We start from the raw sequence: 144,179 nt of genomic DNA, 5'->3' as shown, positions 1-144,179 counted from the left end.
CGTATGTATAGCGAAACAAGTAGTTCTGTACTTTTAATTGTTTATATTTAAAAATATTTTATTACGTTATTTAAGTAAGGCTGTGTTTTATATATTATCTTATAATTTATTAGTATTTTTTTCAATGTGAATATTTTATTTAGTCGTATACTTAAAGTAACCTCAATTTTAAGCGCCGAACAATATTTGTCTTTTATCAACACGACCTCAAAGGTATAGCACAACTGTTTGTCTTTTTAAAAACACTGTCGAATAGTACCGCATGTAAGTGTTTTTGCACTACACTTTGCGCGTATATTTTCCCCAAACTTCAACTGAAATGTAGCACTAGTGTAGCCAATATTCAGTTTATAAACTCGCTCTATTTTATGGCGTTATTCTTTGACCTGCTCCGAAACTGTACTCAACTCCCATTAGAACCATTTCACTTTTACGTTTGACGTCATCGTACCTTTAGAGAGCATGCAAAGTGATTTTCTGTTGTAGTGTTTCGGGAGGAAATTTTAAATAAAGGCAAGTCAACGTTTTTTCATCTTTCCTTAAAGATTGAACAGAACAGAAGCTTTATCTAAAATGTTAAAATTACACCACATAAGAATATGCACTAATTATTAAATAATTTTCCCTATGTAATAGATTTAGAAACTCGCTTTATGTTGAATTTCACCTCGCACTATGTTTTAACCCAAAAAGCATTATGAGAAATGAGCGGTAGTCAGCCAGAGTACATGTTTCATCAGCAGTATAGGGAGATGAATTCTGCTGTCGTAAGAGATATATCATATATATATACCCTTCTGTCCATACGTAATACGTCATCCGAAAATCAATTAATTCCATATTTTACAAATTATCTGCTACTGAGTTTTCAGAATGATGATGAAGATTCTAATATACTTTACGATATTAATAATTTGCAACTCTTCTTTCAAAAGTATTTTCCGTCAAAACTTGCTCCTTATTCCATCACTCCGTTACCGACTTCGGAGCAACAGGGAGTCATAAATTAGCTGCTCTCTCTCTCGAGAACTGCTTCGATATACCATTGGGTCGTAAAACAATTTTCGGAGCACTCGGGGAACAGTCGAAACAGCAAAGAAATACCATTCTTTTTAGCTTTCAAGATATCTGGAAAAACCATTTCTGCTTGGTGGGTTACCGTATTACTCTGGATAGTCAAAGCAGTCAACTACAATTTATATTCAAGGCAAAACTAGCACAATTAGGTTTGATATTCATTTGATACATGAAATATGTACTAAAGTATATTTTTCAAAAGAGCAAAAACAGCAAGTAGACGAGCGCGAACGCAAAAATCTTCGTTAGGCCTAAATTTTTTTTGCGTCTTCTTCTTTATTGAAACCAGCCGAAATTTCTGCCACCTCTTCAAACCCAAACGTCAAGGACCAAATAAGGAGAAGCAATGTGTATTTATACTTCCTAGAGAAATTTTGAATCGGTTTTATTGAAACTTCTATTAAATATAACTAGTCGGAAAGAATTAGATAAGTCGTCGAACCGATATGTTACGTAGATCATTTGGTCTAATATAAAGTTATCTTTGTTCTCTCCCGCTATCAGCGATTGACACGATCTTATATAATATTCCGAGAAAGAAAATATCGAAGTAGCAGAAAGTATTAAAAGAAAGCTTTTGGGTGGCCCGATTTTTGTCGTCGTTTTTATATTCTCGGGGTGTATCGTTGGAGACTGCGGTGATTTCGCTTTCTTCTTTTACGAGATGGCGTGTAACCCGTTGTATTTTATTTTCTGGCCGCACGACGCGACGCGTAGCTGCTGCGAGCGAGAGTTTATTTTCATTTCTATTCCCCTCTTTCATTCGTTGTCCCCGTCGCGCTGTCCCTGGTATCTCTCGGATGTCAACGGCGAGACAGGGACATGTCCCTCGAAGCGGAAAAACTCAATGGCGATCCGCGTGCCCGTGTGCGTTTCTCCTTTCCTTCCGCTGGAAATCTATTCTCGAAACAAACAAAAAAAACTACCAACGTACGTCGACTATGCTAGAGTTAAAGATCTATTTATTTCTGACGGTTCCGTACCAGGGTTAACTGACTGTTTAGTTCGAGCTAAGTTAGTCGGGTACGAACTGCTCTTGTTCGGATTACATCCTCGATTGTAGTGATTGTCGGTACTCCTTCACTTAACCTCGATGAAAAAGAAGTGGGTACGAGAGAGAGAGAGGGAGATGGGGTTTATATTTAACCAGTACATCGGTTCGTTCGATTTAACTTTGGGCGCATCTCGGAGAAATATAGAACCGCCATCAACGCTATTATTTCTTGATAAATCGAGAAATGGTCTTCGAGCCTGTTCCACCGAAGCATTCCGAAGGAACCGGGAAGAGAGTTGTCTCGAAAACTTTGGGTTTGTTCTTCCCGCACGGAAGCCTTTCTTTTTGGTCGATTTCATCTCGTTTAATGCACGTATCGAATAGCGCTCATTTAACATTAACGGACCAATCAGCTAAGAGAGAAATACAAGACATTATATAGCCCCAGTAAAGCCACTTTCGTGGCAATACTATATATATGTTTAAGAAGAGAGCTTGATTTCGTATAGAATGGGGAAATAGTCGATCTCTCTCATGATGGTCTTCTTCTCATCAACGCTCAATGATAGACAGTCGATCCTTTTGGTGGCTCAACGGTTAAAATCCAAGTTGCCAGTGATCCTGACTGAGAGCGGTTTGAAATAGCCTACTCTTCGGTTCTACAGCAGTGCTGGGCATTTTTGAAAATTTCATAATAACTCTCACTCCATCTCATTTCCGTTCTAAAATTTTAAACTCAAACTCATCTCCTCTCACCACCGTAAACTAACATTTGAGCAATTTCGCTAGTTAAACTCCAGCTAGTTTGGTTGAAAAATCTGATCTCATCTCACGCTCCTTTCCGTTTATCGAAGTAATAAAATATCTCCTTTCACTCTTGTGATGATATTTTATGTAATATCAAAATTATTAATTATTGTAAATATTGTATATAGGCTTATTTGTAATTTTAAAACTTATTGGAAAATTAGATCTGTAGAGGTTACTGGTTTCTAGCCGTGGCCAGCGGGTTTTGCCCATAATCCCTTTTCAAACGCAAAGGACTCTTTTCTATTGTGCGCATTTTTCGTACGCGCGTATTTTTGGCGGCGAACGTAAAAACCCTGGCAGGAAATTGGTCACTTGGTATAGTGTGACGTAGTGGAAAATAGGCGCGAGCCCCAGCGTCGTTGTTTGGTGCATTAGCACCGAAGCTGTTAAAAAGAGGGAGACTCGGACTTCCAGGAGCAGAACAGAAACAACTCGTCCGAAGCAACAGTTCACCCCGAACTTTCGACCAAGGTCAAGAACGCTATAGTCGCGATATAAAATATAGAAGTCTCGTAATTCGTGTGGTGCTAAAGTCGTGTCGTGCCGGAGCTATGTAGCTAGCCATTAGCCGCGTCGACAACGTAGACCTTCGAGCGTCAACCGTCAACTCGAGCTACGGTCATCGGAACCGATGAGGAAGCCAACGGAGACCCAGCCGCCGAATCACCAATGAGCCTGTGAAGCTAAGTACAATTTACGGGATACCCGTACTAAGCCGCGTAAGCCATTCGTTGGCGCCAACTGAACTTCGTGTTCAATTAGGAGTTCGTCTCCGAAGTCATTTAGTTACGCGCGATAGAGTGGGTACCCCTGTAACTATTTCCACTAAAAACTGAATAGAAACTTTGATTAATAATTATTCGTTAATTATTCGCCGCCAATCTATTATTAGTGTTTAATAACTTAGTGTTCCTTTTTAATGTTTACTTGTATTTGCCCATCATTTAAGTGTCTGTTGTATTTCTAATTTCAAGTGTATTAACTAACCCAAAAAGTCTTTATGAGTAGGGAGTTTGGCCAATTAGCGTTGAGACTTATATTTTAGTGTCGTGTAGTTTTAATTTCCTTTTTAAATATTAAATGTTTTCCATAAACTAGAACCCTTTGCGTTTTAATATTGTCCTAATTAATAAGTTTAGCATATTAATTAATTTAATTTAATGTTAACGTTATTGACTACGCTGGTCGCGGTAGGTAATTAGTGCCTCGACTAGGAAAACGTTACAAAGGGTGTTTTCTTGTCCCATATTTAACACCTTAACAGGTTTATAAAGGATGTTATTCTACACCTTAAAAAGCAGTTTTCCTGCTAGGGTGTTTATTTACACTGTTTGGGGTGCTTATGTCCGCCGTTTTGGTTCCTTTGTTAACAGTTTGTGGTATAAAACTATTCCCTTCAGGGTTATTATCTACTCCCTCTAGGGTACAAGACGACTCCTTTTAGGGTACCAAACGACTCCCTTCAGGGTGTTACACTACCCCATTCAGGGTTCTACAATACTCCCTTAAGGGTTCTATAATACTCCCTTAAGGGTTCTATAATACTCCCTTTAAAGTTTTATCACTACTCCCTTTAAGGTTCTAAACTACTGCCTTAAGGGTGCTACAATACTCCCTTTAAAGTGTTAAAATACTCCAGGTGTTAAATCACTCAATTTACGGGGTAATATAACACCCTTTATACACCTTTTCAGGTTTTTAATTCGGGACAATAAAAATCCCTTTAGGGCGTTTAAATTAACATTCAAGAGTGTTTTTTTACAGATATTACACCCTTAATATACCATTAAAACACCCTTTTTTTAAGAGTGCACGCCATTCCGTTAGACGAAACCTTACACTATGACTACAATGTCGCCACAGCGTCTAAAGAAAATAATTTTTAGTATTTGCGGTCAATCCTACCTACAGAGCATGTCGAAACTTTGCTGTTTTCGATTTTTGACATGGTGGTTATTGTGTTTCATACTTCCTTCGAAGGTGGTTCCTATAGACTCCTGAAATAAAGTATTTTCGGCGCAGACTTTTTTTTATCATTTAATGATATAAAGCTTGTATTTTTTTAACACCGCGTCAACTTTGATTTGGACCATCGGGCCGATACTTTTAAGCCTCTCTTACAAGGTGATCACGTTCAGGTTATGACCTCTCTCTGACTCTGACCCTTGGAAGCGGTACTTTGAGACGTCTTTCTTTTCGTAATATAACTAAGAGGTTTTAGTGTCCTTTTACTTTAGGTAATAACAGGCCCGAAAAGAGACCCATTCCATCTTCTTGGTCGGTCGAATAAGGTGACAAACCCGCGCCCACTTTTCACCCCCGAAATCCCTCTTCCCGCGAGAAAGGGGCGAAGCCGTTTCGGACTGAGATAACGTTTATAACTGGGATTTACGCCAGAAGGGCCCATTTCACCTCCCCCGTCGAGTCGTTCCTTTAAAAATACGACTCCCTTTTCGTTACATTATATAGTTTCACGACAAAAATGACATTCGCTATCTCATACGAGCGAGAATATTTCAATCAATAGAATCAATAGGTCGTTTCCATAGACAGGAGCGCCCCCGCCCTTAAATCCGTCCTCACACGCCCCTTTTTTAATAAATACCTCTCCTTAAGTCCCTTTCTTTGGGAAAGTTGAAATTCTTTCATTTGTCACCCACCAGAGGGCATCAGTGCGTATTACGTCAATAAATAAAAAGCCAGCCTCCCAATACCGACTGAAACGACTTCTCTAGAAGCTTGATATTATCCTTCGATCGACTCCACGACGTGACTTCTAGGTTGTTACTTTTAAGACGGTAACGGGGGTGAAGTCTGCTCGCTATTTGTTATATATCTAAGCTTTCTTTGACAATCGTCGCTGACAGGAGTGTTAGGGATAAAGACCGCGCTCAATTCTAATCTGCCATTTTTTTTATTGGTGCCCGTAAGAGGGAAAGATTTTATTGAATTCCCGAAGATCGAAATTAGTTTTCTCGCGATACTTTATTTTCTTTTCTCGCCAGAGAACTAATTATCAGTTAAAGCTTCGTCTCTCATCGATTTGCCGAGTTCCGAAACGCTAGATTTAACCCGAAAGGCGTCAATTAAAAGAAAAAAGCGTTCACTTTCTAATCGGAATTCTCAGTCTATTTGTACAGTGACTGCTTTCTATTCCGGTAACCCTTTTCTAAAGACGTTGGTCTTTTCCGGTTCAAAGATTCCACTGTTAAAACGTGACTATTCTACCGTGTTTTAATTATATTTTCGCGGACGGTTTTCTTATAAAGGAATATTCACTATATGTCTAATTGTAAGCGAAGAAAAAATAACCAATATATTGGGTTTAGTCCCTAATCGAACGAAGATCAATGTTTGTAACCAAGAATATATTCGAGTAAGCAGGCAATTTCGAATCGTGATTCCTGGAAGAAAAACCACGCCCATCCGCCTTTCCTCGTGTGGTCTTTTCCCCTTTCTCTTGGTAAAAACTGGATCGCGGGCTCTCTCTTTCCGTGAAATCATAAAAACCAAGACTATAGTTGCAGCTTCATATTCTCCGTTAACCCGTACACATCCTTGTGTTAACTTGTGGTTGTTCTATAAAACTTGCTTTTAAATTTTCGATCACCGTTCGCTAGTCCGCGAGAAAATCAATGATTTTTTTGCTTTTAAAAACTAATAATTTCTCTTTCTGGCCCGAAGTATTTGACGTAAGACAACAACGGAATTCCGATCGTGTTTCTATCGAAATTTTATCAAAAATCCCTTTTTTTCTGTCGCGAGACCCGTTATAAAATGTATCTGACATTTGAACTCAATCCTTTATTAATTTTCACGCTTTCGCTAAGATGAGAATTTCGTAATTTCAACAGAGATTTTTAGTACAAAATATAAACTGTTGGGCGATTTTCCTAGAAGCATATGTAACATAATTACTCATAAGTATGCCATTGTACCTTTTTTTCATTCAAAAATCTTTACTAATTGTTTGCTTCACCACGAACCAGTAAAATGGTGGATTACGTTAGATTTTAACCTTTTTATTAATCCTAGTAATTTTGGGAGTCACACTATTGACAATTTGTGTCGGAATTTTAGTCAGCTACATATATATACACGTATGTATTGGAATAAAAAACAACGTTTTTCTGTACACTATTATATTATAGTGTACAGAAAAACGTTGTTTTTTATTCCAATACATACGTGAATTTATACACTAGACTGGAGTCCTAAGATAATACATGTATATAGATAAATTTAGTTTTATTGAAATTTATCAACTCGCTCGGTTTGTGCGGATGAAGCTAAATAATGAGTATAGTTTAGAAAAAGAAAAGGTTGGGGAAAATGACCAATACGGTTCGGTTCAGTGATCGCTTTCCGAAAATGGAACAAGTCGTCGAAGTGGGACAGGGGTGGGGACACCCGTGGCGGAAGTATTCCGACCACCCTTTGGGGAATTGGTAGTCGTGCTCACACGACCATCCACAAACTCTGCCTCCCGGACGCGTGGGATTACAGGAGTAAGCCACTACTCCCGGCTGTGCGAAACGTTATTTTATTTTTTAAGCAAATTCAATACAATAATACAATACAATACAAAATTAATTTATTGATGTCAGGATTATTATTACAATTGATCAATACCAATTTCGATTATCCATTTTGTCACCTTATTTTTAAATATATTTAATGTTCGATAAGATTTTAAATCTTTATCTAACATGTTATACAATTTTGGACCTAGGTAGTTTATATACTTTTGACTTATTTCTTTACTATATCTACGAGAGACAAGGTTTCCAGCTTCAACATTCCGAGTATTAAATCTATTTTCATTAGTTTGTACCAAGAACTAATTAACGCTAGGAAGAACGTGGAACCAGCCCAGTTCTTCATTCCATGTACTTCTACCAATTTATTTTCAGTTTTAATACACTCAGCTGCCGCCCTCTATTGAGCAAGTTATAGTTTTTAAATATGGCAACTGTCTCGAATAATAGTTGTAACAAATCTCGTGAAATTATTCGAAGTAATTTACTTTTATTGGAAAAAAATATCGAAAAATCACATTTTAAATCAATTTGAAAAGTTTTTAAATGAGGAAAAGTATTTAAGACGATAATAATGACAAAGTACTATCAGTTTTAAAGAAAAGTCGGAACAACTCCTTCTGCGTTGAGTTTGCAAGTTCTCTCCCCACTGGTTAAGGGGTTTTCCCCCGAGTTCTTCGGTTTCCCCTTCCATAAAAACTTGTCGAGGTTAACGGTAATAGTTAGTGTAGGGAGCTGTTGGCTCGATCTCGTGGCATGCAGGGCTTGCCACCACCCTCCTACGCATTGTAACCCGGCCACCTGAATTAATGGCTTCAAAAGTCGCTTGATGACTTAGGCCTAAGGTGGTGCCTTGGGTATTAGCCTAGCTGATTATTATTATTATTAATATTTCTGCAATATCTTATTTTGAAAAGTTAATGGAGTGTTTGTGGGAAAATTGTAAATTATATTTTGAAAAATGCTACAATGAAAAATTCAAATCTAATCTGAAAAATATGATGCTGAAGGGAAATAGTAATGAGCGATATTGAGAGTGCCGTAAGCCCGGATTTATGAAATAGCAATGATCCAAGGTTACAAAATTCTGTATACCTATAAATTAATATTAAAAAAAAACCGAATCCATGTTAGAAAATACTTTTTTTTAATCAAATGTATCCTTATAAGGATACATTTGATTAAGGATTCGTTACTGTTTGCTGGTGTTACACTAAGCCTTGGATCCTGAGTAATTTTCAGAAAGAAATAATGTTGTTTCCTAGTTATAACAATAGCGTAGCTTCCCGAATTTTCACAGTTTGTTTTTTTAGTTAAGATTTAAATGAGTTAAACCCGAGTTAACTATCGCTGTATAACTTTTGAACTAAATTCGCGTTCAATACAAACGTTGTTTCATCTACTTTCCCGGGAATTTTTATTTATTAAAAATGTTTCGTATTTCGCACAAGTGATGGCGGTGTAGACTTAAAAGCAAGATGGAGCTTGAAATGGGGCGGGGCGTCGGTATAACAGCATAACAGCGAAGCTCAATGTTACGTTCCCAAGTTCTTCCTAGCGTGAATGGACGCTTCAATAAAAGATACTCCGTTTTTACTCCCCTCTCCAAATTCATCTGGGAAGGAACTATTTCCGGTCGGTCGGTTAAACGGTTAGAATGGCTACCCAAAAAGTCACATTTAAGCCAATTGGAGACGCGTTTTTGCCCTCATGAGAATTTTGCGTCAGATAAGAAATGCGTCGACTTATGTTAATTTTCGATAATATATTTTAAGGTAAAATATATAATGTTACTAAAACTAAATATAAGAAGATAATATTATTATTATTATCATCCTCTTATGGTATAAATAATCAAAATTATACGGAATGTTTTTATATTACCGGGCAATTTTAAGGCTTCTCATGGAGGCAGAGTTAATTCATTTCGTATAAAATTATCTTTCGGAAAAAGATGAAAACTAATTCCTTTAGAACTAAACGTATTACTTTTGCAGTACGGTATGCAACAAGTGTTTCCTTTTAACCAGGTAACTTTTTTGGCATGTTAAGGCTTAGCAAAAACCGATGTTATGTTCGAGAAAAGTTTCCAGCTTTCTAATATTTCAACAAGCACTATATAAATAGTAACATGTAACTCATGAGTCCTGGCTGTCGGAAATATTACTTCTTGGCAATTTCTGGGAAGATGTTTTATTTAAGCGCCTATTAGTTCGTGGTTTGTACATATTTAAGAGTATATTTTTGGCATATATTTGCCTTACAGTAAAAACTTTAAAAGAATTATACAGAGTTATACGATTCTCTAGAAAGTGAGCTCGTAGGCATGTACGTATACGTTTTCTTTGCACTATTCCAAACGGGTTCCATAATATATTTATAAGTACCTTCCCAACTTAATATAGCATAACTTAAAACCGATCGAACCAGTGCAAAGTAGACAACCTTTAACCAGTGTATTGATAGCAAGTTTCGAAGGCTATAAAATTTATACAGACAGGCACGAAGTTTTTAATTATATAATATATATGTGGTCTCCATTTAAGAGTATTATCAATTATTACACCTAAGTATTTCGTTTCATTTACTCTTTCCAATTCCAAACATTTCTCGGAACGTATAGCGCAATTGTAATTTAAGTTAATAACAATTTTACAATTTATATTTTTCAAATCCCTAGCAGAAAAACACATATACTTAGTCTTGGATATATTTAGGGCTAAAAGATTAATATTTCACATTTTGTTTAGTTTATCTATATCATATTGCGCTTCCCAAGGACGTATATAAGGGGGGGGTTAGGGGGTTCAAACCCCCCTTAGGACTCGATTCCTTTCTTACGAAAGGAGCGCAACATTAAGAAATACACAGTAAGACGTAAAAATGAATTGAAATATCCGCAACGCAGCAATAAAAATATTAAATTTTGCAAAACAATATCAATTTTGTTCTTTGTTTTATTATATTTTTCTCTCAAATTTATTAAAAGACTTCGTTTGATACACGTGCAGAAATGTCATTGTCACTCGTCCCGAGTCTAGCCAGTACTTTAAATATGCGTTATTGCTAACGATATCTTTGGGTATGACCGGTGTGAAAAAAGGCTACTTTCAGGGCCTTGTATATTGTTAATATAATCGTCTATATCAAAGTTGTCATTTCTATCATTTATTTCTTGAGCGAGGTTCGGATCAACAGATGCAAAATAATCGTTAAAATGTTAGCTACAATTTTCGGGTTATCTTTAACAAGTATGTCTTGGTCATCTTTGTTAATTTTATCTATGCTAACTTGTTTTTTAATTTTTCCTGTTACTTCATTTATGGTGTTCCAAATTACTTTCGAATCACCGCTATTTTTATGAATTTTATTTTTAAAATAATTATACTTAATCGATCTAATCAAGTTGTATAATTTATTTCGATACGATTGATAGAATTTTTTTAAATCAGTATGGAAAGGTTCAAGTTTTAGGCGTTTCGCGAGAGAGTCTCTTTTCCGGATAGATATCAGCAAACCATTCGTGATCCATGGTTCCAGCTTTAGTTTTTTATGTGAATATTTAGTTTTACGTTTAATGGTAGACTTAAGTATGTTACTTTGAAAAATATCAAGGAAGATATTTGACGCATGTGTTACAATTATTTTTTTTTAAACCGAGGTCCATGGTTGGAACTTTATGTTTTGTAATAGTAGTTCGTAATCCAAAAATTGACTTAGAATCATTCTTGGGATATTCTGTACGTCGTGAGGCATTTGTTAGTTGTACGGAACATTTCTTGCACGTAGACATTTTAAGCCAATATCATATCTAACCAACGCGAATTAAAATACGGGAACTGACTGATAACGGAGCGATGTTAGCTATGACCGCTCGCTCCAAAGTTCAAACAAGTGCTCAAAATGTCGTCCTCCAACTCTTAGAAAAAGAAGGCAGCATCGAAGAAGAAATGAACGTATGTCCTGAAACACTCTAGGTGTGGTACGAATTAGTTCCGCAGCGGCGTGAACTCTTACAACTAAATCCACCTCTGATTCGACTGGAGTTTCGTAGACAAGATCTTTGATCCAACCCTACAAGGAAAAGTTTAGGGGGTTTAGATCCGGTGATCTTGCAGGCCCGGTGACTGGACCTCCTCGAACAATCCATCTCTGTGGAAATTGTTTAGAGTGTCACGACTATTTTGATCCGTTAGATCTGTAAGTTTTGCATTTATAAGCCCTTAAATGTCGTGTCATGATTAGAATATCACACACGACCTTATGGTTTTTGGTCTTACATTGCTCGGCTTCCCATTGGTCAAATTAGATCGGGTCAAAGCTGGTTAGACTTAAAATTAAACTTAGAACACATTTATAATTGGAACCATTCTTCTAATCCTAACGGTTCTCGAGGTAAAATTTTAATGACCTTGAAGACCTGGTTCAAGGTCATTGAAATTTCCATTGTCATTTGTCCCCCTGCACCCTCTATGTAACCTGCAAATTTCAAATTATTAGATAAAACACATTTTGAGTAATTAGCTCTGTATCGTTTTTTATTTAACACCCTGTATAGTAGCTCACTTTAGCTCCTAAGCTTGGTTGTTCTAACCGGTTTGTTTACTAAAATAATGGCCGTCCATAGAAATCTCATAGGTACCTAGAATGCTGCGGTCTATGGCGGGGCCTGCCGCCTGTTCGTCAGGGGCCGTTCAGCCAATGAGAAGCGATAGAGTGACTACGATACGCCCGACACGTCATCTCTCGGCGGCTAAAAATGAAAAATGGAAAAGATGCTTTCGATAGCCCAGCTCGGAAAATTCCCATAGGATTATTCTGGGTTTTTTCGTTTTCGAGATCGCTTTGGAAAAATAACGTAATTAATAATTATAACGGGAAATATATCAAGTTTATTATTATTTTTAAATACGTATAAATAAGGAACATTTGGAGAAATTTGGAATAATATAGCTCCGTTTCAACAGTTTCGTTCGTTGGTGCGCTTAGTAAACATTAGGCCTAAGTCAATCTGCCTGGCAAAAAGTACTTTTATCTGGAATATAGTCAATATCTGTTTCAAAGTTTTTTCACACAAATATGTAAATTTTTATAAAAGAAATAAAGCATAATATGCAAATCTTTTGATCATTATTTGGTTATTGTTATGAACTACATTCTGGCAAATTTCTGGTTAAATATGAGATCTGTTTTGATTATAGAGGTGGAATCAGAATGTTTAAAGAAGATTTCTTTTGTGTATGCAGTTATAATTAGTGGAACACAACACAATTTTACTTAAAAAAAAACAGGTAAAGTAAACATTTTGAATTTTATATAAATACATTTTTTTTCTTTTATAACATCAAATAAATCTGCAACAAATGAATTTAAAGTTTCAAAATAATGGTTTGATAGACTAAACACAAAACAATGGCTTGTGTAGTAATATCTAAGGCACACAGTCCCACTAAAGATAAATAAGGAAAGGGGGGCTGCTTATAGTAATCACGCTCTGATGAAAATTTTTGACAAGTTTTTAGAATCAATTCAGATTTCAATGGCACATGCATTTATAACTAGTTGAACACAACATCACAATAAACAGTTAAAGTAATAATTTTGCTTTTAATAATTTCTATAAATACCATTTCTCGTATTATCAAACCAAACAAGTTTGCCAAAAAATTAATTTAGAAAGCAGAAAAGCCTGTGTAAACGGGAAACAATAGCGCTCCCCAATTAAACGACTTAACTTCAACTATTTTAATATTCTTCGAATTTCGGGCCAATGGTGGTTATTTAAACTAAGATTGAGAAAATGTAGGGATGAGGGCTGCCTTACAATAATTTGTTGAGATTTATATGATATATACAATTATAATTATTAGCGCAACATCACAATAAAACAGGTAAGAAATAATTTCATTTTTAACAATTGCTGTAAATACAATTTTTCTATAGTGACGTAATGTATAAAGTAATTTATTATTATTAAGAACTCAAGCTAGATGTCACACGTTACCGGCGGTAGTCGCTCTTTGAGTCCTGATTGGTTGATATTGGTCGATCGTCTGTGACGGCTGTTTGGCTATTTCTCAGTTACGTGGCAGCTACGAGCAACAAAAACAAGGAGAACGCAGCTAGCCTTAAAACACGCTAACCCAGTGTTGTGTACCAATTTCATTGGAGAGCCTTCACGCTGCACGTTTTACGGGGGGGGGGGGAAGACAATTTCCGAATTTTCCCCTTCCGATGGCAGCAGGCCCTAAAGCGTCTAACCAATGAAAAATGTACACAAGAAAATGGACGGCTTTTGCCGGCTTGCGTTCTCCTTGTGTGGGGTGCCGTGTTTGTTGCTCCTAGGTGGCAGCTAGAAGCAACAAACACAGCACCCCACACAAGGAGAATGCAACCCGTCAAAAGTGTGTACAATTTTCATTAGCTAGACGCTTTAGCGCCTGCTGACGTCGGAAGCGGAAAATTCCGAAATTGTTTTCCCCTTTCCGTAAAACGCTCAGCGTAAAGTCTCGTCCAATGAAATTTATACACAACACTGCGTTAGCGAGTTTAAAGGCTAGCTGCGTTCTCCTTGTGTTTGTTGCTCCTAGGTGGCAGCATTCTAGGTACCTATGAGAGTTCTATGTGACCGTTGGTTTATACGTAAAGATAATTGTGCGACGGCGTAATCGGCTATTGAGATTCGAGGACCTCAAATATGTCATCAAATATGACGTCAACTATTACGTAGGGTACGGATGACGCAATATCTGTGAAACAAACCGTTAGTGAAGAAATAGAGCTAGTAGCATACTTATATACATATATATATATATATGCTAGAAGTAGTAATACAGATAACTTTTATATACTGGTAAAGCATTATACTCTTTCGCACGTGCCTCCTGGAATTTTTTAAAGCGGCTTTTACGTGTTTGTGACGTCGTAAGAGTAATTTTAAGTGGGGTGGTGGAGTGGTTAGCACTCACCTCGCAGCAAGAGGAGCCGGGTTCGTGAAAATTTGGAAACACTCCTTCCGCGTTGAGATTGCAAGTTCTCTCCCCACTAGTTTAAGGGGTTTTCCCCCGACCTCTACGGTTTCCCCTTCCATTGAAAACTTGTCGAGGTTAACGGTAATAATTAGTGTAGGGAGCTGTTGGCTCTCGTGGCATGAAGGGCTTGCCACCACCCTCCTACGCATTGTAACCCGGCCACCTGGATTAATGTCTTTAAAACTCGCTTGATGACTTAGGCCTACGGTGGTGCCTACGGTGGTGCCTTGGGTTAAAGCCTAGCTGATTGTTATTATTATTATTACCTTAGTTACAAAATCAGATATCTCAAAATATTAAATTTAGGTAAAACAAATTAAATATTAAAAATAGAATTACGCAATGCTGATTAAAAATCGCGGAACAAATCTCTATTTTGAAACTATATGGGCACTTTTTTTAATATTTTTAGTAAAAATGAATGTTGGATGTTCTTTGGAAAAACTACAAAAGAGGAATTTCGCGTGGAATAGCTCTGAAGTTTATTGGGTGTAGAATTCTGAAATTATTAACTAAAATTATTTTGTTTACGAAATGGCATATTAGTCCCAATTTCTTAAAGTCGAAAAATAGTTATCAATTAATCTTTATAATGTTTGTAATTTCTGCGAGAAGAGAGTGAGTCCCTGTACAGATTTCTTCGTCCATTGTTGCTGTGAAAGGAAATCGATTTTTTTAAGGGGAACGTTTTAAGCGGCCTCTTTGCGTTGCTGGCGCCATTTCTGAATTTCTAGTTGATGGTCCTCTATTTGGTCTCATATGACGGTGTTAATCTACGATATTTCCGAGGTTCAATTAAATCGGATCAATGTAACGAAAATAACCATTGTTTGTTATATGCCATATATATCCGCTTGGTGGCACTATTAAGTTGACAAAATCGAAATCGCGAAATTTGTATTTTTCAAGCATTCCACATATTTTAAGCTATTCAGAACCCTACGAAATCGAAATGTAATATGAACGAAAGTCGAGATCAGTGACGGGATAATGCAGAAAATCGTAATTAAATTAGATTGCCCGTTTTCTCTAATGAAATATTTAAGAAATATTTTAAGAATTACTAGTTTTGCGCAAGATGTTAGGGGCTTTTAGCCCTTAACCCCCCCCCCCTTCAACTTAAATAAATCTTGTTCGAATTAAAATTATTTGATACTTATATAGTGACGCTCCAAACAATTCTTCTTCGTCGTGTGCCCGGTGGTTGTTGTTGCATTATATAAACACGCAATTTAATGTTGTCTAAACAATTCCTCGTCATTTTATGCCCGGTTGCACTATTATGGCAAAGTTTAGCTTGTTTCAATAAATTAGTAACTTTTATCTTTTTATATTTCCCTCCAGGGTATCGCTAGGATTGAAAAATTTCAGAACTCGCTAATAATTTATATAATAGCAATATGACTGCTACTACATAGACGATATATTAAGCTTAAAACATAGTCATATTTAGTGGCGTAGACAAGGGAAGGGTGTAACTTTGTCTGTACCAAAATTTAACCCCCTTAGCTATTTTACATAGTTTGAACACCTCTCTTGAAGTATTTCTACGCCACTGGTCCTTTTTAACATTGACCTTTTATATTGTAGTTTAGTTCAAACACGTATTTCGTCGTCGCGTTACCATGTGTTGAAAAGGTGACTCCGCGATTGGATCGTAAGACAGCCTATCAGATGCTTGAGCGAGTCAAATGAATTTTCGACGGGTGTATTGTAGGGAAGACGAACGTACATCAAAGTTGATTTTTACGTAATTAAACTTAATTAGAAACGAATTTAAAAGGACACGTTTATGATTTATCATATTACTGATATAGACAAGCTTATTTATAAAGAAATATATATAACGTGGAACTTTCCTTTAAAGTAGTAGTTGAAATATTTGTTTTATTTTAAATTTGTAATTTCGATGATTTGAATCATTTAAAATATTTATTTTGAATCAAGCATAGTTTTCAAGATTAAATCAAGCTTATGTTAAACCCTATGCAGTGGCGTAGGAATGTTTGAGAAGTTGAGGGGGGGAAATCAGTCTATGGGGGGAAGTCCCCTGGCGATAAGAAAAAATATTAAACTCGAGAACGGACCAGATTTAGTATTATTATTTATTATTAGTATTTTTTGCATTTGTTAAATTGGATTTAAATTTATAATAAACAGATTCGATGATAGTCGAGAATAAATTGTTCAAGACTGTAATTTATATTTATTTTAAAGTCGCTTATTCTACTACTAATTCTTTCTCTTCAGATTTGAATCTCGAAAGAAAAACCCCTACCGTGGAAATGGATTTAATGGAGTACAAAAGAAACTAATAATTCCTTGATCGCTTTAAATTTAAAACTTTATAAGCTACAACAAAATAGTGAAATTAGTTTCACAATAGAAAACTTCTCAAAAATAGTTTAAAAATGTTTACATAAAATATATATAATACGTATTTTAAAGCTTTACTAAGGGAATTCATTTGCGTTGCTGAAGTCGATTTCCGACGTAGTTTCGTAGCGAAGCTGGGGCGTTCACGTTCAAAATTGTGCCGTTGTTGTCGGTTGAATGATGAGAAAAAGTTTTAGACCTTTTATTTTTGAAGTGGGTTCTTTAAAAGTTTAAGTAATGGTAGTTAACCATTGTGTTGAGTAAAAATATCCAGAAAGCCGCGTATGGCTGAGCTTTTTTAATCAAATTCACTGGAAGCCATTTCATTTCAAAACTTTAAAAATTTTATGAACTAACAAGGAGACATCCCGAATTGTTACACACCGATTTTGTTCAAACTCGGGGGATTGGTAGACCTTCGTGTATCATGAAAAATCCTAAAGGGAATTTATTCAATGGGCAACCGTTTTGCCATGGCAACGAAAAATGTTTATCACAACACAAAATATTAAATTTTCCCATTGAAAATAACATGTGATTTTGACCTCAAATTGATCAAAAGTTGATCAATTTTGATGTTTTTTTTGTAAATTTTTATTTATTTTTTCTATTTTTGGCATTTTCCAAATTTTGAAATTTGTTAAATTTTTTCACAGGGTGGTGGGTCCTAGGAATCGCTCAGAATCCCATGTTATTTTCAATAGGAAAATTTAAATTTTTTGTTGTCAAAAACATTTTTCGTTGGGCAGTGCCGTAACTAGGCAGATGCGACAAGTGCGGTCGCACAGGGCCCAGAAGCCAAGGGAGGCCCATAAACGAGGTTAGAATGAAGTATGTAAAATTCTTTTTTCGAAGCTATGGTGGCGCCGAGATTATTGGGAAATAAGTAGGCCCCTCATTCTTATTAATATTAAAGCTTAATATGGCGAGTAACCGTCTACATTTCAATTTCTTGGTGCATTAGAAAAATGTCAATTATTTTAAGGGAATTTAAAAGTTTAAAAATGCTAGTTTTTTTTCAAATTACAAATCAAGCCATCACTGATAATCAACTGGACCACTTAGGGCCCTATAGTAGCGGGAAATGAAGCTAAACGTTTTGAGACAAAATTAAAATTTCGAACTTTGTCAAATATTTGAGAGTTCACGAATATCTAAACCCATACCAAATACCTGAGGTTCTATTCCCTTTAAAGCGATCAATTACATATCAGCTAATTTACGACTCACAATGTTCAGGCAACACATCAAATTCAGCTCTGCATTAGACATAATTAAGCCCTTGATTGAATGTCGTATTTTTATTCTTTGTTAACTACTTTTAACAATTACAAGAGACCACCTATGGACTGTGAGAAGGATGATAAAATACGCGAAAAAGTAGATTAGTCCATAATTAAAAGGGATAATATAGCTAAATCCTAAACAAATTTGAAGAAATTAAAAAACTTACTAATAACTCGTACCGATAGGTCTTCGAGCGAATCTCGGATCAAATAGATCTTCGAGTAATAAACTACTTAAAAACTAAATAAAATAGCCAGAAATTCCAACGGTAGACCGGTTTCGTTCTATTTGGAACTCATCAGTACCGTGCGGGAAATCTGGCTGGCGACTGTTATATCGAAAAGAGAAACTAAGCCTAAACATTAAAAATTTCAGACAGCAGGCCCTTGAAGTTAGGGGACCCTTATCATTTCAGGTGTAATAAGGGTGAGGAGAGAGCGCCCAAAAACTGTAGGTACGCTACTATGCCTAGATACCGATTTCCGATTATCTTTGACCTAGTTCAAGTAATTGAAAATTCGCCTAGGACCCTCACCACATTCATCACTAAATGTGTGAAATTCATTTTTTACGCGCCTGATGGTCATCTTAGATTTTTCTTTTGCTGAAAATTTCAACGAATCTTAAGCAAACTAGATTAACGGAACTGACGGCGGCTATTAAAGTGGAAAGCTGTCGTTTGAATTTTACAGGTTTCTCGAGATGCAGGTCACTCTGTTGAAGGTGTCCTAATAATCATGATTTAAAATTTAGTAATGTATTAATAATTTTTATTTTTTGTACAGCCAAAGCGAAAGATTTGATTTAACTATATTTAATCATGATTTAGTCATGTGAGGATAATCAAGGAAGTGATGCCTTGGGTATTAGCCTAGCTGATTATTATTATGATTTATCTGCTCCTGGGGTTTCTCTTTGGAAATAGTTCTGAAAAAATGCGAAAATAGTCAAGAGGAGTTACTGTATTTTTACCCAGCTTTTAGTAAACGTCGGTGTGGCCCTTGAAAATCAATTACGAATATTATTTAAGCCTAACAACTCGCTCGCTCGGTCAATAAACTTCATATATTTACTAAATTCAGTAAATTTCCAAAAAGAGCAATGGAATTAATATTACCCTCTATACACTGTTAAAAATAAAGGTTTATAAAACGACCAAAATTGGACTTTTAATTTATTTCAAAATATATGGTTACTGAAAACGGTCTAATCAATTATTTTAGACCCATTTTACTCTTTCATGTTTAATACAATACCTTTTGGGGTATTGAAAAGGAACGAGCCCTAAGAATAAACTTTTTCCAGTCCTGGTGGTAAAGGTATAAAAATGTTATGTTTTAACATTTAGTCCTTTTGAATACCCATTTAATTCCCTTAAACGAAGAAAAAAATGATATGGATCAATTTCGAGACTAGTATTTGAATACTACGTAATTTCATTTTTTAAATTTTCTTTAAAATAACATAATGCGAAGAAATTCCAATCACCAGGAATATTTAACTAAGGTTAAGTCTTTAAAAATTTGATAACAGATTTAAATATAGGGGATATTGATTATGGCGTCAAACTATTATAACCCAAATATCGGCCCCACAGAATTTTTGCTACGTGTATATCAAAAACTGAAAGTATTAACGACTATTTCCCCCTAGCGAAAACCAGCTTAATCTGGCCATGTTAATGGTTAATCTATTGAGTCGTATTGAATAATAATAAAAAAAGTATTAAATAAGGGCCTATAAATGACTGAAAATAAAGTTAATAAGGATTACCTTCTTACTGTTTATGAAGTAAAATGGATAAAAGAGTGTAAATTAAGTACTATAACACTCCACAAAAGGACTGAATTTGGGGAGCAGAAGGTTTAAATATGTTCTATGATAAAACCCTGAATGGTCTTAAATATTGGAAAATGATTTAAGCACTTTAGAGGTCTAAAATAAGACCTTTATTATTAACAGTGTAATTTGAATTTATAATTGAATATGTGTATGCATAGAACCACCATTATTATCACCGTCGAACATCACACCCACAAACTTGTATTATAAAATTTCAGATCTTAATTATTTTCCATGTACAATTCGTTCTGTGTTTGTCTTAGTAATTTACCCAAAAAATAAGGGGCCCAAAAATTGAACTTTGTACAGGGCACAAGAAAAGCTAGTTACGGCACTGTTCGTTGCCATGGAAAACGGTTGCCCATTAAATAAATTCCCTTTAGGATTTTTCAAGTTACATGAAGGTCTACCAATCCCCCGAGTTTGAACAAAATCGGTGTGTTACACTTCGGGATGTCTCCTTGTAAGCCTAACCTAACTTTATCGCACGTACAGTCGCCTTGGCCGCGATTAAGACTCTCGTAGTGATAGTTGAAGTGAATTCTTCAGGCTCTTCAAAACGGCTGTCGTACTTCAGTAAGTCTTCCAATTTAGGCCACGCTTATATCGGGAACAGTGGGTCCCCTTAGATTCGTGGTCCATGGTAAGAGCAAGGCCACGGAATGGTTTTAACGCGAAACTACTGTGCATTTCAGTTTGAACTAATGAATCCGAATCATAAACAAAAACCCTATTCTTTCAATACAATTGTACCCGGAACTAATAGCAAAATATTTGGTTACACCAAATAATTCGATCGAATGCCCAATCGAAATTCGATCTTATGTTCGCCATAATTCGTTTTTGCTGATCAAATAGACAAATATTCGAAAAGTGTGGTATTTGGTATAGTAGGCAAAACAGGTCCAATAACCGATTGGGGATTTTTCTTGACTTCCAGGCCACCAAAGGAAAACGCGATGGAATATCTCAAATGTTTTCCATGCTCTGTAATCGCCATTTTGAAATTCACTAAAGCAGAAAAGTAAAACTAAAACTCATAAAGCAAGACCAAAACAGGACCAAATATGTCAAATATATTTGGTATCCGAAATACTATTTGATATTTGACCTGTTTTTTTAAACATAAATATTCGAACAAACTATTCGACGTTTTAAAAATATTCGATTTGGAATTTGGCGTGGCTAGAAAACCAATGTTCGATATTCGATTCGATTTCCAAGCGCATGCGTAAAAAAAAGTTAACTTAAGAGCTAACCATAGTGTCGGGCGCAAAACACGTCGTGGTTTATTTGGGCGGAAATCTTTCCAATATCGGACACCGTGGTGTGACAAGTGGTGCTACTTGAAAAAACTAAGCGCTTTATCTGGATTCAGGTCCATAGTTTAGTGGTCCATGATCTCAGGTTATCATTGCTATTACAAACATCACTGTTTCAACGAGTGAACTTGTTGATCAATTGAAATCTAATGGATAAATAAATTAATCTTGCACACTAGAGTAAGCTTATTTAAGGATTTCAAAGAAGGAAGCTATGGATTTTAGTTCGCCCAGGCGAAATAAAAATAATACTCAAAATATATTGTTTTTGCTATTTTTTTACTCAAATGTCAAGTAATAATGTCAGAATTTTATTCCTAACTAGTCGAGAAGCCCGCCTTACAGGTGGGCTTCTCGGCTATTTGTGTGTTTCGAGGCACTCCACCTCAGTACGCCCCCCAACCCCTTTTTCCCATGGGATAATTTCCGTGCCACCCTTTTCCCCATAGTCGAACCACCGCAGTAAGGCCCCTCCCTTTTTTCCATGCGATAATTTCCATGGTACCCTTTTCCCCAAAGTAGAACCACCCCAGTAAGGCCCTTCCTCCCCTTTTTTCCCATGTGATAATTACCGGGGTACTCCCCATTTTTCCCATTTGATAATTACCGTTCCTCCTCTTTTTTCTCATGTTATAATTACCGTAGTACCCAGATTCCCCCTTTTCCCATCAAACCCCCCTGTACCCCTTTAAACCCCCTGTATCCAATGGCTAACGCATAAAGGCCACGAGACTAACGTACGCCTAGAGCGCCACGGGACTTTTAAATCGGAACGACCCTGCGACCCCCCGCCCCACCCCGTTTCCGAAACTCGCAGGCCTTCTAAAACTACACCTTCGGGTGCATTGCGGGCTGGGACAAAAACGGCCCAACTCTCAGGGGCGACAGATTTTGAGAAAATAGATAGTCGAACAACCTCAGTAACGAAGCTAAAGGCCGTCTCGGTCTCCCTCTGTTCGACGGGTCGCTTTTTCCTCGCCGGCCCGCCTTCGCCTTCCTTACTGACTAAACAAAAGCTCAAAATAGATAGTTGAACCACCTCAGTAACGAAGCTAAAGGCAATCTCGGTTCCCCTCTATTCCGCGGGTCGCATTTTCTTCGCCGGCCCGCCTTCGCCTTCCTTACTGACTAACCAAAAGCTCAAAATAGATAGTCGAACCACCTCAGTAACGAAGCTAAAGGCAATCTCGGTTCCCCTCTATTCCGCGGGTCGCATTTTCTTCGCCGCCCCGCCTTCGCCTTCCTTACTGACTAACCAAAAGCTCAAAATAGATAGTCGAACCACCTCAGTAACGAAGCTAAAGGCAATCTCGGTTCCCCTCTATTCCGCGGGTCGCATTTTCTTCGCCGCCCCGCCTTCGCCTTCCTTACTGACTAACCAAAAGCTCAAAATAGATAGTCGAACCACCTCAGTAACGAAGCTAAAGGCAATCTCGGTTCCCCTCTATTCCGCGGGTCGCATTTTCTTCGCCGCCCCGCCTTCGCCTTCCTTACTGACTAACCAAAAGCTCAAAATAGATAGTCGAACCACCTCAGTAACGAAGCTAAAGGCAATCTCGGTTCCCCTCTATTCCGCGGGTCGCATTTTCTTCGCCGGCCCGCCTTCGCCTTCCTTACTGACTAACCAAAAGCTAAAAATAGATAGTCGAACCACCTCAGTTACGAAGCTAAAGGCAATCTCGGTTCCTCTCTATTCCGCGGGTCGCATTTTCTTCGCCGCCCCGCCTTCGCCTTCCTTACTGACTAACCAAAAGCTCAAAATAGATAGTCGAACCACCTCAGTAACGAAGCTAAAGGCAATCTCGGTTCCCATCTATTCCGCGGGTCGAATTTTCTTCGCCGCCCCGCTTTCGCCTTCCTTACTGACTAACCAAAAGCTCAAAATAGATAGTCGAACCACCTCAGTAACGAAGCTAAAGGCCATCTCGGTTCCCCTCTATTCCGCGGGTCGCATTTTCTTCGCCGCCCCGCCTTCGCCTTCCTTACTGACTAACCAAAAGCTCAAAATAGATAGTCGAACCACCTCAGTAACGACGCTAAAGGCAATCTCGGTTCCCCTCTATTCCGCGGGTCAAATTTTCTTCGCCGCCCCGCCTTCGCCTTCCTTACTGACTAACCAAAAGCTCAATATAGATAGTCGAACCACCTCAGTAACGACGCTAAAGGCAATCTCGGTTCCCCTCTATTCCGCGGGTCGCATTTTCTTCGCCGCCCCGCCTTCGCCTTCCTTACTGACTAACCAAAAGCTCAAAATAGATAGTCGAACCACCTCAGTAACGAAGCTAAAGGCAATCTCGGTTCCCCTCTATTCCGCGGGTCGCATTTTCTTCGCCGCCCCGCCTTCGCCTTCCTTACTGACTAACCAAAAGCTCAAAATAGATAGTCGAACCACCTCAGTAACGAAGCTAAAGGCAATCTCGGTTCCCCTCTATTCCGCGGGTCGCATTTTCTTCGCCGCCCCGCCTTCGCCTTCCTTACTGACTAACCAAAAGCTCAAAATAGATAGTCGAACCACCTCAGTAACGAAGCTAAAGGCAATCTCGGTTCCCCTCTATTCCGCGGGTCGCATTTTCTTCGCCGGCCCGCCTTCGCCTTCCTTACTGACTAACCAAAAGCTAAAAATAGATAGTCGAACCACCTCAGTTACGAAGCTAAAGGCAATCTCGGTTCCTCTCTATTCCGCGGGTCGCATTTTCTTCGCCGCCCCGCCTTCGCCTTCCTTACTGACTAACCAAAAGCTCAAAATAGATAGTCGAACCACCTCAGTAACGAAGCTAAAGGCAATCTCGGTTCCCATCTATTCCGCGGGTCGAATTTTCTTCGCCGCCCCGCTTTCGCCTTCCTTACTGACTAACCAAAAGCTCAAAATAGATAGTCGAACCACCTCAGTAACGAAGCTAAAGGCCATCTCGGTTCCCCTCTATTCCGCGGGTCGCATTTTCTTCGCCGCCCCGCCTTCGCCTTCCTTACTGACTAACCAAAAGCTCAAAATAGATAGTCGAACCACCTCAGTAACGACGCTAAAGGCAATCTCGGTTCCCCTCTATTCCGCGGGTCAAATTTTCTTCGCCGCCCCGCCTTCGCCTTCCTTACTGACTAACCAAAAGCTCAATATAGATAGTCGAACCACCTCAGTAACGACGCTAAAGGCAATCTCGGTTCCCCTCTATTCCGCGGGTCGCATTTTCTTCGCCGCCCCGCCTTCGCCTTCCTTACTGACTAACCAAAAGCTCAAAATAGATAGTCGAACCACCTCAGTAACGAAGCTAAAGGCAATCTCGGTTCCCCTCTATTCCGCGGGTCGCATTTTCTTCGCCGCCCCGCCTTCGCCTTCCTTACTGACTAACCAAAAGCTCAAAATAGATAGTCGAACCACCTCAGTAACGAAGCTAAAGGCAATCTCGGTTCCCCTCTATTCCGCGGGTCGCATTTTCTTCGCCGGCCCGCCTTCGCCTTCCTTACTGACTAACCAAAAGCTAAAAATAGATAGTCGAACCACCTCAGTTACGAAGCTAAAGGCAATCTCAGTTCCCCTCTATTCCGCGGGTCGCATTTTCTTCGCCGCCCCGCCTTCGCCTTCCTTACTGACTAACCAAAAGCTCAAAATAGATAGTCGAACCACCTCAGTAACGAAGCTAAAGGCAATCTCGGTTCCCCTCAATTCCGCGGGTCACATTTTCTTCGCCGCTCCGCCTTCGCCTTCCTTACTGACTAACCAAAAGCTCAAAATAGATAGTCGAACCACCTCAGTAACGAAGCTAAAGGCAATCTCGGTTCCCCTCTATTCCACGGGTCGCATTTTCTTCGCCGCCCCGCCTTCGCCTTCCTTACTGACTAACCAAAAGCTAAAAATAGATAGTCGAACCACCTCAGTTACGAAGCTAAAGGCAATCTCGGTTCCCCTCCATTCCGTGGGTCGCATTTTCTTCGCCGCCCCGCCTTCGCCTTCCTTACTGACTAACCAAAAGCTCAAAATAGATAGTCGAACCACCTCAGTAACGGAGCTAAAGGCAATCTCGGTTCCCCTCTATTCCGCGGGTCACATTTTCTTCGCCGGCCCGCCTTCGCCTTCCTTACTGACTAACCAAAAGCTCAAAATAGATAGTCGAACCACCTCAGTAACGAAGCTAAAGGCAATCTCGGTTCCCCTCAATTCCGCGGGTCGCATTTTCTTCGCCGCCCCGCCTTCGCCTTCCTTACGGACTAACCAAAAGCTCAAAATAGATAGTCGAACCACCTCAGTAACGAAGCTAAAGGCAATCTAGGTTCCCCTCTATTCCGCGGGTCGCATTTTCTTCGCCACCCCGCCTTCGCCTTCCTTACTGACTAACCAAAAGCTCAAAATAGATAGTCGAACCACCTCAGTAACGAAGCTAAAGGCAATCTCGGTTCCCCTCTATTCCGCGGGTCGCATTTTCTTCGCCGCCCCGCCTTCGCCTTCCTTACTGACTAACCAAAAGCTCAAAATAGATAGTCGAACCACCTCAGTAACGAAGCTAAAGGCAATCTCGGTTCCCCTCTATTCCGCGGGTCGCATTTTCTTCGCCGGCCCGCCTTCGCCTTCCTTACTGACTAACCAAAAGCTAAAAATAGATAGTCGAACCACCTCAGTTACGAAGCTAAAGGCAATCTCAGTTCCCCTCTATTCCGCGGGTCGCATTTTCTTCGCCGCCCCGCCTTCGCCTTCCTTACTGACTAACCAAAAGCTCAAAATAGATAGTCGAACCACCTCAGTAACGAAGCTAAAGGCAATCTCGGTTCCCCTCAATTCCGCGGGTCACATTTTCTTCGCCGCTCCGCCTTCGCCTTCCTTACTGACTAACCAAAAGCTCAAAATAGATAGTCGAACCACCTCAGTAACGAAGCTAAAGGCAATCTCGGTTCCCCTCTATTCCACGGGTCGCATTTTCTTCGCCGCCCCGCCTTCGCCTTCCTTACTGACTAACCAAAAGCTAAAAATAGATAGTCGAACCACCTCAGTTACGAAGCTAAAGGCAATCTCGGTTCCCCTCCATTCCGTGGGTCGCATTTTCTTCGCCGCCCCGCCTTCGCCTTCCTTACTGACTAACCAAAAGCTCAAAATAGATAGTCGAACCACCTCAGTAACGGAGCTAAAGGCAATCTCGGTTCCCCTCTATTCCGCGGGTCACATTTTCTTCGCCGGCCCGCCTTCGCCTTCCTTACTGACTAACCAAAAGCTCAAAATAGATAGTCGAACCACCTCAGTAACGAAGCTAAAGGCAATCTCGGTTCCCCTCAATTCCGCGGGTCGCATTTTCTTCGCCGCCCCGCCTTCGCCTTCCTTACGGACTAACCAAAAGCTCAAAATAGATAGTCGAACCACCTCAGTAACGAAGCTAAAGGCAATCTAGGTTCCCCTCTATTCCGCGGGTCGCATTTTCTTCGCCACCCCGCCTTCGCCTTCCTTACTGACTAACCAAAAGCTCAAAATAGATAGTCGAACCACCTCAGTAACGACGCTAAAGGCAATCTCGGTTCCCCTCTATTCCGCGGGTCGCATTTTCTTCGCCGCCCCGCCTTCGCTTTCCTTACTGACTAACCAAAAGCAGCCTCGAAGGCTGACGACGACGAAGTGGTTTTTATAATATAGATGCTTAGTGTCAACAATAACTATCACACCTTACGAAGAGAATATTACGATACCAACGTTTACTGACAGTAGAGATAACAGGTTACGACTTTTCTGACATTTGACGTTCTAATTCCATTTTAATAAAACTTTAAACTTATAATTATAATTATACAGTTGAATGCTCCTATCTTGATGAATTCCTGATAATGATTATAACGGACTTTTTAATTAAGATCTATAGTATTAAAGTAAAGCAATAGGTTTAGCGTTTATTCTTTCGGTTTAAACCCGCCTTTGACAAGCCGTAGAAGTAGGTCTCCCAACCTTTACCGTGTCTGGCAGCTTATGAGAGGGGGTAGCTTAATTGCCCCGTTCGTATTACCGCTGTGGGCGTCATTGTCATTAATATACTGATCATATTAGTAGTCTTCCGACATTTGAATGGTATCAGCCTTTTCAACTTAAAATTTTACCACAAATTTAAGAATTTTATCGTCGCCGTAGGTACAGTAGCGGCGCCAGCAATAGGCCGGGGTAGGCCTGGTCCTACTTGAAATTTTTGTAGGGGCCTCCAAAAGTCGTCTTAAGGGGCCTCCAAAATTTAATATATGGGCCTCCAAATTATTTAATATAAAAAAATTCTGTAATTTGTTTGCGAAATAATTTATTTATTTATTAATTTTCCAATATTCAATGCGAGTGATTGGCTTAACGACACTGCTGTTTTTATTCCTTTTAAAGGTACTGGTAACTTTTCTTTGACAGTAGTTTATTTTTTAGTTTTAATTTTTCGTGAGCGCTACTATATCGAAATTGTATCTTTAATTTAATCTTTACAAATTAATGGTTCTTAAACTTACTTAACTTACGTTAGTGGACCTACGTACATTCATTTTCGTAAAGTTGTAAGTTCTGATGTAAGGGATGTACAATTCTACATCGTTTTTAGGAACTAATTGTTGATATTTATGCTTGCCTTTCGTCCGCTACGTTGTAAATTTTATGATTATTTCACTCTTTATACATTCTTAAGAAAACGGTTTATATTATATTGACCTTTTTCTTTAATTAACTTGGTAAATTATTTAACTGATATTGTATCATTAGAATCGTTACAGCTAAGCTAAGAAACCTTGTCTCGGCCATCGAGCCAAAAATACGTTCTAGCGCATGAGCGAGAGAGAGCATTTTCAGCCAATAGTGTTTTTCTTTCTTTCCCAGAATGCTTTGCGAACATCCCAAGAACCGTTGAAAATTTTCAAACCAATTTATTTAACGGTGTATTTGATACAATGCGATTCTAATATTAGCCATTCTCTTTGAAATTTTTGATGGTTGTACAAAGGATTTTAACTCAGTAAAACACTTAGGACGCGCAAGGTCTAGCATATTACTTCAGAGCACATCACTTGTCGATAAATAAGTACAGTTTATGACGTTTATTTGAATATAATTACAGATCTTGCCCGTTATTTGATTTCACTACTTTTATGGCTTATAGTAATATGGGACGTGACGTTTTTGTTTAAAGGACCTTGCAATTTTTAACCGAATGGTTTTCTGGTGGATTAATAGTTAACGAGATATAAGGTCCTAACTTAAGGGTAGTTTGGACGCTTGCCCAACTTGTTTAGCTCCGGGGGTCTGAATTAAAAAGTAATAACTTAATTATTTTTAAATTTATAATTGTCAAATTTTTTAAGCACTAAACAAGAGGCTGTTCTACACTTAAAAATTAATTTTATAAGTTAAAATTCAAAATTAAAAGAGGTCAGCTTGAAATAGCGCGAAATTAGACAATGGCCACTGTAGTCTTCCCTCTTAATACTGGATATAGCTATATTTTTTCTCTAGGCTGCACGGGCCCCGGAAATTTCTAATGGCTTCCCCACTTCTCTTGTTGGGCCTGTAATCGCTCTTGGTATCAGGGAAAAGTATCTATCTGGTCATACTTTAAATTTGTAAAACGTCTTGTTTTCGCTTTCGACAAAAGAAGCTACAGGGGGTTTAGACTACTATCAGTATCGTAAGATGTATTTGTGACGTTAAAAGAAGTCTGACCTTTTAAACGTATATTATTTATTTAGAATTACTTAATTCTACTATCACATTTTTTTATCTTAGGAATGAACTCTTCCTAAATTATCACAATGTCGTAATACTGAACGAAATCTGAGTATCGGTTTCGTTTTGGTTGTCATTGTCCTTCAAGAATTTCATTAGATGCAGTTTTCCCTAGTTAATCAGCATCATAATTTTCTTTCGTTATTCTTTTTATAGCTGATTTGGCATTTTTGGGTTTGGTAAATCCTCTTTTTTTCTCCAGCAGATTTTGCAGATGTACTATTTCTTCGCTCATCTGGAAATTTAATTAATTCATTGTATAGTTTCTGTTTCAGCTGGTGATTGTTTGGTAAATAGAAGACGAGGTTTTCTTCAGTCCTCTCTTCATCAGGTTTAACTTTTTGGTCCAACTTAGCATCCTTTCTCTGGTTTTATTTATTTTTCTGAATTTTAAGCACTAATTATTGGAATATACAACTATTCCGTATGCATGTAGAAATAATAACGTTTCATTTTTATCATTATTTTAATCACCAAGATCTGTTCAAACCAAGTCACAAAAGTCCAAAAATTAAGATAAGCATGGATAATTTTCTTAAATTGCAGAATACCAATCCAAAGCCATTCGCCATTTTTTATTTCGTTGCTTTCCTCTAGGTGGGGGGGGGGGGGGGGAAACGAAATACTGTTAAGGGGATCTGGGTCGTCTGACCTTTGGGCCAGGGGGCTATACAAGGGGGTGCGCCATTTCGGTTTGAAGGGGGGGGGGATTCTTCATTGGCTGGAGGCTACGCGAGAGAGAGAGAGAGAGAGAGAGAGAGAGAGAGGTATTACCTGGGATATCTGGCGTCTACGTGGCTACTGGCGAAAAATTTTGGGGATTATTCACGAACGCGTTTTTATAAGAGATATATCGCCGAGTCGTTTCACTCAGGTCGCTAGAATAACAGTTGAAAGTTGTTAAATAATTAACTAATATAACATACGTTAATTAGATAAAAATGTTTTCATTTTGTTCAAGAAGTGGGCGATAATTGGGGCTATTAATCAAAACGCGGTGATATCCCGGGTATCTCCTTCCCATCTTCAACTTGGGAGGCGGCAACGAAATATTATGGTGAACGTTTGTATCGTCGTCGTCGGCGATTTTAACCCTGGGTGGAGTCACTTGGGAAGGGGTAAACGGCTTTCAGGCTTTCAGGTGATACGGGGGTGGGGCGTCCTTTCATAAGAGAGAGAGAGAGAGAGAGAGAGAGAGAGAGAGGAGTTGTTCCAAGTTTCCACCCAGCTGACTAGAATAACAGTTGAGAGTCGTTATATAATTAACAAATATAAAATAAATTATTTATTTCAAGAAGTGGGCGATAATTGGAGCTATTTATCAAAAACGTTTTTAATGGCAGGTGAATTTTCATTTGGGCGATGGGTCACAGAAATACCTGGCAGCTCTTTCAAATCGTTAGTCAGAGGTGCCAGTTGGGCGATTTTGCTTTTGTTAGATTATCCTTTCATATGTTTCTATTTCAGAGTGGTTAGCATTTTCACCTCGCAGCAAGAGGAGCCGGGTTCGATTCCAGCTTGTGGCACTGCGTGAAAATTTGGAAACACTCCTTCTGCGTTGAGTTTGCAAGTTCTCTCCTCACTAGTTTAAGGGGTTTTCCCCCGACCCCTACGGTTTCCCCTTCCATAAAAACGTGTTGACGTTAACGGTAATAGTTAGTGTAGGGAGCTGGTGTCTCGCGTGGCATGAAGGGCTTGCCACCACCCTCCTACGCATTGTAACCCGGCCACCTATTTAAGGCATTAAAAGTCGCTAGATGACTTGAGCCTAAGGTTGTGCCTAGTAAAGGGCTGTTTTTAAACAAACTCGCCAAACTGGCGCCAGAAAAATAAAGAAAAAGTCGAAGAAAACAAGTTGAAGGTCGATTGTACCACAGAAATCAACCCCGGCGCGCCTAGAAACCTGTTACCGTTTCTGCAGCCTTCCCTTTTAGGTGCCCAGATTCACGAGGCCCGGGAAAGCCTTCCGCTCGCCGTCCAAAGACAAGAGAGGAAAGAGAGACTACCGAGGCCCATTAGAGAGTCTTTGCTGACCCAAACGGACAGAGATCATCCCCAGCGAATCAGAAACTTGGTTAAACACGTCACACCAGACTGAAGCCAAAAGTAAATTCGTTTCCGGTTCCTAACATTTCCACCCTCCACAAAAGAAGGATAACATAACCACGAGACCGAGGAAAAATTCGGGAGAAGAACCAAATGTCCGCTTTAGTTTCTGGCAGAAGAAAAGTGACAGAGATACAGTGTAACCGAAGAGAAGCGAGAGACCAAACCGAGAGATATCAAAGAGCCCCCTCTAAAGAAAAAAACCTTGTTAGTGATGTTCGTGTCTAGCCGTAGAATTCAGCCATCTCAAACCCTGGAACTAGCGCGACTTAACCTAGGCAGCAGCAACAGCAAAAACAAAAATCCGTAAGCAGATCTGGATGAACTCTGATTAATCATTTATTTTTCATACATGAAGTTAACTCTGAGTAGACTAAAAAACATTATATTTCCACGTAAAAAGCATATCGCCCCAAAATGAATCAATGGTAAAAAATATAGTAAACGTTAAAGATTATACACATTAAATTAACAAACCGATTTGAAAAGGGTTTTTTATCCCTTCGCGAATATTTACATTGACAGAAACTTTTAACATAAGCTAATTGAATAACTTAGTAGTTCATCGTCTGAACAAGTGATTTTCCCGCAAAGTTATATGAAAAGATGCAAAGTGCACAAATAAATATCGCTAAAATCAGAGGGGATAGTAACTCCGCGAAATCGGTATACAAGCCCGTACCTTTAAATGCACTAATGAGATTACGCATTCAGTGTTGAGTACGCGTAATCGGTGTACAGGCGATCTGAAAGTGGTTAGCCCCTCGCTAAAATCTTCAGATACAGAACGTGTCTGTGTTGTGAAGAACTTTCATCAAGCTCGACTCGCAGAGTCAAGGTCACTTCTAGCATCGTAGTATCCAGAAATAATCTTAAAACCGCCAGAAATTAAACCGTAGTGCAGTCGTGTATCGAGGACATTTGGCGTCCAGGGAAAAAGACTCAAATTGGCGATCCATATTATGTATTCTAGTGTTTTATATTTTTGTGCCAATAAAAAGTTGTTACATATTAAATTTCCATTCAGAAAACCCTCTTCCTTTCTCTCTTATTGCCAAACGCATCTCGCCAACCCCGAGGTCATCGAGCGCTAATCAAATTTTGCTTCGGGGATTTTAAAAATCAAAAATTATTTCAGAAATCAGAAATTAACTGAGATTTTCATTTTGTTTTCTGGTTTTATAGACTGATTTCGAGATTTCGGGATTTTCACCCAGATTTCGGAATTTTCATATTTCTAAGACAATTATCCTCGAGTGTGCGGGATTTCTACAAATGTCAAAGCCGTCGGTTCGAATTAAAAATTTTGAAGCGCTTTTGATTAAAACTTATTTGGTAGCTATAATCATCTTCAAGGTTTGTTTTATCCAACGCAAAACTTAAAAAAAAGCTCTTAACACAAAAAACTTCAAAATATCTTAAATGTAGTTAGTTAACGTATTTAGGTGACTAAGAACCTAGGAGTCTACTATCACTTTAAGGGCTGCTCTTGAACATGAAATATCGTGTAAATTTACGGCTTATGATTATATTGTCCTGTTTAAATGGTACACGAGCAAACGAAAAAATATCATCGCCTTCTTGGCGAACTTGTTCTCTACTTAACTTTTTTCAAATTTAAAAAAAATTTACACAACCTTGTGACTAATCCTTTAACTCCTAAGTTTACTACTTGAATTTCGTTACTGTATTTTTTTAAAAACATTTCAGTTTTTATTTTTCTATCATTAATTCATAAATAGCTTCCATATTTGTATCGAATCGTAAACAAACAACCGACCTTTCAAATCCACCGCGTTCCCAAGCAACACTAGCAGCCTGACTAGCAGACGACAGAGTAAGTGCACCACATGCGTATGAATATACTGATCGGACTATTGATTAACATCGAATACCTCTAAAGCGTAAACAAGACGTTTTACTATTTTTGGCTAAGGCTCCTGGGAAATCACGTAATCCAGAACAAAAGGGAAATTAATATAATCAACAGCGACATAAGACTCAAAGTATGTCAGTACAGTATAATGTTTAACGAGAGGTGGTCGCGAAGTAAGAAAAGGGAGTGGGAGAAGGGGTTAAAAATACGTCATCCCAATTTTGAATTTTCGAGTGAGGCGTTTTAGAACGTATGTCTACGGGTGAGTAAATCGAAAACTAAAAATATCGCCCTCTATAGAGGGGACATTGTTAGCGATGTTAAAAAGCCAGCCCATTCATAATATAAGTTTCACATCGAGGTAAAGTGGATAACCATAGTAAGGAGTAGTTACGGAAAGGGAATTTACACTTAGGGCGGAGGGTAATTAATTTGACGCGTGAATACCTCATTTGCAGTGGTTCAGCGGGTGAACAACAGAAACACGCGTCTCAATCTATTCACCAAATCTCAACGTGATATCTCAATCTTGAAAGGAACAGCTTATAAATTACTCGAAGCCTTTGCAAAGGAAGCTATATTCAAAGTCGCAATTCTTCATCTCAACTTCGAACAGAGTGCTACACGTAATAGCAGTTCCAAAGAAAAATAGCAAGTATCATCAGAGCAGTGGCTGGGGTGGCGGAGTGGTGAGAACTTTCACCTCGCAGCAAGAGGAACCGGGTTCGCTCACAACTTGCGGCACTTGGTGGAAACTCTGAACAGATCCTTCTGCCTTGAATTTGCAATAGAGTGTTGTCGTCTGAAACCCTGCGACGTCACCATTGTAACTTGTCTATTGATAAAAAACGGTAACTGTCATGGCGGCCACTAATTACACTACAGCTGTGACGTTACAAGTTTTCTAAATCGTATCAGACGACAACACTCTATATCTTTCACCACTGTTTAAAGGGGTTTCCCCCCTGGGTTTTCGGTTCCCCTTTCAAATGAAAACTTGTTGATGTTAACGGTAACAGTAAAATGTAGGTTGTTTTTGGGCTCTAGTGGCTCTTACAGGCACTGTGGACGCTGCAAAATAACCTTTGGGTCAACTTCTGGGATGGCTTACTTTTCTGGCACACCCCGCCACCCCTCACATACTTCATCCCCAACCACGTGACGCGGATTTTTAAATGTTTAAACGTCTTATCCGGCAAGGGCCTCGTCATGAAAATACTTAATGAATGCTTCTTCAAGACTCTTAGTTACCACCACTTTCAAAGAATTTTCAAGCCCGTCCTCATCCTCCTCTTCCCAAGGAGTGAAGTAGCTAGAGAATAGACCATCTTTGTCTTTTATATACTGATATACAACCGTTCTGTCTTCCGTATTCGAACTTACAGAGCCTCTAGCCAGCTCTAACTCAGTGAAAATACTCGCTAACCTTAGATCAGTAGCTCGAGAACTTATGATAGCTTTCCTATCAAAAGGTAGTTCCCACTCCTTGGAAGAGTTTTCTCCTACCGCGGGGCCAGATGAGCTTCCCTCTGAAATTGCTAACATCACCACCGCTTCTGCCTGACTTTCCTCGGAATCGAGAGGCCGGAACCTGGATAAAACATCCGCTACCTAGAAATTAGACGGTGGTCTTCGGTCTGTCACATTCAAACGTGGTGAAATATTTCGCTTTCCGAGATGCCATTGGGTAACGCAAAGTTAACGCATGGCCGTTTGGAACCATCCGGCTTGCCCAAGGTGAGACACTCTGCTCTATTAAATCGAGATCCAACAACTCATCAAACGCCTTGCCTATTTCCTTTCTCTTTCGTTTACTAGCGAGATGGCGGTGAAAGAAGATTGGTTTGGCATCGCCGGTTTCTATCGCGTGTTCCACGATAGAAGTTGCGGAATCAAATGGGACGACGCGCAGGGGTAAGGGGCCGATTGACAACCCTAACTCGTTAGTTCGAGCTCTATTGTATCTGTCCTAATAAAATGTGTACCCTAGATAATAGCGGGGACCTTCAACTACAAGAAATCACTGGTGGCGAATGCCGGAGAACCACTTTACATTAAGTCTGATACTGCCCACGACATGATATGCGCCACAACTAAATCTACAAGTAGTGCTGTTTATACTCAATTTCGTCCCTTTTTTCTCCAAAATATCGATAAACAAAAAAAAAATAATAATAATAATAATAATCAGCTAGGCTAATACCCAAGAGATAGACGAAGAAGGACCCAGGGTCTAAGTCTAGAAACGAATGTTCCAAACCTTGGAACAGTAACAATGGGGGATATTCCCAAAGTATCGTCAGCATACCGATTAACCAAACGTCAGAATTTTGCCGACGCTCACTCCCTTTCATGGATGTATATTCATTTAATTGGAAGGCCTCCCTGCCCCGTTTCCCCGCTTGGGACAGTGGCGTTTGATATGTCCGGGTTTCCGACAACAATATCAAACCAAATTCTGACTCATCGGCGTAGAACTTCCTACAGGATTCTGCTGCGAGGCTGCAAATTTTGTTGAGAGGTGACTACCGCCCTCGTCCAATTCGCTGACTGCCTCTGAATCCTTTAATGCCAATACGAATCCAGAGCAGCTAAGCCTACTCCCAAATACCGGGCTAGAAGTAACTGGCCCTCCGGTGGCTTTTAAACTCACCGCACTACCAGTAACCTGGGACTTTGCCCAACCTGTCGTTCTAAGCTTCCCCGTAAGCCATTGTGGGCTCGAGGGATTCTAAAGCGGTTGGCAGGCGACAGTAAATAACTTGGGCGAGAAGATCAGATTGAATAATCTTGACCTCTTTCAGGGTGGTGAATACCTTTCCCCTTAAATGATGACTTTAGTATTAAATTATTTGAGTAAAATTAAATAAATTTGTCATTTTATTGTGATTGCGAACAAACTTGGCAGGCAAAACATGTTTTAAGATATAGCCTTTACAGGACAATACAAATTAATAATAAAATAGGCCTAAATAATACTAAATTATTGAACCAAATTAAATCTTAAAACAAATTTACATTGGAAAAACAACCATGAGACAGTCAATAAAGTTGTTCAATTGAATAGAGGGTGGTGTTCTCCATGAATGCAGCTGCATAACGTTCCATGTTCGAACACTTCTGGAGAAAAATGAGTTTTTCAAATCCAAGCATCTAGCCAACTTTATATAGTATGTTACTCAAGGTCATATGATAGGTGAGATTCAAAGTCAGTTACTTGGCGAATTTTACACACTTTATCAAGTCACAAACATCTCTACGAACAGAGAGGGGCCAAGGACGAAGATATTCATATCGTTCTCCATATGAAATATGAGCGGGAAAATTTGATTGGGAACACTGTAATATTCTTTTTTGAGAGGACTCCAAACTAGAGATGCGTAGCCCAGAACAGGTACGCACATCGAACGAAATAGCCTAAGAGCTGGGTCAAAATTCAAGTATATATAGTTTTCAGATGGAAATATTCGCGATCGAAACGAGTCTATAGGTGGCGTAAGGGCGCTAGCTTCTCCGATCTAGCGTCTGCTACAGACAAATTAAAAAGTCATAAGATAGTTTTTTCTTAAATTAACATACCAAATTCAAACAAACGATGCAAAAATTATAAAAATGCAAATATCATTATTTTCTAAGTCAAATTTACAAATAACGATGAGGAAAAACTAATAGCGCCTGCTTTAGCCGATACCTATCTAGGTTTCAATGGCGAACCATTGAATTGAGAAGAATACTGCTAGAATTACAATTATGATTTCGGTTGCCATGGTTACGCGGGACCTGTTCTGATAAGACTGTACGAAATTCATCTTTATAATTAGGCGGCAGCGCCATCTATATTTTGTAAAGGTATATGGCTAAAAATAAATAATTATTAGCTAACTCACCGTAACTTGAGTTAAAAAGGATCGTGTTGACAGAATAAAATTATTTTTAAACAACTTCAAAGGTTTTGTTTGTTACGAGTAATCATACATTTCAATTTCGCATCAGATTCGCGAAAAAATTTACTTGCAATATAGTTGCCACCACTAGAGACAGATGCCGCCACGGTAGAACGATAAAGTTGATAAAGTCTCCTTATTGAATGAAATTGGTCCCACGCTAGCCAGATTTAGTTGTACCTCTATTTATTCCCAACTCAATGTGGCGAACCAAAAGGGGCGTAGCGTTAGTTTTCTTTATCTATTTTCCTTCAGACAGTTCATCTTCACTATGGCCCCTCATTTCCAATCTCCTCTTTCTGTCCTTAATAAACAGCAAGAACCGGGCATAAATGATTTTTCCCGCAACAGTTTAGTCATAGTGTAAGATAAGGTGTTACAGAACGTCTTCCAACACATCACTTCGCGGAAGAGTACGAATTACAGCAACAATGAGTATTAAAACCATTTAAATTAATGAAATATGTGCTCTTACCTTTCCTTTTATTAAATTCTGGAAATTAAACTTCTTTAAATAAACTAAAATAGTCATTACTTTTTATGTAAAAATCATAAGAAAATATAAAGGCTTAAATAAATAGAGGGGAAAAAAGGTAAATCAAATAAATAACAAAGGAACGAACACGACAACAAAAAAAATGGCCAAAGAAAGCTCTGTAAAAACCTTTTTAGATCAATAATTAATGAACTTAACCGAAAGTGCAAAGCAGAAATATTTTTTGTATATCATAGTTATCTCTTGTCCAGCCAAAGGGTACTTAATATCTGAAGCTCATTCGGAAAATCGCCCAATACACAGTGTGTTGAAAACACAATAATACGCGAATAAGTTAAACACGCGATAACATACAAAAATACACGATTAGGTAAATACACGATAACATACTAAAATACACGAAAAGGTAAATACACGATAACATACTAAAATACACCATTACGTAAATACACGATAAGAGACAAAAATACACGATTACATGAAGGTAAATACACGATTACATACAAAAATACACGATTAGGTAAATACACGATAACATAAAAAATACACGATTATGTAACTACACGATAACACAAAAATACACGATTATATAAATACACGATAACATAAAAATACACGATTACATGTAGGTAAATGCACGATAAAATTAAAAAATACACGATTACATACAAAAATACACTATTACATACAAAATACTCGATTACATACAAAAATACACTATTACATAAAAAATACACGATTAAATGTAGGTAAATACACGATAACATACAAAAATACACGATTAGGTAATTACACGATAACATACAAAAATACACGATTAGGTAATTACACGATAACATACAAAAATACACGATTAGGTAATTACACGATAACATACAAAAATACACGATTAGGTAATTACACGATAACATACAAAAATACACGATTAGGTAATTACACGATAACATACAAAAATACACGATTAGGTAATTACACGATAACATACAAAAATACACGATTAGGTAATTACACGATAACATACAAAAATACACGATTAGGTAAATACACGAAGAGGACTTGAAGCACAAAGCAAAATAATCTTGTCATCAAAAACTACTAAGTTTGACCGGAAGTGCTAAGCATGTTTTGGTCCAACCAAGGTTACATAATATCTAAAAAGGTATTTGAAGGTCAGTCGGAATATTGTCTAATAGTTGAACTTTTAATGTAGATCAAAGTACAGATAAGGTGTTCACATCAGCGCTTTGACGGGAAATCCACGCCCAATAGAATTTACGTTCGAAAATTTATTTCAGTACTGCATTTACAAGTGACATTTACCTTACTTTTCGCGAGTCAATCATAAGTAACATAAGTATGACAATTAGCAAAAACTATCACCATAATGATTTTCAGAGTTAATCAAGGTTTCGTTTTCAGCACAGAGCCCTCTAGTATCTAAAATATTTACGAGACTTACACCAAAGCAGTAATGTCCGGTTTCCGCTAGACTCACGAGCGGGGCAATTTTCAAATTGACTTATTGAGTGGTCATTCAAAGTTAAAATTGGGTAAAATGGCCAAAACTGGCCAGTTTGAATCAGGAGTGGTCAATATGGTCAAAAATTGACAGTTTGTTATGGGAGTGGTCAATTTGGTTAAAAATGGTCAGTTTGCGTTGGGAGTGGTCAATATGGTCCAAAATGGTCAGTTTGCGATGTGAGTGGTCAATATGGTCCAAAATGGTCAGTTTGCGATGGGAGTGGTCAATATGATCCCAAATGGTCAGTTTGCGATGGGAGTGGTCAATATGGTCCTTAATGGTCAGTTTGTTAGCGAAAAGGCTAATTAAGCATCGGTACTGTAGATTCGCGATAGACCTTTTGTGCAAAATTTATTTTGATCTTGCGTTCGCCTATATTTAATCCACGTAAATATCTTTAAAAGGTTTAAATATTTTCTAATTGTTTTAAATGCTTTAATTGACAGTACATATTTGACCTTGAACTAATAAAACCGTTACGGTTCGATTTCCCTAAATCATATATCCCAATTCTTCCGATACCACTCTCGATTAAAAAAATAAAGGTATCACAAGGAACGGTCATGCTTAAAAATATTATTAGCGTCCAATGTTTTTTTAAGACCGCAGTTACTGTTAATCTATTTGATATTTAATTTGTAATCCAAATATTTTATCACCGAAAGGAATCAATTAAATACTTCAATTTAGTTTTACTTTATAGCTTGGCTTTGCAATATTAGTTTGGGGTATTACTTCGGATTTTATGAAAGTATGAACTTCGACAGGACTCATTATCCAATACTAAGCCTCCATAGAGGATTTATCTTTAAACTGTCAGGCTTTGAGAATTTCCCCTCAATATATTTTAATTTATTGAGCTTAGCCAAAAGCCTAAAACCTTTGGTGTGAAAGGTCGAGGTCGCTGTTATGGCAAATATTGTAATAACATTTGGGTTTGCTCCTATTAAATTGGAAATCTTAGACCGTGAAGAACTTTTATATAAAGCCCAAGAGACACGTTTGTGATGTTAAAGCCGAAAACTATTTTGCAAAGAAGAATATAATTCCAGTCACCGATAATGAGGACTTGGGCTTAGTCAGAGATGGAGACGCAATCTTTACAGCTCGCGTCAAAAGGGGGCATAACCAAATTGGCGTCTAATTCGTTTACGTTTGTTTTAATTTGTGGAAAACCCTTGTCCGACATAATAAGCTCATTCTTCTCTATAAATTTTACTAGTCCACATTTATTAGATACAGCTAGCGCTATTCGAAGTTCTACCTCCATAGCCTTTAGATACAAAAGTGACCAAGTCATTTGGCGCTATTGCTACTAAATTCTTTAAGGAATGACACCCTATATAGCTTGAGTAAAAACGAACTTGTTGCTCTACCAAAACTAGTTTTTCCCACTTTAATTTCCGCGCAGTCAATAATGGCATGACAGTTTGGGTAATTAAATTTGATGTATTCAGGCCTCGTTTATTTTATAGCGGACATACTCGGGCAGTAGATCCAATCTTTAGTTCTATCCGAGAGAGTAAATAAAACATCGGTAAATATTTGTCCCACAGTAACTCAATGTATGCCCCAAATGACGCGTAAAGCTGGTAAATTTAGACCCAACTTCATTTTCGTTAGAGCTATAAAATTTTAGTTTGCGTCCCAAGTAACATCAGCCAATTTTATCAGCTGATGTTCCTCCTCTATTGATTATATTCCATCAAAATGTTTTCGCAGTTAAATAGTTTCACACCATGCTTTGAAACTAACACCAGCTATAGTTTCTTGGTTAATTAGAGTTTTGTTTCTAGGAAATTAATGGAGACTTGCACTGTGACATAGTTATTAGGGAGAGCTGAACAAAATAAAATTGGTATTTCCATACAGGCAAATTATTATGTAGTCAACGTATAATTGGTTAATATTGTCATTAACCAGTTGGTTATATTGAGTACGTTCTATTCTATTTTTGAATGTCACCTTAGTTATTCAAATAGCCATATTTCCCTTGGAAATACCGGTTAGCCTAGCTGGTATAATATAATATTAGTTTTTAATTATTTCAAAATAGATAATATAATATTAGTTTTTAATTATTTCAAAATAGATAATATAATATTAGTTTTTAATTATTTCAAAATAGATAATATAATATTAGTTTTTAATTATTTCAAAATAGATAATATAATATTAGTTTTTAATTATTTCAAAATAGATAATATAATATTAGTTTTTAATTATTTCAAAATAGATAATCTTATTATATGAGTATGTGCACAAATCACTGGCTCTGATAAAGCAAAGATATACATTATATATTTCTATTCTAAAACAAGGTTTAAGATATAAAGAATAAAAAATTTAAGCTGGGTTGAATTAAGTAAGATCAATAGGCAGATAATTGTAAATAGACTAATTTCTTACCTATCATCTCCTCGCCGCAATTTTCAAAGTTTTGAGAGTTAGCTAACAGATTCTTTTCTTGAAGCCATTCTAAAATACCTTTTTTTAGATTGCATATATTTCTAACGATGATTGTAACTTTAACATAGCCATAATAATCGTTATCGATCGAAGACGCTGTACTCGAATCCCAATCCGACATGATCTCGCAATAAAAAAACCCAATTGAGAGTGAAATAAAAGCTAGAAACGTTTTAAAAAGTGACGTGGCCTTATGGTTTTACATCCTTTTACAAGGCTACGAGCACGAACTACAGTCGATATTTAAAGCCTCGGCGAACTTTTCTATGGGGAAAAATAATGAAGTTAAAGACAGGAAGAAAACTAATGAGACAGCTAAAACATTTCGTTTCCCAATTTACATTTTTAAGCACCTGTCAACCAAAACTGACACAACTGAAAATTGTAACTTTATTATCACTGTTAACGATACTTGTGAAACATACTATAATTGACAGTAGATATAAACCTATGAATCGCTATTTACGCAGATTGCTGGTGCCAATTTTTGAGACGTGAGCGGCCCTGTTACATTTTTTCCCAGTGTCGCTTTACGCAAGTTTCCAATTTTTACACTGGAAATAGACATTTTGTTATCGATGTTTTTGGTTGAAATACTTTAATTAAAGTCTAACTAACTATTTTGAAAGTAAAACAAACCTTTGCCTTAATTAATTTAATTGGTACTAACCTTTAAACACTAATTAAGCCTTCGCCTTTACTATTGTAGTGTACATGATAGCCAAGTTGTAGGAAATCATTCTAAATAGGTACACATTTTAAATAGTTCATGTATTTTGGATAATTTATATTAATACTAGATGGGGTACCCGGTATTTCCCGGGTAAATATGGCTATTTGTATTATAAGTATTGTTATGTGAAAGTTTTAAATTAAAGTTTTTGTAATTTTTCAACAATAGTATTTTAATATACTTTATTTAGATTATAGATTTTGGTAAACTATGTTTTTGGGTTTTCCATCTGGAGCCAAAATATAGATATGTTTTGGACTACCAACTCTTGAGCAGGCTACATAGAGTTGGCCGTGAGAAAAGCAGGGTTCCTTTAAATCGTGGGGTTAAGGACGTAACTAATATCAAATCTGTTTACTAGCTACAACATAATAGGGAATATTCACCCCAATTATATCAGTTGAAAAATATAAGATTTTAATAATAACTTAATAATATTATTTAAAACGTTTTTATTATTGCAGTAATCAGAAAATTACAAGTGGCCTGACAAATAAAAGTTTTCTGAAAATTACCAGAATCCATAAAAGAAGAAAAATGGTCCGAGAGTGTTAAATAATAATTATAATAATAATCAGTTAGGCTAATACCCAAGGCACCACCTTATGCCCAAGTCATCTAGCGATTTTTAGTGCCTTTAAATAGGTCGCCGGGTTACAATGCGTATGAGGGTGGTGGCCAGCCCTTCATGCCGCGCGAGCCTACACTAACTAGTACCGTTAAACTCTCAAATGTTTATGTAAAGGGGACACCAAAGAACTCGAGGGAAAACCCCTAAACCAGAAGGGAGATAACTTACAAACTTAACGCAGAAGGAGAAGCTCTGAATTCTCACCCAGTGCCATAAGCTGGGTTCGAGCCCGGTTCCTCTTGCTGCGAGGCGAAAGTGCTAACCACTCTGCCATCTCAGTGACAAATCAAATACGAGCAACCTTAACTTTTTGTTGTATCTATATACAATCGCATATTTAAAAAAATAATAAGGTAGATCTCTACAGGCCTTTCCATAAATTCGCTATGACTGCCCAGCCTGTTCTTGAGATTGTGCACTGTGTGCAGTCAAACCTATGGACGAATTCATTAGCTGTCTTTAGTGGGAGAATTGGAGACCATTGTAAAAGTGTGTAATAACAGTAAACAAGAAGGACACGTTATGTTATGGAAAGGCATAATTTAATTGCTATTTCTTTGCAGTCCGTTTAAAGGGGCAGATATTAAAACAAAAATGCTTTTACCAAAGCAGTTTAAAGGCAGGTTTAGGAGAGGGGAACTAAGTTGGGACCTACACATACACAACGAAACATTTTGGCAGTCAATGTTGAGCTCTAAAGATAAGAGTTATACCTATCATTTTATACTTTTTCTATCATAATTTTGCTTCAACAACGTTTATTCATCGAAGTTAAAATTATTTTCTTAGCATTGAGCTCTGCGCTGTTATCCTCTGTCGGCGATACATAGGGAAAACGGTACCTTCTATTTTTATTTTTTTTTAATTTGTATTCGTTTTACAAGGATTACCCATAAAATATATTTCAGAAAATAATAAATACTACCCAGAATAAGAACAACATATAAAACTCATTGGTTTATCTCCCGCCAAAGGGCCCCACCCGTTTCAAGTGTTATCACTAGAGGTCGGGGACGGTTAATCATTATCCATGTTTAAATAGATTTTTTTCGGGAAAAAAATTAAAATGATTAAAAAACATGTATTATTCGTAAAATTTTTGCTTTTTATCGAAAAAAACGTCGTTTTTCCGATTAATTTTACAAATTTATCAAAAAATTAATCGGATTATACAGAAATATAAATTAGTTGATCAAAACATTTTTCGAATAATTTTGAGAGCTTTATCTATTGAATAAAAGTTAACCATCCCCGACCTCTAGTTATCACAATAAAAGATTAAGAACAACAGAAGGCTCTATTAATATTTTATTCTGATAGCGTTATTTACATAAGACGGTAAAATAAATGGGGGTGGAATTTTAAACCGTCATTGCCACTTAAAAACTGGACACTAGCCAGGGAGGGAACACCGGATTGGTTGGTATTGGAGCATGCGCAGAGACCAATTTTTAACTGTCGCCGAGTAACAAATATCTAAATCATTCTTCTTCGTAGAGCACGTGGCGCCATCTAAGTAAACTGACCATTATATTTTGGGAATAAAAGCTAGACAAAATGGTTGTTTAACTGTAAATTTACCTATAACTTGAATTCTTTAAATTAAAATACAAATTATTAATTGAGATCAATCGTAATAGACGTGAAAAACGATTAAATTGACTTCAGTGACAATTAAAGTCGCGAAGTGGGGAGGCTGGCAGCCATGCTGTCACGAAACGTTTCCCCTTTTTTCCTACCCCCAAATTCAAAAACCCTTCAGAGGCTGGGAAGCCGTTGGAATTTATTTTACCGTCTCTTCTGGAAAATTTGATACAATTTAAATAACAATCTTATAAATTGATCTACTTATAATTATCTTGACATTTGGTATCCCTAAATTCCCCTAAAAGTCCGCGAAAAAGCTTAAGTGGAAGTTATTAAGTAAACCTTAAATTAATATCAAGACTCAGTTAAAGAGATCCTTCCCATTAATGTATCTTTCACAAACTGCCTAATCCCGGTCACTTTGCTAGAACTTAAGGGTGGGTCTTTTAAAAAGCAAGTCGTATCACTGGTTTGAAGAAGATTTTTCGGTTTGGTCTCTTTTCCGTTCAACTGTTGTCCATTAAATTTGGAAATAACCAGTGGTGAAATTAAAGACAAATAATTATGAATTGTTTGAATCCATCTCTAACTTCTAAGGTGCTCGATCGTAAATGTTAATGATATAGAGATCGGCGATTGAATAGGAAATTATCCAATTATTTATTTGTATTCATAACCGACAATTATCCAAAAAATATCCGAAAAAACCGATAATATTTGCATGTGAAATCGTTGTTTATTCGTATAAAATGTTCATAAATAAACAGTTAACCAAAATTTGTATGATTAATCGAAATTTTAACGGTTATTTTATTTGTTCCGCCGATCTCTAATGATATATCGATAGATTGTCCAATTTTTAATTTTTTTAATTTTTGATTTCTGGTTTTGGAAATTTTTTAAAATGCTATTTTTTCATTTGAAGTAAAAAATGAGCAATTTGAAAATTTTAAATACAAATTACCATAAGTAACATAATAACTATAAGTGTGACAAATAGCCTAAATTATCACTGGACTGATTTTCATCGTTATGGCGCAATTCAGTTTTTGCTCAGCACAGAGCCCCCTAGTGTCTAAAATATGCCCAAGGACGATAATATACTACTCAGATCAGTTGAAAGTCCAAGTCGGAGCTGGGTGGGAGCATGGACGAATTACTGAAGGACACTTCTCGGGCTGCCTTCTACCACGCTATCTCCAAAGTTTGTATAAATCTCACTGGGGGGAAGACACGTGTTCGGAGATAAAAACGGTCTTTTCAGGGGCAAGAGAAGTGATCACTCGCGAAACACTGTTGCCGTCTATTGGCGAATTTCGGAACTATTATAAATAAAATAGTGTCTACTCTCTCGAAAAATATTCAAACATTTTATTTTACGTTTTCAATAAAGGCATAAAGTGTTTTTTTAATTACTTACCGCTTGTTAAATCGCCAATAGAGCTTTAAAAAATCGCATGCTGGCTTATTTCAAATACACGTGGAGATTCGGTGGTCACTTGACTTTTTATTTGCCGATGAAGTCGAAGCCAGCGAGATAATCGCGAATTAACCCTGGACATCTCTATAGTTGCTACCGAACGTAATCGGGAAATGAAAAACGGGCCGAGAAGTGTCCTTCGGTAATTCGTCCATGGCGGGAGGGTCAGTGTTCAAAATAGGTTGAGTTGGAAATATTTGCATTGAAACAATAAGAAGTGTCATACTTATGGTTATTATGTTACTTATGAAATTATTAATATGACCTTAAAGAGAGTAGAATCTCAGCAATGAAGGTCAAGCTCTATAAAATTCCGCGCGGCGCTGATTTACACGTAAAAGTTTCTATAGAGTACTCTGAATGCCTTAGAGCCTCATAAAGTGTGTACAGACAAGTAGGATTCCCTGACGTTCACCCGGAGTCGCCACCAGATAAACATCCCGAGCCCCCAGCAGCTGACCATACCCCATCGCCGGGAGCTGCTCCTCCCAAACCGTGCGACCAAACTACCGCGAAGTTTGACTTGTACTTAAACTAAATAAAATCATTTGCCTTTCAAACCAAACGCCTTTTTTCAACATTGTAATTTCTGTATATTGTTTGTATTTAAATTAGTAAACATCTGTAAATTACCTTTTTTACCTATTAAAGCTAGAAATTTTGAAAACGAAAAACTCTCTCAAGATTACGACTCACGAGCGGCAAAATAATGAGTTTTACCCCCAAATTCCGTCAAAGGAGATTGAATCGCAAAAATCGTAATGAGTGAGGCTTCGGGTGACCGACTCCAACAGCGAAATGTTCGTTCATTCATTACCTCCGAAGGCATAGTAAACGTTCCCTGATTTGGACGAAATTTTGATTAAAGTTAGGTGCCCCCGGGAGACCAGTCCTGACAAAGTCTGAATAGGCGAAACTATAAAGTCCAGGGGGGCTGAAAAGATGGTAGTCACGTGACTTTGTGGAGAACTGCAGCGCCATCTATCCTAAGAAATACGAACTATTATTCATTTTATTTTGCTAATGGTGGTTTAAATTTTGATCGATTTATTATTTAAAACATTTTGTAATAGAAAAGTGTAAGTTAATTAGCTGTCTGCAATATCTGGAAGGATTTTTTTTCTTTAACGTCGCACGGCCAACTATTTACACGAGTTACCGAATCGAAGTTGGCTGCGAAAAGGTAGTCACGTGATTTTGTTTTCCCATTTTAACAAGTTGGCTAAGACCAAATTTACTTTATAGTATCGCCTATTGTAAAACTCAGGAGATATTTTCAAAATTTATATTATGCAAGTCTATGAGAAAGCGAAAAATTTTAGTACATTATTGGCACGCGCGTTTCGCACGTGGACTTCAAATTCCAAATTTTTATCGACTCCCGCGCGTGCTCTCTATTTTCAATAACTATAGCTAGTGACGTAGAAAAAAATTTGCACGTGGCCTCCCGTATTTTATACTAAACACATTAAAATTAAATAGATGTTTCTAAAAAAATAAATAGTTATTTTTATAAACTAAAATGAATACATGTAGAATTCAATAATATTGCTCTTAACATCACGAGACGAAGCTTTATATTAATGTTTTCATCACGCGCAATTCGCACGTGCGTTTGAGACTCTGACATGGCTCGTGACATAAGCTCGCGCTCGCAGACTTGTTGAAGTTGAGCTATGACAGCAACATTTTCTCGCTAAACTCCACCAAGATTATAAAATCAACTATTGAACCAAAAATATAAATAAAAAATGTTTATCTTGCATCACAAGACAGAGCTTTAGTAGTATAATCGTAGCTTGCGCGATTTACACGCTCACTAGAAAATCCGAAAATCCCCGCGACTCAGTCACGAGCTCATCTTAAAATAAGAGGCAGTGACGTAAAAGAAACATTAAAACCAGAAGGCCAAGTTACTTTATAGAAAGATCTCTTCTTGCACTTTAAGACACAAATAAGTCTTTTTTATATAAAACTCCAATAACAGTTCTTTTTACGTTGAATATAGTTTACAAATAAGTTTACAAGAAGTATAGTTTACAATAAATGAAAATAGACTGGATTATTATTCCATTAAGAGATTATCTTAAAGGTAAACCTCTTAAAATTCAAAAATCTCTCTCCTACACACTGAACACGTAAGAATGCCTCTCTGCACTAGCCCCTCTGCGCAATTCCCGCTACAAAAAATATGCTTGCGTGGTCTGGCCATTCGACTTTGTTCTTCAACGAGACAAATACGGCAGCGTAGAAGTTCACCCATATTTATTGCTACGGTTGCATTTGGGCTGTTAGATGTCGTTGGAGCCCGAGGATCCATAAGTACATGTGGAATCCAAAAAGGATCATTATTTCTACAAGAAAGTGTGGTGGAAGAAAAACGTTATTAGCGGTGGCTGCGGAAGAAACTTGCCTAGAGGCGGAAGTAGCAGGAACATGACCAGAAGTTGCGGAAGCAGCTGGTCCGTGGTCAGAGTTTGAAGTGGGAGGAACTTGGCCAGAGAGGGTGGCGGATGGTACTTGCCCAGACGTAGAAGTAGCAGGCACTTGGCCAGAGAGGGTGGCGGATGGTACTTGCCCAGACGTAGAAGTAGCAGGCACTTGGCCAGAGGTTGCGGCAGCAGCTGTTCCGTGGTCAGAGTTTGAAGTGTGAGGAACTTGGTGGCAGCAGGTTCTGAGCCAGAGGTAGAAGGGGCAGGAAGTTGGCCAGAGGTGGAAGTGGCAGGAAGTTGGCCTGAGGTGGAAGCGGCAATAATATGGCCAGAGGTGGAAGCGGCAGGAATTTGTCCAGAGGTGGAAGTGGCAGAAAGTTGGCCAGATGTGGAAGCGGCAGGAAGATGGACAGATGTGGAAGCAGCAGGAAGTTGGCCAGAGGTGGAAGCGTCAGGAAGCTGGCCAGAGGTGAAAGCGGCAGGAAGCTGGCTAGAGGTGAAAGCGGCAGGAAGTTGGACAGAGGTGAAAGCGGCAGGAAGTTGGACAGAGGTGAAAGCGGCAATAATTTGGCCAGAGGTGGAAGCGGCAGGAAGTTGGCCTGAGGTGGAAGCGGAAGGAAGTTGGCCTGAGGTGGAAGCGGCAGGAAGTTGGCCTGAGGTGAAAGCGGCAGTAAGTTGGCCAGAGGTGGAAGCGGCAATAATTTGTCCAGAGGTGGAAGCGGCAGGAATTTGGCCAGAGGTGGAAGTGGCAGGAAGTAGGCCAGAGGTGCAAGCGGCAGGAAGTTGACCTGCGGTGGAGGTGGAAGTGGAAAGAACTTGTCCAGGGGTGGAGGCAGCATTTGCATCATGAATTTAAAAGAACATGGAAGCGGTGGCCGTACCTCAAACGGCGATGGCATCTGCAACGGAAATTTGGCCGGCACCATTACCTTGGGTGAATACGGTAAGAACATTCCCTTACAAAAACATTCTAAGGGATTGTTCGGAAAATTCTTGGGAATTGTAAGGTGTTGTTGGGAGTAAATCCGTAACGGACATTTTACTATTGATGCCTTAAGAAACTCTTTAACTATTATAAAGGATAATCTCTTAAGATTTTTTCCCTACAGCGTTTCCTTAGAAATTCTTAAGGTATATTTCCTTCCGAATATTTTCCAACGTTTTCCGTTGGAAATTCGAAAGGTATATTTTCTTACGAATATTTCCCGAAGATATCCCTTGGAAATTCGTAAGGTATATTTCCTGACGAATATTTTCGGAGGTTATTCCTTGGAAATTCGTAAGGTATATTTTCTTACGAATATTTTCCGAAGTTATCCCTTGGAAATTCGTAAGGTATATTTTCTTACGAATATTTTCGGAGGTTATTCCTTCGAAATTCGTAAGGTATATTTTCTTACGAATATTTTCGGAGGTTATTCCTTGGAAATTCGTTAGGTATATTTTCTTACGAATATTTTCCGAAGTTAGCCCTTGGAAATTCGTTAGGTATATTTTCTTACGAATATTTTCCGAAGTTATTCCTTGGAAATTCGTTAGGTTTATTTTCTTACGAATATTTTCGGAGGTTATTCCTTGGAAATTCGTTAGGTATATTTTCTTACGAATATTTTCCGAAGTTAGCCCTTGGAAATTCGTAAGGTATATTTTCTTACGAATATTTTCGGAGGTTATTCCTTGGAAATTCGTTAGGTATATTTTCTTACGAATATTTTCCGAAGTTAGCCCTTGGAAATTCGTTAGGTATATTTTCTTACGAATATTTTCCGAAGTTATTCCTTGGAAATTCGTTAGGTATATTTTCTTACGAATATTTTCGGAGGTTATTCCTTGGAAATTCGTTAGGTATATTTTCTAACGAATATTTTCCGAAGTTAGCCCTTGGAAATTCGTTAGGTATATTTTCTTACGAATATTTTCGGAGGTTATTACTTGAAAATTCGTTAGGTATATTTTCTTACGAATATTTTCCGAAGTTAGCCCTTGGAAATTCATTAGGTATATTTTCTTACGAATATTTTCCGAAGTTATTCCTTGGAAATTCGTTAGGTATATTTTCTTACGAATATTTTCGGAGGTTATTCCTTGGAAATTATTAGGTATATTTTCTTACGAATATTTTCCGAAGTTAGCCCTTGGAAATTCGTTAGGTATATTTTCTTACGAATATTTTCCGAAGTTATTCCTTGGAAATTCGTTAGGTATATTTTCTTACGAATATTTTCGGAGGTTATTCCTTGGAAATTCGTTAGGTATATTTTCTTACGAATATTTTCCGAAGTTAGCCCTTGGAAATTCGTTAGGTATATTTTCTTACGAATATTTTCGGAGGTTATTCCTTGGAAATTTGTTAGGTATATTTTCTTACGAATATTTTCCGAAGTTAGCCCTTGGAAATTCGTAAGGTATATTTTCTTACGAATATTTTCGGAGGTTATTCCTTGGAAATTCGTAAGGTATATTTTCTTACGAATATTTTCGGAGGTTATTCCTTGGAAATTCGTTAGGTATATTTTCTTACGAATATTTTCCGAAGTTAGCCCTTGGAAATTCGTTAGGTATATTTTCTTACGAATATTTTCCGAAGTTATTCCTTGGAAATTCGTTAGGTTTATTTTCTTACGAATATTTTCGGAGGTTATTCCTCGGAAATTCGTTAGGTATATTTTCTTACGAATATTTTCCGAAGTTAGCCCTTGGAAATTCGTAAGATATATTTTCTTACGAATATTTTCCGAAGTTAGCCCTTGGAAATTCGTTAGGTATATTTTCTTACGAATATTTTCCGAAGTTAGCCCTTGGAAATTCGTTAGGTATATTTTCTTACGAATATTTTCGGAGGTTATTCCTTGGAAATTCGTTAGGTATATTTTCTTACGAATATTTTCGGAGGTTATTCCTTGGAAATTCGTTAGGTATATTTTCTAACGAATATTTTCCGAAGTTAGCCCTTGGAAATTCGTTAGGTATATTTTCTTACGAATATTTTCGGAGGTTATTCCTTGAAAATTCGTTAGGTATATTTTCTTACGAATATTTTACGAAGTTAGCCCTTGGAAATTCATTAGGTATATTTTCTTACGAATATTTTCCGAAGTTAGCCCTTGGAAATTCGTAAGGTATATTTTCTTACGAATATTTTCGGAGGTTATTCCTTGGAAATTCGTTAGGTATATTTTCTTACGAATATTTTCGGAGGTTATTCCTTGGAAATTCGTTAGGTATATTTTCTTACGAATATTTTCCGAAGTTAGCCCTTGGAAATTCATTAGGTATATTTTCTTACGAATATTTTCCGAAGTTATTCCTTGGAAATTCGTTAGGTATATTTTCTAACGAATATTTTCGGAGGTTATTCCTTGGAAATTCGTTAGGTATATTTTCTAACGAATATTTTCCGAAGTTAGCCCTTGGAAATTCGTTAGGTATATTTTCTTACGAATATTTTCGGAGGTTATTCCTTGAAAATTCGTTAGGTATATTTTCTTACGAATATTTTCCGAAGTTAGCCCTTGGAAATTCATTAGGTATATTTTCTTACGAATATTTTCGGAGGTTATTCCTTGGAAATTCGTTAGGTATATTTTCTTACGAATATTTTCTGAAGTTAGCCCTTGGAAATTCGTAAGATATATTTTCTTACGAATATTTTCGGAGGTTATTCCTTGGAAATTCGTTAGGTATATTTTCTTACGAATATTTTCCGAAGTTAGCCCTTGGAAATTCGTTAGGTATATTTTCTTACGAATATTTTCCGAAGTTATTCCTTGGAAATTCGTTAGGTATATTTTCTTACGAATATTTTCGGAGGTTATTCCTTGGAAATTCGTTAGGTATATTTTCTAACGAATATTTTCCGAAGTTAGCCCTTGGAAATTCGTTAGGTATATTTTCTTACGAATATTTTCCGAAGTTAGCCCTTGGAAATTCGTTAGGTATATTTTCTTACGAATATTTTCCGAAGTTATTCCTTGGAAATTCGTTAGGTATATTTTCTTACGAATATTTTCGGAGGTTATTCCTTGGAAATTCGTTAGGTATATTTTCTTACGAATATTTTCCGAAGTTAGCCCTTGGAAATTCGTTAGGTATATTTTCTTACGAATATTTTCCGAAGTTATTCCTTGGAAATTCGTTAGGTATATTTTCTAACGAATATTTTCGGAGGTTATTCCTTGGAAATTCGTTAGGTATATTTTCTTACGAATATTTACCGAAGTTAGCCCTTGGAAATTCGTTAGGTATATTTTCTTACGAATATTTTCCGAAGTTATTCCTTGGAAATTCGTTAGGTTTATTTTCTTACGAATATTTTCGGAGGTTATTCCTTGGAAATTCGTTAGGTATATTTTCTTACGAATATTTTCCGAAGTTAGCCCTTGGAAATTCGTAAGATATATTTTCTTACGAATATTTTCGGAGGTTATTCCTTGGAAATTCGTTAGGTATATTTTCTTACGAATATTTTCCGAAGTTAGCCCTTGGAAATTCGTTAGGTATATTTTCTTACGAATATTTTCGGAGGTTATTCCTTGAAAATTCGTTAGGTATATTTTCTTACGAATATTTTCCGAAGTTAGCCCTTGGAAATTCATTAGGTATATTTTCTTACGAATATTTTCGGAGGTTATTCCTTGGAAATTCGTTAGGTATATTTTCTTACGAATATTTTCTGAAGTTAGCCCTTGGAAATTCGTAAGATATATTTTCTTACGAATATTTTCGGAGGTTATTCCTTGGAAATTCGTTAGGTATATTTTCTTACGAATATTTTCCGAAGTTAGCCCTTGGAAATTCGTTAGGTATATTTTCTTACGAATATTTTCCGAAGTTATTCCTTGGAAATTCGTTAGGTATATTTTCTTACGAATATTTTCGGAGGTTATTCCTTGGAAATTCGTTAGGTATATTTTCTAACGAATATTTTCCGAAGTTAGCCCTTGGAAATTCGTTAGGTATATTTTCTTACGAATATTTTCCGAAGTTAGCCCTTGGAAATTCGTTAGGTATATTTTCTTACGAATATTTTCCGAAGTTAGCCCTTGGAAATTCGTTAGGTATATTTTCTTACGAATATTTTCGGAGGTTATTCCTTGGAAATTCGTTAGGTATATTTTCTTACGAATATTTTCGGAGGTTATTCCTTGGAAATACGTAAGGTATATTTTCTTACGAATATTTTCGGAGGTTATTCCTTGGAAATTCGTTAGGTATATTTTCTTACGAATATTTACCGAAGTTATTCCTTGGAAATTCGTTAGGTTTATTTTCTTACGAATATTTTCGGAGGTTATTCCTTGGAAATTCGTTAGGTATATTTTCTTACGAATATTTTCCGAAGTTAGCCCTTGGAAATTCGTTAGGTATATTTTCTTACGAATATTTTCCGAAGTTATTCCTTGGAAATTCGTTAGGTATATTTTCTTACGAATATTTTCGGAGGTTATTCCTTGGAAATTCGTTAGGTATATTTTCTAACGAATATTTTCCGAAGTTAGCCCTTGGAAATTCGTTAGGTATATTTTCTTACGAATATTTTCCGAAGTTAGCCCTTGGAAATTCGTTAGGTATATTTTCTTACGAATATTTTCCGAAGTTATTCCTTGGAAATTCGTTAGGTATATTTTCTTACGAATATTTTCGGAGGTTATTCCTTGGAAATTCGTTAGGTATATTTTCTTACGAATATTTTCCGAAGTTAGCCCTTGGAAATTCGTTAGGTATATTTTCTTACGAATATTTTCCGAAGTTATTCCTTGGAAATTCGTTAGGTATATTTTCTAACGAATATTTTCGGAGGTTATTCCTTGGAAATTCGTTAGGTATATTTTCTTACGAATATTTACCGAAGTTAGCCCTTGGAAATTCGTTAGGTATATTTTCTTACGAATATTTTCCGAAGTTATTCCTTGGAAATTCGTTAGGTTTATTTTCTTACGAATATTTTCGGAGGTTATTCCTTGGAAATTCGTTAGGTATATTTTCTTACGAATATTTTCCGAAGTTAGCCCTTGGAAATTCGTAAGATATATTTTCTTACGAATATTTTCGGAGGTTATTCCTTGGAAATTCGTTAGGTATATTTTCTTACGAATATTTTCCGAAGTTAGCCCTTGGAAATTCGTTAGGTATATTTTCTTACGAATATTTTCGGAGGTTATTCCTTGAAAATTCGTTAGGTATATTTTCTTACGAATATTTTCCGAAGTTAGCCCTTGGAAATTCATTAGGTATATTTTCTTACGAATATTTTCGGAGGTTATTCCTTGGAAATTCGTTAGGTATATTTTCTTACGAATATTTTCTGAAGTTAGCCCTTGGAAATTCGTAAGATATATTTTCTTACGAATATTTTCGGAGGTTATTCCTTGGAAATTCGTTAGGTATATTTTCTTACGAATATTTTCCGAAGTTAGCCCTTGGAAATTCGTTAGGTATATTTTCTTACGAATATTTTCCGAAGTTATTCCTTGGAAATTCGTTAGGTATATTTTCTTACGAATATTTTCGGAGGTTATTCCTTGGAAATTCGTTAGGTATATTTTCTAACGAATATTTTCCGAAGTTAGCCCTTGGAAATTCGTTAGGTATATTTTCTTACGAATATTTTCCGAAGTTAGCCCTTGGAAATTCGTTAGGTATATTTTCTTACGAATATTTTCCGAAGTTAGCCCTTGGAAATTCGTTAGGTATATTTTCTTACGAATATTTTCGGAGGTTATTCCTTGGAAATTCGTTAGGTATATTTTCTTACGAATATTTTCGGAGGTTATTCCTTGGAAATACGTAAGGTATATTTTCTTACGAATATTTTCGGAGGTTATTCCTTGGAAATTCGTTAGGTATATTTTCTTACGAATATTTACCGAAGTTAGCCCTTGGAAATTCGTTAGGTATATTTTCTTACGAATATTTTCCGAAGTTATTCCTTGGAAATTCGTTAGGTTTATTTTCTTACGAATATTTTCGGAGGTTATTCCTTGGAAATTCGTTAGGTATATTTTCTTACGAATATTTTCTGAAGTTAGCCCTTGGAAATTCGTAAGATATATTTTCTTACGAATATTTTCCGAAGTTAGCCCTTGGAAATTCGTTAGGTATATTTTCTTACGAATATTTTCCGAAGTTAGCCCTTGGAAATTCGTTAGGTATATTTTCTTACGAATATTTTCGGAGGTTATTCCTTGGAAATTCGTTAGGTATATTTTCTTACGAATATTTTCGGAGGTTATTCCTTGGAAATTCGTTAGGTATATTTTCTTACGAATATTTTCGGAGGTTATTCCTTGGAAATTCGTTAGGTATATTTTCTTACGAATATTTACCGAAGTTAGCCCTTGGAAATTCGTTAGGTATATTTTCTTACGAATATTTTCCGAAGTTATTCCTTGGAAATTCGTTAGGTTTATTTTCTTACGAATATTTTCGGAGGTTATTCCTTGGAAATTCGTTAGGTATATTTTCTTACGAATATTTTCCGAAGTTAGCCCTTGGAAATTCGTAAGATATATTTTCTTACGAATATTTTCGGAGGTTATTCCTTGGAAATTCGTTAGGTATATTTTCTTACGAATATTTTCCGAAGTTAGCCCTTGGAAATTCGTTAGGTATATTTTCTTACGAATATTTTCGGAGGTTATTCCTTGAAAATTCGTTAGGTATATTTTCTTACGAATATTTTCCGAAGTTAGCCCTTGGAAATTCATTAGGTATATTTTCTTACGAATATTTTCGGAGGTTATTCCTTGGAAATTCGTTAGGTATATTTTCTTACGAATATTTTCTGAAGTTAGCCCTTGGAAATTCGTAAGATATATTTTCTTACGAATATTTTCGGAGGTTATTCCTTGGAAATTCGTTAGGTATATTTTCTTACGAATATTTTCCGAAGTTAGCCCTTGGAAATTCGTTAGGTATATTTTCTTACGAATATTTTCCGAAGTTATTCCTTGGAAATTCGTTAGGTATATTTTCTTACGAATATTTTCGGAGGTTATTCCTTGGAAATTCGTTAGGTATATTTTCTAACGAATATTTTCCGAAGTTAGCCCTTGGAAATTCGTTAGGTATATTTTCTTACGAATATTTTCGGAGGTTATTCCTCGGAAATTCGTTAGGTATATTTTCTTACGAATATTTTCCGAAGTTAGCCCTTGGAAATTCGTAAGATATATTTTCTTACGAATATTTTCCGAAGTTAGCCCTTGGAAATTCGTTAGGTATATTTTCTTACGAATATTTTCCGAAGTTAGCCCTTGGAAATTCGTTAGGTATATTTTCTTACGAATATTTTCGGAGGTTATTCCTTGGAAATTCGTTAGGTATATTTTCTTACGAATATTTTCGGAGGTTATTCCTTGGAAATTCGTTAGGTATATTTTCTAACGAATATTTTCCGAAGTTAGCCCTTGGAAATTCGTTAGGTATATTTTCTTACGAATATTTTCGGAGGTTATTCCTTGAAAATTCGTTAGGTATATTTTCTTACGAATATTTTACGAAGTTAGCCCTTGGAAATTCATTAGGTATATTTTCTTACGAATATTTTCCGAAGTTAGCCCTTGGAAATTCGTAAGGTATATTTTCTTACGAATATTTTCGGAGGTTATTCCTTGGAAATTCGTTAGGTATATTTTCTTACGAATATTTTCGGAGGTTATTCCTTGGAAATTCGTTAGGTATATTTTCTTACGAATATTTTCCGAAGTTAGCCCTTGGAAATTCATTAGGTATATTTTCTTACGAATATTTTCCGAAGTTATTCCTTGGAAATTCGTTAGGTATATTTTCTAACGAATATTTTCGGAGGTTATTCCTTGGAAATTCGTTAGGTATATTTTCTAACGAATATTTTCCGAAGTTAGCCCTTGGAAATTCGTTAGGTATATTTTCTTACGAATATTTTCGGAGGTTATTCCTTGAAAATTCGTTAGGTATATTTTCTTACGAATATTTTCCGAAGTTAGCCCTTGGAAATTCATTAGGTATATTTTCTTACGAATATTTTCGGAGGTTATTCCTTGGAAATTCGTTAGGTATATTTTCTTACGAATATTTTCTGAAGTTAGCCCTTGGAAATTCGTAAGATATATTTTCTTACGAATATTTTCGGAGGTTATTCCTTGGAAATTCGTTAGGTATATTTTCTTACGAATATTTTCCGAAGTTAGCCCTTGGAAATTCGTTAGGTATATTTTCTTACGAATATTTTCCGAAGTTATTCCTTGGAAATTCGTTAGGTATATTTTCTTACGAATATTTTCGGAGGTTATTCCTTGGAAATTCGTTAGGTATATTTTCTAACGAATATTTTCCGAAGTTAGCCCTTGGAAATTCGTTAGGTATATTTTCTTACGAATATTTTCCGAAGTTAGCCCTTGGAAATTCGTTAGGTATATTTTCTTACGAATATTTTCCGAAGTTATTCCTTGGAAATTCGTTAGGTATATTTTCTTACGAATATTTTCGGAGGTTATTCCTTGGAAATTCGTTAGGTATATTTTCTTACGAATATTTTCCGAAGTTAGCCCTTGGAAATTCGTTAGGTATATTTTCTTACGAATATTTTCCGAAGTTATTCCTTGGAAATTCGTTAGGTATATTTTCTAACGAATATTTTCGGAGGTTATTCCTTGGAAATTCGTTAGGTATATTTTCTTACGAATATTTACCGAAGTTAGCCCTTGGAAATTCGTTAGGTATATTTTCTTACGAATATTTTCCGAAGTTATTCCTTGGAAATTCGTTAGGTTTATTTTCTTACGAATATTTTCGGAGGTTATTCCTTGGAAATTCGTTAGGTATATTTTCTTACGAATATTTTCCGAAGTTAGCCCTTGGAAATTCGTAAGATATATTTTCTTACGAATATTTTCGGAGGTTATTCCTTGGAAATTCGTTAGGTATATTTTCTTACGAATATTTTCCGAAGTTAGCCCTTGGAAATTCGTTAGGTATATTTTCTTACGAATATTTTCGGAGGTTATTCCTTGAAAATTCGTTAGGTATATTTTCTTACGAATATTTTCCGAAGTTAGCCCTTGGAAATTCATTAGGTATATTTTCTTACGAATATTTTCGGAGGTTATTCCTTGGAAATTCGTTAGGTATATTTTCTTACGAATATTTTCTGAAGTTAGCCCTTGGAAATTCGTAAGATATATTTTCTTACGAATATTTTCGGAGGTTATTCCTTGGAAATTCGTTAGGTATATTTTCTTACGAATATTTTCCGAAGTTAGCCCTTGGAAATTCGTTAGGTATATTTTCTTACGAATATTTTCCGAAGTTATTCCTTGGAAATTCGTTAGGTATATTTTCTTACGAATATTTTCGGAGGTTATTCCTTGGAAATTCGTTAGGTATATTTTCTAACGAATATTTTCCGAAGTTAGCCCTTGGAAATTCGTTAGGTATATTTTCTTACGAATATTTTCCGAAGTTAGCCCTTGGAAATTCGTTAGGTATATTTTCTTACGAATATTTTCCGAAGTTAGCCCTTGGAAATTCGTTAGGTATATTTTCTTACGAATATTTTCGGAGGTTATTCCTTGGAAATTCGTTAGGTATATTTTCTTACGAATATTTTCGGAGGTTATTCCTTGGAAATACGTAAGGTATATTTTCTTACGAATATTTTCCGAAGTTATTCCTTGGAAATTCGTTAGGTATATTTTCTTACGAATATTTTCGGAGGTTATTCCTTGGAAATTCGTTAGGTATATTTTCTTACGAATATTTACCGAAGTTAGCCCTTGGAAATTCGTTAGGTATATTTTCTTACGAATATTTTCCGAAGTTATTCCTTGGAAATTCGTTAGGTTTATTTTCTTACGAATATTTTCGGAGGTTATTCCTTGGAAATTCGTTAGGTATATTTTCTTACGAATATTTTCCGAAGTTAGCCCTTGGAAATTCGTAAGATATATTTTCTTACGAATATTTTCGGAGGTTATTCCTTGGAAATTCGTTAGGTATATTTTCTTACGAATATTTTCCGAAGTTAGCCCTTGGAAATTCGTTAGGTATATTTTCTTACGAATATTTTCGGAGGTTATTCCTTGAAAATTCGTTAGGTATATTTTCTTACGAATATTTTCCGAAGTTAGCCCTTGGAAATTCATTAGGTATATTTTCTTACGAATATTTTCGGAGGTTATTCCTTGGAAATTCGTTAGGTATATTTTCTTACGAATATTTTCTGAAGTTAGCCCTTGGAAATTCGTAAGATATATTTTCTTACGAATATTTTCGGAGGTTATTCCTTGGAAATTCGTTAGGTATATTTTCTTACGAATATTTTCCGAAGTTAGCCCTTGGAAATTCGTTAGGTATATTTTCTTACGAATATTTTCCGAAGTTATTCCTTGGAAATTCGTTAGGTATATTTTCTTACGAATATTTTCGGAGGTTATTCCTTGGAAATTCGTTAGGTATATTTTCTAACGAATATTTTCCGAAGTTAGCCCTTGGAAATTCGTTAGGTATATTTTCTTACGAATATTTTCCGAAGTTATTCCTTGGAAATTCGTTAGGTATATTTTCTTACGAATATTTTCCGAAGTTAGCCCTTGGAAATTCGTTAGGTATATTTTCTTACGAATATTTTCGGAGGTTATTCCTTGGAAATTCGTTAGGTATATTTTCTTACGAATATTTTCGGAGGTTATTCCTTGGAAATACGTAAGGTATATTTTCTTACGAATATTTTCCGAAGTTATTCCTTGGAAATTCGTTAGGTATATTTTCTTACGAATATTTTCGGAGGTTATTCCTTGGAAATTCGTTAGGTATATTTTCTTACGAATATTTTCCGAAGTTATTCCTTGGAAATTCGTTAGGTATATTTTCTTACGAATATTTTCGGAGGTTATTCCTTGGAAATTCGTTAGGTATATTTTCTTACGAATATTTTCCGAAGTTAGCCCTTGGAAATTCATTAGGTATATTTTCTTACGAATATTTTCCGAAGTTATTCCTTGGAAATTCGTTAGGTATATTTTCTAACGAATATTTTCGGAGGTTATTCCTTGGAAATTCGTTAGGTATATTTTCTAACGAATATTTTCCGAAGTTAGCCCTTGGAAATTCGTTAGGTATATTTTCTTACGAATATTTTCGGAGGTTATTCCTTGAAAATTCGTTAGGTATATTTTCTTACGAATATTTTCCGAAGTTAGCCCTTGGAAATTCATTAGGTATATTTTCTTACGAATATTTTCGGAGGTTATTCCTTGGAAATTCGTTAGGTATATTTTCTTACGAATATTTTCTGAAGTTAGCCCTTGGAAATTCGTAAGATATATTTTCTTACGAATATTTTCGGAGGTTATTCCTTGGAAATTCGTTAGGTATATTTTCTTACGAATATTTTCCGAAGTTAGCCCTTGGAAATTCGTTAGGTATATTTTCTTACGAATATTTTCCGAAGTTATTCCTTGGAAATTCGTTAGGTATATTTTCTTACGAATATTTTCGGAGGTTATTCCTTGGAAATTCGTTAGGTATATTTTCTAACGAATATTTTCCGAAGTTAGCCCTTGGAAATTCGTTAGGTATATTTTCTTACGAATATTTTCCGAAGTTATTCCTTGGAAATTCGTTAGGTATATTTTCTTACGAATATTTTCGGAGGTTATTCCTTGGAAATTCGTTAGGTATATTTTCTTACGAATATTTTCCGAAGTTAGCCCTTGGAAATTCGTTAGGTATATTTTCTTACGAATATTTTCCGAAGTTATTCCTTGGAAATTCGTTAGGTATATTTTCTAACGAATATTTTCGGAGGTTATTCCTTGGAAATTCGTTAGGTATATTTTCTTACGAATATTTACCGAAGTTAGCCCTTGGAAATTCGTTAGGTATATTTTCTTACGAATATTTTCCGAAGTTATTCCTTGGAAATTCGTTAGGTTTATTTTCTTACGAATATTTTCGGAGGTTATTCCTTGGAAATTCGTTAGGTATATTTTCTTACGAATATTTTCCGAAGTTAGCCCTTGGAAATTCGTAAGATATATTTTCTTACGAATATTTTCGGAGGTTATTCCTTGGAAATTCGTTAGGTATATTTTCTTACGAATATTTTCCGAAGTTAGCCCTTGGAAATTCGTTAGGTATATTTTCTTACGAATATTTTCGGAGGTTATTCCTTGAAAATTCGTTAGGTATATTTTCTTACGAATATTTTCCGAAGTTAGCCCTTGGAAATTCATTAGGTATATTTTCTTACGAATATTTTCGGAGGTTATTCCTTGGAAATTCGTTAGGTATATTTTCTTACGAATATTTTCTGAAGTTAGCCCTTGGAAATTCGTAAGATATATTTTCTTACGAATATTTTCGGAGGTTATTCCTTGGAAATTCGTTAGGTATATTTTCTTACGAATATTTTCGGAGGTTATTCCTTGGAAATTCGTTAGGTATATTTTCTTACGAATATTTTCGGAGGTTATTCCTTGGAAATACGTAAGGTATATTTTCTTACGAATATTTTCCGAAGTTATTCCTTGGAAATTCGTTAGGTATATTTTCTTACGAATATTTTCGGAGGTTATTCCTTGGAAATTCGTTAGGTATATTTTCTTACGAATATTTTCGGAGGTTATTCCTTGGAAATTCGTTAGGTATATTTTCTTACGAATATTTTCCGAAGTTATTCCTTGAAAATTCGTTAGGTATATTTTCTTACGAATATTTTCCGAAGTTAGCCCTTGGAAATTCATTAGGTATATTTTCTTACGAATATTTTCGGAGGTTATTCCTTGGAAATTCGTTAGGTATATTTTCTTACGAATATTTTCCGAAGTTAGCCCTTGGAAATTCATTAGGTATATTTTCTTACGAATATTTTCCGAAGTTATTCCTTGGAAATTCGTTAGGTATATTTTCTAACGAATATTTTCGGAGGTTATTCCTTGGAAATTCGTTAGGTATATTTTCTAACGAATATTTTCCGAAGTTAGCCCTTGGAAATTCGTTAGGTATATTTTCTTACGAATATTTTCGGAGGTTATTCCTTGAAAATTCGTTAGGTATATTTTCTTACGAATATTTTCCGAAGTTAGCCCTTGGAAATTCATTAGGTATATTTTCTTACGAATATTTTCGGAGGTTATTCCTTGGAAATTCGTTAGGTATATTTTCTTACGAATATTTTCTGAAGTTAGCCCTTGGAAATTCGTAAGATATATTTTCTTACGAATATTTTCGGAGGTTATTCCTTGGAAATTCGTTAGGTATATTTTCTTACGAATATTTTCCGAAGTTAGCCCTTGGAAATTCGTTAGGTATATTTTCTTACGAATATTTTCCGAAGTTATTCCTTGGAAATTCGTTAGGTATATTTTCTTACGAATATTTTCGGAGGTTATTCCTTGGAAATTCGTTAGGTATATTTTCTAACGAATATTTTCCGAAGTTAGCCCTTGGAAATTCGTTAGGTATATTTTCTTACGAATATTTTCCGAAGTTATTCCTTGGAAATTCGTTAGGTATATTTTCTTACGAATATTTTCGGAGGTTATTCCTTGGAAATTCGTTAGGTATATTTTCTTACGAATATTTTCCGAAGTTAGCCCTTGGAAATTCGTTAGGTATATTTTCTTACGAATATTTTCCGAAGTTATTCCTTGGAAATTCGTTAGGTATATTTTCTAACGAATATTTTCGGAGGTTATTCCTTGGAAATTCGTTAGGTATATTTTCTTACGAATATTTACCGAAGTTAGCCCTTGGAAATTCGTTAGGTATATTTTCTTACGAATATTTTCCGAAGTTATTCCTTGGAAATTCGTTAGGTTTATTTTCTTACGAATATTTTCGGAGGTTATTCCTTGGAAATTCGTTAGGTATATTTTCTTACGAATATTTTCCGAAGTTAGCCCTTGGAAATTCGTAAGATATATTTTCTTACGAATATTTTCGGAGGTTATTCCTTGGAAATTCGTTAGGTATATTTTCTTACGAATATTTTCCGAAGTTAGCCCTTGGAAATTCGTTAGGTATATTTTCTTACGAATATTTTCGGAGGTTATTCCTTGAAAATTCGTTAGGTATATTTTCTTACGAATATTTTCCGAAGTTAGCCCTTGGAAATTCATTAGGTATATTTTCTTACGAATATTTTCGGAGGTTATTCCTTGGAAATTCGTTAGGTATATTTTCTTACGAATATTTTCTGAAGTTAGCCCTTGGAAATTCGTAAGATATATTTTCTTACGAATATTTTCGGAGGTTATTCCTTGGAAATTCGTTAGGTATATTTTCTTACGAATATTTTCCGAAGTTAGCCCTTGGAAATTCGTTAGGTATATTTTCTTACGAATATTTTCCGAAGTTATTCCTTGGAAATTCGTTAGTAATATTTTCTTACGAATATTTTCGGAGGTTATTCCTTGGAAATTCGTTAGGTATATTTTCTAACGAATATTTTCCGAAGTTATTCCTTGGAAATTCGTTAGGTATATTTTCTTACGAATATTTTCCGAAGTTAGCCCTTGGAAATTCGTTAGGTATATTTTCTTACGAATATTTTCCGAAGTTATTCCTTGGAAATTCGTTAGGTATATTTTCTAACGAATATTTTCGGAGGTTATTCCTTGGAAATTCGTTAGGTATATTTTCTTACGAATATTTACCGAAGTTAGCCCTTGGAAATTCGTTAGGTATATTTTCTTACGAATATTTTCCGAAGTTATTCCTTGGAAATTCGTTAGGTTTATTTTCTTACGAATATTTTCGGAGGTTATTCCTTGGAAATTCGTTAGGTATATTTTCTTACGAATATTTTCGGAGGTTATTCCTTGGAAATTCGTTAGGTATATTTTCTTACGAATATTTTCGGAGGTTATTCCTTGGAAATTCGTTAGGTATATTTTCTTACGAATATTTTCGGAGGTTATTCCTTGGAAATACGTAAGGTATATTTTCTTACGAATATTTTCCGAAGTTATTCCTTGGAAATTCGTTAGGTTTATTTTCTTACGAATATTTTCGGAGGTTATTCCTTGGAAATTCGTAAGATATATTTTCTTACGAATATTTTCCGAAGTTAGCCCTTGGAAATTCGTTAGGTATATTTTCTTACGAATATTTTCGGAGGTTATTCCTTGGAAATTCGTTAGGTATATTTTCTTACGAATATTTTCGGAGGTTATTCCTTGGAAATACGTAAGGTATATTTTCTTACGAATATTTTCGGAGGTTATTCCTTGGAAATTCGTTAGGTATATTTTCTTACGAATATTTTCCGAAGTTATTCCTTGGAAATTCGTTAGGTATATTTTCTTACGAATATTTTCGGAGGTTATTCCTTGGAAATTCGTTAGGTATATTTTCTTACGAATATTTTCCGAAGTTAGCCCTTGGAAATTCGTTAGGTATATTTTCTTGCGAATATTTTCCGAAGTTATTCCTTGGAAATTCGTTAGGTATATTTTCTTACGAATATTTTCGGAGGTTATTCCTTGGAAATTCGTTAGGTATATTTTCTTACGAATATTTTCCGAAGTTAGCCCTTGGAAATTCGTTAGGTATATTTTCTTACGAATATTTTCCGAAGTTATTCCTTGGAAATTCGTTAGGTATATTTTCTTACGAATATTTTCGGAGGTTATTCCTTGGAAATTCGTAAGGTATATTTTCTTACGAATATTTTCGGAGGTTATTCCTTTGAAATACGTAAGGTATATTTTCTTACGAATATTTTCCGAAGTTATTCCTTGGAAATTCGTTAGGTTTATTTTCTTACGAATATTTTCGGAGGTTATTCCTTGGAAATTCGTAAGATATATTTTCTTACGAATATTTTCCGAAGTTAGCCCTTGGAAATTCGTTAGGTATATTTTCTTACGAATATTTTCGGAGGTTATTCCTTGGAAATTCGTTAGGTATATTTTCTTACGAATATTTTCGGAGGTAATTCCTTGGCAATACGTAAGGTATATTTTCTTACGAATATTTTCCGAAGTTATTCCTTGGAAATTCGTTAGGTATATTTTCTTACGAATATTTTCGGAGGTTATTCCTTGGAAATTCGTTAGGTATATTTTCTTACGAATATTTTCCGAAGTTAGCCCTTGGAAATTCGTTAGGTATATTTTCTTACGAATATTTTCCGAAGTTATTCCTTGGAAATTCGTTAGGTATATTTTCTTACGAATATTTTCGGAGGTTATTCCTTGGAAATTCGTTAGGTATATTTTCTTACGAATATTTTCCGAAGTTAGCCCTTGGAAATTCGTTAGGTATATTTTCTTACGAATATTTTCCGAAGTTATTCCTTGGAAATTCGTTAGGTATATTTTCTTACGAATATTTTCGGAGGTTATTCCTTGGAAATTCGTAAGGTATATTTTCTTACGAATATTTTCGGAGGTTATTCCTTTGAAATACGTAAGGTATATTTTCTTACGAATATTTTCGGAGGTTATTCCTTGGAAATTCGTTAGGTATATTTTCTTACGAATATTTTCGGAGGTTATTCCTTGGAAATACGTAAGGTATATTTTCTTACGAATATTTTCCGAAGTTATTCCTTGGAAATTCGTTAGGTATATTTTCTTACGAATATTTTCGGAGGTTATTCCTTGGAAATTCGTTAGGTATATTTTCTTACGAATATTTTCCGAAGTTATTCCTTGGAAATTCGTTAGGTATATTTTCTTACGAATATTTTCGGAGGTTATTCCTTGGAAATACGTAAGGTATATTTTCTTACGAATATTTTCGGAGCTTATTCCTTGGAAATTCGTAAGGTATATTTTCTTACGAATATTTTCGGAGGTTATTCCTTGGAAATACGTAAGGTATATTTTCTTACGAATATTTTCGGAGGTTATTCCTTGGAAATTCGTAAGGTATATTTTCTTACGAGTATTTTCGGAGGTTATTCCTTGGAAATACGTAAGGTATATTTTCTTACGAATATTTTCGGAGGTTATTCCTTGGAAATTCGTTAGGTATATTTTCTTACGAATATTTTCCGAAGTTATTCCTTGGAAATTCGTTAGGTATATTTTCTTACGAATATTTTCGGAGGTTATTCCTTGGAAATACGTAAGGTATATTTTCTTACGAATATTTTCGGAGGTTATTCCTTGGAAATTCGTTAGGTATATTTTCTTACGAATATTTTCCGAAGTTATTCCTTGGAAATTCGTTGGGTATATTTTCTTACGAATATTTTCGGAGGTTATTCCTTGGAAATTCGTTAGGTATATTTTCTTAAATTCGTAAGGTATATTTTCTTACGAATATTTTCGGAGGTTATTCCTTGGAAATTCGTAAGGTATATTTTCTTACGAATATTTTCCGAAGTTATCCCTTGGAAATTCGTAAGGTATATTTTCTTACGAATATTTTCGGAGGTTATTCCTTGGAAATTCGTAAGGTATATAATACCCAATTAAAAGGGTTGTTTGAAAAAGTGGCCCAATTAAAAGAGCCAAATATACAGGGTGGCCCAATTAAAAGAGCCAAATATACAGGGTGTCCACTGAAAAATGAACCAGGGCGAATATCTCAAAACCTGTTTTAGGTACGATTTTGAAATTTTCAAGTCGTATACAAGATGTACGGGGAAACCTACTGCGAAAATGTCGATGACATTGAACCATGTCTTCAAGGTCATCCAAAAACTAACTCGAGAACCGTAAGTGTTAATAAAATGGTTCCAATTATAAACGTGTTCCACGTGATTTCAAATAGCTGTTAGCTGATCGGATTTGACCAATAGGAAGCCGATAAATGCTAGATGAAAAACAATAAGTTCGTTAAGTTGATAATGTGTCGAAAGCGAGGTTCGCTGGCTGATAACTTTAAAGATACTCGTGTTAGAGTACTGAAATTTGCTACACCTCATCATCAGGATTGAGGGTCTGTAGTTAAAAAATTTCGGTGATCTTGAATCATGTCTTCAAGGTCATCCGAAAACTAACGCGAGAACCGTAAGTGTTAGAAAGTTGATTTCAATTAGAAAAGTGTTCCACGTCACATCGTAGGTCTCATTAGCTTTGATTCGATCGAATTTGACCAATAGGAAGTCGAGTATCTGTTTTTCAAAATCACAAAGGTCGTTAAAATCAAAATTGAAAGAAAACTCACATAACTCGAAACCAATTCGAATTACATTGAAATTTGCTAGAAAAACTCATTATGGTGGGAGTTTTTCAAGTTTGTAAAATTGGATGACCTTGAAGACGTGGTTTAAGGTGTGAAAACATTATCTCGCGATCCATTGGGTTTAGAAACTAGGTTTCAATAGGAAATTTGCTAATCACCACTTTCTCGTCAAAGTGTTTTTGAACCATGCCTTCAAAGACATTCAAACATGACCCGGAGAAATAACTTGAAACTGAATCAGCTTAAACCACGTCTTCCAGGTCATCCAATTTTACAAACTTAAAAAACTCCCAACATAATGAGTTCGTCTAGCAAATTTCGATGTAACTCGAATTGGTGCGTTTTCTTTCAATTTTCATTTTAGCGACCTTTGTGATTTGGAAAAACAGTTCCTCGACTTCCTTTTGGTCAAATTCGATCGAATCAAAGCTAATTAGACCTACAATGTGACGTGAAACACTTTTCTAATTGGAACCAACTTTCTAACACTTACGGTTCTCGCGTTAGTTTTTGGATGACCTTGAAGACATGGTTCAAGGTCATCGACATTTTCGCATTAGGTTTCCCCCTACATCTTGTATACGACTTCGGAAATTTCAAAATCGTACCTAAATCATATTTTGAGATATTTGCCCTGGTTCATTTTTTAGTGGACACCCTGTATATTTTTGACCCAAAGAACTGGATTACTCCATCAGAAATTTGATATATATTCAGTCGTTAAGGTATTTATTCCACCATTCCCAATTTCCCACTGTTGCTAACCATTACACACCCAGGGTGCCCTATATGTGAGCGGTGCATTGAATTTTACAGCAATGCTATTCACCTTCTATAGCATGACGGTCGCTATACAGCAGACAGATTTTAGGCTCGAGCCTCTATTTGAAGCTCTAACGTTAAGAAATATATTCATAGTTAAAATTTCAGTCAGACATTCAAACCGCAGATCGTTACCACCAATTGTAGCTAATCAACACTGTGTAGGAACTCCGTCTTTACTCGGAAGAAGCTGCCGATATCATTAAACTAATATACATCCAGGGTTCCCTAAATGTGAACAATCCCATTGAGATTTATAATGAAGTTATTCACCTATTATTGCATGGCGGTCGCTATACAGCAGACAACGTTAATGCTCGTGTTTCCGATTGAAAATCTAATGTTAAGAACTATATCAAAAGTCAAAATTTCAGCCAGAGATTCCAACAGTAGACCGGTTCACCCTGTTCTCTGAAAGAAATTTTGACATTTAATATAATTTTTAACGTTGGATTTTCGAACGGAAGCCATAGCATAATTTTTATCTGCTGTATAGCGACCGCCATGCTATAATAGGTGAATAACCTCACTATAAATTGCAATGGACCGCTCACATTTAGGGCACCCTGGATGTATATTTTTTAACTGATATCGGCAGCTTCTTCCGAGTAAAGACGGAATTCCTTCAGAGTGTTGATAAACCCCAAATGGGGGAAACCGATTTTGTGTTAGAATCTCTGACTGTTTGGTTCAAAAATAAGAAAACTCTTTTACTTTTTACGACAAGATCGTCTGGACTTCCTGGTAGAGCGCAGGGAGGGCGGGAGTTCAAACAGGCTTCGATTTGTGTTAATAGTGTGGTGAACTCTTCAAAGGTCAGTAGTGCATTAGCTGTGACACGGCGAAGATGGCTTTTTGTGGACTTGACGCCAGCCTCCCAGAGCCCACCGAAGTGAGGGGCTCCAGGCGGATTGAAATGCCAGGCCGTGCCGCTGTTGGCGAGGAACTGTGTAACTTCGTCCGATTGCTTCGGTGAACAGGATTGTTGTAATAGTTTCTGGAGCTCTTTGTCTGCTCTGACGAAATTGGTGCCACAGTCTGAATACAACTCTGCGCAACGGCCTCTGCGAGCAGTGAATCGTCTGAACGCAGCGATGAATGCTTGTGAAGTAAGATCACTGACCAATTCAAGATGAATGGCTTTTGTCACCATGCAGACGAATACCGCGATGTAGCCTTTTACAATTCGTTGTCACCCTCGTAGTCTGGATACCTTGACTGAAAGCGGACCAGCGTAGTCAATTCCACTTTTTAGGAATGGGCGAACTGGTTTCAGACGGAACGACGGTAAGTTTCCCATCAGCTGCGGGATCGCTTTAGCTCTCTCACGGTAGCAAGTGACGCATTTATGGACGATCTGACGAGTCAGGTTACGGAGTCCCAATATCCAAAAGTCCTGCTGAACTGTCGTGGCTAGAAGGAGAGCTCCAGCGTGTAAGTTTTCTTCCTGAGCGTGTTGTACCACTAGCTTGGCGAGAGTACTGTCGCTTGATAGAACGATGGGATGTTTTTGGTCGTAAGGTACATCAGCATGCCTGATTCGTCCTCCAACTCTTATCAGTCCGTTAGAGTCTAGAAACGGGTACAATAGGTGAAGACGAGATTTAGTAGATATAGCTTTTTTCTCACCCAAGTCCTCCAATTCGTGAGCGAATGAAGTCGACTGTGCGGAGCGGATCAATCTGGTAAATGAGTCCTTCAGTTCCTTGCTCGTGAGTCTTGAGTACTTTTTTTCTTGTCTCTGTACTTTTCATAAAAGCGAACGCAAAGTGCCGTGATTCTCTTCAACTTAGTTAGCGATGAGAAACGTGATAAAAACTCGAACTCTTCATCGTGCTGAACGTGATATGTGCGAATTGATTTCTCTTCTACCGATGTATCTTTAAGTGTACTTATTGGCCATTGAGTTTCATCTTTCTTCAGCCAGAGGATGACTGGCTAGTTCTTTCGCTGAAATCCCTCTTGTTGCACAGTCAGCTGGATTGTCCATTGTACTAACATGGCGCCAATGTCTTGCTGTTAATTCTTCTTGGATCTAAGCAACCCGATTAGCAACGAATGTCGTCCATCGTGACGACGGAGCCGATAGCCAACTCAAGGTAATGGTGGAATCAGACCAAGCAAATGTAGGAATGTTCTCAAGTGGTAGGGCTTCCTTGATTTTTACCATCAATTCTGTTAATAGGTAGGCGCTGCAGAGTTCAAGTCTGGGAAGAGAGATTTGCTTGATCGGTGCTACTTTCGTCTTGGCCAATAGAAGATGAACGTTGGTGCGATCGCCGACCGTGACTCGAAGATAAGCGGCTGTTGCGTAGGCTGTTTGTGAAGCGTCGCAGAATAGATGTAGCTGATAGATTTCTCCAGGTTGAAACCCGACCCATCCATTTATTTTGATTTCTTGAAGTTCGGGTAGTTTAGCTCGGTAATTAGTCCATACTCGCTCGATATCCCGTGGTAATGGTTCGTCCCAGGCCAATTTTCTTAGCCAAAGCTGCTGAAACATGATTTTGGCGGTGATTATCGTTGGCGCCAGCCATCCCAGAGGATCGAAAACACGTGCAACGTCTGCCAGTAGCATTCTTTTCGTGATGCCTTTTGCCCCAGGAGATAACGAAACTGAGAAACGAAATTCGTCAGTCGCAGGATTCCACCACAGTCCAAGTGCCTTGACCATATCTTCGTTTGTTATCTCCAGCGGCAGCTGACACTCTCTATCCTCCGCGGGGACTGCTGATAATATGAGACTGCTATTCGACGACCATTTCCGAAGCTGAAATCCACCGACCTCCAAGAGCTGGATAAGTTGTCTTTGAATTTCGAGCGCCGACTGTTCATCCGCGGCTCCCGACATGCAGTCGTCCATATAAAAATCTTCTTTTAGGACCTTAGCCGCCTGCGTTAATCTGTCACCTTCGTCCAAACTGAGCTGTTGGAGTACCTTGGTCGCTAGATATGGAGCCGAGGCTGTCCCATAGGTTACGGTTGTCAGATGATATTCTTTGATAGGTTGTTTGATGTCTTCTCGCCATAGTATTCGTTGGTAACTATGGTGGGCGGGATTCACTTCAATCTGTCGATACATTTTTGCGATGTCGGATGAGAAACCAATGCGATGAAGCCGGAACCGAAGAAGGATTGATACGAGATCTCGTTGTATCGTTGGTCCGACCATTAATTGTTGATTGAGAGATACTCCAGTAGACGACCTCAGGGACCCATCGAAGACGACTCTTAACTTCGTCGTTGAACTGGACTCTTTTGCGACTCCATGATGTGGTAAGTAGCAGCATTGATTTTCGTTCTTCTGTATTTGCGCGATGACGACTTCCTCCATGTGACCCATTTCAAGGTACTCTTTCATGAAGTTTTGGTATCGTTGCTTCAAGGTTGTCATTCAATAAACTATATTTTAATTTATCTGCGTTCCTTTCATTAGCGGTCCTTTAGTCGAACTAGTATAATTCCCTTTTGTTTCAAGTAACACTCATTTGGTCCGTCGAGCCGGATATCGCAAATGGACGCGCTACAAAGGAAACGAAGTACCATCATTGGAGCGGTCAAAAGAATTCAGGCTTCCCTTACGCAAAGCATGACGAAATTCGAGCTGGAAGTACGTTTTAAAACCGTCGAAGATCAGTGGAGACGATTTCAGGAAATACAGGAGCTGATAGAGGACTTATGTAGCGATGACGAAGACCACGCATTACAAGAGTTCAAGCGCACTGAGTTCGAGACATTGTACTATCAACTACATGCAGATATTCAAAACGCTATAGGAAAACTAACATCAACGTTTCAAAGCAGCCGAGCAGCTTACAACGTCAAGTTGCCTCACCTAGACTTACCGACGCTCTCTGGCAACTATCAAGACTGGTTGTCATTTCGAGATCTGTTCGTTGCCGCGATTCATCAGAACGAAATGTTGACAAATGCACAGCGCCTTCAGTATCTGAAGTCTTCATTGAAGGGAGAAGCAGCAGCCTTGATCCGTTCGTTGGCAGTCACCGACGCTAATTATGATGAAGCATGGACATTACTCCAGAAGCGATATAATAACAACCGTTATATCATCCAATCTCACTTAGATACGCTATTTGGTCAGAAAACATTACTACAAGAGTCGGCGTCAAATCTACGCAAATTACTCGAAATAACCGTAGAATCAACCCGTTCACTACAAGTTCTTGGCCAACAAACAGAACACTGGGACACTCTTCTGGTCTACTTAACTTCCAACAAGCTCGATCCAGAGTCTCGGCGTCATTGAAAAGCGTTGTCGAGCCATTGAAGCAATCTCAAACGTAAAGGGATGTCATCAGGCTAAGTCCTCCCAATTCAGCTCCACACAGAGGAAACAGTCGATCATTGGATGTCACTCAACCAGCTCTGCGTCCAATTGTCTAGGGTGCGCCGAGTCCCATCAAATATATAGTTGTCCAAGATTTCTGAAGTTACCAATTCACGAGCGATCAGCTGTAGCTCGCCAGAAGTTTCTTTGTTTCAACTGTCTTCGCGAAGGTCACTCGGCGTCAGATTGTCGATCGTCATCATGCAAACTGTGTAAAGGTCGCCATCATACACTGCTTCATCGTTCTTCTCAGTCACGGAGAGAAGACACCCAGACGCAATCATCATCATCACCAGCAGACACTCGTAAAATCAACTTCATCATCTGGTCTTAGTCTAATCAGTGGACACGTTGCTCATAGCTTCAATAATGGTCAAGTGTTGCTTTCTACAGCATTGTTGAAGATTACCGATGTCTCTGGATCGCAACAGCTATACAGAGCTCTAATCGATGGAGGGTCTCAAGCCAGTTTCGTTTCTAGCTCGTGTGTAGAGCGTCTTGGATTAAAGCGAAAGCATGCTCGAGTCTCAGTCAGTGGTCTGGCAGGGTGCAGCGCCGGTACAACGACAGGTATCGTTTGTCTTCATATTGCTTCACATTCTGGAGAATTTACGCTAGAAGTCTCGGCATTCATTCTACAAAGACTAACAAAAATGTTACCGTCTCAACCCATCGAACCTGGTAATTGGAATTACCTCAAGACACTTATCATTGCAGATCCGATGTTTCATCAATCTAGCGAAATTGATATTATATTGGGCGCTGACGTTATAACCGATCTACTTATAGATGGTTTAATTAAGGGTCCGGAGGCTGCTATCAGGAAGAATACATTCATCATCAAAGGCTGGTCCCTATCTTGAAATCAACAGCAATCATGGCTTCGTTGAACTTGACGACACCCTAAAACGTTTTTGGGAGTTGGAAACCATAACAGAAGCGAGTCGATTCACGGAGGAAGAAAAACAGGCCGAACAACACTTCACCGATACGCATTTTCGAGAAACAACTGGAAGGTACGTTGTTCAACTACCCTTCAGGAAGAACGCTACGAATCTCGGCAATACCAAGAAGGCAGCTACTCGAAGGCTACTTCAAATCGAACGAAAACAAAAGCATTTATCAAACACAAAAAACCTTGTCGTAAAAAGTAAAAGAGTTTTCTTATTTTTGAACCAAACACTGACAATGAAGTAGGAAAGGTCGAAAATCTACAAGAAAAATGAATGTAAATGGAAAAACTAAGCAAATTAAAATAAAATAAAAGGCTTTTGTTCAAGTTATCTCTAAAGGAAATACTCTTTGGCAATCTTAAGAAATCTTATGAATTATTCTTAAGAAGTTATTCTTTAAAATCTAAAGAAAAATTGTTCTTAACATTCTAAGGAACATTTGACCATAAATTCTTAAGAAACATTATCCTAAGAAATTTTTACGAATTTGTTCTTAAGAATTCCTTAAGAATTTGTTCTTAAGAACTCCTTAAGGATTTGGTGCAAAGAAATCCTAAAGGAATTGTTCCAAAGAAACTCTTAAGAATGATCTTGGGAAAAAGGTGCCAAATTTTCCAAGGATTCCCATTATTTTTCCTTAAGAATTTCTAAACATTTTTCCCTTTTTTTTCTTAAGAATCTAAAGGAATATTTTTGTAAGGGTTGGCTGCCTCGATATCGTTAGCAGGAGTTTGCTCGGTGATGGCGAATGCATCTGCATCTGGCAATTGAATGGCGATGGTATCTGCAGGGGGAATGATAAAGGCGTCTGGAACATGAACTACTATGGCATCTGCTAAAGGAACTTGGACATCAAAGGCATCTGCTAAAGGAACTTGGATTAGGCATACTATGGCATCCGCTAAAGGAACTCGGGTATCAAGCTGAAAATTTAAGTTAAGTGACCTAAAATATAACAGAGCTTAACGCTCTAGGGATAATGTTTTGTTTAAATGCATTAAATCTTCAACTGAATATAAAATTTATGGTAATGGCATAGGCGCGTTAGCTGTGACAATTTTGCGAGACGGCACTTTACCCTTTCGTAAACAATATACATACTTCGCCCCACTAAAGGTTTTATGCGGATTAATATACCTAGAGAGGCAGCTTAAACATTTAATCAGCGATAGTAAATACGCAGCGTATTTACTATCTCTGGTTTAACGTTCCGAGCAAATAAAATGCCTTTAAAATCGCCCTAATTGTAACCAGCATGTTGGCGGAGGACTTACTTATGCTTACTCGAAATGATATTTGCACTCTTTACAAAGCAAAATCATTATTACCCAAATGCATCATATTTAACTATTTTTATGTTATTTTATCCCACCTTTTATTTTACCCAAAATAATAATAATCCCCAAAAATATACTTTAATTTGTGTATAACTAATTTTAATAATGAAGATAAACAATATTAATAATTTTAACCAAATTTAAAATTTACCAATTATACCTACATTTAATGATATTTACCCAAATTCATTCAAATCTACTCAAATTAATTTTTAAAACAAAAAATTAAAAACAAATTCCAAGGGTAAAATGTTATTTTAAATAAAAAAAATTCAACATTAGTTGTCAAAAAAAAACATTTTTAGTGGTATGCATGTTATATAAAGGACTACCAAACCCCCGAATTTCATCAAAATCGATGAAAATCACCTCGGGTGATAAAGAGTGGAAAGATAAGGTAAATGTATCAAATACTTTGTTAATTAGGAATGTGTCTAATTTCTCTAAATCGTATCCTAAAAGACATACAAATTTGAAACCATTCCAGTATCCCAATGACAACTGTTTAACGGTAAGAAAAGTATCCTATTTCGGTAAAAGGGTTTTGTATTTCATTAGTGTCTTGAGAATGACTTCTTGGGCTATTTCGAAGAACGTTAGGACGAAATTGCAGCTGTAGAACGTTTAAGCAATGCACTGCGAAAAACTATGCTTTTAAAGGGATATGGACTAACTCAAAATATCGTCTGCTAACACGCGCTACGATCGGCTTTTAACGTAACTAACGCCAATCACTACAATCAGCCCCATCTTCTATTAAACCTAGTGACAGAAATATAAAATTCGTTGATCCCCCATAAATATGGTAGGTCATACTCCCTTTAAGCACTGAAACCTCAAAGTAACTGATGATAACCTTAAAGGGGAACGGCCAAGCTTTTCCAAATATGGCTTTATTTCCGTATCAAAAGATTAACAAGACGTTCAATATACTAACACGTACCTTTTTTCGTCTTGAAAAAATAGCTTTTGGCCCAAAAAATTTAAATGAAAAATAACGCCAGGTGTTTCGGTTTGAATTTTCGCCGCCATCTTAGCGGTGGCCGCCCGCGCCCCTAACCCCGTATGAGCGATTTGCGAACTATCCTAACTTTTAAAATGGCGCAATTTAAGCTTAGGTCAATTATAACTGGAACGCGCCGCGCGTGCAAAACATATTTTTTGCGTCTTCAGCAGCGCCCACTTTTACGTTGTTTTTCTGTCTAACCGACTTCTCACCAGGTGTCACGGCGGACGCGCGCTTTTCGATTTCCCGAAATTTCTTTATTTTATTAAAAATTAAACACTCAATATTTTTTGATGCGGTTTTCACCATAAATTTTAGTATTTAATGGGCTATAGGGCTATCTAACTGGTTAATGCTTGACCGTTCCCCTTTAAAGTATTTAAACCTTTAATGATAGGTTTGCCTTATATTTAATTGAAATACATTTTCTGTACAGCTTGGTATATAGGTAAGTTATTTTTTTACAAACGTTTAAATTCACCCAAAAATTGATGATAAGAAAGTTATGGTTTTCTCCGATTTTGGACATTTTTCAAGAACTTGGTCTATTTTGAATTCATCGCAGAAAGTGTGTCTTATAGACCGAGTGACTCGAAAGGAAAATATAGGTCAATATTTCCGTTTTCGATTGTTTATGTAGCATTAACTGAAAGCCATTCCGAATTTATGCTAATCCGCTCCTCCCGTAGGGACGCCACACGCGGATTAATTAATTCTTTCATCAAATCTAATCATTCCGATCGGCGTAAACTAACGGCGACGGAAAATTAATAGCTTCCGATGGAAGCGCGGAAAATTGTTTTATTAATTCTTTTTGGGCTTCATAGAGGTCGATGATGTGGATATCCATTTCGTACAAGACCTCGTCCTCCGAGTCATCAGGCTCGTGGCAGGACTAACACACGTAGCTGTTCGGCTGTGTCTCAAATTTGAGCCAAATCGAGAGTTTGAGACCGAGTTCATGTTGGCTCGCGTGGCTTGCAGGACTTGCCACCACCCTCCTACGCATTGTAACCCGGCCACCTGAATTAAAGGCTTTAAAAGTCGCTCGATGACTTAGGCCTAAGGTGGTGCCTTGGGTATTAGCCTAGCTGATTATTATTATTATTATTATATTTTGTTAAACAATGAGCTTGAGATAGTCTATTAAAAATATATAAAACATATTTAGCCCGTACTAAGCCCAACACATATTTAGCTAATTAGATATAAGCTAATTTTATGAGCCTTGAGCGAGTTCAGCGCTTAGCTGAGTCCATCTGCGGCAATTTTTCTCTCCAAATGAAATATTTATGTGAAAGACATTGTGATGTTTCGCGTATAACTGTTTAATGAGAGAATAGCTCTAAAGTTAACAACAAACATTTATTTCTTTCTCGGACTTGGTCCCGGTCACAATATTTATTCCTTTATCTAAAAGTCACGCTCTGACTTCCGCAGCTATTCATTGTCTGTATATCTTAAGACTGATTATAAAGAGGCTGGTGCCATCTGTAAATATCTATATATCTATCAAACCACACACACTACATCACATATGAATTAAAGAGGGTAGGTTGTCATAGGAACTAGAGGAAGGTAGGTTTGTCATAGCAACTAGAGTTCGTCAATGAAATAGTGAGGAGGACACCGATTGCGACGCATTGAGCAGGAGGGGGAGGCGTGGTGTCATCGTCGCTACCATTGGAGACGTATTCAGATTCTCCATTTCACCAAAAACGTAAATGACGAAACCACGACGTTCCTTATTTGTTGCAGTAACCATACTGCCTTTCACATTTACGATTGTCATAGGTACTGGCTTGAAACTTGAAGTTAGTTGATTTCGTTTGATTGGTTGGACCAATTCCGAATCGCCTTTCTTGAATACAGCAGGCTTGTGGCACGACCACTCCTGTTATCGTATTGTTTAGCTTTCTTGGTATTAGTCTGCTTTAATTTAGCATGCACCGTTGAACAAGGTGAGGAATTTTCGAACAGATTTGTCTACCAAATAGTAGTTTGGCTGGTGTTTCCTCCGTCGTAGTGTGGGGCGTAGAACGATAGTTAAGAAGGAAATCGTGTAGCGCTGTCTTCCAATAAAATAACACAAACACTACAGACCTCATTCATTATAAAAACAATTCTTAAATCTCTGCTTCAACGTGGCGTCATAAAGAAGTACAATTTTTATCCTTTGTGGTATCGTTTTGGGGCGAACTTAGCACGTCACCTTTTATATGCTATAACGGTAGTGATTCCGAGGATAAGATGAGTTCAATTTGAAATTATCTAGTTATCGATGAACCCGAGACGAGCCCAACGATATTTTATTAAAGAATTGAGCCCGAGACGAGCCCGACGATATTTTACTAAAGAGCTGAGCCTGAAACTAGCCCAACGATATTTTACTAAAGAGTTGAGCCCGAGACGAGCCCAACGATATTTTACTAAAGAGTGGAGCCCGAAACGAGCCCAACGATATTTTACTAAAGACTCTAAAGAGTTGGCACACGGAAAATATTTAAGAAACGTAGCTAAAAGCCTCTGATTCACTGCCCGAGTTTACCGTTTTAGCTGAAACTGACACGAGTCCCCACAAAATGCTATTTGTGAAAGTGAGCCCAAAAGAGTTTCCCCCCTAAAAGTGTGAGGTGAGCCCGAGCCCAACTCTGGGTATACCGTAACGCTCAGAGACACCACACCACATAGATATAAAACAGGAGGGAGGTCGAATGGCTAATGATTACGGAAGAGCCGAACTCACGTGCCTAGTTAGTGGCGATCCTCGTTTAATTAATTTCCAAGACTATAATTATGGGCGTCGACCGAGCGATCGAATTTACCCCTCCGTCTCACTTAAGAGCGCTAAAATGAAAAATTTCCCTGAAAGTTGAGTAAAACTGAGAACGCGAGGGCGATGAACTATCTCATTGGGCGGACCCATTCGGACGGGGGCTAACGCCCGCCCATCTGAACCAATTTGAACCATCGCGACTTTTATAGAAGTTAATTAAAATTTTAAAACTCAACTTCGTAACGACGCTTTCATTTCCAGGGTAGCGTGTAGACTTTTGTCGAGTTCGAGCTCTGGTTCTCGCATCCCCACGAATTGTCAACAGAGGGAAACGCTGAAAACCAATTTATATTTCGACGAAACCCCCCCATCCCACTTTTAACAACATTAAGTGAATAATTAAATCGACTTAGCTACCGCTCCGAAATTTTATTCGTTTTTCGGATAAAATAATAATTTCCTTTAATTAAAGATTTCCAATGAAAACGTTTATCTATTTATAAATTCCACCTCGATGAATTTCCAAATTTGAACTACTTTCCGAATTTTCAGGCCTAATTAAATGTATTATTGGTGGAGACGGCAGATTTATGTTGCTAGAGAAGCTAAGAGATTTGGGATTAACTTTTTTTGGTCCATAAGCTGTCTTTAAATCCAAGGAATCAGTTGCAAAAATATTTCGAGATAAAGCAAAAATAGTGTAGCATCAATTAAGGTTTGAGTTAAAGGTTTTTTCTCTACGCTAATTGCTGAAATTTCATTGGTCTATCACTATCTTTTCATGGATGTAGTAAATTTGTGTTTGCTGTAAACCGAATTTCGAAATCCGTGCAACATTGAATGAAAACGCTTGTGTTAGAGTTAACACGTTTTTGCTCTATAACACGGGTATTGGACCCGTATTTTCTCATAAAATACGATTTTTCTAAGCATGAAAACGCTCGAACGTGGGTTTGATATGCTGGGTTTTTTTTAGTCGGAAATATGGGGTTGTTTATTGTATATGCTATCCCGATGACGAAAAGAAAACGCCTCGTGTTGATCCATTACTTCACAGAATTTCCCAAAAACTTCTCGGAATACCGGAATACAGTAGAATGGGTTTTTCGGTCACATTATTTATTTCGACCTTTCGACTAAATAGAGCTAGAGCTGTTATAAACACGATAGTCGTATCCATTTTAGGTCTTTCTGCGCAAGCAGAGCCGGACGTCAGAGCCCAATAGATTTTGCAGAGTCTTAGCTAGTATAAAAATTCAAAACAGTGGGGTTTTTTTTTCGGGCTAAGCCCCGATTCAATGTTGAAAGTGCACTTCATAAAAACGGCTAAGAATGTGTTCCTGCAAATGCTTCCCGTGTAGAGCGAAATCGGGATTTTCCGAATTCCGTGTTTCCTACCTCCATGAGTCTGATAGAGGTGTCGGACATTCAGAAAAATCCCTTACGCTCAGCGAAAAATCCACAGAAAAATCCTAAATCCGCCAAAAATCCGGCAAAGATTTTGTATTTGTTAACAAATCCCCAAAATACTTGGAAAATCCACAAATCCACAAAATGAATAGAATAAATCTACAAATCCACAAAATCCAGGAGAAAATTCCACAAATCCACAGAAAAATCGAAAATCCACGAAAAATTCCTCAAATAATTTTGGATTTTTTAAAAATTCAGGATTTTTCACAAATCCACGGGAAAATCCAAAAAATCCCCAAAATCCAAGAGAAACATCCATAAATCCACAAAATCCAAGAAAAAATCCATAAATCCAGCAAAAAATACAAATTCGAGGATTTTTAAAAAAAATTCCAAAATCCACAAATCCAGTAGAAAATCCACAAAATCCAAGAAAAAATCCACAAATCCAGCAAAAAATACAAATTCGACGATTTTTAAAAAGTACAGTTGGACTTTCCAAAATCCACAAATCCAGTAGAAAATCCACCAAATCCAAGAGAAAAATCCACAAATCCAGCAAAAAAATACAAATACCGTTGGATTTTTCAAAAATCCACAAATCCAATACAAAATACAAATACCGTTGGATTTTTCAAAAATCCACAAATCCAATACAAAATACACAAATCCAGTGAAAAATCCAAAAAATCCACTGGATTTGCAAATCCTGTACGCTTTTTAATGAATGTCCGACCCCTTGGTCAGGTATGCGCTTTAGAAAGATCGGCTCTTTTCCGCTAGCTTATCTTTAACCTTGAAAGTAATCGATAACTTAAATCGTTTAATAAATACGACTTTTCACCAAAAAATGTCTAATATACGTTTTTTATCTGAATTTTAAGAGGATAAAACCACATATCAGAAAGGCTAAATACGTCTATAGAATCCGTCAGTTTATTCGTAGACATTCCTACATGTATATTAAGCTTAACACCCGTCGTTAGGCTTAGAAAATGTCGGCCAAAGATCCTACAAGCTTGACGTACGCTTTCCGCTCGAAGAAGCGTTTTAGTTATTATACACAAGCCATAGCGAAATCTTGCAGAAAAAAATGGTTCGTAGAAAAAAAATCCTTCAAGGACGCGTTTTTTCTGATATAATCTGAAATCGAAATCGCTATAAAAAATTGTAGAAAAATAACTCGCTGCTTTGAAGGCATACCAGAGGTGTCGAATAAAAACTGAACGAAACTTGAGCCTAAAATCATACGAAAGCGGAAAATTTCGTTCCATTGCGAGACATCTTAGCTAATATATCATATCTGTTGAAATAAGTCAGGTTCACACAGATGTATTTTATCCGTTTTTCTGATCTATAATTTTAAACTTAAATAAGTTATTTGCAATCGTATAGTTAAGAAGATAATCCTGGTACGGGTTTAACCATTCTAACATTTCCTCCAAAATGGTTAAAAAAATAATAAAAAGTCTAATAATATCTTATTCGTTCTTTTATAACAACAATTACGACTGGAAGGACGAGGAAGCAACAGCCCAAAATTATTCACTACTATTAAAACCTCGTTTGTAGATACGAAATTAAGAGTAATTTATTTCACGAACTTGTGTCATTAAAGGTGTGCCTAAGGACTAAATTGTCGTTCACTCAAAGATAAATAACCATTGGCTTCTCAAAATCGTCAACTAGCCATCAAATTCGCATTACGTTTAATAAAACATTCAAAGAACGTACGATTTTAATAACGTCGAATTTGTTAATACAAGATTAGTTTTTCAATATAAATTATTTTTGAGACTACGTGTCGAGCAGGGAAGTTTCCTTATTTCGGAAGACCGGGATCCGGGGGGGGGGGGGGGAGGCTGTTACTGCAATTTTTCTCCCGCTCTCTGGTTCTCTGTGGAAGGTACAAGATCTGTCTCCGCGACTGGCTGGATCGCAGGGAAACGAGAGAGGCTCGCTCATTCTGCGCTTGTCAATGAAACGGCCGAGAAGTAACAAACGCTCTTCCGTCAACCGCCGCCACGTGTTTTTGGATATTCATTATTTTGTTCTAACCTAATTGAATTTGAGACTACAAGAATAGGAATGCTTCGAGTGCAAGAACGAATCGAAAATTAACTTCAAAACAGCCGCTTTAATAACACTTTCAAATTTCGTAAGGAGTGGACTTGATTGCTACTTGTGAACGACTCTCCAATGACAAACATCTAGATTGGTAGTGCAACGAAAATTATATTATAAGGTAGGTATTTTATAAGGATGACGATATTTCTGAACGTATTAACTAATAGATCATTATGAACCAATAAATGTAGAGCGCTGAAGCGGAAATATAATAATATAAATTGTTTTTAGTCGTTACTTTGGTACAGGGCCAAAACTATAAAAAGATGCAAACTTGGCAGATGCTAGTTTTTTTTTCACCGAGAAAACCATAAATTATTTTAGTTTTTGGAATTTATTTGTATATAGATCTTATATCCAACCTTTTCATTGAATTCTAGAAGCTATTTAAATTATTTATTATTATTTATACCCAAAGAAACCTTTACGAATTCTATAATCTACTAAAAATTTAAATAATTGTGTGGATTAATTTTGAGAAAACATATACAGCGGCGTCAAAACAGAGAAAGGGGGACGTAACAAGCGCTTAAGCCCCCGTTCAATTTTTTAAGTGCATTAGTCAACTACTTTTGGGAGTTTCACCCATTTTGTTCTTAACCTCGTAAAATATTAAGTGACTTTCTAAATATTATATTTGGTATTTCCTTTAAGTAAAATACAACATAATTTTAAGTTAATCAAATTTGAGATTCTTAGTCTCTGAGATACGCAGATGTGATTGTGACCTTGAAACTTTCTGGTTTATAAGCAGCGTTATAACATTTAATCAACTCGAGATGAAGAGAGTCCTTTTGAAGTCGTAGTAAATGGACTGGAATAAACTAGTTAATTTAACTCCTATGTTGATTCTCGCAACGGTTTTAGGCCTATCTCTAAATTATAGCCCGGCATTATGAAGGCAGGAAACGTAATGTTCAGAAACTTATTAAAACATTAATTCCAAACGCGATATTGCGTATAATGTACTTCAATTAATTTTGAAATTAAACACCTTTTGAAATGAATCTAAACAGTTTATTATTATTAGCTGTTGCTTAGAGTGAAAAGGGGTTATAACCAAACCCGTTAACGTAGCATCAGATATATTATCATGTTAAATTACAGTATAACAGAAATATATAACTAGACTTACTTGCATAATGCTTTAACGATTTTGGGACAAGAAACTAGGATCCCCGGAAGAAAGCAAATAAGTGACTTCTTAATTAATTAAACTGTTTAATTTTTGGGCCACTATTTGTCATCAAAAACCACTTTCAATGCTTAAAATATATTATGCCATTTCACATAAGCAACTAAATTGTTAATTTCTTAAAATGCTCTTCAAAATGTTACGTGGATTTCCCGTTCAGTCGACGATATAGGGATACGACAAAAATTATTTCCCCAGTTGTATGCTTTGGAACCTAATTTAATTCGAGAAACAATGATTAAATTTCTCAATATAAAAATAAAAAAAGAACTTTCAATATAGCTACATTGGGATATTCCCCAGCCATGAACATCCATATTGTTTAATCGTCCATAAGGTTTTAGTCCATAAAATAAGTTGAGTTATCCACCGATATTACAGTGAGGGAACTATTCATGGCTCATAAGTCAATTAGGAAAAATTATCATCGAACTGATTTTATAGGGTTAGCTATCAGCACAGAGCCCCTTACCTTAGAGCAAGAGTCAAGCGAGTCTGAAAACCCCTATTTGAGAAAAATCAGTTTTAAGTTCGAAATCTAGCATAATGATAATGATAATCTAATAATGAAAATTGATAAAAATAGAGTGAAAATATATATTGAACATTTTGTACTAAGTCACCTTAATATAAAAGCACTCAAGGATTCTTATTTCGAATTTCTTTCAAAAGTCACGTATCTCGACTTACTTAACTTTTGCTCTCAGGTAGTGACTGATTATTCTGACTGTCTGAAGTCGGATCTTAGTGAGAATGTTAGTGTCGGAAAAAGGTCATACTTCTCGTTATTATGTTACTTATGAGTGTCATATTGCGCCAAATCTGCAACGCTTAAAAACCAAATATTTCGGTTTCGACAAAGAGGTACTTTTCCCGGGTCATTAAATTGGGAAATACAACGAAAGCTAAAGACAACCAAAATAGTAACCTTCCATCGATGCTAATTGAATGGTTCAGATGTTTATTTAGATGTGTCAGGGGATGACGACAACCCGGCGATAATTTGAAATTTCACGCCCTATTTACACGCAGAGTAAATTTCCAGGCACGCTGACAAGGTGAGATCTATTTAGCACTTGATCATCTCTTCATCGTACATCCAGTCTCGCCCCCGACCTCCCTCCCTGGGGCGAGTCTCTCCGACTTATTGCGGCGAGTATAGCTAATACTATCGGGTCCACAGCCTGACCAATAGAACCTCAATGAAAGAAATAAAATAGTAGAAAATCGGAAGGCTAAAGGGTTCGTGTTTTGGGGCTCTGCCCTCCACGAATGCTCACTAATAAAAAGAATCCACCGAGTATAAAGAATCCGATCCGGCTCCGCAATAACACGAAATCGGATCATTGACCTTATCCTTCTGGACTTTGTCACCCAAAAAACCGTTGTCAGTAATGAAGGAGCACTTCAAATAACGTTTGGGTTGTTGCCCTCTCCTCGGCGATACAAATAGATCAAAAATTGGTCAATGGATTACATTCCAATCGCGATACTTAAGTGTTCATGGAGAAGCCAATAGTTAGCTCTATTCCAACCATGGAAAACTTATAAACCCTAAACAAATTTGAAGAAATTCAAATACTTACAAATAACTCATACCAATAGGTCTTCGAGCAAACATAAAGACGCAAATCTCGGACCAACTATAGATCTTCCAGTAAAAAAATAAATAAAACAAAAAAACTAACTAAAATAGTCATAAATTCCAACGATAGACCGGTTTCGTTGTATTAGGGAATCATCAGTACCGTGCGGGAAATCTGGCTCGCGACTATTACACCGAAAAGAGAAAAATTTCCAACGCGTTGCGTAGCAACGCAAAGCCGAATAGAGGTATAGTGGTGGGGAATAATATATACGAAATGTTAAGTTTGTTTTTTATTAACTTAACATTTCGTACCGATTTTTTTTTTTTGCAATTTGAAAATAAATGCGCTTGTATATCTCAAAGCCATATGTCAAGGTTGTCATCGCTCGGAATTCTAATTTGAATCGAATCAACGAAAAATTTCCCCCGAATATCCGACCGCTTTCGTTTTCAATTTTCGAACTTGGTAGCTTAATAACTTTGAATTTTCCAACAATGTGAAGTATAAACGTTGGACATTCAATTGGTCGATTTCCGAGCGTTAACTATTGTTTATTTATAAGTTAAACCAATAAACTATTACAAAGACCATATTCTATTCCAAAGCAAATAATAGTCTCGTGACACGCATATTGCGGACTCCGAAAGTACTCGTGGAAAATCTAACTAAGCTACAACGCTCACGATATGTTTGCGACTTTTTTCAAATAAAAACACGCGATTACTTTCGATCTCGCGCTTGATATTAAATAAACCGTCTCTCGCTTTGTATTAAGCCTACAAAAATATAAAAGCTTTAACGGTTAATATTAACGGATAGTGTTTTCGTAGTTTCTCAACGCTCTTGAAAAATATCGAAGCAAATAATATAATAACGAAAGGTCAGTTAAACAGTTATTTCGGGGTTACACTCAATTGCTCTATTGCTTCCCAAGTTTTTAACCGATTCATTCTTTTCCTACACATTTTGGGGCTTCCTAAAATCAAATACGTTAGGCCAACTATATATATATATATTTTTTTTTTTTATTTAATGTTACAGCCCGCCCAACAGATATTCCAAGTTTTTATTGAATCGTAGGTTGCCTATTGAATGGTTTCGCGACCCTCGGCGGTTGAAAAGAATGAAAACGGTTCGATAAGAACTCGCGAGGCGCGTTACCCGCTATCAAAAGACTTTATTTCTGCGGCGTTTGGCTTTTCCCGAAATATATATTTTCTCCGTCATCGATGGATTTCTATAGAGTTCGAGTTTCGCAATGCACATAGTTTACTTTTAACAGGCTAGGTTTCCTTAGAAAATTAGTTCCCCAAACAACAACTATTCCAGCACGGCGACTAAGAATTACAGCTGTTCATTTTAATATTTACTGATAATTTAATGTTAAAATTTAGACGGGTCCTAAGTATCTGGAGAAGCGTTTAAATATTGGAGACACCTTGGTCAATTCGTGGATTGGCAGCGAGTTGGGAGTTACGGGATGCCAAAAATTTAACTACGCGAATAGAGAGGCGGGTTCGTATTGCCAACTTTAAACCAGAACAGCCACGAAAGTATCTCTGGTTCTACGGAGAAATTGGAGGACGCTTAACGGTTGCAGCCAACATTAGGGTTCCCGAATTAACGCGTCTTTCGTGTCTTAATAAGTATTATGGGCGCGCTTTCTTCCCAAATCTTTAAGCCCCTTTCTTTGATAGTTTTCCCTTTTTGCCGCGTATACGGCTAATATCTGAATAAGTTCCTTTATTTTTCCCATCACATTATACCATTTATCGATTTCAGTTTAGTGAAAACAAAAAAGCGGGAATCGCAGTCAAAAGACGCGAGCAAATCTTCTTTCAAGACGCAAAAAGGCGAAAGAAAATAGAGCGAGGAATAGAAAAATGGCAACTTCCGCCTACGATGCCGTTTCTGATCTGACTGAAAACTTCCTTCGGATATTAGCCCTGGAAGAGCAGGCTGGCCACGCCATCACTACCAGATGTCTTAGCGCGCTTTTGGCTCGAGAAGAAGACCTGACCCAAGAAGAACTTTTATCCCGAGTAGCCGAAAAATCCTTGAGAGATAGTAACGAATACTTCAGTGCTCTGACGAAAGAAACGGAAGATTTGGGCGTTTTACTCCAGAAGGGAAGAGCCATAGACCAACTGGCGGAGACCACGGCCAGCGAAGAGACGCTCCAACGAGATCAACGGCTCACCAACACGACGGACAAAATGGAACATTACAACTTCTTGATGACGAAGTACGAGGAGACCTTGAAACAGACCATTCGCGCGTTGAAGACGAAAATACGAGGGACGGTGGACAGTAAGATTGAACTGGAACGGAGATGGCTGGAGCTGGAATCGAACGAAGAAAACGGCCCCTTTCTCGACTTACTACAAACTTACGTTTCCGAAATTAAACCGTACATCGAGGGGATAAAATACCGCGATGACGATAGTGACGATGATTAAAATTACGCGTCAAAGATCGATCTTGCTTGTTAAAATTGACCCAATTTATGATTAAAATTTCACAGTACACTTTATTCCGTTGAATTTTCGATAGTTTCATACTAATTCCGCGTTATAATCCTATTTATCTCTTTCCCGGAGTTCGCTAAAAGGTTGCTATTGTCCTCGTGGGTATCGTAACACGTTGTCACCGAAGAGTGGGACAACACAGTAATTAAAATTAGCACCGCCACCCATACTTAGAATCATTCGTTGAAGCCCTTTCGTGGCTTTAATAGTCGACGATGAGCCCTGAAAACTCCGCCTCTATTGAGAGTTTAATTTCAAAGTGATAGAGCTGGGGAATTTAATGTTGCTTGTGAAGAGTACGTCTACTCTGATTTCGAAAAGTACTTATCTTGTCATTTGCGTTTTAGTAAACAGACACTGCCTCGTTACATCTATAATCAAGACTCTTTAAAGCTTTTAAGGTTAAGACCCGAGTGGTTTGCTGAAAGTCCCACGTAGGATAATAATTTTATCTGATATTGATGAGCAGGGTTGTTATAAGTTTCATAACTCGCTTTATATTTTGCCTCATAATCTAAAAAAATATATCAAAAGTATCTTGAAAAAGAACCTGTTTAAAGCAGATAGTTTCCATTGTTAAAAAAACATTGGTGTTATTTGTCAAACATGTTTTCAACAAAGATTTTAAAAAACACCAATTTGTTTAAATGTTGTTTTTTTAAATCTTTGTTAAAAACATGTTTCCAACAATCACTTTCAAAAACGTAATTTTGTTTTAAACGTTTGAAAATAACTGTACCGCGGAGTGGTTAGCACTTTCGCCTCGCAGCAAGAGGAGCCGGGTTCGATCCCCGCTTGTGGCACTGGGTGAAAACTTGGAACCACTCCTTCCGCGTTGAGTTTGCAAGATCTCTCCCCGCTGGTTAGAGGGGTTTTCCCCGAGCTCTTCGGTTTCCCCTTCCATTAAAACTTGTTCAGGTTAACGGTAATAGTTAGTGTAGGGAGCTGTTGGCTCGCGTGGCTTGCGGGGCTTTCCATTACCCTCCTACGCATTGTAACCCGGCCCCCTGAAATAAAAAGGCTTTAAAAGTCGCTCGATGACTTAGGCCTAAGGTGGTGCCTTGGGTATTAGCCTAGCCTAGCTGCTCTTTTCAAGGTAAATTTTACATATTTTTGGATTGTGAGGAAAATAGATACAACGAAGGATTACTAGCGTATATATTCAGAGAGAAAAATCGGTGAAGGATCTGATAGAGAAAACTTTGTTTCAAATTCGCTCCGAAATGGGCTTTGCTTTATACTTATGTATCTTTCTAAATCCAGAAAAAAAGCTAGCAGATTTTGCCAACCATATCGATTTTAAACTCTTGCGTGTATGTGGTTAAAAATAGTGTCGAAAGTCGAATTTCGTTTTCGCAAACTGAACACTTCAAAGGAAAGCTCTAAATTACTTTAATAGGTCACCCCTGTAAATTAATCTTTTCCCTAACAACGATGTGCTGTGGGTTGAACACCTCTACAGGAGCAAATAACGTTTAATAATATTTTCGAATATTACCTCAAAAATATGTCTATATTTGTCCTAGAAATTTCATTTATTGGTAACATTATCCCAAGAGAAAAAATTTCAAGGTCAGCAATATTGGTAGAACACGTGGCTACGTGTTTCCTTAACATTTTCGACAGAGGCCAGACAGTTTGGGGAGAAGATACGTTAAGAATCACTAAGTTCGAACCGTTTGTTGACCTAATCTCGATTCTCGAAGGAATTGCCAGCATATTTTCCAAATAAAACATCGTGTAATTTTTAGACGTGTCTTTACGTTATTGGATGTTAATATCGCGAGGCTACTGCCCCTCTCATTCATTAATTTCTACTTTTTTCATTGTGATGCGTGTCTGGCGAGGGCTTCGGCTTGACGTCAGTCATTAACCGGGTGTGAGAAAGAGGTAGAGAGAAACCATAATGGATACGCTCCCGCGACGAATACAACTAAAAATGAGCGCGACAAAAAAGCAAGTGTCCCCAAAATTGCCCCTAATGACGAGCCGGTGTCGCAAAATATGCGCAACCCACCCTCCCTTTGTCATTAGGTGCCTGTTGGCACTGGCGGAATCAGGTTCTGAGAACTGCTCAATTCCGAGAAAGAAATGAGGAGAATAAAAGGAAAGACGCATTTGGAGCTACGTCATCTTTTGACTTAAGTTCGATTGCGGTTAAAAGGCAATTAACGTTTGCTTTGGCATATTGACCTCAAAACCAGACCACCTATTTACGCAGTTATTCCATAAAAGGACATCGCCCGCAGCCCTTTTCGAATGAGTGGGAAGCTAGTTTGGAGAGCTCCAAAATGACCTCACGAATACGCGGAAAACAAACATAAAAGATTGAATGAAGGAACTCAGAACCCAATATGTTTTCATCGGGAAAAATAAGTATATACCAACGCGAGACTATAAAGACAGACCCTGAGGATATTTTTTTAGCCGTCATATCATATGTTTGCCATAACACGTAATTGAGCGATCTCAAAAATTTCCTCTTAGCGCGCAACATTACCTCTATACATGTTTGGCCAACAATTTACCCAACTTCGTTGATGAATACAACTTGAGTTTTCGTTTTCCACGTATTCACGCGATAATCGACGGAAAAAAATTGCCTTTAATACCAGCATTTAATTTTGTATAGTCAAAAAGATCTGCCCAAATTATTATATTTAAATATTTGCAACGAAAATTTAGTCGTAAAACTGACTGTTCTTGAAAACTTTGGAGAAATTGACGAGTTAATTACGGAACCAAATGATTAAAAAATTATAATAATTGTACATTTTTGACCATCTAACAGTCGACGCCCATAAACGTTAATTTTTAAGCTTTTACAATTGAAAAATGTGTTTTAAAAGTAAATTTTGTATTTACAACTTAAGGCAGGCAAATTAATACACGCCTTATATTTGGAAAATATTTGGTAATAACATTAGCCGTACAGGGAAATGGGTAATTGTACGTTATCCATTTCTAAGGCTCTTGCAATTAATTACATTTCAAAAGTCCTTATAGCCTCTCCCCAAAAATACCCTTCTTAAAAATACCTTCAATAACAATTTACCAAAACTTGATAGTGAAAGACGACCTAATCTGACAGAAGGGTTGAAATGGTTGAGAAATATTGAAACCTTCGCATTCTCGGTTCCCTTCCAGTAAAACCGCTATACTCGGGTATCATTACGGATCCTTAGCCGCTATTTATCGGCTTATAAGAGATGCCTCCAAGTTACAATTATCGAGCAAGCAAAACTGGGACTCTTCCTTGTCCTCAATCGATACGACTGCTGTTAAGAGAGATTATCAGAGCGGCAACAATCATTACGCGGACCAAGCGTCCAAGTATACAGATAAGTTATATTATATCGTATAGCCTTTATAAATTATCTCAAATTATTAGCACTAAATGACGCGGCACATCATAACCGTACCAATTTAGGTCAAGGGCTCGTTATAGGCACTCAAACAAAGCCGCTCCCTTGATATTGAGTGTTGGGAAAAGAAAGCTTCCATTGACAACTCTGAGAAAGCTGATATATGCAAAGCAGACACTTTTTACTGTTGATCAGCTCGCTCGTACAGGGTGCTTCCCCGGTACACGCCCTTGTATTGTAAATGGGCAAACGAGATGGAGAGAGTCGAACTGGGATTGTATATTCCCTCAATCTTGAAACACAGTTGCTCGCCTAAGAGTGATCGCAACACCCGGTAAATCCCTGACGAAAGTTTTAATTAAAAGCCTTTCTTTAGAATATACACTCTACAGGAAAAGCCGCTACAAAAATATTTTGCACCAAGTGTCGCGAGCTCCAGATTGAAAAATCACGTATCTGGAGTTTTGTTGGTTTTATACTTCTAACGTCCTTGAGAAAACTGCCATGTTTAAATTCGTCGCGAAAAACCTATATAGCAAGCGTACTTATGCGGAGTCACTTTAAAATAGTGTTGTTAATTTTGCGGAAAAATAAAATGCGGAAAATTTATCAGAAAAATAAAAAAATGAAACAATTACTTTTTAAAGGTTTTTAATGTTTTTAACTTTTTATCGATATGAAATGTCTAATATCAGTAAACATACTACAAAACATTAATAGTGTTACATAATTGTTAATCAGTTTAAACTAGTCTAGAGGTTTAGTTTTACTTTATTATTTGAAAAAAGTAGGCGAAAATGCCGCTTTATTTAAATTTGTTTACAATATATTACACTAATCATGGAATGAAAACATTTTTTAATTTTTTTTTGGAATAATACGGAAAATTTTCCGGAAAAGAGGCCTCGGCCATTTTCCGACTTACAACACTACTTTAAAATAAAAGAAAATAGGCGCTTCAATAAATGTCGCTCTATTTTTAATATCCCCAATAAAATGTTAGTTTTATTTGTAAGGCTCAAGTTGATAGCAAACGCGTTAATTTTTCCTTTCAGGTGGCGCGGGCGAAATTGAACGAACCTTTCCGTATTTAAATTTCGAGCAGCGCGCGCTTTAAAATACAACATTTTTACATGTCCTGGCTCTCTGTATTACTACTTTGAGGAAAATAAGTGAACAGGTCTTATTTAAGCGTCTATTTAAAATATAAGATTCCTTTTAGCGTGGCTAAGCTTATTTACGAACCTTATCTGAAATGTTATTAACTTTAGGCATTAAGATTTAAAATGGAGATACGTATTTTGCACTCTAACTCATAGACAGGTCTTTACATTTGCAGAAGTGGTCAGACAAATCCTTTCGCGTAATGCCCATATAGGTACTTAAGCCGGACCTATCAAGAAAGGTAAACAAATATTGAGCTCAAGGCCGTCGACGAAAAATAAGGCTGCTTATATATATACGAACGAGTTCGGTTTCAGCTGACATTTAACTTCAAAGGGGTTACGCGGGTTATTGGGCTTCTCAGGAAGATATAGCGTAACTTTAAGTAAACTGTCAACTAACGGAGGTGTATCGAGATACGCTCTTCCCAGCCCTGGTATTAACTTTTTATTTCAATCTTGGCAGCTTGGGCGAGCGTACCCCGATGAATTGAACGGACGAGCGGGATCTTGCCAGGATGAGAAATATCGGAGCCATGACTCGATTGGGCCAGTCACACACCTCCTTCCTGTTTTTCTCCCTTTTAATGTGTACGTAGCTCTCTTTTTTCTCGAGTTTTCTATAGTCGTTCCATCATATTTTTCTATACCCGGTGGAAAACATTCCGGAAATGGAATTATGAAATATGGATGAGTCCAATTTTGATTCTTTTCACTACGCGCGTCCCGACAGGTGCGATCACGGCCGTAATCGTTCAAGAAAAATCCGGAACCAACAGCGGATGTATGCCCGGTTTTTTCCCTTGCAACTCTTCGGAACAATGCGTCGAACAAGTAAGCCCGTTCGATTCCATCATATGGAAATACGTCTTCTAAATTAATGTATTCCCAATATATTCAAACCAGAGGCAAAACTGCGACGGCAAATCCGATTGCTTGGACGGTTCGGACGAATGGTTTTGCGGTAAGTGCATTTTCTCTTTTGACTTTATTTTGACATTTTTCAAATTCCAATTTTCGATAAAATGGGTTAACGATAGTTATCGGTATTCAATGGATAGGATGAGGAATCTTCACGATAAGGTGCTATTGTGGGGATTTCTAGCAATCTCGTCGTTGTCTTATCATAGATTTATTTTGGGTATCGCGAGAAAAAACAGAAGTGTATTTAGGTTTTCAACATCTTGGTTTAAAATTCGTATCATGATCTTATTTGAGTATTTGAGATTTGTTAATATGGTATAATGCGTAGGTTTAAATAACGAACCATTACTGAGCTGTTACATGTATCTTGGAGGTTTAATAGATATTGATATGCCATTTGGAATGATCTACAGAAATATTATTTGCATTTGCTCGTCAATATCAGAAATTTTAGAGTGTGAGTTTTATTAACTTTATGAGTTTATTTAACTTACAGGTAGTGTTTTATAGATTAGACATTAAAATTTAAAGTATATTTGGTTTTTTAAATTCGGAATTTAAATTTTAAATAATCTTTAAAAACCAAATTTTCGCAGGGTTAGATTTTTCAAATTTTCAATATATATATATAACTTACCCATGCCGGGAGTGGTGGCGTACTCCTGTAATCCCAAGCGTCTGGGAGGCAGAGTTTATGGATGGCCGTGTGAGGACGACTACCAATCCCCCAACGGGTGGTCGGAATACTTCCACCACGGGTGTCTCCACCCTTGCCCCCACGTATCCCCCCGTTGGCGTGGCCGTTACACATATCTCGCCCTGATTAATCAGGTGGACGAGCGGACTGAATTTGTCCCACACGTCACACTCACCCCTCAAAATCTTCGCCGGGCTCGCGGTCTTCTCAGACTCAATCAGCCCTTATTTCTTCCTTCTTTGAATAAAAAAAAATAATAATTTACCCATACTATACTATTAAATTTTAAGTTGCAAATGATGAATCTTTTTAAATAAGTTATGTCGATTGATAATTTTATTTTTCCGTTTGAGAACTAAATGATAAATTCGTAATCTAATCATCCCTTTCACGTTGAACGCTATGCGCCCAAATCAGTATACTACACACTCAAAACATTTACACCAAATTAACCCCAATTTTACAATCGATTAGATACAATCTACGCTATGATATCACTTAATTCGTACCGTTAGCTATAGCCTAGCTGATTATTACCATTATTGCGGATAATAAATAAGTCGTGCAGGAAAGGGGCAATCAGTGTTTCCGTTGTTTCGCGTTTTTCTATATTCATAATATTAACCACGATACCGAAATAGGTCTAGGTCACTATCCTCGATCAAAAGTAACTCGAAATCCATTAAATGTTCCGCGTTTGACAGACGAGCTTTAGGGTTCCGCTTGTGGGTTACATTGGCGATAAAAAAATCCGCATATCGGGTGTGTTTAAGTGGCCCGAAATCATTTGGCGTCTACTCCTAAAAATAGGAAAATATATCGAAATAAAACGGTAGGGTTCTTTCTCGCTCTTACGTAAAAACGAAATTCGATCCGTTGCTGGGTAATGATTGACGATTTTGTTTCCTTTCGGTGTGGAATTTGTCCAATATTTTATACCGACCATCAGAGGATCGATATCGGAAGGATTTTTGGAACAGTCTTTTTCGGAAAAGGCCAGATGAAGATCGAGAGAAAAATATAGAAGCGGGATGCTGTAAGATAACCTCTCATTATTATCTTTTTGATATCTAGCGATACGTAATTGGCCCAAGGTTATACGCAGCCTTCTTTTTATACGTCGTACAACTAGTTACGTCTTCAAGACGAGTAAAATTGAGTTGGTTCAACTAGTTGCGCCAACTTGTTGGATCGACAGAAATTGGATGAGATATTGACGACCTAAATCATCCATTTTCTATTCATAGTCGACTAAACTAGTTGTTCCAATTCAATGTTAAATATCGTTTGTTTTTCTACTATGGAAAATGAATAGTTTTTAGTTCATATTTTTTACATACAAATGTTCTTCAATAGGTTATATTTTTACAAATTATTAGTATTCAAAGCTCCGACTATATGTTCAATTTTATTTTCTGCGCAATTCGTTAAGATGCCATTGGCATTGACAAATAAGAATTTACAGAGAAAATAAACCACTAGAACTAACTCAAGGTTGAATAATTTTCCAATAGGAAAGGAATTTTTTTTCATTATATATTGAATGACGCAAATAAGCATTTACCCATATAATAACTTTAATTGGTACTATTTAAACTTCGTAGAACACAGTCCTGATTAGGCATAAATATTTGAGAGAAAAGGGGTGTAACCTAAGACTTACTAGGTTCGTAACCGAGTTAGTAGTAGCCGAAATAATTCCTCTTCAGCCAGTCCCGTACATGGGGGCGCCCAGGGGATGCTCAGCACCCCCAAATTAATACTTGAGCATACCCAACGCGACCGACCCAAAAAACACAAATCGATTGCTCAACTATCGAAAGATAGGATCTGAAATATTTGAATATTAATCAAAAACGAGAATCACGTTTACTAGCGAGTTACATCACAATTTAATTTCAGTAAATATTTAAAACCCTTTTACTATAGTTTCGCGCGTTTCACTGCCGCAAAAGTTGAAATATTAATAACAAAACTCTAAAAATTTCTGCAATTTAGTGCGAAATGTAACGAAACGACAACAATTACTTTCTAGGAATATATTGAAACCATTTACAGATTTAAGAATATTATTGGAAGAACTAGGTAGTTGTGGCAAAAATTATTTAGGTGGAGCTCTTGAAAACGTTTTCTGCGAGATCTTCAAACAGCGTGTTGCTTTTAAGGATACCTTTAGTCCAAAGAAAAGTGTATTGACAACCGTCGCAACCTTTGGATGTATACTTACAAGGAGACGACCCGAGGTGATAATTACCGATTTTGTTCAAACTCGGGTATAATGTACAGCTCCCTGTACCTTAAAAAACCTGCGAGGGAAAAGCTGCGACGGGCTTTCGTTTTGCCATGGCAACCGAAGACGTTTTTGACCACATGATTTCGAAATTTTTCAATTGAAAATAACATGGGAATCTGAAGGATTTTTAGGGTCCCCCCTTTGAAACCTTTTAAAAAAAGAAAACTTTTGAAATTTTTAAAAACGTTAAAAATACATTTAATTTGATTTTTAAAATTAAATTTGATCAAGTTTAAATGAAATTTGGTCAATTGGGGACCCTTAAAATCCTTCAGATTCCCATGTTATTTTCAATGTAAAAAAATCCAAATCATGTTGTCAACAACGTTTTCGGTTGCCATGGCAATACGAAAGCCCGTCGCAACTTTTCCCTTGCAGTTTTTCAAGTTACATAGAGGTGTACATTATACCCGAGTTTCAACAAAATCGGGTCGTCTCCTTGTCAGTTGCAGGTTAAGAAAGGCGAAATATCTAGTACATTTGGTGGAAAGATACGAATTTCCTGTAAATTGGCGGCGGGAATTTAGATTATGGCCTGTTTACGGTTTAATTTCTAAGTATACCCGCAAGCGTTATTTAATTTTGGAAAATACCGTTATACTGAGTTTCATTTAACAGCGATAATTAATCAAATTAACAAAGGTAATACTTAAAAACAATAGTAATAATTTATTTTTAGTGAGGCATACCTAATAAAATTCCAGGGTAAATATAGAACCGGTAATGAAGAGATTACCACGTTGACGTACATAAACTCGCGATTTGATGATTGTAAAAGAGCATAATACTAAAATACGCTATAATGAAGCTTAAAAATAATTATCTTCATAAAATATTTATTGATCTCTTTGAAATTTAGATATTTCTAAAATGGATTAATATAACACGCGTAGGAAAATTTAGGAATTCAACAGAAAATAGGCGAAATTCGAATTTCCCGCCGCGGATTTATTAATTCGTGGTAGTATCTTTCCGTCAAATGTACTACATATTTTGTCTTTCTTAACCTGTAACCGAGTACAGTACCACTACATGTGAATATCGTTTCAGTTTAAACAGAAATAAATAACCTGCCTTTTGCTAGGCATTCAAATCTAACATTCCTGGCTTTTGACAGGGAAAAAACCAAAATCTTTGAATTTGGATTTATTTATGAAAACATTCAATGAAAAAAAATTAATCCTTAATTAAAAAAGTAAAACAACTGATATCACACATAACATCGGTTACCCGTGTTTTTCTATTTAAAATGAATTTAAATATTTTTAATAAAATATTATGTTTTCAACGAAACCCGAAATTCATAACTGAAAAAAAAATTTAATTAATTTAGAAATATTTACTAATTTCACGAGTGAGAGTTAAAAATGACGGTTATTAGTATCAAGGCATTAGCACCCCCAAAAATATCTTGAGCGCCCCCTAGTTTTGGTGGATGGGTACGGGCCTATCTTCCGCATAGAGGAACACGAGCCTAGTGATAATCACCTTAGCACATTCCCCATTAAGAACTAAATTCTTTACTGTTTCTTTAATTTGAACCCACTACAACAGCCCTTTCACTGGTGCCAAAGGAATGCCGCTGTTCGGATACGCATTTGTACTGCGAACACCGAAGCCTCAACACAATTCCTCAACCTTTACCGGCAGGCACGCAAGAATTGTAAGTATTTCAAAAATTGGCCTTATAAACTTAAACCCAACACAATCTCGAATAAACCGCCTAGAGGTAATTGAAAAATATAAAGTTTTCTTGGCATTCTTCAAATTCTTCTACTATATCCAAAAATCCGATACTACCAAGAATAAATAATTTTTAGCGTCGACAGCTGTTGCAGCTTCGGATTTTTGCATTGAATTTAAACGTCTAAATTACGCTAAGAAAGCGAAGAGATTTCTAACACTCGAGTCAATAGGAATGAGTAAATGCCGGGTTCCCCGCGAAGAAATCCCGCCCCAATCTAGCGTATTCCCCGGGAAAAATACTCGAACAAGAAAGAGGTCCAACTTTGTAATTGGTTTAAGGGCACTCGTCCAAACCACTGTGAAATATGAATTATTTAACTGCTACCTTCGTCCTAAACTGTCGAAGGACGCCTTTCGTGCGGCTAGTCACGCTTGACTACCTCCGAGTTTCTATTAATAGAAAAATGGACTTTCTCCGACGTTCTCCCAAATGAAGAAACGCCGCTCGTATATTTTCTTATTTCTCATAATGGTAGTTATTACGGTAGCGACGCAATTAGGGTCTAACGTTAAGTAGCTTCGAATTACCCTTACTTTTACGCTGTAGACTAGATTTTTTTCCCTTATATAAAAAGGCCTAAATGAAAGTTAACCGTATTTGATTGATCTGTTTTCGGGGGTAAGCCTTCGCGACTATAAAACTGGCCTATACAATTTTCATTTCTTTTCACTTCAGTTCCACAAAAGATTTAAAAAAACGTTTTGGAAGATTTTCCAGAGGCAAAATAGTACGGAGGGGGAGATGAGGCTATAGTTGAAGCTTCATAAAAGATAGATGCGTTTTTTGAAAGATTTATGCTTTCTTACCCCGTGTGGTAACTTTCCAAAAGTCGGGTCAAAGTTATACTTGCCAACAAAAAAATTCCAAGCGATTTTCTAAAAAAATAATTTTCTTAAAAAATATATCTAAGCGTCTCGGAGTTTCCCCGAGTCGTTAAAATTTAAATTGTTTTTTTTTAATTATTTTAAAAAATGAAGTCATAAATCAAACGTTTAAATTTACAATTAAGATTAACGATAGCCTAGTAACGGAAGTACATTTCAAGGATCATTTGATTCGAGCCGGTGTAAAATTTAAGCCGTGAGCGTATTAATACGCAACAAAAACTTCGGAATTTTCGGGACGAGGTTTAAATGTCAGCCATCTTAATACCCAGCGGGAAAAATGAAAACCAACAGGCGTTAAGCTTAATCCTTTCTCCGGCTTTCGAAAAATTACCTTCCCTTTTTCCTTCCTTTCTAGACTGTATAATTTAATAGGATTGTTTCGTGTTTTTTTAAAGAGAGGAAACTGCGTTTTGGTATTAAAATAACAAAACGCGTATCGAAATTTCCAGTTCGCGAAACATCTTTAGAGTCAATATTGCGCATAAATATTAAAGGAGAACTGCCACCACCCTAAAATTGGTTAAAACCCATTTAAATCGATAGAGGACGTCCGAAAATGGTTATACAAAAAATTTCATGTTAATATTGCCAGTATTGGATTTATTATAAGCAACCAAATTTCGTGTTTTATCCCCCCCGACTCGAGAATCTCAGAACCGCTTGGTTGAACCTACCCGCAGCGCCATCTCGTGAACGAAATATTTTTTCCCCGGTTTTATCGTTTTTTGGTCGGAACTGCCGTCTGCTACGACATTCTCCTTGGCTTTTTAACCTAGTTATATTGATAGATGGTAGTTAATCGTGTTTTTAATATGCCTTACACGCCACCCTTTCTCAATTTTTTTCCGCTTCATTCTTTTGGCGCTGCACGTAGGTTCAATCGCGATTTCTGAAATTTTTGAAGCCGTTCGGAAAAAGTAGCGTAACTTTTTAAACACTTTTCCAATAAATATAAAATTTCAGGGACATAATTATTAATGAATTTCCTACCTTTCTGTAAAAAAACCTCGAAAATTTTGGTTCTCCTTTAATCGACTTAAAATTTCTGATTTTAAATAAGCGTTTCTTACGATATATAAAAATAAATAATAATAAGCTAAGCTAATACCAAGGCACCTAAGTCATCAAGCGACTTTTAATGCCTTTAATTCAGTAGGCTGGGTTAAATTGGGTAAGAAAGTTTTTTATAAAGCCCTTCATGCCACGTAAGCCAACAGTTCCCTACGCTAATTATTACAGTAAGACTGGGATCGAACCCGGCTCCTGTTGCTGCGAGGCAAAAATGCTAGCCACTCTGTCACCCCATTTTGAATTAATCCAAATATTAAAGTAGGTCTCTTGCTACGAGGTGAAAGGGCTAACCACTCAGCTCTGCCACCACATTTTGAATGAATCAAAATATCAAAGTAGGTCTCTTGAATCTAGCTCCCAATGATATTTATAAAGCAGAAGACACTATATTAAACAACCAATAGAAGGCTAATAAAGTTTCAAACATGTTTTAGTTACTTCGTTAGTTTTCCTTTTCTGATACAACGCTGAGAAATACATTTCTTCATCTACTTTGGAGATTTTATTAATTTAAACGCTGGAAAGGAAACATTACGTGAAGTTTATAGCACTTTTAAGTAGAATAAAAGACAACGTTACTGTACTTTTGTCAAGAATTTATTAGTTTTCTGAAATCGTATGAGTTTATTTTTGAAGATAACTGGATTAATTTGTTACGGAAAAGTTTGATTTCGCTCTTAATTTAGCTCGTGAAACTATGAATTTTAAATTTTCATTAATTTATTTAATCATAAATATGAAAAAAGTAGGTAGATTTTCATTTATTCTATCAAAAATGATTAAAATCACTTCCCAACAGATGGTGTTACTATTTTAATTTTAATCTCTATTTTCAGTCTGACATTGTCTATATTTCTTGGTTCTGTAAACGGGTTGACTCTCACGTTCTCCAAAACCTAAATACGTTCATGGTAGAGGCTAACCAACTAATAGATGGGCTCTTTAATTTTTATATATTTTTGACATTACTGGAGTACAATTATAACTAATGCAAGATTTACAGCACGCCTGGAATTATATTTAATGCTTTCTTAAAATTTAAGTTCATATAAATCCGAGCTAAATTTCTATTTTTATCAGTCCGAGTGAATTTTGTGCACTTTTTCAATTCAGACGTACGTGCCCCGAACTTTTCACTCTCCAATTACGGTTCAGCGCGTGACGCTGGTCCAAATATTTTCTAGCAGTAAAGAAACTTTTAAATGGCCAAAGTTTAAACTATTAATTCTTTTTAGAATTTCGTGGCGCAAATATATGTTACCTGAAATTTCTATAGTAGCTATAGGCTAGATCGGCTTATTAGAACCTCGAAAGTTCATTATCCCCGTGACAATAAACGGGTGAGGGTGAACTCGCAAACTGTTGCGCACTCGCCTTTTCTAACTGCCGTAATTGAATTTTAAAGCCTTTTTCGATGGAGTATCGCTTTAAACTCTCTAGAATATAAAGCGCTCTTCAGTAAGTATCCCATTTAAGCGCGAAAATTCTTTTCGACCGCCACGAAAAAAGCTTTTCCGGCGAATATCCTCGGATGAGGTAAATGCTCGCTAGAGTTGAGTTGGTTATTCAAAAAAATTACATTTTCTTAGAAAAACGCATCTCTAGCGCGTAAGGCGACAAATATTTTGCTACACAATCGAGAATAATTCTAATTCAAAACTAGACGAGAATGTTTTTTATATTTAGGCCCTGAGGCTCTTCTACTTGTCAAATGCAGCGGTCTTTTAAGAGCGCGTATTTTGATCTTCCTGCCGCCCACTTGACACGCGCTTAACCTCTCAAGGATACGATTTTTTTGGTCCATTGTCTACGTTTCTCGGAAATGTTGCCGTTTCAACCTAAGGTTTAACACTTTCGTTGATAATTAAAACCCTTTTGAGAGAGGAGTTTCGTCCACAAGTACGAAGTCATAACCGATTTTTAGCGAACAGAAACAGCTTGTATCGGGTTACGGAGTTTCGCCTCTACATTAAATAAAAGAGGTTCTCAACACGTTATTAAAGGAGAATATTCGTCCTTTTTGAGAAATGGCTTCATTTTACGTTTTAAAAGATTAGCAGTTTAATAATAATAATAATAACGGACACGTTACCATAGTGGAATGGAATTGCTGCGGAAGAGGACATTGCTGTGGCTCAGAGCTCAAGAAAGCCAAAAACAATAAAGTTTCGTTAGAAATTAACCACCGAATATTTTCCAAGGCTTTTCCGGAAAACCTTAGTGTTTCTTTAGCCGTGTTCACACTATACACTTTGGAACCGTTTTTAGACGGTTTCGAAAGCTAAAATTGAACATTTTCGGAGTCAACTGTATTAATAGCCATACGATAAATACATTCGACAGCAAAATTTTACAATAGCGGCGTTCACACTAGACACTTTGGAACCGTTTTTAAATGGTTTCGAAAGATAAAATTGAACATTTTCGGTGTCGATTATATTAATAGCCATACCATAAATACATTCGACAGCAAAAATTTACAGTTTGATCTTTCGAAACCGTTTTAAAACGGTTTCAAAGTGTCTAGTGGGAACGCGGTTAATTTGTACTTTCGAAATCGTTTTAAAACGGTTCCAAAGTGTCTAGTGTGAACGCGGCTATAGGCGCCTGGCGATATTAAATTCACCGGTTTCTCGCGGGATCCCTTACAGCCGCAAATAGATGGCTGCTATTTCAATATTGCCTTTATTTATTTTTATTCTAGGGATCTATCTGGAAACAAGATATGTCGAATTCAACAAGGCGATTTCTCCAAACTGGAACATGTCCGTACTTTGTAAGTTGACCATAATTCACGGATTCGATTTCATCCGCTTCCGTAGATAAAACTGTCCCCAATATTCGCGGGTTTACCTAAAGGCGATGTATACGGCCATGATACTTTTTATCCCGCCTTCCATCGAGCTAACCCTGGTTTATTCTTTTTCGAGTCGCTTACATTTCCGGAATGCGGCTTTCCTTTACTAACATACACCGCGAAGTCACAAGCTATGGCTTTTGATAATGCGTTCTTTTTTCCACACCGACTCTCTTTTCAATAGAATATTGACGGCCTCCGAAGTCAGAGTTCTGGAAGTGTCCGCTTTCAAAAATATGCCAAATTTGAAGAATTTGTAAGTGGAATCTGCTTTATTTTTCGATACCTCAAAATACCACTTGACATTTAAAAAAAGCCTATTCAATTCATTCAAAGCTTTCTTCAAATAAATACACGCGGCAATCAATAAAAAAAAGTAACAATTTTCTCTTGTCCCATCCCAAAACCCGTTGGGACTGTTTACGAATGAATGCATTTTTCGTAAGAATTCCTTTTAAATAAGGAAGCAAAATCCAAGTGGAAACAGTGATAGGCTATTGATAGAAAATATTTTAGCCACGAAGTTGAAATATTTAGGACACATTCTTTATGGACATTAGGAAATTAAATTTCGAATAACCTCGCAAGCTCAAGGTTTTGGAGAAGTAGTAAGTAACTACCCTGTATAAGCGCTTGGTAAAAAGGTACAGCTAAAATAATAAAATCGTGCCCTCGCGTAAGCGAACCTCAACCCTACATTCGGAGCTTTACTCGCAAGATTATAAGTTACATTAGCAACCGCAAACAGAAATAAATTCAATTACTATTCAAGTAGTCATTGGGGACATGTTTCGGGATGGTTTAGCCAAAATATACTTCATGTCGAACCGCAAAATTAAAAAACAAAAGTTATAATATGAACATAGTTTCGATATTCATTTAGCTTTGTAGCTCTTAACCGATTCGCTGTTCAAAATTGCGACAATTCGGAGGATCATTCGGTTCAATAGTAAACAAGTCGTAAGAGGTTATCGCTCGCGGGTTATTGTCAGCGCGTTTGTTGACCCATGGTTCCCATAGCGAGGGAAAGCAATTGCTCGTAACATCTTCCGGATATTTCTGGAAACTAATCAAACCAATAGGGATTAAGCACGTACAATAAAACTCGCGCTGGAAATGCCTAAAACAAGTACATTTCGTGACACAAATGATTTTAGTACGATTTTTTCGTAGTTTAACGCTCATCTGAACCAATTAAGGTTATTCGGAAGGAAATTTGCCTTAAATTGTGGAATGTCGTGAAATTAAGCGACGTCTACGCGTTTTCGGTACAAATTTTATCGCTTAATCTTTCTAAGAAAGCAACGACCCACGGCGAATCACGCTAAAAACTAAAAAGGTGTTTCCTTTTTCTCACCTCGGCTCAGGTACCTGTCCGGAAACAAACTGACGTCGATACGGGAACGCACGTTTCTCTCGAACGTCGTTCTGGAGCTATTGTAAGCGCTTTATCAAGGGTCCCTTAAAAAACCATTAATTAAGATTGAATCCGGCCCTTACTCATTCCGGCCAAATATTTTTTATCTTTCCCATTTGCTACGCTAGAGTGCTATCCCATAATCCTTTGAGCGAGCTTCATCTAGGATCTTTCTACGGTTTGGAGAATTTGGAGGATTTGTAAGAAATAGTTAATTATATAGAATTGGTTCTATAGCTCCTTTTTGACGGTTCTCTTCATTCGCGCAGAGATTTGCGGAGCTGCGAAATTCATCGATTGGAAGTTGGGATTTTTAACGATCTTCTAAACTTGGAAAGATTGTAAGTCATTTTTAGGTTGTCCAAGGATCAGTTGACAGTTAAATCGAAGGCTAGGGAAGATTCTAGCCTTTGATTAAGCTGAGCAAATAGTATCTTGTGGATTTTTCGCGTTTCTGGGAAAAAGAGAAGTTATACAATCTGGTCTTTTTTTCGTGCAGATTTTTGGACGAAAACCAATTGGTGCAGCTTCCACCATTCGTCTTTAGCCATTTAAAAAATTTGGTTCAGCTGTAAGTGAATCAGCCCATTTTTTGTGTAGTTTCAATTTTTTTCGTTACTGGTTTCTTACAGGAGACTACCCGAGGTGTAACACACCGATTTTGTTCAAACTCGGGGGTTATGTAGGCCTTAATGATTCATGAAAATTCCCAAAAGGAAAAGTTTCAAAGGGCATTAGTTTTGCCATGGCAACCGAAAATGTATTTGACAACACAAAATGGAAAATTCCTTACCGAAAAAAAAACATGGGATTTTGAAATATTCTAAGGGTGCCTGCCCCCTAGGAAATTTTTCCAAAGAATTAAAAAAAATTAAAATGCAAAAACTAGAAAACATTTATCAAAATTGACGAAAAAAAGTTAAATTGATCAAATTTTCCAGGGGGGCACACTTAGAAATTTTCAAAATCCCATTTTTTTTTTCGGTTAGGAATTTTCCATTTTGTGTTGTCAAAAACATTTTCGGTTGCCATGGCAAAACTAATGCCCGTTGAAACTTTTCCTTTTGGGAATTTTCGTGATTTATTAAGGCTTACTTAAACCCCGAGTTTGAACAAAATCGGTGTGTTACACCTCGGGTAGTCTCCTTGTTAGTTGCGCTCGCAAACATAACCAAAGCTTCGTTTGAATTTGTCTCGAAAAATCGTTAATTTGTGCATTGAGCTGCTTTCACAATTACACCTTACAGTTTAGATTGGTATTTTTAAAGAAAAACAATTTTCACAGTCGGATTATTTTAATTTGTTTATATTTAAAAACTACGTAACAGCAGACGCTTATAATAAACTTAGGTTTATAACGAACGGCTGCGTGGTAACAGTTATTTAAGCACCTCTGTTGACGTACGTTTTATACAGATCTCTTTCGAAGAATCACATCTTCGCCGTCGGAGAGAAGGTTTTTACGGGGCTCACCAAGCTCCGAAGTTTGTAAGTGTCCCTTATCAATTCCTAGCTATCGCACTCTCATCCACTTTTCTTATTGAGATACTGATTCTTGTTTCAGATCACTGGCTTACAACAGCATTTACCACTTGGACGAAAAGACGTTTGGAAATCTGTCAGCTTTATTCAAATTGTAAGTTTTCACTCAATGTTTTGTCAAGCGTTTTCTTAAAATGTCCCAAATTTCGAAATATTTACATTCAACTTTGCGACGAGTATCTATAATATAAAGCTAAAAACGAAAAATAACGTGTTTCTCTTACGTGACAAATAATATAGTCTTAGCACGAACTAGTAGATTTTCAAAAGTAAGAGTCAGTGACGTAAGATCTGCGTTAAAATCGTGTCAACCAAACCCAATTTTCATTGGTCAAAAATCCTCTCGCAATCCCAAGGCAATTGTTCAACCTCATTATTCAAATAGTAACCCAATTTTTACCTTACCTTAACATAAGACTAACCTTACCTTAACATAAGACTAACCTACTTTAAACCTTATTTTAACCTAATTTTAACCTTTACTTACCCTAAAACTAAACTACTCTGAACCTTATTTTACCTAAACCTAACTTTACCTTACCTTAACCTAAGACTAACCTACTTTTAACCTTACCCGAACCTACTCTTCACCTAAAACTAACTTAAACCGAACTCAAACTAATACTGCAAAAACCTAGGCCTTGCCATAGTTTCTCAAACTTTATAAACTCGTACAAGAAAATAACGTAAGCCACAGCCAATTAAATTTCTTTATTAAAAGAGCGATTGGATTCATTGACTGTAGTCTTTGAAATCGGCTTAAGTGTACCGGGGTGTATAAATTCGACCTTCAAGTCTCAAAGCTATAAGGCATTTCTTTCATTTCCTGCAAATTTAGTCCTTAAGCTTAGAAGCCAATATTCAGGCTTCGCGGGATTATATTAAATTCTCACGCTGTCTTTATTTGATTGCGTGTTTTTTTTTCTCGTTAGGGATTTACAAGGGAACGGGATCAAAGTCATGGGCAAGGATACCTTTCGACATCTTCAATCTCTGCAGTCTTTGTAAGCGAATACCCTAACTTAGCGCCGTTTTCCGTTAGTAGACTGGTCCTTGGCTTAGATTTGATCTAAAAGCCTGACTTAAAAGGATTCTCGGACGAAAAACCTTTTAGCGAAGTGTATTTCGCGTCCGCTTAATAACTTTCCATTTTCATTGAAGAAACTTTAAAAGGTCTTGTTAAGAGGCTACGAAGACATTCTAGTTCCGAAACAAATAGAGAATTAAAAATTCCTTTTTAATGGGCCGTCATTTTAATAGGAATATTTTTGGGTTTCAAAGTTAAGATATAAGTTACGGGTAAACTTTAAAAATCAACATAAAAAATTTTAAAATTCAAATTACGCAAAAATGACATTTTTAACCAGCAAAATGAAACAAAAACAGGGCAATTTTATAAAGCTAGGAAAACGTCTGCAAAATTTTATTAAATTTCTGCTCGAAAGAAATGTCGGGAGGAGGACTATTTGAGTAAAATGGATCCCACACACACCTGAATGGTTTAGAATAATAATACCGTGCGAGAATAAAAAATGAGTGTTAGCGTTTAATCAAATTTTCTTGAGCGTTGGATCCTTTATTATTTAAATATTAATTAATTAGCACCTGTCTTTCCTATCGCGCTTATTTTGATTTTCGCTCGTTAAAAGAAAAAAAAAATCTGGTTGGGGGCCAAGATGGTTTGGACGGCAAACTACAAAGTCATTGGAATCTGTTTAATATAGGGTACTAATACCGACCGCTAAGGCTCAAAATTTATGTTAGTAGAATATAATGGGAAAAGGGGGATATGACCCTTACAAAATTTTTCTATAAATATTTTATAAAATCTTATAGAGCCTTATGTAAGATCTAGGTTTTTCTATACACTATAGACTTTTCTTTACAAATTATATAGAAAATAAAATATTTTTAATTCATAATTTCTATACAAATTTTATAGAATGGTTTCTATGGAATTTCTACAGATTTTCTACATAAATTATATATCTGATATATTAACTTTCTATAGAATAAAAATAACTTAAGAATTTATAAATACATATATTTTTCTATATAAATTATGTAGAGAACACCAATATTTCTATAGAAGAAGAAACAAATAAAAATTGCAATTAAGCAGATCGATAACTATTTATTAAATTATCAAAAAATTAAAAGATACAACATCAGTCGCTTTCAATGGTGTTAACAAAATTAGCAACAAATATATATCCATCAAAATTTGACATATCATTGATAATCCTAGTTGTTAATGTTTTTCTATAGAAAATATATAGAAAATTCTGGATAATATATTTTATGTTCATAGAAAATTGACCCAAATTTCTATATAGTTAATATAGATAATTCCATTTTTATTTCTATAGAATTTATCTAGAATTTTTTTGTAAGGGGAAATGTAGAGAGTGCAGTTGACGGCCTAAACAACGCAACGAGAGGCATATTGACATACGATCAAAAATATATTTTCCTTCTCACTTTTTTCCATCAGAAACTTGAAAGATAACGATCTGAAAAAAGTTCAAAAAGAAGATTTCGATCCTCTTCAGAAGCTTCACTATTTGTAAGTTGCGCTTCGATGTTTGTATTTGACGCGTGGCAGAATTTTACACCATATTCGCGTACACTCTTTAAAAAAGGGTGTTTTAATTGTATATTAAGGGTGTAATATCTGTAAAAAAAACACTCTTGAATGTTAATTTAAACGCCCTAAAGGGATTTTTATTGTCCCAAATTAAAAACCTGAAAAGGTGTATAAAGGGTGTTATATTACCCGGAAATTGAGTGATTTAACACCTGGTAAGGGTGTAGCTCCCTTAAGGCAGTAGTTTAGTACCCTAAAAGGAGTATTTTAACACTTTAAAGGGAGTATTGTAGCACCCTTAAGGCAGTAGTTTAGAACCTTAAAGGGAGTAGTGATAAAACTTTAAAGGGAGTATTATAGAACCCTTAAGGGAGTATTGTAGAACCCTGAAGGGGGTAGTGTAACACCCTGAAGGGAGTCGTTTGGTACCCTAAAAGGAGTCGTCTTGTACCCTAGAGGGAGTAGATAATAACCCTGAAGGGAATAGTTTAATACCACAAACTGTTAACAAAGGAACCAAAACGGAGGACATAAGCACCCCGAACAATGTAAATAAACACCCTAGCAGGAAAACTGCTTTTTAAGGTGTAGAATAACATCCTTTATAAACCTGTTAAGGTGTTAAATATGGGACAAGAAAACACCCTTAAAGGTTTGAAAAGAAACCCTTTTTTTAAGAGTGTAGCTCCGATATATGTGTAGAAAAGAGTATTTGATTACCAAATGCTTCCGGTCACGTATCACGTGAAATTTATAGTTCCTGGAAGAATAATCTTTAAAAAGACTCCTACATTATAGGGACAAAATGCGATAGCATAAATTTCCTAAGAGTTACCGTATAATGTATATTCCCAAGTCATAAAGTAAATTTTAAGTTTTCGAAATAAGCAAAACAAAACGGTTATTCTTAGTAAATTTCACAACGAAAGCAATTAAAAATCATCTCATGGGAGGTGCAAAGTTGCCGCAGCTGTGACTTATAGCAATCTTTCGCTCCTTTCTCCACAGAAGACGAAACTTTATAAGCTTAATAAAGACAACGAGAATACACTTTCTTAAAAACCTTTCGAATAGGGGTCAATTTATACATTGTTTCCCGTTATATTCGAAATCTAAATATCGCGCGACCAAAGATGGGTCGACTCTTTTCCCCAAATGCTCTCCAAAAGGCGCCTTGGGCCCGCTAGAAATGGCATTTAATTCCCGTAATGGGCCCCGGGGATGAAAAAGAACTCCGATGTTTGCTGGACTTTTACATCCACAAAACCCAAAAGTACCGGTAATAAAAAAAACATTTAACGACGGCGAAGATATTATATAATGGCTCGAATACGGCCAAGACGCAAATGCGTAGTTCTTTATAGAAGTAATATTAAACTCGGGACTTCCAACGGATTAGCGTTCCGTTGAAGCTTAGATCGTTGTTTTCTAAAGTAAAACGCGAAGTGGAATATATTACGGTAGTTGCGAATAAAGGCTGGTTTTCGCTAGGACCAAAATGGCACGACGCGACGGTGAGCTTCGACGCGTAAAATTTGTATTAGGCCTAACGGGGATTTTTTGCGTCGACGTTCACCGCTGTGGCGTTTTTGCCCAAGTGAAAACCAGCCTTTAGGGGAAAAGAAGAAGTTGACCGCGACCGTGGCGTTTTCTTCCCGCTGGCAGGTACTTCGACGAATTTTCTTTCTGTTCCTACGCCATGCACGTCCGAGTGTGCGAGCCCCAGGGGGACGGAATCAGCAGCGTCGCCCATCTCCTGGACAATATACTTTTGCGAATTAGCGTATGGATCGTCGCTTTTCTCGCTTGCGTCGGCAACGCGGTGGTTCTCTTGGGGCGTCTGTTGGTGAGCGAGCCCAACGAAGTGCATTCCTTCTACATCAAGAACCTGGCCCTCTCCGACTTGCTGATGGGCATTTACCTGTTCGTCATCGCCGCTTACGACGTCGCCTTCCGCGGAGAGTACATCCTGCACGAAGATCGCTGGAGACACAGTTGGCAGTGCGCGTTCTCGGGCTTCCTCAGCACCACCAGCAGCGAAGCGTCGGTTTTCATTTTGACCATCATTACCGTCGACCGATACGCTTCCATCATGTACCCCCTGTCGGTCAAAAGGAGAACGAAAACGTTCGCCGCCTTCTCGACCCTGGTCGCCTGGTCGCTGTCGCTCCTGTTCTCCGTTCTTCCATTACTGAACATTCGTTACTACGGAGACGAGTTCTACGGCAACAACGGAGTCTGTTTACCCCTTCACATCGACAAACCCTTCTCGCAGGTAAATACTTTTAATATTTCACACGTGATCGAATCGTAGCTCGTAGACTTTACCACCGCTGTTGCTTTCAGCCAAACTGCCTGTATACCCGTTAGCGAATATAGCTATAGGCGAAGAGAAGATCTCGCTTGTATCGATTGGTTTTATACGTAAGTCGCGGGAGTCCGTCGGAAGATTATCAAATTTTGGCTACATCGCCTTCGGGTGAATTTCAAACAACCCGATTCTCATTAAGAAGTTATTACAAATTTTATTGTAACGCCGCGTATCCGTTTAAACCCTCCGGAGAATAAAATTTCTAGTTATTAAAGCATATGTTCGAAAAGGATATTAACAAAGCATCATTCACCGAAGTATGAAGCATTTTATCTTAGTTTACAACATCGTTTGTCAATATTGAATTCATTAATGGGGTATACAGACACCGCCATTTAAACCCTTGCTTAAAACCCTTCAAGGACGCTACGCAAAATTAATATCCACAAACCTCCCAATTAGCGGTAGTAACGTTCTTTAACCTAACGAGTACCCTATTCTTTACAATAATGATATTATTGTTTTTCAAACTTTACTTAAAATTACCGCTCAAAATCTTGATTACAATATTTAAGAAAATGTTCTTCCACACATCTCACCCGTCAATGAATTCATTCATTAAAAAATTGAAATCGATGTCAGAAAAACATATGTATACACTGATCAAGGCTAGATCACTAGGCCTTTCTTCACAACGAATTACGATGATATTTTAGGCTAGCTGGCTTCAGATAATTGGATTAAATAGGGTACACGACGACGAAATTTTCTGTTTAAACGAATCTATTTAAATCAATTTTTTGCTTATTTCATCTTAATCAAAATAACTTCTGTAAAAAGGCTAAATTCAGACTGGAGTGGCGGTGCGGTTAGCACTTTCGCCTCGCAGCAAGAGGAGCCGGGTTCTATCCCAGCTTGCGCAGGCGCGGTTCTAGAAAATTATTCTTAGGGGGACCCATACTTCAGGAAATAATTGAGGGTGTGGGAGGAAAGCATATGGAAGTTTATATAAACCAGAAATTTAGGGGGGGGGCACGGGCCCATTGGGCCACCCCCTAGAACCACGCCTGACTGTGTGAAAACTCGGAACAACTCCTTCTGCTTTGAGTTTGCAAGTTCTCTCCACATTAGTTTAAGGGATTTTTACCCTAAGCTCTTCGGTTTCCCCTTCCATAAAAACTTGTTGAGGTTAACGGTAATAGTTAGTGTAGGGAGCTGTTGGCTCGAGTGGCATGCAGGGCTTTCCACCACCCTTCTACGCATTGTAACCCGGCTACCTGAATTAATGGCTTTAAGTCGCTTGATGACTTAGGCCTCAGGTTGTGCCTTGGGTATTAGACTACCTGACTATTATTGTGTTTTTTCCTGTGGGGGCTCAAGCCCTGAAAAAATGACGTTCAGTTGGTAAAATGTATTTTTAAATATTTAGAAAAATTTCTCAAAGTGACTCTGAGATATAAAGATACAGTCGGTGCGCTCTTAATCTTATTAGCTTAAAAGTAAAAATTCTACATCAATACATCGCCTAATTGCACCCTTATAATCGAAAATCGATATTAAAAACACCCAAAAAATGAATGTTAATATAAAATAGCACGTAAGCGAATTGAAATTGAGCCCCGTGAGATTATCTTCGGTGGAAGAAGATAACTACCCACATCAGATAAATACAATGCTTATAAACTTTTATGATGTAAATTGCAATATATAAAGACTGTTTCTATATTTAGATTCGTGTCTCGGTAAAGTTCGCGTATCTATGAGCCAAAAGCAGCGAGGGAAATTAACGATTTTTGAAATTTGTGGCGCAGGCGTGGGAGTACTCCACCTTTATCTTTTGCGGAGTCAACATGTTGGCGTTCTTCTTCATCTTTTTCGCCTACATCAGCATGTTCTTCACGATCTCCACGTCCCGTATCGGACTTCGATCCACCCAACATCACCAGCAACAGGATAAAACCATCGCTCAACGCTTCGCTTTCATCGTGGCCACGGATTTCCTTTGCTGGGTTCCCATCGTCATTCTCAAGATTCTTTCTATGGCTGGTACGTATTAGCGGAGCGCCCCGGCTCTTTGATAGAACGGGAGTACAAGCTATTCTTGGCGCCTCTCCCCTCTCTCCCTATTCTCTCTCAGTCTGGATTTGTAATCCAAGTCGCGACGTGTGACTGGTCACGAGTTACGGTCAACAGAGGTTCTTCTGACTCTACCCTCGGGAAATCGTTAATGCGAGAATGACTTCCCTTATTTCAAGATTATCCCTAGAAAGAAGACCCGATTCGTGTCTTCTTACATTTTTTCACTGGTTCGTGGAACTCCAAATATATACGTATGAGCAAAGGCTTATAATACATCTCTTACGATAGAAGTATCCATATATTCCCCTAAAATGAATCGTGCACCTTCGCAGGCTGGAGGCGTCAAGTTTACCACGAGTAAGAATCAAAATGCGAAGGGATATTTTCACTCTTTATAGTTTTAGAAAATCGTTTTATGATGTTCTTGGGACAAACACGGTTTTACCTCCGAATTGTATTTTTAAATATTTAGCCTTAGCCTGCAAATAAATTTTTTAATACTTCTTATGATAAAACTTATTTTTATCTCTTTGATATTCACGCATCATCCCAATTCCAGCGATTGTGAAAATAGGCCTACGCCTGTAGAAGTATTCCACACTCATTACACTCGTGTTCAGGGTGAAGTCACCCACCAGTAGATACCCTCGTAGAATATATATTATTAAGCAGAGACGAAATATTGATGTCGATCAATACGAGTACCAAATGAAATGAGAATGATAGTAATTCAGTTTCTAACGCATCAATTTTTCGTTTCCGGCCGCAGAGAGAGAAATAGAGAACGAAAAAAATCCAAATTAATAGTCATGGAAAAAAGATCATTTGAAGAAACAACTAAAGAAGTTTACTAAACATAAATCATCTATGCGAAAAAGCGTTAAATTTTTAATGTTTAAAAAGAACCCATAACGAAAAGGAAATTTAGTCTATCTTTAAAAAAATCCTAAAAAGCAACCAAAGTAAGACAATAGCCACAACGATATATCAATTTAAATTGAGACTTCGCATCTCCGAAAGCGGTAGATAAGGATTCTGGGTTGGGTATATTTTTGAAAGGGAAGGTGATTTGACGCCTACCGTATAAAGAAACCAAAGCGACGCGAGCGAGAAATGACCAACAAAAGCATCTTTGGTTTTTCCTGTATTTTGACAGGCATTCCGATCGATGGTCAACTGAACGCTTGGGTGGCGGTTTTCCTGCTGCCGGTCAACTCGGCGCTCAACCCGATCCTTTATACTTTGACGACCAAGCTGTTCAAGCAACAAATAGCTCGCATCGTCTACAGCTGCCGAGATGGCGTGCCTCCTTTCTCCCGCGGTGACCCCTTCCGCTGCTCTCGCTCATCCGCCAACCAACGAAGAGCTGTTCTCGCCACCCTTTCCAACAACGACGTGAGTTACTTTTTCAAATTACTACAACTTTCGTCCCAGGGCAAGTTTGAGAGTAGGCCGCCCTGGATCACCTCTTTTCAATGCTCATACTAAATGTCAATGTCAATTCGTGTGTGTATGTGTGTGTGTTCTAGAAAGTCGTGATTCCACTCTGCCAAACGAACAGGCCCCAGTGATATCGGCGGGATAACCGATCACGCAGAGGTCCGTACCAACACTCAAGTTATTTTCATTCGCTTTTTATTTTTTTGCTTTTTCGGGGTTATTATATATATTTTGTTTTGGTTCAACCGTTTTTATATCGATTTGTATAGGTTAAAAATGAGAGGGACGCGAGAATCCATCGATGTCCCGATTGACCGGTCAACGATGGATTCTTCGTCCTCCGCTCAGTCACCCGTGCCCAGGTCCTGGTCAATGCAAAGCGAACTAGTCCACAGGTATTGAATTAAAGTTTTCAATCTCAATTTTCGAGAATTTGGTTTTTACTCGAAGTTAATATTTTTGTTGCTTTAAAAATGAACAATATTTCGAGAATGTTTAAATTTTTTACGAAAATAAAAATATTTTATTAAGTCTAGCAAAAGTGTGCTTTGAAGATTAATTTAATTAAACGGGTTTCTTCCATTCCTTTTACTGCAATTATACTAAATCAACGAGAATCACTTTCTTTTTTCAATTGCTGTATTCTCGGAATTTCGTCGCATCTAATTTTAATTTAACTTTCGAGAGCATGCGCGAAACGAGATCCTTACATTTACTATTTTCCCAGGGCCGTTTTATTCAATTTGCACAACCGGCACTCTGCGCAGGGCCTACGAAGTTTTGAAAGGCCTACCAAAGTTTATGAGTCTGAAAAAATTCAATTAAAATATTTCTTCTTAGAAACGGGGCCTACAAAGTTCTTAGTGCCCAGGGCCTACGAAGATCTTAAAACGGCACTTTAACTTCCCCTAAGTTTGTGAAAAATAATTTTAGGGACGATTATATATCAGGTATTAAGAAAAAAGTACTTAAAATCATAGGCAACGTAATATTATCAAAAGTATGACACTTTGTAATTTTCAAATGGAATGGTTTTAATGATTGTCTGTTTCGCGAAGAATGTATCCTAATTCCACTTATGCTCGAAAAATAAGCTCCTTCCCCGTTAAATCAAATTATCCCCAAGGTTGTTTATTTTGCTCAGACACGATTGAAGCGCCCTCCAGTGGCATGTTTCCTTCAACCCCTCTCGCCACTCAGTTTGACACCAAGTAGAAATAAAAACATTATTAGATTCGTCAATTTCCATATAAATCATAACGTTGGTAAGGACTGACAACTCTCTCGCGATCAGTTACTAGTCCTTGGAACTGTCAGGGAATTGTGCCCAGGAAATCGCCACCATCAGCCTTTCTATCAGAAGAGCCAAGGCCTATTGTAAACTGAAACACTTTCAAAAGTAACAAGTTGGCCAGCCAAATTATAAATCTCTTCGTAGAGTAGACCTGTGACATTTTTTATTTTCAAGATAGTGACGTGAAAGTCAATGGCTCAGCGGTAAACAATCCGCCTGCTAAAAAATGACCCGGGTTTGATTCCTGGCCACGATCGTATTTAATATTTAATTAATTAATTTTAATTTTAATTTAATTTATAAATATTAAAAATATTATAGAATAATTTGACGTTAATACGTTTATAAAAGCGTAAAGGAAAACGGACTTTCACCAAAGCTGTTTTTCTAAATATCGTTGTAGCTTAAAATGTGTCGGTGGTTCTGTGAAAGAACACTCGCCTGCGATCAGTAGGCCACGGGTTGAAATCCCACCCAATGCTTTCGCAAATTGATAATAAGACCTATACCATGAACAATTTAGTGTAAACACTTCCATTTGGACGGAGAGTAGAAATAAAAAACACCAACATACGCCATAACACACAAACGACACGCACTAACACACCAGCATACGCCATAACACACAAACGACACGCACTAACACACCCACATACGCCATAACACACAAACGACACGCACTAACACACCAACATACGCCCTAACACACAAACGATACGCACTAACACACCAACATACGCCATAACACACAAACGACACGCACTAACACACCAACATACGCCCTAACACACAAACGATACGCACTAACACACCAACATACGCCATAACACACAAACGACACGCACTAACACACCAACATACGCCCTAACACACAAACGATACGCACTAACACACCAACATACGCCATAACACACAAACGACACGCACTAACACACCAACATACGCCCTAACACACAAACGATACGCACTAACACACCAACATACGCCATAACACACAAACGACACGCACTAACACACCAACATACGCCCTAACACACAAACGATACGCACTAACACACCAACATACGCCATAACACACAAACGACACGCACTAACACACCAACATACGCCCTAACACACAAACGATACGCACTAACACACCAACATACGCCATAACACACAAACGACACGCACTAACACATCAACATACGCCCTAACACACAAACGATACGCACTAACACACCAACATACGCCCTAACACACAAACGATACGCACTAACACACCAACATACGCCCTAACACACAAACGATACGCACTAACACACCAACATACGCCATAACACACAAACGACACGCACTAACACACCAACATACGCCCTAACACACAAACGATACGCACTAACACACCAACATACGCCCTAACACACCAACATACGCCCTAACACACAAACGACACGCACTAACACACCAACATACGCCCTAACACACAAACGATACGCACTAACACACCAACATACGCCATAACACACAAACGATACGCACTAACACACCAACATACGCCCTAACACACAAACGATACGCACTAACACACCAACATACGCCATAACACACAAACGATACGCACTAACACACCAACATACGCCCTAACACACAAACGATACGCACTAACACACCAACATACGCCATAACACACAAACGACACGCACTAACACACCAACATACGCCCTAACACACAAACGATACGCACTAACACACCAACATACGCCCTAACACACCAACATACGCCCTAACACACAAACGATACGCACTAACACACCAACATACGCCATAACACACAAACGACACGCACTAACACACCAACATACGCCCTAACACACAAACGATACGCACTAACACACCAACATACGCCCTAACACACCAACATACGCCCTAACACACAAACGATACGCACTAACACACCAACATACGCCCTAACACACAAACGATACGCACTAACACACCAACATACGCCATAACACACAAACGACACGCACTAACACACCAACATACGCCCTAACACACCAACATACGCCCTAACACACAAACGACACGCACTAACACACCAACATACGCCCTAACACACAAACGACACGCACTAACACACCAACATACGCCCTAACACACAAACGATACGCACTAACACACCAACATACGCCCTAACACACAAACGATACGCACTAACACACCAACATACGCCCTAACACACAAACGATACGCACTAACACACCAACATACGCCATAACACACAAACGACACGCACTAACACACCAACATACGCCCTAACACACAAACGATACGCACTAACACACCAACATACGCCCTAACACACAAACGATACGCACTAACACACCAACATACGCCATAACACACAAACGACACGCACTAACACACCAACATACGCCCTAACACACAAACGACACGCACTAACACACCAACATACGCCATAACACACAAACGACACGCACTAACACACCAACATACGCCATAACACACAAACGACACGCACTAACACACCAACATACGCCATAACACACAAACGACACGCACTAACACACCAACATACGCCATAACACACAAACGACACGCACTAACACACCAACATACGCCATAACACACAAACGACACGCACTAACACACCAACATACGCCATAACACACAAACGACACGCACTAACACACCAACATACGCCATAACACACAAACGACACGCACTAACACACCAACATACGCCATAACACACAAACGACACGCACTAACACACCAACATACGCCATAACACACAAACGACACGCACTAACACACAAACGATACGCACTAACACACCAACATACGCCCTAACACACAAACGATACGCACTAACACACCAACATACGCCATAACACACAAACGACACGCACTAACACACCAACATACGCCCTAACACACAAACGATACGCACTAACACACCAACATACGCCCTAACACACCAACATACGCCCTAACACACAAACGACACGCACTAACACACCAACATACGCCCTAACACACAAACGATACGCACTAACACACCAACATACGCCATAACACACAAACGATACGCACTAACACACCAACATACGCCCTAACACACAAACGATACGCACTAACACACCAACATACGCCATAACACACAAACGATACGCACTAACACACCAACATACGCCCTAACACACAAACGATACGCACTAACACACCAACATACGCCATAACACACAAACGACACGCACTAACACACCAACATACGCCCTAACACACAAACGATACGCACTAACACACCAACATACGCCCTAACACACCAACATACGCCCTAACACACAAACGATACGCACTAACACACCAACATACGCCATAACACACAAACGACACGCACTAACACACCAACATACGCCCTAACACACAAACGATACGCACTAACACACCAACATACGCCCTAACACACCAACATACGCCCTAACACACAAACGATACGCACTAACACACCAACATACGCCCTAACACACAAACGATACGCACTAACACACCAACATACGCCATAACACACAAACGACACGCACTAACACACCAACATACGCCCTAACACACCAACATACGCCCTAACACACAAACGACACGCACTAACACACCAACATACGCCCTAACACACAAACGACACGCACTAACACACCAACATACGCCCTAACACACAAACGATACGCACTAACACACCAACATACGCCCTAACACACAAACGATACGCACTAACACACCAACATACGCCCTAACACACAAACGATACGCACTAACACACCAACATACGCCATAACACACAAACGACACGCACTAACACACCAACATACGCCATAACACACAAACGACACGCACTAACACACCAACATACGCCCTAACACACAAACGACACGCACTAACACACCAACATACGCCATAACACACAAACGACACGCACTAACACACCAACATACGCCATAACACACAAACGACACGCACTAACACACCAACATACGCCATAACACACAAACGACACGCACTAACACACCAACATACGCCATAACACACAAACGACACGCACTAACACACCAACATACGCCATAACACACAAACGATACGCACTAACACACCAACATACGCCATAACACACAAACGACACGCACTAACACACCAACATACGCCCTAACACACAAACGATACGCACTAACACACCAACATACGCCATAACACACAAACGACACGCACTAACACACCAACATACGCCCTAACACACAAACGATACGCACTAACACACCAACATACGCCCTAACACACCAACATACGCCCTAACACACAAACGATACGCACTAACACACCAACATACGCCCTAACACACAAACGATACGCACTAACACACCAACATACGCCATAACACACAAACGACACGCACTAACACACCAACATACGCCCTAACACACCAACATACGCCCTAACACACAAACGACACGCACTAACACACCAACATACGCCCTAACACACAAACGACACGCACTAACACACCAACATACGCCCTAACACACAAACGATACGCACTAACACACCAACATACGCCCTAACACACAAACGATACGCACTAACACACCAACATACGCCCTAACACACAAACGATACGCACTAACACACCAACATACGCCATAACACACAAACGACACGCACTAACACACCAACATACGCCATAACACACAAACGACACGCACTAACACACCAACATACGCCCTAACACACAAACGACACGCACTAACACACCAACATACGCCATAACACACAAACGACACGCACTAACACACCAACATACGCCATAACACACAAACGACACGCACTAACACACCAACATACGCCATAACACACAAACGATACGCACTAACACACCAACATACGCCCTAACACACCAACATACGCCCTAACACACAAACGATACGCACTAACACACCAACATACGCCCTAACACACAAACGATACGCACTAACACACCAACATACGCCATAACACACAAACGACACGCACTAACACACCAACATACGCCATAACACACAAACGATACGCACTAACACACCAACATACGCCATAACACACAAACGACACGCACTAACACACCAACATACGCCCTAACACACAAACGATACGCACTAACACACCAACATACGCCATAACACACAAACGACACGCACTAACACACCAACATACGCCCTAACACACAAACGATACGCACTAACACACCAACATACGCCCTAACACACCAACATACGCCCTAACACACAAACGATACGCACTAACACACCAACATACGCCCTAACACACAAACGATACGCACTAACACACCAACATACGCCATAACACACAAACGACACGCACTAACACACCAACATACGCCCTAACACACCAACATACGCCCTAACACACAAACGACACGCACTAACACACCAACATACGCCCTAACACACAAACGACACGCACTAACACACCAACATACGCCCTAACACACAAACGATACGCACTAACACACCAACATACGCCCTAACACACAAACGATACGCACTAACACACCAACATACGCCCTAACACACAAACGATACGCACTAACACACCAACATACGCCATAACACACAAACGACACGCACTAACACACCAACATACGCCATAACACACAAACGACACGCACTAACACACCAACATACGCCCTAACACACAAACGACACGCACTAACACACCAACATACGCCATAACACACAAACGACACGCACTAACACACCAACATACGCCATAACACACAAACGACACGCACTAACACACCAACATACGCCATAACACACAAACGACACGCACTAACACACCAACATACGCCATAACACACAAACGACACGCACTAACACACCAACATACGCCATAACACACAAACGACACGCACTAACACACCAACATACGCCATAACACACAAACGACACGCACTAACACACCAACATACGCCATAACACACAAACGACACGCACTAACACACCAACATACGCCATAACACACAAACGACACGCACTAACACACCAACATACGCCATAACACACAAACGACACGCACTAACACACCAACATACGCCATAACACACAAACGACACGCACTAACACACCAACATACGCCATAACACACAAACGACACGCACTAACACACAAACGATACGCACTAACACACCAACATACGCCATAACACACAAACGACACGCACTAACACACCAACATACGCCCTAACACACAAACGATACGCACTAACACACCAACATACGCCATAACACACAAACGACACGCACTAACACACCAACATACGCCATAACACACAAACGACACGCACTAACACACCAACATACGCCATAACACACAAACGACACGCACTAACACACCAACATACGCCATAACACACAAACGACACGCACTAACACACCAACATACGCCATAACACACAAACGACACGCACTAACACACCAACATACGCCATAACACACAAACGACACGCACTAACACACCAGCATACGCCATAGCACACAAAAGACACGCACTAACACACCAACATACGCCATAACACACAAATGACACGCACTAACACACCAACATATGCCATAACACACAAACGACACGCACTAACACACCAACATACGCCCTAACACACAAACGATACGCACTAACACACCAACATACGCCATAACACACAAACGACATGCACTAACACACCCACATACGCCATAACACACAAACGACACGCACTAACACACCCTTATACGTCATAATACACAAAAGACACGCACTAACACACCAACATACGCCATAATACACACAAACAACGCTTACAAAACTCCAATATACGTCACAATACAAACTCACAAATCGCACGAACACGCATATTATACCCAATGGAAGAAAGAACAGTTTTTGTAAAACACCTTTTCCATAATTTCAAAAACTGCGAAAGCGGTGTTTACTCTTTGCCCCGATAGTGCGAACGCGTTCGCAGCGACAACAGACAGACAGACACACAAATATACAGACACGTTGCATGTAAAACCTCTCCGTAAATATATTTCAATCGGGGGAGGTAAAAATTAAACTTACTTTAAAAATATAATGTTAATTGTTGAAAGGATTTTAAAATTGATACCTAAACGCGTTTTCACTCGTATTCATCGTCATCAAACCTAGAAGCAACAAACACAGCACCCCACTTCCTTGATTAACGACGCATCCCTCAAAAAATTAAATCCGATTTAATCATGATTATTTTGATTAAATTAAGTTTAATCACGACTAAGTTGATTAAATCACGTTTAATCATGATTAGAATGTTTAAATCTGATTAAATTATGATTAAATGATTAAAATGATTAAATCTGTTTAAAATGATTAAATCTGTTTAAAATGATTAAATCCTGATTAAAATATTATATCGTGATTAGTATGATTAAATCGTACTTTAGTTTTGATTTTAATGATAAATTCTCGATTCAATCGATTATATTGATTAAATCGTGATTAAAATGATTAAATCGTGATTAAAATGATTAGATCATGATTAGAATGATTAAATCTCGTTTAAATGATTAAATCATGTTTAAAAAGATTAGATCATTATTATAATGATTAAATCTCGTTTTAATCTCGTTTAAATCGTTCTAATCATGTTTAAACAGATTAGATCATGATTAGAATGATTAAATCTCGTTTTAATCTCGTTTAAATCGTGATTAGATTTTCTAATCGTGATTAGATTTTTTAATCTTGATAACCCTGATTTAATCACGATTACCCTGATTTAATCATTTTACTATGATTAAGACGCACCCAAAATGGAAGTGACCTGCCCCTCGCCCCACACATGGAGAAGAAAATCCGTCAAAAGTCAAGCATTTTCTTGCGTACATTTTTCATTTGGTAGACGCTTTAGCGCCTGCTGCCGTCGGAAGGGGAAATTGTCTTCCCACTTTCCGTAAAACGCTCAGCGTAAGGTTAGTCCAATGAAATTCGTACACAACACTGCGTTAGCGTGTTTAAAGACTAGCTGCGTTCTCCTTGTGTTTGTTGCTCCTAGATACCGAGTACGAGTATCCTGTAAACTCAAAAATTTCCAAATTACGCAATCACTTTATGACAGCCTATCATTAACATAAATCGTTCAGTGTCATACTTATGTTTATTACGTTACTTATGCTGAAATACAATTAAAATTATCGAGTCCGTCAGTTCTATTTATGACGTCAAAAGGGGCCAAGGCAAGTCGGCCAATTTGGCATTGTCACGATTGTTAGTTTAGATTGTTTTCATTCGCAGAGACAAGCTTTCTTTTCCATTTATATTGTCCGGGCCGCTGCTTCCCCCATGACGACAGCTGTCCCGTTTGTTATGTCACCACGAACCGAACATACGTCCTACGTTGGCCCGAGGGTGTTTTCAAGCGTGAAAAGGGATATTTTCTTGTTACTAATATATAAGTTAAAAACTCGTTCGCTAGATGATTCTAAGCCTCGGCAACCCTTTAAAATCTTATACCTACACTTCCCCAAAATCTTTCACTTAAATACCACTTCCTAAAACTTTCGCTTCACTTGTCACGCTTAAAATAACGAAAATACAAAGGCTTCAAACAAGACTTGCTCGCGGAGATTTGAAATTTAATTTTATAATAGGATTTTAGGAAAGTGATTTCGCGGTCTTCTACAATTTCATATATTTTTATAAAACATTTTGAAATAAAACACCTAAATCTAGCAACAAGAAATAACCAATTATAGTCCGTGAGCCAGCCGCCCAAAATCCAAGATGGCGGCAAAGGCGTATTTATAAAGGTCTCTAACCCAACCACTATCTACGCCATTATGACGATGAATATCTCAATTTCTATTGTATGGGCTTTGCACGGTCCACCTTACAGGAGCCCAAACCTGGTTTTTGATCACTTACTAATTCTACAATTTGCTTCTGTGACGCGAAATGATAGAAATGGTATTTTCACTTACCAGCTCTACATACGCCACATAATAGCACTAATTACACCGATTTAGCATAATATCATGGTATCAAAAACGGCATTTGTTAAAGGAGAAAACAGTAGTTTAAATTGTCAAACATCTAGTTTTAGTTTAATTCATTAATTTATATTAATTATACATTACCGGCACTTTTGTTTCTGATTGCCAAACACGTATAATAAGGACAATATCTCAATTTGTATTTTCGTTTAAGTAGTTTTCGAGTTACAAGCTTTCAAAGACACCCTTTTGTAACAGGGCGGCTCACGAAGCTATATAGTCATTAGTACTAAAACCAAGAAAGACTCTTTGCAATAAATCGTCGAATAATTACGCTAGGTGAGTGTATAATAACTGAAAACGAAGCTATTAAGGTACGTATGTAGTTGTAGTCAGTGCGGAAATTATAACTTCTACAGTTTGGCGTAACAGGATAGAATTATCAAGTGGTCGAAAACCAGATTTCAACTCCTATCAGCCAAACCGTGCCAAATACGAGCAAAGCCTATAGAACATCACTTAAAGAACAAGTTATGCACTTTCATTTGAGATAATCATCTTCCGAATGCCATAGATAGCGGCCGATTTAGAGATAATTATTGAATTGGCCACCGACTTGGATAGCTGAGCAGGGCCGGACTTAGAGATCCTGGGCCCATAGGCAGATAAGGAGTCTGGGCCCCCTTTTCACGCGCTGCATTTACTCATATCCCTGGAACTAGGCTGTGCCTGAATTTCCCTGATTCAGCGTAGAAGTCTGAGCTCTACGGTTATATTACTAAATAAAAGCTCTTAACAATCGTCGACAATGCGATAATTATGCAACATTGCGATTTAAGGCCGCGTCCGTAAACTGCCAGGCAGAAATTTTGGAAATTTTAAAACAAAATCTTCTACCTAGGAATTTCTCCAATATAAATTACTATTGATATTATAAATTTATGCCTTCGAATACAGTAATTTCGGTCACTGGAGGGCCCCTTCCAAGGCCACGGCCTAGGTTGGCCTAGGCGGAAATACGGCACTGTAGCTGGGCCATCATCACCCCATCGATCCCAAAATTACATTGTTTCTTGGTCCCTAGAGTTGGGGATAAAAATGTCTCACGATGTACGTGATATTCGCGGTAAAGAAAACAATATTTATTGAAGGCACCCTAAAAGAATCTATTTCTCTCTCGTTTTTGACTGGTAAATACATTTTGTGGCGATATATTGAATATTTCGATTTTAAATCACAGTTTTAGCATTGTTCGCAGCCTTTGTATCGAGCGTGTTTCTTATAATTAACAAAGCTAATTCATTTACTCAGTGGCGTCGCTAGGGTGTTCTAGGCGGCGCTTGAGCCACTTGTAAAATTTCTGAAACGCCACCTAAAATTTCCGAAAAGCGCCACCTAAAATTCCTAATTTTTCCAATTCACTCGTTGAAAAGTATCTTCGAACTTAAAAATGGGCATCAAAAATTTAATTTTTCCTAGTCGGCCTCAAAGTTTCAAATTTACAAACCTTTTTGGGAGCTCCCCCCCTTCCCCATATCACTCACTAGGGCGCCCCTGACCAGTGCTTATGGCTTAAGCGCCACCAATTTGGAAATCCTGGTGACGCCACTGCATTTACTACGGCTTTTCTCTGAGTTATTTTCGCCGGGGGACTAAAATGACACTTATTTTTTTCTCTTCCATTATCTGTCCGATAAACTAAACAACAAACTACGAAAGTCGGAACGAAGTTCGAGTTGCAAGTCCGTCTTATTGACCAGTACTAAAAACAGCTTCCGCAGCCAGCACGGAAGTAGCGCGGATCAGGTGAAATACACCAGAGAAGACCCGAAGACCGCGATTGATCTCCTATGAGACACTCGCGCCGTTCAACTAGTTTAATCGCTTTTCTTACGGAAAACCGATACTCGATTAATCTTTTTGGTCGAGCTACCCGAGCCCCAATAAATATATTTCATGGCAAGAAACGCGATTCGGGATATTTTGAAGAACCTTCATCATCAGTAATCGAGCTTATTATACATGTAACGCGTCTATACATTCACCGTGACGACCAAATCTCCGAATAACTTTTGAATTATTTTAATTACATTTTTCCATTACGATATACCGGCGTAAGAAAGGAAACAGTTGAGCAAATCGTCCGAATAATTATGAACAAATATTTGTTGATAACCAAGCTATATTATTAATATTTTTTAGAAAACTTTATCTGTATAAAATCGAAACGCGCGTCTATTGTCAGAGAGAAATAAATAACCGATATTTATGTTTTGATGTCTTTGGGTTTTTATTCAATCTGTGTCTAAAGTTTGTTTGGATTTTAACAATCGGGATAGCCAGGTTTTTGCTCTTTATTATCGAGACTTATATGTCAAAGATTTAAACAGTATTTGATTAGAAAATACATTTTTAATGCCGTTATTTGAATACAATAAAATATGATAAAATAGTTGACGGGAGCAGGTACGAACGAATAGGAATACAACACCACGTAGACGACAGACGACCACCTTTTTAGCAGATTAACCAAGAAATCCATTTTGTCCATTTAGTCCATTTATTCCATTTACGGCGGTCCCGTTGCTAAAATGGGGAAACGGATTTGTTAAAACCTCAATAATGGGACTTACTAGTTTCCCAAACCTATAGCTTCGTTTGTTCATTCGCCCAATTAAATCGCGACAGGTAATTAAAGATAACTCACTTAACGTCGCAGCATTGTTGGGTCAAGGTGCAGCAGAAGGTGTTGAGAATGTAGTTGAACTTCATAGAAGATACTCGGCAAGGGTTGCACAGATTGACGCTCTGCCTGTTGAATCCGAGACCACCGAAGCCCAACTGCCCCAACAGAAAAGCCTCTGACACGGAGAAGGCGATGACGAGAAACGCGATGACTTGGCACAGAACGACGAACTTAGAAGAAGACATGATTCCAACTCCTCGAATTAGCGAAACTCAAACGGTTTATTACAGAGCGAAACGGTTGATTTGTTGGAGCTGGTACGATTGTTTCCAATGGCTGGATGGTTTATGATGACAGTTGGAGTAGACGCGACACTTAAATACTTGTCGGGATATCACGGGCCACCGTTGATGCATCGACGGGGGATATCCTTTCGCGGCTTTAGAGTTCAACAATTCGGCGTTTCCTGGAGAATTTCAGGAAGAATAGTTTTACAAGCGAACAATAGCGCAATACAAAGTCGAGTTAGAAAAGGGAAAGTATTAAATATTCAACGTTGCGGGCGAAAAACCAGAAATCCGCGCAAAAATTACAACTCATTCCACGCGCAATTTTAACTCGACAAGTGCTTGAAATTCAATTAATTTGAAATTTTAATACCATATTGAGCCTAATTAATGAAAAATCTATTACAAATAGAAAGATAAATCGTTTAGTTCTTTTTAGAATTTTTTCGTGGCTTACGTTTTTCGAATTCAGTAAGCGGAGGAAATACCAAAGATTTAAGGGGAATAGCCTAATCAACATCAAATTGAGGATTAAGCAGAATGCTCTAGACGTTTGAGTGACAACGTTGAGAGTCACGTGATCATTATCCATGGTTTTCTTTTCGAGTTTACACTTCGTAGTCAGAACCTTTTGTAACTCAAAGACGACCCCATATTTCTGTCGAGCTAATGTGACACATGGTGTAATATCTACAGCGTTTAAATAAATATAACAATTTTCCTGCTCCACAAATCGAAATATAAATATGGTTGATTGTTCCTTTTCTAGCAACGTGCTTTTTAGTAATCGGTAATACTGGTTTAAATTGAAATGCTCCTAAGCCATGCATGTATAATTTAGCCGAAATCGAAGCCACATTTAAAGTAAAGTAGGGTACGGTTCATACAAACCTGGAGAACCTGGAAAACCTGGAAATATCAGTGAAACAGATTCTTTCCAAAAAAAATCAGGGATATATCAGGGAAATTCGTTTGAGTCTGGAAGCGCCTCAATAATTATATATAATTGTTTTCGATTAAACGAAAACATACGGGGAAATATCAGGGAAATTTCCAGGAGAAAAACCTGGAAATATCAGGGAAATTAATTTTCCAAATGTTGTATGAACTTCAATGTTTGTGTTTAGGCAAGACTCACATCCATACATAAGGCGCGTTATAGTGATGGTTAAACACGTTTTTATTTTCATCATGTACCCGGGCAATTATTTCTAAAATGTGTTAAAATTCTATCGAAACTGTTTTCTATAGCAGCCAAAGTGAAAGCACGCTTCAAACTGATTTTTAAGAAATTAATGTCTTCAACGTCTAGATACTACAGACGTTGTCGTCAAAACGTCTGGAGCGTCCTGCTTAACCTCTCTAATTTTCAGGATAAACTACTGATTACGATAATGTTACACTTCCAGGCAGTGGTACACTAGTTCAAGGGTTTGGCATCATTTCGAGTTTTTAGAGCAAGATTCCACTCGAAAAAGTAAGAGCGGCATTCTCATACCTTTTATCATTTAAAATAAACTGTTATTTGAAAATGAATTGAACGCATTTCGTTATAAATGTTAAGTGTATTTCTTATCTCGAAGTTTATTCATAAAGTAAGGTAAAACTTGAGGAGTGCATTAAAGCAAGTGGCGCATCCTGTCTATTTGCATTCGATCGGCCTAGATGTCGTTAGCGTAATAATCAACACAAGTTGAGTAAGCATCAAAATCTAACCTAAAAGGTGTGGCAAATTGGGAGCTTCCAGCGTTGATTGGCTTTTTGGAATTACGTGATTATTAAATGATTAAAGGAAAAGTCCAGGTTGGGTAAAACTTGGGTCTATTTGAAAGATCATGTTTAAATATACTAAAAAATATCAGTCGTAAAATTGTATTTTTTTTAATGACGAGAAATTAATTTTTAAACGAGCGAAATTTACCGCCAAGCGAGCTGCCATTTTCTTTCGCCTTCCCTCCGCAGACCGCACGCGGAGCAAGCAAGCGCGGGGAACAGAGCGCTGTTAAAGCCTGTTATAGCGCGAACAGCGCGTGATTAAAGTCCTAAAACGTCACCCTGAAACAAAAAATGGCAGATCGCTTGGCGGTAAATTTCACTCGTTTAAAAATTAATTTCTCGTCATTAAAAAAAGATACAATTTTACGACTGATATTTTTGAGTTTATTTAAACATGATCTTTCAAATAGACCCAAGTTTTACCAAACCTGGACTTTTCCTTTAAACAAGTGGTCTCGGGAAGCCAATAGATGGCATACAACTCGCCTTTCACTTTATGTCTCTGAAGGTGCTTCCACCTAGAAACGCTTTTAGAAGCATTTTTGTAACCTTTTTTGTTTACTTTTTTTGATAGAACCGCCACTTGCTTTAAGCTAGTAGAGTATTTAATTTTGGAACACACCTAAGCCGACGCGAGATAATAATATTAGATTTATTTAAATTATCTAATTGGATAGATTTGCACCTTTTACAGTCAAAGCTTTTTTATGCCGCACGTTGTCTTTGTATTGAATTTGTATTATGTTATAGTATATTTATAGAAAAAAAAATCAAAAGGGGTAATAAGAAAGAAAATTTCCAAAATTGAATCAACACGTTCTAAATTTTAATAAATGAGTGAGCTATAGTTTTAAATTGGCCGATACCAATTGAGAAGGGTTCAAATGGTTGAATAAATTTGTTACGTAACCGAAGATAGAATTATTCTTTAGGTCAGTGCGTGGGAAAGGTATTATGTATAGATAATATAGTTTTATTGATAAAATGAATGACTAGCTTCCCTATATTAAAATGCCAATCACAGATGTGAATATATCAAAGAGTAGTAAAGTTGGATTAATATTTAACTATTTAATATCTGCCGACTCCTACTTATTAAACAAATACTGCACCAAGTATTATTAGCCAAAATTCTAATGTGGTTTGACCAACTAAAGTGGGGGATATTTGGGGATTAAGAAACATGCGCCAAATATTCGATATCCGACCTTAATGTTGTCAACGAAGAGATATACAATCAACGACGTCGCTGTATCAATTTGGGCGCTCGACAAGTCAGCTATTGGGCATATAGACTGTATCCAACATTGTTGGGGACCGAATGTAAAATGATATATCAATCGAAAAGGAATACCGTGTTCTCACTGTCATTTTTTCCTCGATTTTGGGTACTTGCGGGTCCAGAAATTGGGCATTGGCTGTCCCTAGCACCGTTACGGATAGGAAAACGATACATCAATCGATAGGGGATATCGAGCTCTGTTGGTCGCTTTATCAAGTTGGGAATTCGGTGTCCCAGATTTTGGGCACTTGCCCTGATAATTATTTTATGTATATTCCGAACACTTTGGGGGATTGGATGTACCGAAAAGTCCTTGACATCTTGTTTATATTTTTCTCCACTTTCATTGGCTGCCATAGGTTTTCCTATATTTAGTTTATCTATTGGGGAGGTTAATCAGGAAGCTCTAGAAGTTTGAACGACAACGTTGGGAGTATCTAGACGTTCGTGAATTCAATCTTTAAAATCATTTAAGCATGCTTTCACTTTGACTGCTAAAACATTTACAGTTACAATTCAATTTAACACATTTTAGAAATGTTTTCTAAAACCGGGTACATGACGAAAGTAAAAAAAGTGTTTAACCAATACTAAAACGAGCCTTATGTATGGCTGTGAGCATTGTTTAAAGACAAACATTTGTTTTCGTGTACCCTGCTTTACTTTAAATCCGTCTTCGTAATTCAAATTCACCTACAATATAAGAGGCTTAGGTGCCTTTCAATATAAACCAGTATAAACGATTGTTAAAACGAACGTTGCTCGAAGAGAAACCATCGGCCATAATTATCTCTCGTTTTGATGAGAAGGAAAGATGTAATGTTAAGCATATTTATTTAATCGCTATAGATATCATACTACTTTTCACATTAGCTCGATAGAAATATAAGTTATAAAAGGTTCCGACTCCGAAGTATAAACGCGAAAAGAAAACCATGGAGAATGATCACGTGACTCTCGACGTTTCAAACTTCGAGAGGGCTCTGCTCAACCTCTCTATTAAACGATAGGTAGTGGCATAGTGGGCAAGAGGAGCCGGGTTCGATTCCGGCTTGTGGTACTGGGTGAAAACTCGGAACCACTCCTTCCGCGTTGAGTTTCCAAGTTCTCTCCCCACTGGTTAAAGGGATTTTGCACCGAGTTCTTCAGTTTTCCCTTTCCTTAAAAACTTGTAGAGGTTAACAGTAATAGTTAATGTAGGGAGTTGTTGAATCGCGGGGCCACCTGTTTAAGGCATTAAAAGTCGCTAGATTACTTGGGCCTAAGGTGCCTTGGGTATTAGCCTAGTAAAGGGCTGTTTTTAAACTAAATTTTAATTTAACAATAAGTGAAATCAATGGCACTTTGGACCCTAAAAATAGCGTGTGGGTATGAACTCATCTACGATCAAATGGCAGTTCAATAATCCTAGCTTGATGAACTACCGCTATCCGCTCTCATAAATAACTAGTGGCCACAACGACTACAATAAATTCCCCTAGTACAGCATCAACACAGTTATTTAGTTATATATTTGTTCTCAAAGATTTCTAAACAAAACATACATTTTGAAAGTTTGGAAAGGGACGTTTTAAAACCAACAGATTCACACGCGACTCGTAAGTAACCAGAGCTGTGACAATTTATACTATAAACTGTTGACTGTACTAAATCCCGATGACTTAGATGTAACGGTTGATAGGAAGTTACAAAATTCCGTCCCATTGTTGTATACCCTGATTTTCACTTTTTTTCCCTCAAAAATGGTTCATCAATTTGTACGTGAGTGATGTCGTTATCTGGGTTACTTATCGTTAATAGGTTGTATAAAAGGCCAGGATGCTGATCATTCTGGCCCATTTGATTTCCGCCAATGATTTGGATAAATAATATTGGTAAAAGGTAGATCCCATTTGAAGTTCGTTCGTAATACCGTCCACTCGGAATCGGTACATTTGTGAACACGAAGGATAGGTCCAAAAATGAAGAAGGAACTACTTCGACTAGTAGTGTTCTTATCAGTGGTGTCCATGATGTCAGTCATTTCCATGTCCTTGACCAGCAAATGCACCACATGCAGTCCAGGCTTATTCAACTTTGCTCCGCAAATATGTTGCGCCATAAAGAATCAGTGCTGTCTGTCTTTGTAAGTAGCAATTCGTAATTTCTTTATCAATCATAGAATTTTATACATATTTCGAACTAAGCTTTTGTAAAATTAATTGTATTCTATACGGAAAACGTATACTTTGAATAATTGTGATCAAAATGATCTCTCACTAGGGTTCCGTTCGGCAACAATCCGATTCAAAATGGTTACGCGGACGTGGCAGCCAATGCTCTTGGAAAGTAAAGATCAAAATGTCTGCAATATACACTCTCTCTCTTTCTCTGTACAAACTTTCTTCCAATTTTTACCATCAAAACGAATATAAAATATTTTAAAATTAATTGTATCCATTGTTTTAATTTCCCACCTTACACGTAAGCCGATTGATACGATGCTAAAGTACATTCTTAAAAAGTAGTAATTAAATATTTCGATATCTCTCTTCTGACTAACAATGTACAGCACTTAGAAACAGTACAATATTTTGGTGCTGACGATTCACGAAGAATATCGCCCTCTAACGAAGGGCTGTGAAAGGTTAAGCGAGTCTTTTTGGGAGTTTCGTTTGTCCGACTTCTCATTTGGCCAACCATAAAATACACGTTACGCTGACTGTTCATTTGGCCAACTTCTCAGTCAACCAATTGGACTGCTCATTTGGCCGACTACTTAGAATACATTGCCCGTTCTATAAGTAAACCTAACACTAAAGACATAGTATAGGAGTCGGCCAAATGAGCAGTCAGGCAAATGAAAAGTTGGCCAAATGAGGAGTCGGCCAAATGCACCGCACCCGTCTTTTTGACAAATAGCTGTCAGTGAAAGATATTCGAAAATAGAAATCGTCATACTTATAGAGTGATTTTATATACTTATGACAGCAGGCAACCCCCGCGGTGGCGATGACGACGACTCTGCAAATTACAATAGATTTCCATACTTATTTTGTAAGTAGGTAAAAAACGTAAAAAACCAGAAATCAATGTCAAATACATCACGAATATGGGGAAATACGCGATTTTTTTTTAAATTTACGAAACAAGTCTTACCGCTAAACCACACTCAAATTAATAACAAAATACCACCCGTACATTTTTTACCTCTCAATTTGTTACTAGTCTGTCTAGGCTTACTTAAGTAAAAGTAGTAGGAAACTTAGCAACCTAGTTTTAGGGGGTTTAGTAGCGAATTATTTTACTCTCATTCGTATCGTAGTCTTAAGAATTTCCCATTTTTACCGAAAATGTTTTTGACCTTGACTAGGTTCGACTTTTTTATTTGAAAAAAAAAAATACGAGGTCTACAGTAACTGTCCAAAATATTTTTTTTTCCTTTTTTTCTTCCCAAAAAATAAATTGCAACGCCATATAGTCGAAAGCGAAATGAAGGAAAATATTTCTCTTCCGCCCCCACTAATCGTTAGTAGATGGCGCTGTTGAAATTTTCATCCCGAAAATAACGGGAGGCCCCGATGACACGAACCCATCGTTTTCCAACGAGTAGAAAGACGCTAGACAGCTTGGAAACGGGTCGGGAGGGGGTTCCAAAGGAGCGGGGGGAGGGAAGAGGTCGAAAGGTCGCGTGCTTTCGCTCGGGTTGAAGGTGCTAAAAATGCGCCCTAAGCCAAAATCGTGCTCTTTATCCCCGTTGCGCAGATTCCAAATGAAAGTTAAAACGGTCGGAACCCGCCAACCCCGACACACACGAACTATTCTTCATTACGCGTGTTCCTTCATTTTGAAATACAATTGGCGGGATTCCATATTGGTAACCTTTATGTGACGTCATTATCTTCCTTGTTTCGTTCATCAATCCGCCAAACTATTTCTTAATATTCATCGATAATTCAATGAATTTAAATAAATATTTATTAATTTATAGCAACTATTTAAAATTGTTGTTAAACATGGAATTATTTGCATAGACACAACATGCTTTAACGTATAGCATAAGCAGTGGCGCAACTAAGGTCTCCGGGTCCCTTATAATCAGTGGCGTTAATAAGGGATGTGTGGAGACCACTTCCATTATGGGGCCCCTTACGCCACTGAGCTTAAGCGTATAATTACATTAAATTTAAGTGTGTCATTTATTCGAAATAATTACTGGTAGCTACGTGTGGTGTGACGTTGAACTGACGCCATACCCAATAAGATAAGCAGAGCACTTTGCCTAGTCTGCCTTATGGATAAGGCAGCCCTGAAGATAAGGGGTACGTTCAGTAGAGCTAATCGACTACAACCCGCTGTTTTCTAAAATTTGTAATCCCTGAACCTGGACGTCATTCTGACGTAGTATTTTGTTGAACCGTACGCTTTCAGTCGCTGTTTTTGAAAACAGCGGTACATTTTCTGTCTGGGGCTGAAAACCGAAAAAAGGGCATCCCTTTTTATTTAATAGTAAATGAAATTGGTAACGATGAAATTGTTGAAGAAAATTTATGTTGAAATAGTTAGTAGTGGTTGAAATTAGTGTTGTTATTTTTCCGGAAAAATAAAATGCGGAAAAATTTCCACAAATCGGAAAATTGAAAAAAATTGAAAGATAAATTACTTTTTAAGGGTTTTTAATGTTTTTAACTTTTTATCGATATAAAATGTCTAATATCAATAAACATACTAAAAAACATTAATAGTGTTACATTGTTAACCAGTTTAAAGTAGTCTATGGTTTAGTTTTACTTTCAGATTCAAAAAAATTAGGTGAAAATGCCGCTTTATTTAAATTTGCAAACAATATAATAGATTAATCATGGAATGAAAACTTTTTTTATTTTTGTTCGGAAAAATACGGAACATTTTCCGGAAAGTTTTCCGGGCGGGAAATCACGCCTATAATGGCTTAGTCCTAAGTCCCCAAAATTTTAAGCTTATTCTAAGTAATTGAAATGTGGAGGATACTTGAGAATCCCCAACCCGACCGACCCAAAATAAAATCAATTGCTCAACACTACCAAAAGATATGATCTAAAATGTTTGTATATTAATCAAAAAGGAGAGCTACATCACAATTTAATTTCAGTAAATATTTAAAACGTTTCGACTATAGTTTTGAATAATTTGGTTTTCGCTCGTTCCACTGCACTAAAAGTTTAAATATTTCAATTTAAAAAATAACAAGATAAACCCAATTTCAGTATATTTACTAATTTCAAGAGTGGGAGTTAAAAATTACCATTTTTAGTAGGCATTGGGGCCTGATAAATTTAGTTATAAACTTACGATATCACTCCCGGAATTCTCTCATTTTATAATATAGGCTTATTTTATGTATAGTTTAGACATTAGTTGAACTTGATAAAGTGTATCGTTTCGTAGTTTTTGTAAAGCTTTTAACGTGTTTTTTGTAGCGATCCGTCAGCGAAATTTCTCTATCTCGTTAAGTTTTGGGAAGGAACAAAAATGTCATTTGGACTTTGAGTAGTACCGCCTTTAATACACTGAAATATCTGCTTTCTCGTTTACTATAGAGCCGAAACTCTAATTTATCAATTCGATTTTTTTTCTTTACGTTTATTCCACCTTATCGGGGTACTTTTCAAGGTATAGGCACCGGAATCCCGACGCGCGAGAGAAATATGGAGGCAGGAGAGAAGCTTCACTATAAAGCTCCGAAGTCCGCGAAGAAAGAACGAAAGAAAGATATAAAAGAAATCTGGAAATCGCTTGAATGATGATAATGACGGTTGAGTCCCTCTAGACAGGCGTGCAAAACACCCCGATAATTTAGAGCCCCGCCACCATCGGCGAAAACCTGCACCCTGAAGACGTCAGATGTCGCGCAATCAGTTTAGAAAAACCCAAATGATAACCCTTTCTTTAGCCCCCTTTCTTTCCATAAATCCAATCCCGTGAAAAAAACACCACTCGATTTTTATTAGCAAATTTAAAAGGAGCGGGGTCAAGTTCGCGTCATACCTATTTTAGAGCGTGATTCCTCATCAAACGTTTCGATTCAAAGTCGGGTTTTTTCGCGATAATTTTCTCAGCCTGTTAGCGAAAACAAGATACCGCGTTTTTACATTCTCCAAACTATTCTAATTTTAAAACGGCGTTTTATTTAAAGACAGACAAATACACCCATTTTTTGCGAACACGTGAAAATTTGTTTAACACCCATAAACTTAAGTTTTTTTCACCAAATAGTAATAAGATGGGAAAACCTCACTTTTTTAGAAATCGTGGCCTTTTTGACGTCACCCCGCGTATTTTTCACCAATCGCCCGCTTCGTAACAAAATGGCTGCCCTTATTCTAACAGTGGCTGACATTTTGTTACGGCCAATGTAATATTTGAAAAACAGGTTTTAGCGACGACTAAAAAAACATTTGAGTAAAAACTTATTTCCTAAAGTATATGGTGTCTCGTCCATCTTATTAAGTGAAAATTTTGGTTATTTTCTTTAAAGCGAATATTTGGAATTCCTGAAGATGTTTTCCTAATGAGGGATTTTAAAACCGTAAAAGAAAAATTCTTTCCCGGGGCGGAAGTGGGGTTGAAAGCGGATTATAAACAGATCTATACGCGAGGAATCTGACATAATGTTTACCGTATAAAATTGTTTGACAGTAACTTAAAAATTTTCAAAATTAAAATTTTTTCAGCGTCTACGTTAATGACCTAATCTATGTTGACCTTAAAGTTATTCGCAAGTCAAAGCCCATTGTTTAAACGGTGGTTTCTAACGAGTCTAGCTAGCTTTATCTCTATTTTCACGTTGAAGCCGCTCTATATTTGACGTCTAAGTGTTTAAAAGGCATTTGCCGCCGCCTCCGTCCATCACATCGCGAAAGTCGTTCACCGAACGCCCCTTCTGATTACGCCAAGACGACCAAGATGACACTTTAGTGGATGGCATTTTTCGCAGATTGTTTATCGCGAATTCGATGGCAATCTCTCAGGTACAATTTTTTCAACACTTTGAAATCACGATCACCGCTTCCTTCGCCGCTATATATTATATATTACGCGTGGGTGGTTGAAAAAAAGGGTTCATCATTTCCCAAGTACATTATAGCGCTCTTAGGGTACCGCGACTGAAGGATGTTTCTCGAGTTTTATGGTTGTACCGGTTACGCGGTCGTATAAGTTATAAGTATAGCCGTGTACCGGGGTAACTACGTCGGTGGTCCGAGCCTCTTCGCGCGTCTAAAACTGAAAGCGGATGATGTATCTTAAATTTCGAGAAAGAGTGTGTGAACCGGTGCACTGATGGTGGAGGAGGACATCCTGACGAATACCTTTAACGGCGGTGTCACTTAAAGGTTACTGTTATAACTTGATAACTAGCGAGATGCCCGTAAAGATAAATACACGATATGGCTATAAATTATATCGTAATCTAAAATCTACTTTTTATAGCGAGTTAAATTTTAACGCGCGTATAGTTTAAAATCAACAGGGTGCTCGCGTCAGTTTCTTAACCTAGTCGACCCCGCGTTTCATCAATGCCTGTAGAAAAAGGGGCGGAACCAAGGGGTTGGATACGGTCTACCCCAAATCCACCAAGGGGGCCCAAAAAAAATAAACTAAATATTTTGGGGGTTAACTTTTTAATTGTTTAAATTTTGTTACAGGGAGCGCAGATATTAAAATTTTAAGGAAGAATGGTTGATTTTATAAAATATCTTTACGCTTGCCCAGCTTGTTGAAATGTTGCCCTGGAATAGTTCAGCCAATGCCTGAGAATGAGTTCATAAACTCTTTAGTGGGAGAGAAAACGGATCCACAGCTGAAGCGGTAGAGGTCGGGGACGGTTAATCATTATCCATGTTTAAATTGATTTTTTCGGGGAAAAAAAGTAAACAAATAAATTTACTGGTTAATATTTCGGAAAATGATTAAAAAACATGTCTTATTCGTAAAATTTGAGCTTTTTTATCGAAAAAAACGTCGTTTATCAAACAATTAATCGAATAATACAGAAATATAAATTACTTGATCGAAACGTTTAACGAATAATTTTGAGAGCTTTATCTATTGAATAAAAGTTAACCATCCCCGACCTCTATGAAGCGGGGAGGTAACATTTCAACAAGATGGCCAAGGTTATTTTATAAAAAGAACTATTACCAGATTTTGGTAGCTTTAGGAAATAAAAGGGACCCCAAAATGCCTCTAAGGGTCCAAAAATAAAAATAGGCCCTCACTTCTATACTTGGCCTACCTAACGCAAAATCACTGTCCAGTTGTAACGATCTTCGGGTTTCTAGCAAACATAATGGCCGACGTCATTAGCGTGATATGAAACGAAAGCGTAAACACCTAGAGGGCCTCAATCTAATTTCCGAGGTTAGCTCCGCCTCAATTCAAAGGTACGTTTCGCAGACGCCGGCTGATTAAAATTCGTTGACCTCAAATTATACCCTCGGGTTTGAAATTTTAACCTCCGACCTCAGCGGGCCGAATTCTTAACGTCGGAATGCCGAATCTCGTTCTCCATCATTCTCGTCTCCAACAAACAGAAAATAACCAAAAAGAAAGTAAGTTGAAAACAAGCCCCTACGATTCGAAACTGTAGCGAGTTCAATTACGTAACAAGAACAATGTCTGGGCCTAATTTTCGCCATTCATTCTCCAAACAAATTTCATTGCGAAGTTAACCTCGCGAGAAAAATAAAATGAACGAAATTTAAGGTTCACCTGGTGGGGAAATACCCATTTGATTCTGCCCCCCTCCTCCCCCCTCCCCCCTTCAAGTTCTTTCAGCGCGAGCATTTTGAGGGGGGGGGGGAATTTTTTTGGGAGCATTATGGTTACGCGCCTGTCTCCCCTTCATATATCAACGAAGGCTATTGGACCATAGGGTCGATAGGAGCAGCTTTTACCCCGGTTCCCGGCGTAAACGGCACCGCCGGCTACGCCTGAAGGCGATGGATCCCGAAGTTGGAGAGTGAACAGGTGCAATTACCGCGGAGTGAGTTCGTGACTCGGTTATCAGAGATCGGAAGGTCGAAGGACTAGTAATACCCGGCCCGGGATGATAGAGCGCCGAGATGGGACAACGCGTATATTACTATCGAGAGATGGGGCAAGGGTGGGGTTACATTTACACGCCGCAGTCGACGAAAGAGAATCGAGGAATTTATTCGCCGCAATTCAAATTTCGACTTTCCCACGGATTTCCTAAATACAGTAATTATATACCCCCGGTCCACCCGCCTGTCGAGTGAAGTCTCACCCCTTTTATCAAGAATCCGCCAGGTAATCGCGTAATCGTCAAAATATACAGAAAGAAGCGCTTAATAAAAACGTAAACATTACGGAGTTGGTTCTATTGTTTACCAGCATCACGATTGTAGCCCGATTTGTGTTTACTTTACGGGAAGTTCTCGTTCTTGAATGAAGTATAATGAAATTCCGGCGGCTTTTATCTCTTCGCCAACTGAAAGGAATATCGTCTTACCGCCGCCTCCTCTCCAAGGGCAGATTCAGATGATATTTTCCCCAAAACGAGTAAGCATAAGGGAATATTTTATACTGAGACTGAAGAATTTATATTGAAATGTATAAAGCCGTTGTATTCTGGTCTCGGAAAACTTACAAAAGATCGCGGAATGCTCAGTTTACCTCGAGGAACGATAGACGTTTTACGCACGCGTGTACACATAGCGTGTAGGATTCTACACGTATAGTCTTATGGCCCGCAAACTGTTTTCTATATACGTTCTTCTTATTATTTTTCTAGGGGGGCCTTAACCTCTCTATTTTGAAAAGCGCGGAGCATGCTTCAATTCGTGAAATTGAATTAGGAATGACCTATGGCGATACTTCTCGGCATATCAAGGTTCGGAATTTAGGTTTCGGGAAGTTGCCTATTAACTCCTTTCTGTAATTATTTGAGATCTTAAATTTAATCTGAAATTATAGCCTCGATACATACATTCATTCACATTATAACGACGGACGACGCGATTTAAATAATGTCCAATAGACGCTTCTTTTATACGTGGCGAATGGAGATTGTCGGTTGGTCGGTTTCCTGGTAACCAAAGAAGCCACCCATAATCCATACTCATGTCTACTAGTTTCGACATTCACTTTATAAACCATTTTTTTTTCCTTATTGTGGACTCTATTTTTTAAAAATGCCAAAATGTTGCGATGGCGAGCTTTGACGCAACAAATCTCCGGTATGCCTAACTCAATTTTTTTCGAATCAACGCTCGTTTCACCATAGCGGTGATTTAGTTTTTTTATAAATCGGCCCTTACAAGCGAGGGGTAGTCTTTTTGGTAATCTGGTGTACAAATCATAGGTAATAACGGGAAATCACTTGAGACAATCACTACAAATCACCGAGACATAAGTGGAAATCCACTAATGATTATCGTAAAATCAGTAAGCAGGTTACAAAGATTTTACGAGTGACTACCCCCTCGATTACACGGACCACATAAAGAATAGCTTGTACGCCCTAGTTTTATGTATTAATACTTTCTAGTGAATCCGTGAATGGGTTTTATTAAAACGTCTAATGAATAAAATGTATTTTTAAAAGAGATAAAATTGGCTTGGTCCGTTTAGAGATGGGGTGAAATCGTGTTTGGTTTGACATTTGAGAGAAAACGAAATAAAGGCAGATTCTTTCGCAACAGGACCAATTTTTCAATATTATTGTCAGAAGTAATACGGCTTTGTTCTCAGATCTTTCTTCTATACGAGAGTCCTTGTTTTCTCGCCAAGCCACAAATTCCGAAATTCGAATTATACTTTTAGTCGACTATTTAAGTAATTCGCGAAACTTAGACAATCGAGATAATGACAATACGCGAAAGCTACCTACGGAACACTCGAACGCTATTTGCTCGCCCCAAATAAAGAACGCGAAACAAGGACGGCTATTTGAAGAATTCCCTTAGAAGATGCGGCTTCGCTAACTAGAACCGACCGAGCCGTTGTAGGGAATTTGGATGCGCCTCGAAACGCCACTCCAAGGAAGAAGAGACACTTTCCCCGACAAACAATAAAGCTCAGGCTGCCGCTATTCACTCCCCCTCCCCGATAAGAGATCTCTCGAGAAACGAGCGGAATTATTTGTCTACAGATTCGAGAAACTTGTATAAATCACGCCGAATCTAGACTTTATCGAGATGGCGTCAAGGCTGGTTCACACGGGCAGTGTTTTCCTGATTTTCTCAATTTTCTCATTTTACCACCTTTTCCCGTTGTTCTGGCGCTCGGGAACACGACTGTACACACGGACAAAATTTGCCGGATTTTATCACAGCGAGCGCTGCCGGGGAATAAGAAAACGGATAACCTTTTTTTGAGGGGCGTTGGGCTCGACCAGTCAGCGAGCGTTATGCCGTCACGTGGTAGACTCAAAAATTCTTAAGCCTACTTTTAAAGAATTTCAAAATCCCGTGACAGCGAAACGCTCGCTGATTAGTCGAGCTCAAAGTGCTTCAGAAAACCGGGAAAAAATGTAGAGATATTTCAACATTTTTTTCTCCGTTTTCTCGTTTACCGGCAGCGCTGACGGCGGTAAAATCGGTTAAATTTTGTCCGTGTGTACAGTCGTTTTCCCGCGCGCCAGAACAACGGGAAAAGATGGTAAAACGAGAAAATAGAGAAAATCAGGAAAACACTGCCCGTGTGAACCAGCCTTTAGTCCACGCGCGTAAACGAACCATTTCCCCCAAATCTGACAAAGAATAGAGACTATACTCTTAACTTGAAACGATTTTCCCTCCCAAAAACTAATCTGTCATCCTAATCGAACTCGAGCTTTACGTAAACTTTACTCTCGGTCAATCGTACGTCTTACTTATAGGTTAGGTCCGTATAACAATTTACATTGGACGAATCAAATTCAAGCGCAGTTTCGGAATGGAGGAAACAGAAATCAAAGATGAAGCTCAGAGAATAGTGAAAAAAGAAATCTGACAGGCTTCCATGAGATATACGTCTCTATAGATCTGGACATTTTTACTTCTTTTAAAAACTAGTAAATCGCCTTGAAAAGGAAAGCGAAGATTGGGCCAATTATTTTCAGTTCGAGTTTTATGGGTTTTCTTTTTCCAGCCTGCATGCCGTGCTCAGCTTATCTTATCTATATTTGCTCTCCTAATCTAACTCGAGGAACGAATACCCGCATTTATTCGCCGCTGTACACTTCATTACGAACAATAAACTAGCTCTTTTTCAACGATTAAAAATAAAATAAATTTATTTACTCTCACCCTTTCATAAAAGTAATTATAATTAACTATTTCTGAACTACAGCGAGCAAGATTTGAAGACTTTTGCGAAACAAATTCATTTCTATAAAATTAAATTTAATACTTTTCATACCTCTTATCAACCAATTTCTATATAAATTATTTAGGGTACATTTGTTCGAATTTCATTCGTCCGAACGGTGGTACAAATGTCCGAATGATCATTTGTCCGAATGCCGGTAAACAGGATCGTATGTCGAAAACGTATTTCATTTGCCCGAAAAATTTATCACAACTTTTGTTGGTGATTTAGTCGTTCAATTTATGTTAACTTTACTGGCGAATTTCATTTGTTCGAATAATCGTTTGTCCGTTTTTTCGAACATTAGGAATTGGTTGTTTTTTTAAATATTGTTAATATAAGAAAATAGTAACATTAACGTGAACCTAACCTAAAATATCTACAACATTCAACGCAATTCCCACTAAAAAAAAATCCGGACAAAAAAAAAACAGCAATAAGAAATACTAATTTAGCGACAGAATTCTGACAAGTGATGCTATCGATTCAGACGAATGAAACAAACAAGTTGTCCAATTCGAACAATTGAAACAATTTTTATTTCGGCGGTTCGGACGAATGAAATTCGAACATTTGTTCCGCCGTTCGGACGATTGAAATTCGAACAAATGTACCCACCCCATTATTTAGAACTGTAATAGAAAACCTAACATAGTAACAACAGGGTTCAAAATATACAAGTGGCGAAATAATTCGTTAAAAAAGTTAAATATATTCTTCAAATTAATATTTAATTTAATGTCAATTGAACAGTAGCGCGTAGTACTACACTATTGACTGTCGACCCAAATTCCGGGAGGGGGGGGGGAAGCAACCATAAATATTTTCTAAACGAAAAAGCAATTCTTTCCGAATAAGAACCAGCTTGGAAAATTCCGTTGTTTCTCGTTAATTAATTAGATAAATTCATTTATTTATACGCATTCCAATGATATAAATGCCCTCAAATAAATACCAGGACTACAACTTTTCTAGAATCAAAAACAATTTTGATAAATTCTAGCAACCATAAATATTTTCTAAACGAAAAAGCAATTCTTTCCGAATAAGAACCAGCTTGGAAAATTCCGTTGTTTCTCGTTAATTAATTAGATAAATTCATTTATTTATACGCATTCCAATGATATAAATGCCCTCAAATACCAGGACTACAACTTTTCTAGAATCGAAAACAATTTTGATAAATTCTATAAACTAATTGAAAAATAGAAATATTTATAGAATGCCCTGTAGTATATAAAAAACTTAGACATTCTAAAGACTTCTCTAAACATAAGGCCTATGGAACATTTCGTAAACTAGAAGCCTGTTCCCAACCATTCGTTTCCCACAGTGAAGAATGACGAGAACCGACCGTAAAACAGTTGAAAATAATCCATTAACCGCGGTTTTCGCGAGGTGACACCCTTTAGGTAAATACAAAACCAATCGACGCAACCAGACTACTTCAAAGAAGCCATACTGGGATTAAAAAATGAAAATACATTTTGCGAAGACCGTGAAACAATGGAGCCCCAAAACACCAAACTAAGAAATATATATAGCACTCCGCAAATACAAAGGGGTCCCCTATCAATAAAACAAAGGCGACTCTT

At 37.5% G+C, this 144,179-nt stretch overlaps 3 protein-coding genes and 1 long non-coding RNA gene across 6 annotated transcripts; 3 read left to right on the top strand and 1 right to left on the bottom strand.

Annotated features, from left to right (window-relative positions):
- Positions 1–69,406: 69,406 nt before the first annotated feature.
- Positions 69,407–71,608, bottom strand: LOC149932982 (uncharacterized). Its single transcript, XM_090157216.1, has 2 exons — positions 70,259–71,608; positions 69,407–69,877 (listed from the first exon to the last, which is right to left on the bottom strand). Exons 1-2 carry the CDS (start codon positions 71,606–71,608, stop codon positions 69,407–69,409), a joined length of 1,821 nt encoding a protein of 606 aa, XP_090013342.1.
- A 10,625-nt stretch (positions 71,609–82,233) lies between these two features.
- Positions 82,234–126,385, top strand: LOC149932980 (uncharacterized). Its single transcript, XM_090155607.1, has 22 exons — positions 82,234–82,292; positions 92,481–92,605; positions 92,748–92,848; positions 92,921–92,978; positions 94,585–94,671; positions 97,483–97,591; positions 102,338–102,409; positions 102,675–102,746; positions 103,858–103,929; positions 104,036–104,107; positions 104,177–104,248; positions 104,407–104,478; positions 105,324–105,395; positions 105,472–105,543; positions 106,382–106,453; positions 107,944–108,015; positions 109,702–110,311; positions 112,159–112,393; positions 113,583–113,821; positions 113,956–114,025; positions 114,136–114,261; positions 125,940–126,385. The coding sequence occupies exons 2-20, from the start codon at positions 92,533–92,535 to the stop codon at positions 113,995–113,997; spliced, it is 2,274 nt and encodes a 757-aa protein (XP_090011733.1). The 5' UTR covers positions 82,234–82,292; positions 92,481–92,532; the 3' UTR covers positions 113,998–114,025; positions 114,136–114,261; positions 125,940–126,385.
- Positions 85,704–87,481, top strand: LOC149932981 (uncharacterized). 3 transcript variants are annotated; one of them, XM_090156416.1, is made up of 3 exons: positions 85,704–85,838; positions 86,353–86,473; positions 86,741–87,481. In XM_090156416.1, exon 3 carries the CDS (start codon positions 86,842–86,844, stop codon positions 87,415–87,417), a length of 576 nt encoding a protein of 191 aa, XP_090012542.1. In that variant the 5' UTR covers positions 85,704–85,838; positions 86,353–86,473; positions 86,741–86,841; the 3' UTR covers positions 87,418–87,481. The 3 variants fall into 3 exon arrangements, with proteins under 3 accessions (XP_090012542.1, XP_090012541.1, XP_090012543.1); XM_090156415.1 differs by lacking the exon at positions 86,353–86,473; XM_090156417.1 differs by lacking the exons at positions 85,704–85,838; positions 86,353–86,473 and adding an exon at positions 86,585–86,604.
- A 5,351-nt stretch (positions 126,386–131,736) lies between the features above and the next one.
- Positions 131,737–132,642, top strand: LOC149932979 (uncharacterized). Its single transcript, XR_016472787.1, has 3 exons — positions 131,737–131,849; positions 132,052–132,376; positions 132,514–132,642. It is a non-coding gene; the product is annotated as an uncharacterized LOC149932979 (long non-coding RNA).
- The last annotated feature ends 11,537 nt before the right edge of the window (positions 132,643–144,179 follow it).

Source organism: Leiobunum rupestre, chromosome 8 (genome assembly GCF_980474605.1).
Source record: "Leiobunum rupestre chromosome 8, qqLeiRupe1.1.hap1, whole genome shotgun sequence".
Lineage (NCBI taxonomy): Eukaryota > Metazoa > Arthropoda > Arachnida > Opiliones > Sclerosomatidae > Leiobunum > Leiobunum rupestre.
This window is presented reverse-complemented; position numbering and strand designations above follow the sequence as displayed.

Bases quoted from the DNA above. Each gene is read 5' to 3' on its own strand.
- LOC149932982 (XM_090157216.1), bottom strand. From the start codon at position 71,608: ATGACAACCTTGAAGCAACGATACCAAAACTTCATGAAAGAGTACCTT. The intron at 69,878-70,258 runs GTTGCTTAGATC...CGCTCCGCACAG, and splicing joins CGACATTCGTTGCTAATCGG to TCGACTTCATTCGCTCACGA.
- LOC149932981 (XM_090156415.1), top strand. From the start codon at position 86,842: ATGGCAACTTCCGCCTACGATGCCGTTTCTGATCTGACTGAAAACTTC.
- LOC149932980 (XM_090155607.1), top strand. From the start codon at position 92,533: ATGAGAAATATCGGAGCCATGACTCGATTGGGCCAGTCACACACCTCC. The intron at 92,979-94,584 runs GTAAGTGCATTT...ACCGACCATCAG, and splicing joins TTCGGACGAATGGTTTTGCG to AGGATCGATATCGGAAGGAT. The intron at 94,672-97,482 runs GTAAGATAACCT...CCACTACAACAG, and splicing joins AAATATAGAAGCGGGATGCT to CCCTTTCACTGGTGCCAAAG.